At 38.9% G+C, this 113,357-nt stretch overlaps 3 protein-coding genes across 9 annotated transcripts; all 3 read right to left on the minus strand.

Moving 5' to 3' along the window:
* Positions 1-3,425: 3,425 nt before the first annotated feature.
* Positions 3,426-9,476, minus strand: arl6 (ARF like GTPase 6). The gene is made up of 8 exons (XM_028581527.1): positions 9,032-9,476; positions 7,616-7,769; positions 6,674-6,735; positions 6,384-6,452; positions 6,202-6,296; positions 5,781-5,910; positions 5,616-5,671; positions 3,426-3,993 (listed from the first exon to the last, which is right to left on the minus strand). The coding sequence occupies exons 2-8, from the start codon at positions 7,733-7,735 to the stop codon at positions 3,968-3,970; spliced, it is 558 nt and encodes a 185-aa protein (XP_028437328.1). The 5' UTR covers positions 7,736-7,769; positions 9,032-9,476; the 3' UTR covers positions 3,426-3,967.
* Positions 9,477-12,641: 3,165 nt separating this feature from the next.
* Positions 12,642-83,871, minus strand: LOC114554776 (ephrin type-A receptor 6). 7 transcript variants are annotated; one of them, XM_028576814.1, is made up of 20 exons: positions 83,366-83,871; positions 71,770-71,834; positions 61,129-61,257; positions 59,738-59,887; positions 59,474-59,635; positions 59,126-59,354; positions 46,268-46,423; positions 44,964-45,314; positions 30,515-30,639; positions 29,941-30,103; positions 27,494-27,599; positions 24,951-25,021; positions 18,559-18,684; positions 17,472-17,657; positions 17,290-17,351; positions 16,959-17,171; positions 16,701-16,850; positions 16,406-16,599; positions 16,099-16,248; positions 12,642-13,307 (listed from the first exon to the last, which is right to left on the minus strand). In XM_028576814.1, the coding sequence occupies exons 1-20, from the start codon at positions 83,442-83,444 to the stop codon at positions 13,193-13,195; spliced, it is 2,982 nt and encodes a 993-aa protein (XP_028432615.1). In that variant the 5' UTR covers positions 83,445-83,871; the 3' UTR covers positions 12,642-13,192. The 7 variants fall into 7 exon arrangements, with proteins under 7 accessions (XP_028432615.1, XP_028432609.1, XP_028432628.1 ...); XM_028576808.1 differs by having other exon boundaries at positions 17,290-17,657; XM_028576827.1 differs by lacking the exons at positions 59,126-59,354; positions 59,474-59,635; positions 59,738-59,887; ... (1 more) ...; positions 71,770-71,834; positions 83,366-83,871 and adding exons at positions 53,941-54,068; positions 54,393-54,422 and having other exon boundaries at positions 17,290-17,657.
* Positions 83,872-106,459: 22,588 nt separating this feature from the next.
* Positions 106,460-112,449, minus strand: nsun3 (NOP2/Sun RNA methyltransferase 3). The gene is made up of 7 exons (XM_028586845.1): positions 111,577-112,449; positions 111,341-111,463; positions 109,708-109,811; positions 109,145-109,620; positions 108,528-108,682; positions 107,850-107,971; positions 106,460-107,234 (listed from the first exon to the last, which is right to left on the minus strand). Exons 1-7 carry the CDS (start codon positions 111,676-111,678, stop codon positions 106,898-106,900), a joined length of 1,419 nt encoding a protein of 472 aa, XP_028442646.1. The 5' UTR covers positions 111,679-112,449; the 3' UTR covers positions 106,460-106,897.
* Between the last annotated feature and the right edge of the window lie 908 nt (positions 112,450-113,357).

The following is a 113,357-nucleotide window of genomic DNA, read 5'->3' on the forward strand; positions in this document are numbered from 1 at the left end:
ATATATATATATATATATATATATATATATATATATATATATATATAGAGAGAGAGAGAGAGAGAGAGAGAGAGAGAAAATCAGTGACTGTCTACTTAATGGCCATCTCTTCCTGAAGTCGTTTAATCTGGGCTACTCTTGTCAAAACTGGCATACATCCAATTAGGATGGATCCTGAAGAGCAGCAGGAGAGATTTAATGATACAGTCTGACTTAAAAAAAAAAAAAAAAAACTCTGATAGGCGTGCGCGTGTGCACACACACACAAACACAAACACACACACACACACACACACACACACACACACACACACACACACACACACACAAGAAGTTATTTAGGCTGAGGCTCAGGTGTTTGATTGCTTGAAAGGCTCAACAGTATGTTCTACCAAACACACATTTACTAATTAAAACTATTTGAAAAGTTCCGTAACTGGAACATGACTTTATTGGATTTAGTTAGACATCAGACCAGTGTTTCTGTGTGATACTGATGGGGAAACATCCGGGAGAGAGAGCTGGAAAGGTTTCAAACTGCATGTTTGACAGATGGCTGCCACATGACCTTGACACTTTCTTCAAGCCAAACTGAAGCTGAGCCTCTCCGTGTTTGTGGATTGATGGTACCACAGTAACTACATACACATCTTCCTTAATTGTGTCATTATGTCAACATATAGATTCAAACAACTTACACAAATAAACTGGTGTGCTGCAAAGAATAATAACATAAATCCTCATAACTTAATTAACATAAATGAATGTTTATGTTCAACCAAATAAATTCTTCAGTGCTCAAGGACTCAAGGTTTAATGAGCAGCTGTTGCTGGCAGCGCTGAAGATGTTTGAGAGAGAGAGGGGGAGAGAGAGACACACACACACACACACACACAGAAAGAAAGATAAGATAACATGAGTCACATACTGTATAAAGCCACCACAGTGACATTTTTCCCCAAATCATGAAACAGTATTCATTTTTCACAGCATTTATTCTTTGAAAATATACACATACAATGTAATAAACAACATACATAGAGCTCATTTGATAACTATCTATACTACGTCTCTGATGCTAAAGTGAACTTGTGCTCAAAGGGTCTTTGTTTTGAAATGTCTGCAGTATATGAAACGTGATCTCACAAGGACCCCTAGCTTTGTTTTGAAAATATAAATTAAGGTGGCCGAAGGATATGGAACTTGTCCCAGTAAATCATCACTCTGAAATGTCTTACAGTTAGAAATAGACAATTATATTACAAAATCAATATGGTTTCCTTAAAGCCACTATGAGAAGAATTTGAATATTTTGCACTGGGGCGTCCTCCAATGGTCTAAACAGGGACACTAATATGAGTGGGCTGAAAGTAACACATGGACCTAGTCTGGCTATCACCAAACCAAGCTCAGTCTTTTTAGATATAACATTAGTCTGGGGAGTCTGCTCTGTATTTTCTACTGCACAAGAGGCGTGATCAACAGGCATAGTTCAAATGACTCTGTACGCAATTGGATAGTCCTTCAACCAATCAGACCGACGATCCGGGTGACTTAGCAGTGACAGCGGCATCAACGGGTTGCTGCCATGGAGTGCTGCGCTTCGATGGCCGGCTTGTTGAATATAAACAAAAAGCTGCTTGGTCGCTTCTCTATTGTCATCGCGTTAAACCCGCCAATAGCGTGCCAGGTGGATAAGCCAGTTTGTGATTGGTCCCCGCAAATTTGTAACAGAGGCAGGATAGATACATGTACAGGTTACCAGCCTGAGCTACAGGGCGAAATCAAATCGCCGGCAGATTGGGCAATTTCCACTGGAAATGTCTCCTTGCAACGGCAACACTACAGTACAACAATTCAACTTTCAGAATGTAAGCATTTAAAACCCAGATAGCAACAAAAGCTGAATTTGTGGCTTGTGTTTCTGGTCTTTAAGCTAAAATAAAGTACGTAACAAATTGAATGATTGTTTTCTTGTATCTGTGAAGTTTTCTTTGGATGTAAATCTGTTGAGATGGCCTGACTAACCATGAATTGACTTTTAATTCATTCACAACTTCAAGAACTAAATTCACAAAAACTAATAGAAGAAATAATTGTTTTGTCCTATCCTCCACATACACTCTGGTAATACATTCTACAGTTAATATTTTAAACCATGAACAAAATCCTGTCTTAATGTAAACCAAAGATAGGTGTATGGTACAGCCCTGAAAGGGAACGGGACTGTAAGGACCCCCATTAGTGATCTCTAGTGATTGTACCCTGTTACAAGTGTCACAAGGTCTTTTTGAAGTTTCCGAAATTTATATTATTTGTGGTACTGAAAATTAACAGTTAACAGATGATACCTTTATGAAAGGAAAAAGTATATCAAATAAAAACACTTCTTTTAAATGTTTTATCAAACATTCTTGTCAGTTGTCAGCGTATTACCTCTCACTTGCTATACAGCTTTGTTGAGGTGATGCACAAAAACTAAAAAGAAACCCCGAAGTCTGATCTGTACAGAAATTGTTTTTGATGCAAGCTTTTCAGTCAGAGACTAAAGAAGAGGATCAAAGGCTTGCATTAAAAACTGACTGGACAGATGAATTTTCTTTTCGGTAGTCTGCCTTTGAATCACTGAAGCATGATAAGTAAATGATATGATGCAGTTTGTTTGATTACACCTTTTTTTTCCTTTGAGCAATGAAATAAGGCAAAGATAAAAACACTGGTTGAAAAATAGCTTCGTAAAGACAAGTTTTGATTTTTAAGCAAACTAATTACCTTGACATTCACTTTACGACAATCATTTGTTACAACTAAGTTAACAATACATGTAGACTTAGCCACAAGTAACAATGTATACAACATCTACTGGGTCATGGAAAACATTTCATCTTCAATAGGCAAAATATATTTCCACAGCTACTCAAAAAAAGAGCAACATTAATCTAACATAAGCAGAGCTGCATGAAATATTATCTGAAGCAAGTGAAGTAATGTGACGGTGAGATGGCCCAATATACAAGTTTGAGAAAGGCGATGTGCAGTGGAATGCATGACAGTTTGCTCAAGGAAATCATAGTTAACTGTTGGGAAGCTCCAAACACAAATAATAATTATTATTAGCACATTACGTAGTACTTTACATTTCTGCCAAAATATATTTAGAATTATATCTGATGCATGGAGGCTGTCACCTGCTCTCAAGCAGTGGCCATAAAATTGCAGGTCAGAGCATTTATCCCTTATAAGCGTGCAGTGGAAAATAGAATCTTCCATAATTTCAGACAGCTGTATTTATCAGTTTAAAGCTTTAGTGCGTAATTTTTTGATATTAATGAACGTCCGTTACATTCAAGCCATTTCCAAATGAGTTGCTACAAAGCTACTACTACGACTATCAGCTCCACACAACTCTCTCTGTAGTTCTCAGGCTATGTTCACAAGATTGTGTCGTCCGGTGACTTTCACGCGCAGAAGCTGAAGATAATGACCTCTTCTGAAGAGTCCATCATGTTTTTTTAATCCTCTGTATCCTCCTTGGCTACTAGCAACTGCGTGGAGGAGGGGTGGGGGTGGTGCGCAATCACGGAAGGCTTGTATCGTGTGGACACGCCGACAGCGTTGGTGTCATTACTTAGAATTCCTCATGGGGCCAACATAAACTATGCACTATAGCTTTAAACTCGTAACACTTGCATGGAGAAGTAAGAATTCACCAAAAATAAATGTGTTACAGTTGCCAATTTTGTGTGTTTATAATTGACTCAGCACTGTCGCTGGATGCATTTTTACTGGTTCCATAAAAATCAAATCATGTACCGGTACTCATTTTTTTAACGAATTGACACATACCCAAGGACCATCTAAATACCCCATTTAAAACATCGCTATCCTCTGAAAACTGGCTTAACTCATCTTTCATAAAAGAATTCCACGAATGCTGCTACTTCTGGTGTGTCCATCCTCATGCCCTCACGTTCTCATTGTTTTGATTTGATCTGGAAAAAATGTGAGAAAAACAGTTCATCAGCAAAATGTAGAGCAAGTTATGTAAAAAACAATAATTATAATAATAATAAAAAAATCTGTGTAAATTGATGTACCACTGTTTCTCATAATGGAAGGAACCAACATACTGAGCAAGTGGATCAACAGCAACAATCTTTCAAGCCTTGAAACTTGAGCATTTATACTCAAGGGATAGACTTCAGGTGGAGTACTACTTTATGAATTTGATATAGGACATCAGCACCACCCTTACTGGGGGACCCTTGATTCAGTAGATGCAATGGGAAGCTGATTGGTACGGTGGCCGACAGGGGCAAACACATTGCAACTTTATGCAACACACGCAAATAGACAAAACAAAAAAAAGAATTATGAAAACATCATCATAAATTTGACAACACATGCGCAGCATTTAGCAAACGTGCTGCAAAATCAAGCTGTTCCACTTAGCGCTCCCTAGAGGCCTGGAGAACTTCCGTTGTGTAATCTGGATGCAGCGTTTTTTTTTGTTGCATTTGTTTTCGGGGATTGTGTGCTTTTCTTTTTGCATCGTTTCTGTATTTGCAGCACGTTTCTGTATTTGGTTGTGTTGTGTGTATTTGCAGCACGTTTGCTAAATGTCCAATTAATGAAGATGTTTTCTTAATTTGCTTGTGTTTCGTCTATTTGCATGTGCATCATTAAATTGCAGTGCGTTTGCCCCTGTCGGCCACCGTAGCTTGGTGATGAGTTTATGACGTACTGTACTGTTAGTTCAGAATACCTTGGGGTTCACTCAGCTACTTTAAAACTCAAGTCACAATAACACAGTTAACGTGGTAAGGAAAAAGACAGGGAGTTTTTGTTTTAAATAAAATCTTTTACAGCTATGCAGCAACACAAAAAAGAACACAACACTTATTAAACACCCAGTACTCACTGCATAATTTGATCTATAGAAGGATTTGAGTGAGAGCATTAAACATAATAAAAAGAAAAGAAAAGGATGTTGACGTAGTGGAGCAGACTACATTTTGCAGGTTAACACAAAGTTATGTCGTACACAGATTAATGCATTAAAACAAACGCGATGTGGATATTAACTAAGACTTTTTCAACTTCTACACATTTGTAGGATTTACTGGAAAACTGTTTGTTAAGGCTTGAAATGAAGATAAAAAAGAATTAACTTTAATGGAAATATAAATGTATCCTTGTAATAGGCCAATTGATGGGAGCTTCCATTAACGTATAAATACAAAAATACATAAAATGCACTGTAGGTTTGGAAAATGGTCCGTAAGGTTCTTGCTTCTAATTAACAGCGGCCATGTCTTCACTAGGTGGCTAATGTTAATCTTGAAGTTATAGAAATAATGTAAGTCCATCACATAATTTTTGTTTATCTACAAATGACCATTAAATAAAATATTGTATACCTTGCCATCATCATATCCAGGTAAAATCAAATTGCTAGCGTAGCAAAGATGAATTTATGTAAGACAAACCGTGGCAGGTGCTTTGTTCCTGTTATCCTGCTTCTATACACAAACTCAACATTTCATATATGGAAAGGTTTTTTTAACCGACCGTATAAAATGTGGGTGAAAGGTGATTTAATATCTCATCATACCTTGTAACCAGTCGACTCCCTCCTGTAAACCTTCTCCTTTCAGAGCATCAGTGGCACTGAAACAAATCAACATCATTTTACAAAAAGCAAAAAAAAACAACCTTTAAATACTTTTTAATATCCTGGCGTACTAAGATAGAAAGAAGTGTGCATGTATGTTCATACCAGATGTGCCAGGGTTTGTCTTTGATGTTCTCCAAACAGAGCAGCTGTGAGACCTTGACAGAAGACAGAGCATCCCTGACATCCATCTTGTTAGCAAAGAACAGAATGGGGATCCTCCTGTGTTTAATATCTGTAGAGAGAGTGAGAGGGTTGGGGTCAGAAAGTTAGTGGTATAAATCAGTGATTCAGTTCTACTAACGAGAAACAATATTGTGAAACCAAAACAACTTGAACAAATATATAAAATATGTTACTGGCAAAAACAAAACGTGTGCTTATTTTCCAAAAAACAGTAACACCCGCCTTTGCATTGGGCACAGTTTAGACTGAAAATTTCCCCATGAAACAGACACGGGGCTAGTTAACAGGGCTGGGATTCAAGTTCAAGTTCAAGAATCATGTTAAATGTACATGAGCATACCAGAATGGTTTAGTAATGTGTCCAGTTCTTCTTTGGCTACTACCATCCTCAGTTTGTCCGCGCTATCAATGACAAATATGATAGCCTGGCCTTCCCTGAAAAATACAAAGCGATCACAGGAATTAGTATGTATATCAAACGGCAAATAGGGTTGGTGTTTTTTGTAGCACTGGCAAACTCACTTGTAGTAGTGTTCCCAAAGGTTTCTGTATCTGCCTTGACCAGACATGTCAAACACTGTGAAGGAAAGACTATGAGAAGAGAAGAGAAGAGAAGAACATTTATGTGCTCAGTGCGATTGCATAGGGTTGAAAAAAACATTGCGTAATATATCCGAATAGCTCCAACATTATATGAATTGATTGAGACAGAAATATGCAACTATAAGAAGACTATTAGATGACATACGATTTTTTGGACTACCAATTTTATTAAATGTCCAACATATTGTTGTTTTATGATGAACAGCTACCTGGATGTCTTAAACTTCTCTATGCTGAAGCCAATGGTTGGGACGATGTCTTGTGCCTGGGCCTGGAAGACAAATGCAGCATATTGTAGATAAAAACCTAATTAAGAAGTACACATTAGCAACATGTCCTAAATTCCTCGCCAGTTAGGTCTGGCAATGCGAGACCTATCTCCACAGCGCTGTGGAGTAAGTTCTGGCTACACCACAGATACATTCTAGTATAGGAGAGAAAAAAAACGCTCTGGGTTGTTTCCATTTCTTTAAACCAATCACAATCATCTTGGGCGGCGCTAAGCTCCGGACCCAGAGACGGTGGCTCTGCAAAATAGTCTTGGGAAGGAACTTGTTATGGTGGAACATTTGCACCCCGCAAAAAAAATAAAACGGCACATACAATATTAAATTAAGTTAACTGTTCACACAATACAGTTATATGAACTATTTCAATCAGCTGGATACATGGTTAAGCGTAATTTGCTCTTACCAGTGCAACGCTGTGTGTACTTTGCCCATAGTAATCCCCACCAATCTGTCCCAAAACGTCCCAGTTAGATAGTAAATGCCGTAAACATATTCCTTGTAAATCGTGACAATCATTCCCTGAAATAACCAAGCAGGCCTGCCTTATTGCACGATTTTGAGAACGGCAACACACAGAGAGCGGAAGCGGATGTTAGGCAATTATCCTGGAAATGTACTTCCGTCGATCCAGTACTACTTGCCAGTTAACCATGAACATGCTAATTAACCATACACATGTGATCTGTAGATAATTGGGGAAAAGGCAGTAATACGGATGCACAACTCCTGTAATCACTAATTTACTAGAAACGTAAATATAACTGTGAGTGAATAACATTTTTACATTAGTTATGTCAGAAACTCTTTACAATGCTACTTTATTTTTGCAACATCACTGTAGAAAGCATTAGGTAGACTTACATTAGAGGGCTTGAGTTGGTTGATGATGGTGGTTTTTCCACTGTTGTCCAGACCAAGACACAGCACATTCACCTCCTTCTTCAACCCCAGCCATCCTGCCAACCTGTCAAACAGCCCCATTGGCTAGCCAGCAACCATCAGCTGCCTGTCACCTCTACAAGAAAAAAGGTCATACATACTCAACAGTTAGATGGTAACATCATCTCTTCCACAGATTACAGTTCAGTTGTCTTAGAGGTTTACATCAGCACCTCTGTTGACGCAGTTACCAGAGAGCAATAGTTCTGCACTTCAACACCGATATTTGTTCTGACTTCTTGCTTTGGGTAAAAGCTGTATGTGCGCTGAGCTCCTATTTGTGCTCTGCAGTAGATACCCCACACTATAGTTCCTAACCCAACAAGGCCTCATAACAACCATAATGTTTCATTTTACTTATCTGAAATGATTATTTCGGCATATCGTCTTTACTTTTGTTTCTTTGAGGCAAACCTAGTGTGCAAAATTCAGTGAATGAACTTTTGTTTTGATTTATTGAAACAAATTGTACCTTTCATTACATTAAACTGTTTTTCCCAACCTAAACGTTTCTCTGAGATCATTTAAGATAGCTAATTAACATAACACCAACCCTCTTCTAACTGGACATTTCACCTAATTTAACGTAAATGCTACAGAGCAACAGCTATCAACACATACATTTTTAGCTTGCGTTAACGTGCTCAGAGAGCTCTTCTTAGCAAGGAATCTTAGAAAGATGGAACATATAGCTATGTCATATATTCAATTTGACGATTAGCACCACTTCCTGACAATAATAGGAAACATTATGGAGATAGCCCTCCTTAATATATATATATATATATATATATATATATATATATATATATATATATATATATATATATATATATATATTATAACAGTTTGATGGATGGTTAGTTATCGTTAACAAAGATGCTCTATTACAAACAAACACATGTAACGCCGGAATGCTACTGGCTCTTCCTTCTTAATAAGATTCCTTGGCTCTTACTAGCTAGGTTCTAACGTAATTAACATTCAGCTATTTAGCTCGCTAGTTAGTTAATCTCCTGTTGTTACTGTTGCCAGCTAGCCTTAGCTAGCTAACGTTTAGCCGCTTGGTTAATTCGCTACTTCAGTTTGCTGGGATTACATGTGCAGTAACTTGCTAGCTATATAACGTTAGGCAATTCCTCTGCAGCACTTCATGTCGTCACTTTTACACGACAGCCACAAACACTAGACAGCATGAAGTAAGATAACGTTAAACGTGTTTGAAAACTAGCTTAGCTATAGCCTTCCAGTTAAGGTTAATACGATAGCTGGTGACGATACCGCTAACGTTAGCTTGTATTATCCTTTCCCAAACCGTTTTGCAGAGCTGGGTTTTACCTGTAGTTGTGCTTTAGTAGGGTTGTGCTTCCAGGATGCACTTAACGCTAGCTCATTAATGACCAGGGTCAAACCAGCGTTTCATTCATTTCTCTTCTACTCTCTCTCTCTCTCTCTCATGCTCGTTGTTTACACCGTGTTGCTGGGAGACCAGTGTGCTGGCTCAATGCTGCCACCTGCAGGCCTGCAGGCCACACGGCTTCCTCCTATTTCTTCTTCTTCTTGTTTCCGGTAGGCTAGACGCATTATGACGTATTGCTGCCCTCCGCTTTTCTCTAATCGCTATTCACAACTTAATTAAAAGTAATTATCTATATCTTTTTATATAATCCAATATGTCGCATGTACTCCATCAGTTTCTTCAATTAGTTCCAACTGTCCAAATTCAATAAGGTGCGTAAAGTAAAAACAGTTTCTCCAGCTGCACCCAGTTCTCTGAACAGTTTCTTCCTCTGACGAGAGTACTTCCTGCACTGCACTAATACATGCTTCACTGTTTCCTTGTCTCCACATTCACACTTTCCATCAGGATGTTTACTAACCAGAGCCAGCCCACTCCTCAGCCCACAATGCCCAAGCCTCAATCTGGATAAAACTACTGCATCTCTTCTCTAATACATCTATAATCACATATTTCTTTATCTACCATTCTTTGTACTGAATAATAAGTTCTCCCCTTCCTTTCACAATCCCATGAATTTTGCCACATTTCTTTTACTGACCTATTAATTATTTCTGTGTAATCTGGTGACCCATACAGCACATTCATTTGAACATCTCTCCTGCTGCACTGCTTTCTTTGCCACCTCTTCTGCCTCCTCATTACCGTCCACAACCATGTGCGTCGGAACCCACAGAAACCCCACCTACTACCCTGCTTTATGAATTCTATACAACACCTGCATAATTTCCACAAGCAAATCAGGTCTGGACTTAGTTTTGGTACCTTTAATTGTAATTAGGGATGCAGCTGAATCACTACATATGACAGTTTTATCTTCAACCCACCTTACTGCCCATATAACTGCCACCAACTCTGCAGCAAATAGCCTACTGATAAATGATCTGGAATCCTAACCTATTTCAGGTATACTAATACCAAAAGCCACTTTACCGCTTTCAGAATCCTTTGACCCGTCAGTATAAATTTGTAGGTAGCCTCCCCACATTTGCTGGGCTTTTATCTCCTCCACTACACCCTCTGACATCTTTGATTGGCTTGTTTAAAAAAAAAATCAATCAACCACAAAGGTACATCTGAACGACATATTAGTGGCCATACATTCAAATTCACAATACCAATTTCATCTGCCATTTGAGTGTTTCTGTAAAGTTTGTTTTGACCAATGTTGCTGTTCCCATAAACTCCCAATGCTGACTCAACAGGTTTTTTGTCTGTCCTTTTAGTTTCATTAAATACTTCAAACCAAGTTTATGTCTTCTTATACCTAACGGCATCTCCCCTGTTTGTATTAGTAGTGCCGGTATTGGAGTTATATGAAACGCCCCACTACACACTCTAAGGGCTTTTGCTTGGACTATATCAAGTTGACTAATCACTGAAGGGGCTGCTGACCCATATACCATACAGCCATAATCAATAATTGATCTTATCATCTCTTATCATCATCATAGAGTCACTATCAGCACCCAATCAGACCCAGCCACACACCTTAGAATGTTTTTCTCCTATTTGGTACTGGAGAATAAAGAAGGAATATATGAAAAACAACAACAAACAAAAACAGAGATTACCAACAAAACATAAATGAAATAAATCTAAAACTAACTAAACTAAAATATAATTTATATCTAACATTTCTTAGGCTTATGAGGTTAACATTTTAAAAGTAATAATTGTTATGTTGAGTACTATAATGGGACTTTACGCAATTGTGAATCCACCCCACTTTTATTTATTCACATTTTCTACTTGTATTTAGCCATTTTGTCAGTTTTTTCTTTTTTCAGTTTTTGTGTTTGTGGTGGCAAATTTTATTTTAACCATTTGTTTAATGATATTGACCATTTGTTTAAAGATTGTTTTAAACCTCCACATAATCCTGTTCCTTCCTGTAGACTTAAAGGCACCAGTGAGAGAGCTGGCCTTGTAGACTGTGAGCAATAGCATAAGTTATTTTCGCTAAAGAAATTGCAGCTCCTCATTTGTTTATTTCTCGCAGATAAAGTGAAGAAGGCTATAACACTGTGTGAACCGTATCTCTTTCTGTCTCCTGAGATAAGCAGGTGTTTAGTCTAATGTAGGAGACACAGGAGCAGAATGGAAGGTTGTAAAATCATCTGACTGTCTATGGTATTTTTTAGAAAAGTGGCAGCATGCTAAAGATATTTGAAGAGGGGTGGCTTAATGGAGTTTCTTCACTATAAGATGTTGTGATTTTTAGGTTTCTAGTTGGGAAAGACATTTTCAATTGTGCTGCCTGTACCTTTGAAACTGTGTTTTCTCCATTTGCAAATGTAAATAAATACTCAAAGTCCAAACTTTGGTTTAATTCTCAAACAGTCGTTATTCGTTTTCATTTGATCATTGATATTTCTAAACACTGCTGCTTTATAGGAAAACTTCCATCACATGTTATCTCTGCAGTTGCATTTGTGAGTTAATTATGCACATTATGCACTGGACCGAACGGCCTCCATAGTATCAAAAAATGCCTTGTCATTGATTACCAAATTTCAATACTTGAGTAAATCTCAGCAGCGTCAGTGAGCCAATAAGCATGCAGCATGCGTGTACCAAGATCTAATAATGCTTGTGATTGGCTGTCTAACGTTACAAGTTGTAGAGGCATGCAGGGAAAACACTATGCACATAGAGACGGGGCTCACGTGTGTGTGAAGTTTTATGAGAGGCTTGACTAGTGTGCGTTACATAGGTGTAAAGGAGCTGAAAACAAATTGTAATGTAATATTGTAATAGATTTTTGGTAAAATGGATTTTATAAAATTGATATCGAAAAAAAATTACTGTTCAGGAACCGGTAATGGTATTGGAATTTTTTTAACCCAGCCCTAAATATAGACAATATGTAGAAAAATCAAATGCCTTTGTAAAAAATAAAATAACAGAAGCAGTATAGCACATTACTTTATTCTTTAAGGTCAGTATGTCTTTCATCTATAACCTCCCATAAGCACCCGTTTGACAAACTCACCTGACAATTCTTCATGTCCAGAAAACGTGTCAGTCTCTTGAGTGACAATTAAGAGGCCCCTGTTATTGTGCATGTGTGTGTTTGTGATAGAGTGTGTGCATCCATGGATACCTGTGTGTGTGTGTGTGTGTGTGTGTGTGTGTGTGTGTGTGTGTGTGTGTGTGTGTGGTGTGTGTGTGTGTGTGTGCGCGTGTGTGTGTGTTAATGTGCAGTAGCAAATTATCAGCCTGCTTTGAAGAGAGCTACAGTAGATGTTCGAGCCTGGGGTGGTTAAAGTCTGAGAGAAAACAAACTATTAAAATAGGGTAGTTTATTAAGGAACAAACATACTGATTAAAACATACAACTTTCACAAGACTTTTTCTACAAGACATACTGCATTATCATGGGGATAGAACGTACATTTCTATAAAATCTTTTGACATTCAGCGGTCTTCGGTTCAAAAAAGCATGATTGTATATTTACCATTCTGTCAATCTTTATTTCTGGTGAATTGTTTTATTAACCAGCCGGAAAGGTTGTTTTTAAAATCGCATCCTGTACCATTCATTACCATACCGTCTGTCCTATCCACATCTTCTCTGGTCTTGAGGTAACTGACTTGAGACCATTCAAAGTCAATAGAAACCATTGGATTGTCACTTGGAAAGAGAAGAGGTATTGGTGAACACTTGAATAGACACTAAAGAAAATAAGTCCTAAATTCAAGTGAATGCTAGTAGTTGCTGAGATAATAAAGAGACCGCATTTGGCCAACGCTGACAGAGGTTGGTTGTTGTGGAGGCTGTATTGATAATGATCCATAAGATGAGGAGTGTGTATTAACTAGACCACATGTGTGTCTAGCAGTGTCCTGCCCTCGCATGAGCAGCGTGTGCTACACCTAACAGTCTGGTGTTTGTGCAATTAGTTGAATTAGGATGCCAAGGAAGTCTGAGTGGTTTCCGACTCAGTGTGTACACAGTCTGTCTTTGTGCGAAGTTCTCACACTTGGAAGCCGCTCTGTTGGATGTGGTGAAGCTGCAGGCGAAGAGACTGTATGCTGCTTATGATTCTCCTCTGGTGGCCAATCAAACAGATCCCGATACGCCTGATGTCGCTAAAGGGGATAAGAAGATTTACAGTTTTGAATTAGTTTCATAAGAACAGCAGACCTACTTGTACATCATGACAAACATGCAATAAAGTTGTAAATGTCAATTTAAGCTACGGAAGACCTAGTGAGAATTCTGGTGATCCATTTTCTAATTCTGATCTAAAACTAAATTCTCTCATGTGTTTATGACTTAAGTACAGGTGAAAAAGATTTTGCCAGTATAATTTTTCAAAGTTAAAAATGTTCTCATTTGTGAAACAGGTAGGTACATTTTTTTTCTTGTCAAGATCGTTTTTATTAGTTTGTTGTTGTAATACTAATTTTTGCCACAGGAGGCTGAAATGCAACACTATCCCTTGTTCTAAAAAAGACCAAAAGCATTGATGTTTTCTTCCATCTGAGTTTGAATTTTTCAAAAAGTAACAATTCTTATTTTTCAACGGTGTATGAGATTGATTTTGCAATTTCAACTTAAGGTGGACACCAGAGTTTAGAGTGCATGGAGAAAGTAACTCACATGGAGAAAACGTGAATGCTTTTAGTCCTATTTAGAACATGGGGAAGTGGTGCACTTCTGCCTCTTGTGGCAAAGTAACTTAGAAAAATGATCCTGGCAACCCCCCCCAACCTCCCTGGGCTGTTGTACAGATTACATTTTTTTGAAGGCACCTATAGTTGCAAAATCTGTTCTTAAAGGAACACGCCAACTTATTTCCCACTTTTCTTCTCCCTTCACTGGAAATTTTGGACATTCTGGTCAAAGGTGCGCTCACCTTTGCTCATGCAGCGAAACGCCGGAGGAGAGGGAAACCGGCCGGTGTGCTTGTGCGTCTCCGCCAGCGAGGATTACGCACACCATTACCGGGAATATTCCTCTCTAACGTGCGCTCACTGCCCAACAAACTGGAGGAACTACAACTGCTGTTGGTTAGAAACAGGGACTTTTCTTCATCTGCTGTTTTGTGCGCATGCTTGCCGACCAGATTCTGTACGTGGAACCGGAGTCCCTAGTTATTGTCCTTGGTGACTTTAATAAAGGGAACCTCACTCACGAACTCCCTAAATATAGACAGCATATTAAATGCCCGACCAGAGAGGAGAACATTCTGGATCACTGTTACACCACAGTCAGGGATGCTTATCACGCCGTCCCCCATGCTGCACTTGGACACTCTGACCACCTCATGGTCCACCTGATCCCCACCTACAGGCAGAAACTAAAGCTCTGCAAACCTGTTGTGAGGACATCAAGGAAGTGGACCAGTGAGGCTGTGGAGGATCTCCAGTCGTGTTTGGATTCTACTGACTGGGATGTGTTCAGGACTGCTACCAACAGTCTGGATGAGTACACAGAGGCTGTGACGTCATACATCAGCTTCTGTGAGGACTGCTGTGTTCCATCAAGCACCAGGGTGAGTTACAACAATGACAAACCCTGGTTCACAGCCAAACTCAGAAGGTTAAGGCTGGCTAAGAAAGACTCGTTCAGGAGTGGGGACAGAGACAGATTTAAAGAGTCAAAGTACAAGTTTAGCAAGTCCTGTTTTTGGACTTCAGCTCTGCCTTCAACACCATCATCCCGGCTCTGATCCAGGAGAAGCTCTCCCAGCTTGGTGTGCCTGACTCCACCTGCAGGTGGATCACTGACTTCCTGTCTGACAGGAAGCAGCATGTCAAGCTGGGGAAACACGTCTCCAACTCACAGACCATCAGCACCGGATCTCCTCAGGGCTGTGTTCTTTCGCCTCTGCTCTTCTCCCTGTACACCAACAACTGCACCTCCAGTCACAAGTCCGTCAAGCTTCTGAAGTTTGCGGACAACACCTCCCTTATCGGACTCATCTCTGATGGAGACGAGTCCGCCTACAGGTTGGAGGCTGACCACCTGGTGAAGTGGTGCAACCAAAACAATCTAGATCTCAACGCTCTAAAGACAGTGGAGATGGTTGTGGACTTCAGGAAGAACCCAGCCCCACCGGCCCCCGTCACCCTCTGTGGCTCCACAATTGACACTGTGGAGTCTTTCCGCTTCCTGGGAACTACCATCTCCCAAGACCTCAAGTGGGAGCTGAACATTAGCTCCCTCGTTAAGAAAGCACAACAGAGGATGTACTTACTGCGGCAGCTGAAGAAATTCAACCTGCCAAAGACAATGATGGTGCACTTCTACACAGCCTTCATTGAGTCCATCCTCACATCCTCCATCACCATCTGGTACGCTGCTGCCACTGCCAAGGACAAGGGCAGACTGCAGCATGTCATTCGGTCTGCAGAGAAGGTGATTGGCTAAAATCTGCCGCCGCTCCAGGACCTTTACGCCACCAGGACTCTGAAGCGTGCTAATGCTGGAACCGTCAGACAGCGTTACAGCACGCACGGCGATGAGAAGGGTATGTATCAACTTGTCTAACTCTGGGGGTTACTGTGATTAAGCTAAATTCCCAATAAGTTGGCGTGTTCCTTTAAGTCATAAAAACAGGAGAGAAAATAATTTAGATGGGACTTAGAAATGGTCACTGGAATACCTGCAACAAACACATTGGGAAAACTTGATAGTATGAACAATAACCATATTTAGAATATAAGGACAAAATACTGTAATACTACTGTTGTAGTAGTTGTAGTGAAATAGTTACACATACATACAGTCCAGGTAATTTCTTGTCAAAGCTTAATAGTGGAATCAATTTTATAACAATTTCACAATTTTTCTGTTCCTTTGATGCTTGTTTCCTTTTAGTGTGCTTTTGATATCATACTGTAGCTGAACTCTGTATAATTTGGCTTCACTCACTCTATACTCATGGTGGAAATGGAATCCAGTGTTGTGTATCCTGCTGCAAGGAAGTTGTTCTTATACTGGCTCATTTTGATGGAGTCAAGCCAGTCGCCAATAGAAATGAAAAGAGGGTAGTCTGGCATGTCCTCTGGGGAGTCAGGGTAACTGAGACAAACAAACGAGACAAGAGACAAGTTAGCATATTGTTGATCTGAATAGTAAATATTCTTTGAATTACCGTGGCAGTGGTTTTCAATGACAAACTGTGTACAGTAGACGAAAATAATTTTTACTAATTATTTTCCAACACATTGATACTTACCTCTGCACGTCATTCACCAGAGTGAGCAGACTACTGGGATTAATTATGAGTTTGTCCAGGAAAGAAAGCACATTCTTGAAGCGTGGGCGCTGGTTAGCCTCCTTCTGCCAGCAGTGCAACATCAACTGGTGCAGTGTCACAGGGCAGCCCATTGGGGCTGGGAGACGGTATCCTTCTTCAATTGATAAAATAACCTGAGATCATCAACATCAATAAGTTAAATACAAATAAAAATGCTTTTTTGTGTTGATCATGCTTTAGTGGTTATGGAGTTTTAATGTGATCAGCAGCTTACATCTTGATTGGACATCTCCCAGTAGGGCCTCTCGCCATATGACATCACTTCCCACATGACAATGCCGTAGCTCCATACATCACTAACTGTGGAAAATTTTCCATAAGCAATAGACTCTGGTGCCGTCCAGCGAATTGGTATCTTTCCTCCCTGACGCAAAAACAACAACAACACAAAATAAGCTGTGTTAAAGAGATATTCAACATTCCTAACTGTCAGATTGTAATATCCTGCAGTAACCGTTAGATCCACACTTACTGTAGCATTGTAGGCCGCTTCAGGTTCATCATCTTCGAGGACTCTGGACATGCCAAAATCAGACACCTTACAAACCAAGTTTTCATCCACCAAGATGTTACGAGCGGCGATGTCTCTGTGAATGTAACCCATATCTGAAAGATAGGTCATGCCTACTGCGATGCCGCGCAGCATGCCAACCAGCTGGAGCACTGTGAACTGCCCGTCACGTGCCTGGTATGGTTGTGAGAGTGAGAAAGAGAGAGAAAGAGAGAGGACAAACATATGATATATGGAGGACAATATTTCTTCAGGAAACAGGTGAACATCTGTGAACATGTCTTCCTCTCACCCGGAGGAAAGAATCAAGTGCTCCATTTTCCATGTACTCAACGACTATCATTACTGGTCTGCCTGAGGAAAAAGGTAAAAGACAGGATTTTAATGAGCAACAGAGAAAAGAGACTAAAGTAAAGAATGCTGTGAACTGATGCTGAAGAGAAGAGCCCAGACAGATACACATATAGAGCTTACTCCTATTAACCACTCCCTCCAGCCTGATGATGTTGGGGTTGTCAAACTGTCCCATGATTGAAGCCTCACGCAAAAAGTCTCGTCTCTGTTGTTCCATGTAGCCACCTTTAAGTGTCTTTATTGCCACAGCGATGTCCATCCTTCCAGGTATGCGCAACCGACCACTACAGACTTCTCCAAATTCACCTGTCAAAACAACACAATACATAAAAGGGTGCACTGTCTTTCATACATCATAGGACTTATTCCCAATAGTTGTACTTTTACTGCAACTCCATGAAATAATAAAAACAATACATACATTCAGTAATTGCTGCCCATATAACTTTATCATTATTTCCTGTTCTTTGTAAAGTAAAAATGTATGTTTTTGCTTAAAGAAATCAGGTAAAATAAACATTATGATTCACAGTTGGTAAATCAATTAAAACCTGTAATTGAAACAAGAGAGAAATGTGTAAACACACAACAGTAGACTGCAGTTGCCTTGTCATTTAAACATCTGGAAGTACACACTGACTCCACCAGATGGAGCCCATGCTACAGAAACTAGGCAAATAGGAGGCACCTTCATAATTACTCATGGGCTAAATAGCAGCCCCAATCTGTTCGATTTAATGAACCATCAAACATTATTATTCATAGTCAGCAGCACTGGCTTTGGACCTAAGGTATCATGCTATATACTACCTTAAAATCAGCTTGCTAAGAGGGGCTGTAAAACAATTTAATTTGAACTTTATGAGGTTTAACATTTCTTGTAAAATAAAAATGTTAATCAACATTAAATGAGACAATTTCTCTACCAGGTGCTAGACAACCATCACTAGGGCATTTCTACAATATGCCTGAGTAATCCTACATAGGAATTTAGGAAATACCCAGATTACGATAATGGCACACACTAAATAACATCTTCTATCTGGTTAGCAGTCATGCATTATATGAAGTTATGTATTACTCTTGCACACAGGTGACACCTGTGACGTTCCTCCCATAAATACAAGAAACACATGTACAGTATACAGTATAATTATGGGCCTACACTGGTGTACATACAGTATTTATATGTGTGTATCCATTTTACCTGCACCAATCACCCTCTCGATGCATATATATGAGGGGTCTATCTCTTTGGCGAATTCCTCCACTGCCTGAGTGGGGTCTTCATACGTGTCTGGATCCACATAGGTCTTTATCCCAGAGAATGGGACTGGAAGAGAATACAATATTTACTTTTATTATAAAATTAAAATCTTTGACACACACACACACACACACACACACACACACACACACACACACACACACACACACACACACACACACACACACACACACACACACTGATAATCTGCAGAAATTTCCATGGCGAAAATTCGCTTGTTGGCACTTTTAGCTCTTCTTACAGTATTATAATAATAATAATAATAATAATAATAATAATAATAATAATAATAATAATAGAAACATGGTACACAAGCAGATCAGATTATTTGTGCCTCCCTTTGTACATACAAGAGATGGACACAATAACATGAGCACCTGTGCAATACGATGAAATAAAGTACTACAGAGCTTGATTGTATCGTATATAGTAAAACCTGATTTTAAAAAACTTTTCTAAACACAACTTTAATTTCGCACATTTTACTCTACACGTATAACACCCTTTCCCATTATTTTATCGATTCTTCGGTTCTGTTTTGTGAACCACATTGTTGTCACTACTTACTTTACATAATTATTTCAAAATGCAGGAGAAATCTTTCCTTTTGCCTGCATAAACATGTTGTCTTTGGACCACAGCCCTGCAGTAAATTCTGATATACTGAAGCATATAATGTCATTTATGTTGAGGCTGTGCAAGAGACTTTGATTCTTGCTTCAACTGTATGAGACCAGAATTCATGGTGTATTTGCTTCTATTATACTGTAAGGTTTTTCTGTGATGTTTGAAGGGATGGAGAAAAACGGCAACAAAAAAAAAGGGCTCAGAAAATGCCCAAGAGCAGCATATAAAGACATTGCAGGCAGCCAGGCTTCAGCATCCTCCTCAATGGCTGAGACTGGGGACGCTGCTGCAGTGAGCACTGAGCATGATGACTGGCACAAATGATAACTTGAAGCAACCCCTGGTACACCTTGAGCAGATGAGCTGGGGACTAAATGTACTTTATAGCTGTGTCAGCTCATATTGTACAGCGTTGAAGGTTTCATCTGAGACAGATTCAAGTTGGGATTCTACACTCTACCTCTGTCTCCAGGGCGTCTAACCTCAGCTCTATAATAGAACAAGCCTTTTCCTACAGTTTGTTGAGCCTGCTGGCATCACCTGCCTAGGTGATGCCTCCGCAGCACACAACAGCAAAGAACAGACAACAAGAAAAGGCTGGGGAAGGCAAGGATTATAACTATTCAAAAAAAAAGAAATCTTAATATTTGAAGAAAAGGGTTAATGAATGCATATTTGTATTGGCAATACCATTATCCATCTTTGTCATGTGCTGCAAGGAAAACTAGATGACTGATGATATGCAAAATATGTTTTATATATGCGCGGCAATGGTTATGTTTAGGGTTAAGGTTAGGGTTAGCTGCCTGGAAGGCGATGTTGGAGGCTTAAAACACCTTTGAGCTTGTCAGCATGTTACAATATTTTCATTCAGTCTTCCATGTTATTCTTGGATCAATCCCAAATTCGGCCCACAGATGATAGAATAGTTAGATTTGTCTCAGGAGCCACACTTGTGTCCCTGCAGGCCTCAGATCCAATCCTACAGGAGCTCTCACTGAACTATGTTAGTAAATTACCATTTTGTTCCCAAAGAATGACACGCCTCTCCTATAGAGCCAATCAATGACCCTGTTTTTATCTCTAGTTGTACACCACACTTGGTTCAGTCCTGTAATTCTTTTAACAGAACAGTGGTTACCCACGTTTTGTCACAATCCAATAATTAGGTGTATGAGATACTGTGAGTGGTTGATCGTGATGAAAAACTGCATTAAAAAATTGCAACTCCGAGGCAAACTGTAACCACTCTTCTTAGAACTTGTCGTAACTAAGGCCCTGAGAGTTGGAACCATAGACTGTATAAAACTAATGGACAACGCATCCAGTTCGACGAAGTGCTGCAAATGCGGAAGAGCCTTAAACCTGCATTCTGCATTCAGCAGCAGGGGGCGACACGTGCGGTTGCAAAAGGAGGTCGGTTTCTGTAGAAGTCTATGAGAAAGTGACCCACTTCTCACTTGATTTATTACCTCAGTAAACATTTTCATAATGAGTTTATGGTCTCAATCGCTAGTTTTAAGTCTTCTGCAGCACAGAATAATGTTCATTTTTTGAATTATGGTCTCGTTGATTTTAGAATCGACGTTAAAGCAGAGGGTGTTTTAGGGCGTGGCTATGATGTGATTGCCAGTGAAAGTGTGTAACGTAATGTATAGTCAGCTGCAAATATGGCTTGACCCCAAAAAAATTCTAACAAAAGATTTTTCAGTGGTTTACAGTAGTATCAGATGTACTTAAAAACATACTAAAAGTTTACCAAAGTTTGACTTCAAGAAAGGCCCCATTTTCAAAATGGCGGCCGCCAGGTCCTTAAAAAGACCATTACTCCTTTGTATTCCTATTACACCATGAATACTGGTACCTTATACATGTTTTAGCCATGTAATATTCTAATTAGCATATTTGTATGATAAATAACTGATTACAAGCACAATTATATATATTAAAGCAATTCGTTACAAGAATATTTATGCAAAAAATAAGGGCACATACAATTACAATTTAATAATAAAATTTCCCTTAAGTAATTGCATATTTCACATATCGTTTTGCCTAGTGTTGGTGGTTTCTGTCCATTAGCTCCCTTCTGATGAACCTCTACCACATCAGAGCCATTTCTTAAGTTTTTACAGCAAATGGGGCAAGTTTCTTGGTTTACAACAATATGACTCATGGTCAAAATTGCATTTGGAGTGTACTTTTTCCTCAAGCTAATCCAACAATGTCATCCTCTCTTAATACACTCACAATTTTGGCCTTTGTCATGTGTTAGAAATCTTTCTAATGTTCTTTTGATACCCCCATAAAATGACATGAGCATGTGTCTGAGAATAAGACATTTGTGCTGTAATATACACTACCAGTCAAAGGTTTTAGAACACCCCAATCTTTTTAGTTTTTTATTGAAATTTTAGCAGTTCAAGTCCAATGAATAGCTTGAAATGGTACAAAGGTAAGTGGTGAACTGCCTGAGGTTAAAAAAAAGTAAGGTTACCCAAAACTGAAAAATAATGTACATTTCAGTATTTTACAAAAAGGCCTTTTTCAGGGAACAAGAAATGGGTTAACCACGTAAAGCTGTTCTGCAGCAATGGAGGTTGATCAAGCTTTGAAAGTTGGTGCTACCAATTCCCACAGGTGTTCCAACAGGTCTGGATTACTTACAAACCCCTCTGTTTGTATAAAAGTATTGTTGGAACACACTGTGGTACCATACCCTCGTGAGCATTATTTGAACAGTATTGTACTGCAGAAAGTAGTGTGTTGCTATAAAAATGGCGGGAAAAAGGCAATTAACAATGGAAGAGAGACAGACCATCATAACACTTAAGAATGTTGGTCTTTCCTACAGAGAAATTGCGAAGAAAGTCAAGGTGTCAGTGAGTACAGTATTTTTCACCATCAAAAGGCACTTAGAAACTGGGGGAGAAGACTTGGAGCTGCATGTTTGATAGAAAGCCATCGCTAAGCCATCAGAATAAGAAAAAGAGGCTTGCCCGGGCGAAGAAACACTGCCAATGGACTACTGAAGACTGGAAGAAGGTGCTATGGACTGATGAATCAAAATTTGAAATCTTCGGTTCATCACACAGGATTTTTGTACGCCGTTGAGTAGGAGAAAGGATGGTTCCTCAGTGTGTGACATCAACTGTCAAACATGGAGGAGGAAGCATGATGGTCTGGGGCTGTTTTGCTGGATCCAGGGTCAGTGAGTGAAAGGCACCCTGAACCAAAATGGCTACCACAGCATTTTGCAGCGACATGCAGTACCCTCTGGTATGCACCTACAGTAGTTGGTCAGCGGTTCATCCTACATCAAGATAATGACCCAAAACATAAGTCCAAGCTATGCCAGAACTACCTTAGCAAAAAAGAACAAGATGGTAAGCTTAAAAACATGGAGTGGCCAGCACAGTCACCAGACTTAAACCCCTGAGCTGGTTTGGGATGAACTGGACAGAAAAGTGAAAGCAAAGCAACCTACAAGTGCCACACATTTATGGGAACTTCTGCAACAGAGTTGGGAAGAACTTTCTGAAGAATATTTGATTTCCATTGTGGAAAGAATGCCACGAGTGTGTTCAGCTGTTATATCTGCCAAAGGGGGCTACTTTGATGAGTCAAATATTTAGAATACATTTTGGTTTATAAATTGATTCCATGATTTCTCTTTTAACTTAAATTGTTAATGTTTTCTATTATTTCATTTCAGAATACAATAAGACATTGAACTGCATGAATTTCAATAAAAACCTGGAAAAATTGGGGTGTTCTAAAACTTTTGACCAGTAGTATATATTATTTTCTTTTCTTTTTTTCATCTTTTTTTGTTTTTACCCACCACACGTAATATAGGAGTTCTGAAGGTTCAGTTACCATGGAGACAGGGGGCTTCACCTGTTGCCAGACTGAGGGAAAATAACTGTTCCCAGTGAGGAGGGGTGTGGTTAGGGCTGGGCAATATATCGATATTATATCGATATCATGATATGAAAAACAGGGACTGTGAGCTTCCTTTTAGAAAAACTTCTTTTAGCCAAAATGCACTATCTATTAAATGTAGTGCATTATGGAACACGCTACCCCCAACTATAAGGGAATGTCCCACTTTTAAGAGCCAGGTAAAGGAATTGCTCAGAGCTAACCAAACGTGCAATCACTTCTGACTGCATGCTGTACTGTATTAGCCCAGGGAGTGTGTTGGTGAATTGCGTCTTCGTCTTAACACTTACTAATAAATTGTCTGGTTTGCTTTTTTTTTTTTGGTTTTTTTGTTTGTTTATTTTGTATTTCCTTGTTTCACATAACAAATGTTATTACTGTATATATTTTGTCTTAAAACTAACCACGTATTGGTCACCCTTACTCGTATGTCGTACCGTATTAGTTTAGTGAAACATATGTATGTTGAGCCTCTGTTATAACATTTATTAATAATTTTTGTTTTTTCATCCTGTTTTATATAGCAGATGTTAATAGTGATTATCTTATGTATTGTTATTGTAATTTATATCTGCCAATTGGGACTACAGATGGAAATTAGCCTTTGGGCTATAATCTGGCACTTTTACGTGTTCTGCTGTACATGTTCATTAAATGTGCATTGTCCTTAAATAAATAAATAAAATAAATAAGTGTCTTTTCCTGGTTTTAAAGGCTGCATTATGGTAAAGTGATGTCATTTTCTGAACTTACCAGACTGTTCTTGCTGTTCTATTATTTGCCTTTTCCCCACTTGGACATTATGTCCACATTACTGATGATATTTATCTAAAATCTAAGTGTGAAGATATTTTGTTAAAGCACCAATTGTCAACCCTAGAATATCGCCTCAATATCGATATCGAGGTATTTGGTCAAGAATATCGTGATATCTGATTTTCTCCATATCGCCCAGCCCTAGGTGTGGTGGTGGTAAAAGTAATTTAAGTTACTTTTGGGTGGAATAACTTTTACATTGAATGTTAAGTCTGTGTTTTAGCAAAGAAAGGGTATGTGTCCAAAAACGCGTACGAAATAGGAGTTACATGATATAGGCTAAATCGTTTACATCTCTGGTTCACCCCAAAAAAGATAAAACCTTACAGTAATCTCACTAAATGTATTCCATAAGTATGTCGTTATGTCAGTGCAATTTAGACAAGTCCAATGGATTCACAGACCCAGAAAACATGTGGTTAGACACCAAAATTACTTGGCTAGGTCAAATAATGAAGGAGTTAGGATATTTTGAGGGCTTCCTACCAATCTTGGACGCCATCTTGAAAATTACACTTTTATAGTGGTCAAACTTTGGTAAACTTTTAGTATGTTATTAAGGACACCTAATACTACAAAAAACAGCTGAGAAACCTTTTGTTACAATTTCTTTAGGGTTAGGTGTTTTTTTTTCATATATGCAGCCGCCTAGTAACGTAACGTAGAGTGTAAGGGCTCCTCCCTCACTCCTCCCTCTCGTCTAAAATCGTCACATCTGCAACCAGGATGGCTGCGCCCGTAACGGCAAACTCGACGACGGATAGCATATCTCCACAAACCAATGGGTGACACATGCGCTGTCCATTAACAGTCTATGGTTGGAACATTCAATCTGTTGAATGCAAGCTCACCAGTGTGAGAACACACACACACACACACACACACACACACACACACACACACACACACACACAATACAGTACCATGTCCACTGTGAAAGCGAGTCCTCCTCTTCTCCTCCGACTTCATCCTGGCTTTAATGTACCCCTGACACCTGTACAGGTGAACCAGTTTGCCACAGAGTAAGAATCACCTTCATCACCACATAAAAAAAAACCCTATAGAGTACATCCCCTGTTTTTTTCCTCACTGTCTCTGTCTCTTTTTGCCAGCAACCCTCTCGGTGTTCTGTGCTCAACACAGTAAATTAGTTGACATTATTGCAGAAGACAAATATGACATCACAACAAAAAAGTGGAAGATTTGTTCTGACAGCAGAAACTGCAATCTTTTAGTTTGAAAAGACATCTCTGGTGGAAAAACAGACAGCCATTTTCCTGTTTTCTATAACCCATTCATTTAGAGCAATTTCTTGTTCTTGCCTTTATGTAGTTTCTTATTTTTTTTCTTATTTATCTTTTTCCATTTTCCAGTTTTTATTCTATTCACAGTCCCACAAATTCAAAGCTTTCAAGGCTCAGTCTCCATAGAGGGAGGGTCGGGACAAAAGTAACAATCAAACACTAGTATTAAGCAAAAAGAGCACTTTGCACCCTCCATTTAAACCACACAAAAGAAGGCTGCCTGTTAAAAATGTAATCTGTGGATTATGTGCTGATCCTGAAACTTTTGACTTTAGAAGAGTTTATTTATATGAAAAATTGTTTATAAGCCAGTTTTTAGAAGAAAAAAACACTTTGTTGATATGAAGACTCAATTGAACCTGGGTCAAAGAGAAATTAGAGATATGATAACAATAACATAAGATAGACTTTATTGTCCCGAAGAAAATTTGTCCTGGACACATAAACATACAGTATCTGCTGTTTAGGAAATACAACATAGCATAGTGTAGTGGTTCTCAAACTTTTTTTCAATAATGTGACCCCTTTGAATTTATCTTTTAGCCCAGTACCCCCTGAACAGCGCAAAACATTTTTGGTAGAAAAACAAAAAACAAATATAAAGAGGTACAATAGAACGCTGCGCCTGTTTAGGCTAAACAACAACCTTGTAACTGAAAATCACTTAAATGCTAGCCTACATTTTGAACGTTTAGAACCCATCACTGAAGTCTTAATATGGTACAATTAATTTAGAAATGATGCATTAAAAAAATCTTACGTACCCGCTGCAGTACTCCAAAGTATCCCCATTGGAGAAACACTGACATAGTGCATGCATACATACCTACATACAGTACACAGAGTGTCACCAGTCCACATGGACACAATCATAGTACATGCACAGACTGCACCAGCTGCTTTATGTTGTACAAGTCATGTACAGATATTCTACCTTCCTCCACAGAGGAAAGAAAAACACTTAAAATGCTAAGAATTATAATGCCTTACTCTGAGGCAGTTTAAATTCAATTTAGTAACTTTTTCGATAATGAAACTCTTCCACAAATTGAGCCTTATTTGGCAACTTGGTGGCGTTGATTATGCTAATGATCTAATGTCACGAACATACAGTACACCTGGTCATTAATGGGAGGCGTTCATCAAGTTAAAACAATCGATTGACGACAAGTCTGTGCAGTTGAGAGTTTTGTAAATCCAACTTGGAAACACTTGCATGAGCGAGCTTCAATCAATTTATTTATTTGTCACGTGAAATCATATAAAAACACAATTTCAGCGAAATGTATTCTGTCAGTTCCTTCAATTTATGCATTAAAAAACAGATAATAAATAGATATATGCGTATGATGTGGGGTGCAGTCTTAGTCAGTGTCCTCGTTTAGGATCCTAGTGGCCTGAGGGTAGAAGCTCCTCCTGAGCCTCTCAGTGCTGGCCTGGAGTATCCGGTACCTTGTTCCCGACCTCAACAGGGAGAAAAGTCTGTTACCCGGGTGATTTGAATCTCTAATGATTCTCCTAGCCTTTTTCTTCTTTACAAAATAAACGCAAGAAAGATATAGGATAAGCATACAAAAAGGTGGCCAGATGTCGAGAGTTGTCGATGACTACCATTTTGTTGTCCGGGAAGTACCTGAATCTATTTTCTTTCTTTATAGTGAGACACATTGCTCTCAATTCTGAGTTCAGATTTTATTTTGCAAATGCTGTGATCAAAGATTATCACTTCAGCCTGTATCATAATTAGTTCAAAATCCAGACAAATTGCCTCCAGATTCAGGGCCATTTTTCATTGTTTATTAATAAGAGGCAGACTGAAGACAACGGTCTGAGCTAACCTGTGGAAGTTAATGGAATGGAGCAAACTGCTGGTACATGCATTACATGCTGAGTAATTAGGCAGAAAATTGGTTCAGTCATTTGGAAAATAAGAGTGTCTGGCTGGTGGCATACAGAGAGTCCATTAAGAGACTTCTGGTGGTAGCGCCACTCTGGAGATTATGAGAGAAGAAGCGCAGAGGTGTGTGTGTGTGTGTGTGTGTGTGTGTGTGTGTGTGTGTGTGTGTGTGTGTGTGTGTGTGTGTGTGTGTGTGTGTGTGTGTGTGTGTGTGTGCGTGTGCACGACGTGTGGTGTTAACAATAAGCCAGCATCAAAGACTTACCGTCCAGTGATGAGGAGGAAGAGGGTAAGGATGACCAACAGGGAGAAGCCTCCTACAGATGCTGTGACAACCACCAGAACTTGACCCTGATCAGCGATATCAGGATCTGCAGAAAGTGAGAACAAATTAAAGCCAGGCCAGTCAGTACCTGTTACATCAATATAACCAGCTCTCTCCCAGAGTTTCAAACTGGAGAGCTGACACACTACTTGGCCATACGCAGCTGTTGCAATTTACTGAACACAGTGACTGGATTGAAATTGATATTCAGTTTCTGTTATATTATATATATATCACTAATGAAAATGCAAAAGAAGGCATCCAGTCAGTTTATAGTATCCTTATGCTCGCTCAGGTTTCCCTTCTCAAACACATCTACAGTATGAACAATGCAACCACATTAATCATATAAATAGCTTATTTAAAATTACTGTTAACTGCTCTGCTTCTGCTGCTGAATTCAGGACCTAAATCAGACTGCATTTTCATAACCCAGAAAGAGATTGAAATACATGAGCAGTTAATCCTGTACACTAGAGTGGTGATACCCGACCCGAGCCCGACGGGACCCGACAGGTTCGGACAGATATTTAGAAATTATGTTTGGGTTCGGGTCGGGCTCGGTCACATTAGCGCGATAAGGCATTTGTTGTAAAATGGTGCTGCGGCTCCTTTAAGAGAGCTCAGTGTGTGTGTGTGTGTGTGTGTGTGTGTGTGTGTGTGTGTGTGTGTGTGTGTGTGGAAAGTGGTCAGAAGAGAGCTAGAGAAAGAGGAAGCAGACGTGTAGATGCGAGCGGAGTAGAGTTGGTGGAATAAGTTTAAGTTTTGTACACAGTGTGTGCGGTGTGCGAAATAAACCCCAGACTGAAGGCCAAGTTCATTCATTTGCTCACCAGAAATGGGATTTTGACCCCAATGTTATTCATTTATAACGTCGGCCCTGGAGGTAATGAGTCTCCCCTGGTTTTCTGACCAAGGTCGGAAACGAAGCAATCAGGAAAGGTTAACGCATTGAACATTTTAAATTGAACATCTTATTAGCGTGCGCTTGTTGCCCCGTTTGCGCTGATGCACTCATCTGTTGACATTTCCGAATGCCTTCCTACAGTTGCTTAATAAAAGCTTTCCACACACACAAACGTAGCCTACATGTGTCATTAGTATGAGAAAAAAAATTAGATTTTAACAGACAGGCATAAATATCTTAATGCCTGTCGGGCTCGGGTCGGGTTCGGTTACTGCTCTGTCGGACGCGGGCCGGCTCGGACAGAAAAATGCGGCCCAATCACCATTCTACGGTACACTGAGAAATTTGGCTTTTACACATAGGCCTACATCTATTTAAAACCGTGACTTATTTTCCTTTTCCATTAGTATGTTGGAAAGTCTTCTTCGTAACTCTTACACACCAAACTAAAAGCTATTTTGAACTATTCTGCACATTTGCCTGTGAGCAAACAAACGGCAAATACATATGAAAATCTTTTATCTTTGAAGGAAGGTTTTGATCAGACAGATCCTTACGACACAACTTATAGTAGAAACAAATTGCTTTGCTCTTTGTGATAGAAGTTGGCATGACATGGTATTTGTAAAGAATAATTGTATATCCTTGATTGTGCATTTTTGCGCATCAGTGTAACATTATCTTTAGCGGTGTGTCTATGTATTTCTAACAAAAACTCAGGGGTGGCAGGAGACAGAGGCCAGTAATAGTTCCTGATGTATCCCTGAATGGACTGACATCTCTGACATCTGTGAAAATTAACACATTTATTCAGTAATCCAAAGTACCATTTATCTTTACATTTAAATGAGGATAACATTTTAATATTGTTGGACTTCTCCCAACTGTTGGTAAAATGAAGGTAAACCTGTAAAACATTCTGTGACATAACACTATGTGAGAGTGAGTATTGTATGGGTTGAATAAGGTGAGAGAGAAGATGGCACATGTGTACAATCCGAAAATATGAATGGACTTCTGTCAGATGCACTGACATATGGGAGTATGAGAATGTGAAGGCGGACATCTACATCTTTGTCACCTACAGTGTGTATCTTGTAGGAGGATGAGCGTTGCTGCATATTTCAGGATTAGAATCAGCAGAGCGTTATGTGTGCATCAGAAACCTACAGAGCTTATAAACGTTTAAATAAATGGCTCACGCCTGAAGAAGCACTGATGGGTTTCACTGATCCATAGCAAAGAATGACCATAAAATGTCTCCATGGATTTCATAAGGTTGTTGATCAATACAATGGCTTCAAATCTCTGGCTTTAAAAACTCCTTTCTTTTCCTGTGCATTGTTCTAAAACAAAACTTTATATCCATTGCAATTTCAACACAAATCTAACTGACTGGATGACTGAATATCAGTGCCGTTCATCCCTTAAACACAGCCAGTATAAACCCAAAAGCATGCTTGCTCCCCTACAGTCGTACCCTCAGCTGCAGTAGCAAACTCAAAGTTGGGGCTGTACACTGTGTAGCCAGCAGCAGTGCGAACGCGCACGTGGAAGACATAGACAGTCGAGGGTCTGAGGCCCGTCACCACCACGCTGGGGGCTTTGGTCCGTGTTGAGGAGTAGCTCAGCTGCTCTTGCTCCTAAAAAAAAAACAAAAAAAAAAAAAAAAAAAAAAAAACAGATTGCCAGAGATGATAAACAAAAGGCAAGTTTTGGCCAGACAGACGAACATGTGTTTGCATACACCCATTATCACAACAACGTTTGAAGCAAACACCTCGTTTATATCCAATTAACTTTCAGAACAGATGGCGAATAAAACGGAGACAGCAATACATTATGGATGCTCTGCACTGCCATTTGGGTTTCTGCAGGCTAACATCATTGTTCTGTAAGCAGTGATTGTTCTCTGTATATGTAATCACTTAGGTGCATTTCAGTGCTAAAATATCTGTAATACAAACCACTGTTACAACTAAGCAATTAACACATGTTACATGAACATGGTCTAAGAAAAAATTCTGTCAATTTAGTATAATAAAAGACTTCACCTTCTCAAAGTATTTGACTTCATAGTCCACTATGTCTGAGGGCAGCCGTTCCACGTCTGACCAGGAGAGGGCGATGCTGTTTTGAGAGGCCCAGTCTTTCCTGACTACACCCACCAGAGCTGGACCTGAAGATGCAGTCAAATAGTGCAGGGTGTCAGCATTTGATAACAAAATAATGAGCCTATTTGACTTAGTGACTAACTTATGTACTAAGGGTCATGTGCCAAAGAATAATTCTTGGGAATAGGATTGGGGAAAAAACATTAGAAAGAGAAATGTAATGCAAGTTTTCAGCAGGACTGAGTCACCCAGAGGTCCGGGGGAATGAGGAAATCAACATCTCACTGCTGAACTCAAATAGAAAAAGGTAATATTAGCTTGACCATGCAACCACTCTTGGTAAATATATATATATATATATATATATATATATATATATATATATATATATATATATATATATATATATATATTTTTTTTTTTTTTACTTATGTTGCATTTAATTGATTTTGTGTTATTTCTGTTGTTACTGCTGCCCAACCAATTGCACTCTCTAGGGACAAATAAAGTTGTACTTGTGAAATTAGTGATTTGAGCCATTCACAGGTCCATCCATTGAGTTCAGAAACACGACCGCAAAAAAACATTTTAAAAGTATCTCCAGCCATCGCAAAAAACTCCAAACTGGAAAGAAAATCAGAAATAGAGCCTAAGAAAAGTGCATCCTGTATACGTAACTTCTCCACTCTCCAGTTTACAGAAGACAATCTAAAAAAAAAACAACTTTAAAAGAAATATAACAACCTTATTGCAGTTTGGAAGATAAATTGTTTTAGTATCACACGAATATCCAAAGGGAAAGTAGGGCCAAGAAACCATTTTACTGTCCAGCTCCAGTATGATGTGTGGCCTGAGAGAAACACTTTTGTTAACCAAACTACTAGACCTACAGCAACTGTTCATCATGTTTGTCATTATTGCTGAATTTGGGGGAATATTTTGCACAAGGCTGCTGAGGAGACACAAAATCACCCAGCAGAGATTCAAATATTTACCATCAATTATTCATAAAGCCTTCGCTTGAACAGAATATGAGTTGGCAAACTAATAGAGACAGTCCCTCTGTTGTCGAGCGTGCTGTTTGGGAGATCATTGTAGGAATACAAATTCCAGCCCAGATTGATGTCATGAACTGTCCTCATGCTCAGAAGAAGCAGATAACCTACTACACACAGAAGGCCACAGACCGGATGTGGCACTTCAGAAAAGTGACGTGTCGCTGTATCAAGTTGGACGCATTGGGCTTCAGATGTGACTTTTACATTTTATCAACAGGCTAAGATTTTCTCGCAGCAGCTCGGCCGAGACATGATGCTTCACAGTCCAGAAGCTCGACCATTTTGACTTGTTTTAAAACAAAACAAAAAGAGCAGAGAGAAAATTGGTGCAGACAGTAAGCAAAAGTTTGATGCTGACTCTTGCAAAAATGCACACTCATGGAGACAAATATGTAAATTTAAGGTGTCCAACTTTTATATTAGAATGCATGAATTCAGTCTTTGTGAACATGCATTTCTTTATGAACCTCAAACTACACAAAGCCACAAAAGTTTAGTTTCTATATTATATCTGCTTCATTTTATGTAGCATGTTCGCTTATAGGAGTCATGTAGCATTAATTGGAATGTTTGTAATAATATCCTACATATTGGTGAATTCGGGTAGGTTTTATGAAACTAAAAATAACGTTATCATATACCGGTGGCTGCCTTTTGCAAATCAACAGCGCTGCAGAGAGCTCCAGACAGCCGGGGATATAAGAGCAGGCAGTGCCGGAACAAATACGCCGACACATCGCCGACAGTATGATAATAACATCCAAAACCCACGATTCACTCTCAACGGTTTCTGGGACATAAGAAATGTGTAGTCCTGAATGTGGCCAAGGACACATAACTGTTCTCACTGCTATAAGAATGTGGACATATGCGGTCCTAGACCACCTCCAAATGCGGTTTTAGTGATCGGATCTCAATGTTTCCTCAATGTGTCCAGAGGGCATTTCCCCCTGTACTTAAGAGCTGTCCACTTGTGAGCCGATCACTCAGATCCAATTTTGATACCAGGTCCAAACGGGGCCTTTTAAACAGTTTGCAGAGCCAGATAAGACATCTGCCATGTCAGCCATGTTATTGCAGGTAATGTGTCCTCTCTATCCTGGTGGCAGGTGGTGTCTGAGCCACACAGAGTGCCTGGAGATGTTGTGGGGTCTCAAGCCTCTCAGTCTGGCTGCCTGCTGCAGTTAATAATGGCACACAGCAGACACACCAACAAAAATATACACCATGTATTGACAGAACACTGCAGTGCAAAAGTGCTCAGGCAAGGCAGACAAAATCCAATGAGTTGCTGAGCGAATGTCATCAGCGCCATACCTGGAAGTTTTAGCTTAATAATAAGTGCAGTGTCTACTTGAGAAAAAAAAGCAGTCATTAATACAAAGTGCACAATATTAAACACCAGTTCCTTTAACAAATCTTTCAGCAAGTTCTTTCAGGTTAATAAATATATGGTAGGTAGCTGAAGCATTTCAGATTTAGCTGTGGATATTTTATTGTTTCTGTCTGACTGACGTATAACCCATATTGACAATACGATGTTAGCACTGTAATCAAACACAAATTAAAAGGTTCACAGTAGGGCTGCAGCTAACAATTACTTTTCACTATCGATTACTCTGCTGATTTCTTTTTTCTGTTAATCGATACATATTTGGTCAAGAAAATGTCCGAAATCTGTGAAAATGACAATCAATCTTCAAATAACTTGTGTTTTCTAACCAACAGTCCAAAGCCAAAACAATTTTTAACTTACTAACTCATAAAGACAATAAAAGAAACAATAACTCTGTAATCTTTAGCTTATTTTGCTTGAAAAAGAATTGATATTCAAAATAATTAGCTATTCATTTTCCGTCAACCGTTTTAACTTTGTATCGGACTAGCACACAGTACTCACTGGTAGAGAAACTTCTGTAGTTATCCACTGTAAATATGGAAGTGTATGCAAGTAGCGCATGCGCAAAACCTGAGGCAAACATCGACAAAGCTGAGGAAGAATAGCTCCAAAATGCATCGATCCATGTTGCAGAGCTGACTACTTCTAAACCCGCAAAGTCCAGTTTTCTCACTCCGTAGTTATCAAAAACCACTGTACAAGGACCGAGATTATGTTTGTGAGGGCTTATTATTAGTTTTAAATGTAGTTAAAACCATAAAAAGATTCCTTGAACAGACCAAAATTTCAATAATGAAATACATTTGTAAATATAATATATGCTTGTGATTTCAATGAATCAGTTAAAACATATCTAAGCAAGAAAGGTACCCATAAATGTCATGTTTAAGAAATGATGATGTTTTTCAGTTGGCACTGGTGTAACCAGGCACATAAATATGCATAACCCACTTAAGGGATAAGAATGTCCATGAGAATCACATTACTAGAGGGGATTTCTGTCTGCAGAATACAGCATAATGTTATGTATCTATCACCATGCGTGTGTGTGTGTGCCACTGTGCTTGACAAGTGTAGTTTCTTGTGTGTGGACATTTTTGCAATGTTAAAAAACGCTCTAAAAACCCTCTAAACTCTTATGCAAGAAGCTATTTCAGGTTTAAATCAATCCACTGCTTCGAAAGCTACTGCTCTGTATGAGTAAGCTCAAAGAAAACAATTAAGGTCATTACAGTTTAATCACAATTCCACACATCAAAAGATAATTGAGAATCTATAAGCTCTATAGTTGGTTTATTGGCAACATAAAAAAATAGGTTAACCCTCAACTACAGATAGAGAAAGATAAAGAAAGGACAGAGGGGGAAGAGGAGAGCGAGAAAGAGTGAAGAGAGAGAGCTTTAAAGAAATCCCACGAGGTTGCATCTCCCCAGCATCTGAGCGTATAAATAGACGTCAGCCTTATTCCCAGAGCAAAGGAGATGCAAACAGAAGAGAATCCACTGGGGGAAAGGGGAAAAGAGCAAAGTAAAAGAGAGAAAAGCTCCTGAATCAGGACACCATAAAACAGTGGAAAATGTTCACACATGGATTTAGCATGTGAGAACTTTGCATGACTCTTGTTATTGTTTTGTAAACAAAATAATAAAAATAATAACAATATTAAAAAGACAAGTGAACAGCCAGTAATTTCCCATGTGAGGTTCATATGTTGAAAATTTCTTTATTAGGAGTAACCCCTTGAGATGCACCATCTCGTTTTCGAGGGGGTCCTAAACAATAATTGAATATACATTACAATCATAATTACATTCAACAGTTAACAAAACAAAAAACAGACAACAAAAACAGACATAACAAAACAAAAAAAAAAAAAAAAAAAAAAAAGAAAAGAATGAAAAACAGAATTAGTCCGTCATAATCAAGTTTGTGACAAAATAAAAATGATTCTGAATACTGCTCATAATAGAATAGAAAAGTTGTTATGGTGTTGTAGAAGCTTAAAAACAGGTACAGTTGTTACTATAATAAGAAAACAGGGCATTTTTAAAGAAGTGGAGAGATTGAATGGACCGAATATTTACAGGTAAATTATTCCAGTTTGAGGGGGCTTTAAAGCTAAAGGCTTTCTTAGCTGTTGAGAAACGTACAGCAGGGACAGAAAAGAAAAGTTGTGTAGAGTGTCTCAAGTGATAGATAGAAGTTAGGGTACGATAAGCTGTTTCAGATAACTAGGGTAATTGCAATGTATACATTTATAAATTAGCAGCAACCAATGCTGATGTCTTCTTATTGAAGGGGATGGAAGACCAAGTTTTTCATACATGATACAATGATGAGTAGTAAAAGGACATTCAAGCACAAATCTACAAATTCTATTGTAGGCAACATTGAGTGGAAGCAGATTAGTGCTGGATGCAACCTGATATACAATATCAGCATAGTCCATAATTGGTAAGATAAATTGTTGCGCAAGTTTCTTTCTAACAGTAAGAGAAAAACATTTTCTGGATCGGTAAAGAACACCAATACCAAAATTGATTCTTTTTAAGATATAATCAATATAATACTTAAATGAGAACTCAGAGTCTAGCCAAAGTCCGAGGTATTTGGTATGTTCAGCTTTTTGCAGTGAACTACCATCAAAACATGTAATTACACATGTGTGACCTTTTAATTTGGATTTGATTGTCTGTGGAGTTCCAAAAATCATAATGTGAGATTTAGTTTTGTTAAGTAGTAATTTATTTCTTATGAGCCAATGTTGTAGGTTATCAAAGTCAGACTGCAGAACTGATTCAATTTGTAATAGATTAGTTTTGGAAGTGTATAATACTGTATCATCTGCATAAAGCTGAACACAACATTCAGAGCAGATTAATGGAAGGTCATTAACAAAAATAGAAAAGAGAAGTGGACCAAGAGTTAAACCTTGAATGACACCTCGTTGCTGAATTAATATATCGGATTTGCATCCTTGTATCATAACACATTGTTTTCTGTTATGGAGATAAGAATTGAACCAGAGTAGTGAATTGCGTGACAAACCAGCAGAGAAAAACTTATCCAATAGCAAGTAATGATCAAGTAAGTTGAATGCTTTTGTTAAATCAATAAAAATTGCACCAGTTAGTTGACTGCTGTTGGATGCAGAGAGAATATCATTTGTAAGCTTTAATAATGCAGTGGTTGTGGAATGATGTGATTGAAAACCAGATTGAAACGGCGACAAGACATTGCATTTATCAAAATAATGGGATAGTTGATCGTAGATAATTCTTTCAAAAACTTTTGCAATAGAACTGATAATTGAAATTGGTCGATAATTATTGGGATCAAGAATATCACCACCTTTATGAAGTGGAGTAATACGGGAACATTTCCATATGGCGGGTATTTCACATGTGGATAAAGACATATTAAAGAGGTCACATAACGGGTACATAATGATATGAGCTGACAGTTTGAGAAATCTGGTTTCAATGCCATCCAACCCAGGACCACTGCTCATTTTTAGAGCATTGATTGCAGTTTGTACCTCCACAGGTGTTATATGCTTGAAAGAGAAACTATGACTGGGCAGGAGATTATTTAAATGGCAATCATTAAAAAGATTGGGAACTGTAGCTGAAGATACCTGAGAAAAATGTTGATTGAACGCTCGTGCAATTAGTAGTGGGTCTTGTAAAATGATATTATTGACTCTAAGTTTAGTAGGTAAGGATTTCTTAGATGTATTAATTATATCTTTAATTGTATTCCAAAACTGTTTAGGATTTTTAAAGTCATGTGCAAGGGATTCCTTATAATAGCTAGATTTAGCATTTCTGGACATAGTTTTACTATAATTTCGCAATTGCTTATACCTTTCCCAGTCGGTCGGGTTTTTTGTTTTATGAAAGTTAGCCCAGGCATGATCTCTCTGTCTAAATATACTTATAAGGTCAGATGTTATCCATGGAAGATGCGCACCCTTAACTTTAATGGTTTTCATGGGAGCATGTTTATCTACAACGTTAATAAATTCAGAATGTAGGAAGTCCCATGCATTATTTACATCTGGAATAAGATGAAACCTATCCCAATTAATTGAAATCAGGTCATTTATGAAATAATTTATATTTAATTTCTTGTATTGCCTAATTCTAATTAATCTGGGTGGCAGTTTAGGCAATTTAATTTTCCAGATGCAATATATAATGGCATGGTGACTAAAACAGTCAGACATAATTCCTGCTTTAATAAATCTATTTGGGTGAGAAACCAAAATCCAGTCAAGAAGAGATTGACTCCGGGGGGTAACACGGGTGGGTTCTCTGATTAGCTGGGTTAAGTTTAAGTTTCCAAGAAGGTTTCTTTCTTTTGAGTATTTTTTGATCCAGTTTTTGTTAAAGTCTCCCAGTAAGATAATTTCATTTCTGTAGTTAATTGAATTAATAGTAGATATGATACAATTAAATGATTCCATTGGTGCAGAGGGAGGTCTATAGATGTTACCAATAGTTATGTATTTATTATTATGTAGGGTTATCTTTACAAAAATACACTCAAAGTGAGATGGATCAACATCAGGGACAATTAACTTAACACATATGTAGCTACACCACCACCTCTAGAAGCTCTATCAGCTCTGTAAATGACATAGTCTTTGAGATCTATTTCGTTGTTACCTATTTTATCAGTGAGCCAGGTTTCAGATAAAGTAATAACATTTGGTTTATACTGTTCAACCCATGCTTGAAGTAGATTAATTTTTGGTAATAGGCTTCTTATATTAAGATGAATTATTTTTAATCCTTTAACACTATCCAGTATAAAACATAAAGTTTAAAGATTGACCAATGACAAAATATATCAGAGCTGGGAAAAAACAAATAATCAGATTGGAGATTATAATAATCATTAACATTTATACACAAGGACAGAACACACAAACAAATCATAAAGAATAAACATAAAAACACACTAAGAAAGGAAAAAACGAAAAAAAAAGAAAGAAAGGAGAAAAAAAAAAAACGAAAAAAAAAAACAAAGACCAACCCATTGCCACCTGAACAAAACACTCAGAGAGGAATCACAATGTGCGATGTGAGCACAGATCAAAATATGAGGATAAACTAAATATGAAGCAAGTAAAACAAAACAGAAAGAGTGACCATATCACTAATATGGAAGGTTATCTACATAAACCTCTCCTTTCTACCCAAATGTTTAACTGGTCAAAGCAGCCATAGAAAGACATGATGAAACATACTGTATGCACAGAACACAAATTGGGAATGTGTCTCTTACACAGCTGCAATTGTAACTGTATTTGTTTGCCTTCCACTGGTATTTTCCCCTTGTGGTTTCTTGCTTGACTAAGCAGAAAAGATGAAGGTAATAAATTGACAGTACCAACAGTTACAATATATGCCGTTGACAGCCATGTTCGAAAAAAGGGCCAACAACAGCATTGGCTGGCTACATGTCAGATTGGAGGGTAAGGACTCTTAAATTTGACAATCCTAAAACGATGTCATGGTGATAACTGTACGTGAAGCTATAATCAAACTACGTACCACAGGCTATACATGCACACTTATGAATGCAATGTGACTTAAAAACATACTGATTGGGCACATGTTTGTTATAGTGAACCAACAACGAGTCAGAAGACAATACAAAAAAATATCACTGAACCGTATTCCTAATTACTTATTAATAAGTATGTATTTATCCAATTTTAAAGAGCGCAGTACAATCTGTATTAGTGTATTAGCAGAGCAGTAGTCTGGAATGATTAAAAGACAATGAGCCCAACTCTGTAGGGATTTAACCATTTAAACCAGCGGCAATTCAATTTTGATTATTTCAGCAAGGATCAATGCATCATTAAATCTCATATTTTGCGAATGATTTGTTTCGACTAGATATGTAATTCAATTAATTTTGATTCTTCCAGGCTTCCCAAATATAAAACCTAACCTATACCACCAACAAAACACATGTAAACTTGGACATAAGTGTAATCTTTAGTTTCAGCCTCTGCTTGGACACAAGCATTTATCTTACATAAGGATTACTTTTAACACAGAGTGAGTCTATCTTTGTGGGTTGTCTCTCTGCTCCTGTTGTAGGAGCCAGTTTTTCCTCTGTGCATCAAACACCTAACACAAATTTGCACTGATTTCTGTGTGCCTCTTCACAGGATACTGCAGTGAACTTTGTGGGAGGAATCATCAGTGAGAAACGCTCTGCTGAGCAATAACTACAGTGTATTTTGAGGGGAGTGCAGTTCGCTGTGCATAAACACAGAGATCATCCAGCTCACTCCGCTCTGCGTTGCTGCCTTGCGAGGCTACAACAAGCCAAAAACCAGCATCCTGCTTTACAAAGTGAAATTAAGTGCAGAGGAGAGTGCACACAAAGGGGCATCCAAGATGATCAAATGTGTCTTCTGAGAATCTATGACTACACAAATATTGTTCAGCTATTACGGCTATAAAACTGAATGATTACTTCAGTATATTATATCATCGGAAGGCAATAAACACTCTACTCTGTTCAAAGACAAAGTGATCATGCATCTTCCTTAACTGGGCATTATAACTTATCAAGGTTAGACAAGCACACAGAGAAATGATAAGTAAGTTTGATTAATAGTTTTAGCATAATTAAAAGCATAATGAGGCATTAAAATGCAATTTACAAACAGACAGCATGTCAACAGAAAAAAAAACGACCCCCCCTTCCTCCTTCTCACTAAAAAAATCCAGTTAACTGCTAATTCTGCTTTTAATTGGCTATTATTCCATCATTGACATAATATCACAATCAATTACATGAATCACCTTATCTGTGGTAATTGGCAATGAGCCTGTCCATCCCAAATCCATCCAAACATAAGTTTGGACAAGCACAGATTTACAACAAGCCTTTTCTCACAACTCAATACATGTTCCACCTCATTTGAATTTAAAGTATATTTTGGAGCGCTTCTGAAACAAATGTAAACATCAGACACATGGTGCTGTGAAGAATTTAAATAGATTTTCTAACATTGGTCTGTTATTAGACGGCATCATCAAGAAGCCTCCTGAATGATTTTCCTCTATGTACAGCTTACATCTAGATGTTAATTGATACAGTAAGTGAATTTCCTGTGGATTCACGTAAACATTTCAGTCCAATGAACTGCAGATAATGAGCCACGGAAAACTGCACTCAAACCGTATGAATGATGTAGAGTGGGCTTACTGGGCTAACTTACAGAATACTTTCCTTTTTATTTAGCCCTTTTCCTTTTTCCTACATAAGTCAAAATAAAAGTTATTTATTTACATTTATAACAAATAATATATATGTATATATATATATATATATATATATATATATATATATATATATATATATATATATATATATATATATATATATATATATATATATTAGGGCTGTCAATCGATTAAAAAAAATTAACTAATTAATTGCACAATTTGCTGTAATTAATCGCGATTAATCGCTTTTTTAAATTGAGACTGAAGCTTGTAATAATGGATATTTAAATGCTAAATCACTTAACTTTGCAAATATGAAGAAAAAAACAAACAAGGAAAGGTTCTGCTAAGTTCAGAATGTTTAATATCTACAGCAGCAACAATTTGGCTTATTTAGTCCTGCTGAAGGCTGCTGGAAACAGCTAGAAACTGTCCGACTTGAGAGCAGATTTTTGTCACCGCCCCCGGCTGCTGTCGCCTGCTCTCGTCTACTTTACAGGCGAGGCGCAGTTCATCTCCAACGAACCGAGAGTTCAGTCGCCGGCAGGGCAGTCGGGACTCACCCGGAAATGGCGAGCGGAATGAGGTGACTAGTCTCTCAAAATCTGACGAAAATCTTCTAAACTGACCTTTGTTGAGCTGAAATGAAGACAGATTCAGCAACTGCATGGCCTTTTTCTCGCTTAAAATGTTTTTAGAAACATGTTTCAGTGAACTATTTTAGTACAATATGAGATCGTATTCTGAACGGCCGCCATGACAGTTTGGCTCTCAATATCCGGAGAAAACAAACCCATGTGACGTTAGGTCCAATCAGCTGCCGGTTTTCATTACTTGGGCAACAATACAGATTAGCGCCGCCTGCTGTTATGTAGACGTATTACGTTTCTCAGCCGCCACATGAATTAAACAAACACAGCTGCGTTAATTTCGTTAATTTTTTTTAACGAGTTAAATATTAAAAAATTAACGCAAAAATTAACGCAAAAATTAACGTGTTAATTTTGACAGCCCTAACATATATATATATATGTGTGTGTGTGTGTGTGTGTGTGTGTGTGTGTGTGTGTGTGTGTGGTTGAGAAAAACAAGAGCACTGACTAACAGACCACATGATGTGGGTGGTACATGGGTGAAGCAAATATGTGTTCAAATGTCATACGTGTATGGATTTGTTTTCCTGCTTGTTTGCATGCGTGCCTGGCTGTTTGTGCATACAGTGTATCTACTGAGGAAAGGCAATTTGACAAGTTAATCAGTTCTAAACATCCTAATGGAAACATCCCCAAAGGCTGCTCCTCCTCCTCCACAGAGATTATTTTTGCATTTCAGCTTCCTGCCGTCAGTTTAGCTGCTTTTGAGATGGGTATGAAGTGACACATACACACCTGACATCTGGTTTCCATAGTATGGCAGCCTGTCAGCCAAACATTTCTAAAAATAATACTTGATACAATATTTTCTCGGGGGAGAATTAGCCACAAGAAATAACTGTTGAAGTTATGAACCTTTCTTGAATGAGAAGGAGCCTGATTCAAGACCAATAGGCAGGTGCTATAATTATTGGGACCATTTTTCCCCACATACCAACCATGCACTCTATATTGCCTGAAAAAATGAGAGAAGTGTCAACATAACTGTGATGAATCATTACAGAGAGCCAGTAAACACAAAAAGGTTGGTAGAAATTTATAATAACTTAAAAAGGAAATTGGTCATATTTTTTAATCACACTTCAAAGTCTGGAGCTGGTCCACCACTTTGGTTCAGACTGAAATATCTCAACAACTAATTGATGGATTGCCATGAAATTTGCTACAGACTTTCACGCCCCCCACATGATGAATCTTACTGACTTTGGTGATCCCCTGACTTTTCCTCCAGCGCCACATCAGGTCAACATTTTATTTTGGCCAATACTTCTATTTACTTCCAAATAACTGCAAACTAATGACAACCGCAACAACCTTGCTGCTACGATTACAACAGCCTATTATTGCACACAAAGATGATTAGCACAGATATACCTAAATCCCTATTTTGATATCTGAGCCACTGATGAGGGCGTGTCTTGTCCTCATCAGAATTTCATCTCAATACTGGCTTGCTGCACTTGCTGAAAGGAGAGAAAGTGTGCACATACATTCAAGTATAATTTATTAATTCACTCCCTTTGCTTCCTTCATTTCCACATTCTCCATCAATTATTCCATCAATATTCTTGCCCTTAAAATATCAGTTTCAGGTTCCAGTAGTCTCTAGAACTCAGGTCTCTTATTTTTTCCCTAATGCAGTGATAACTTGAGGACATCTAGAATCTATAGTTGATCTCAAGTCAGCCAGAAACTGCTAATTAGGACTGGGTTCAGGTCACAATGGCTCTGTCAGCTATTTAAGGGTCAGATATATGTTTCACCTATTGACACATTAAGCGGGATGGAGAGACAGGGAATGTGGAATAAGCCACAGAGTGCTCAGGAGGGAGAAAGGCAAATCTATGTGCAGAATAAATAAATGTTCCTGTTACTGTAGCATAAATGTCTCCATCTGTTCCCATGCAAACGCAATATTTATGAGCTATGAATCAGGTATTATGTAACTACAGAATGCATATGTCAAGCATAAGACTGTAAATGTAACCTTTATTAATATTTTAGAAATAAATATGGCTAGTTGAATGTTAAAGGAACACGCCGACTTATTGGGAATTTAGCTTATTCACCGTAACCCCCAGAGTAAGACAAGTCCATACATACCCTTCTCATCTCCATGCAGGCTGTAAGGCTGTCTGACGGCTCCAGCGGCATCAGCACAGAACATGCAGGTAATGGTTCCAGCAATCCTACTGCTCCGAATAAGTGACAAAATAACGCCAACATGTTCCTATTTACATGTTGTGATTTATAGAGTCACAGCGTGTACAAAAAACAACGTAACATGAGACACAGCCATCTTCTAACTGTAAACAAACCGGGAACTATATTCTCAGGCGGAAGAATATAGTACTTGGGCGGAGTGATATGCTCGCAGCAAGCCTGTTTGAGAATATAGTACCCGGTTTGTTTACTGTTAGAAGATGGCTGTGTCTCATGTTACCTTGTTTTTTGTACACGCTGTGACTATACAAATCACAACATGTAAATAGGAACATGATGGCGTTATTTTGTCACTTTTGTCACAATTTGGAGCAGTAGGCTAGTTGGAACCAGTTACCTGCAGGATCTGTGCTGTGCTAAGCTAATGCTGGAACCGTCAGACAGCGTTACATCACGCACGGAGATGGGAAGGGTATGTATCGACTTGTCTAACTCTGGGAGTTACGGTGAATAAGCTAAATTCCCAATAAGTCGGCGTGTTCCTTTAACCCTCAACAATCTGTCCAGAAAAAGAGAACATATGGAATACATGAACTGCAAATTTATTGAAGACTAAAATTTGTGATTTTTAGGAATAGTCAATAGTGTCCTACAGCCAATATGCAACAACATTATGGAATTTAACTCCAAGCCTTAAGATACAGTTTAATTTATCAAATGCAGTGGACAGTTACATTACCAGTATCTATAAATGAGTGACTGTAAGCATTCAACCTAAACTGGTCCCTCACAGCCAGTCCACAGATACTCCAACCAATGTTGTGGATGAGCACTACAAGAAATGCAGACTATATTTTTCCACTTCATTTTTGTTTAGATATCTTGTTAATGCTTGTGTTAGTTAGGTAGTTAGGGGTGGCGGGTGTTTTTGGGCAGCTGTACTTTTTTATATCTTTTTTATTTATTTATTTTTTTTAGGGTTGGTTTTTTTCTTAATTTTTTTAGACAGGAAACGGGGGAGAGAGAGAGGGGATGACATGCAGCAAAGGGCCTCGGATCTGATTTGAAACAGGGCCGCTGGCAAGGACTGAGCCTACATGGGGCGCTCACTCTACCAGGTGAGCTATAGGCCGCCCCGGCAGCAGTACTTTTTGTAACCTGCTAGTTTGCAAACAATTCTTCGGTTTTACTTGGCTTCCTGCCACCCCACAGTCTGAATGGTCCACTGGGAAAATTGCCACCGTTCCAGATGGCCATTTTGCCCATACCAGCAGGATTAAAATGACAAATGTGTGGCAATATTTTGTGGCTTACCATGTACTATTTCAGCCCTGCAAAATATTTTAAAATTGATTTCTGTAATTATGAAATTCATGGCTGCAACAAACATTATTTATCTTTCAAATATTTTTTTAAAAGTCATACCTTAATCAAAAAAATAGGCCGTGGAAACCAATGTGAAGTATCTGATTTGCTTTTTTTGTCTTAGTAACAGTAAAAAACCCAAAGTTCTCTAATTACAGTAATGAGAAACAGAAATTTCTCATCTGAGAAGCTACAGTAGAACAAGCAAATGTTTGGCATTTTTGCTTATTAAATGACTTAACCAAAAAAATCTAAAATGTTTGCAATTAAATGTCAATGGATCAATTAATTAATCCACTATCTGTTCAAGCACTCATGAAATTAGTAATTAATTGTAAATGTTATCCAAGTCAAGAACATCAATACAAGTCAATGATATAATTCTGTTGGAGGTACATCTGCTTGTCATCATTACCACGGTTGGATCTGCAGACAGTAAATCAAACAGAACTGGAAAGTAGCACTGAAGTGAACAAGAGCTCTGCAACTCACCAGCTTGGTGTGTGTTGACGGTAACATTCGCCAGCGAGCGTGCAGACACCCCGAGCCCAGAGACGCCATTCACAGCCTCCACGTGGAAGGTGTAGGTGGCGTGCATTGCAAAATCTAGTATTGCCACAGAGGTACCAGTCAGTCCAAGTGGCCTTGGGATGAACCGCAGTTCTGGCTCACATGGTTCACACTGTGTCACACCACTGTCTCCGTCTCTTCCATCACAGCGCTGACACAGGATGTTATAAGTGATGTCCTCCCTGCCACCTGTGTCACTAGGAGGCATCCACTGCAAGAAGAGAGCCGTGTCATTGATCAATGAGACCAGGTTCCTGGGAGCCGACGGAGTCCCTGAAGAGAGAGAAAAGGTATTGAGATTACTCATTCATAACTCACTAATATCTTTGTCAGGTATTTTAAAGAAAAAACCTTGTACAAATATAGCATAACACATATAGAGGGGTTTGGTTGTTGTCTGATTGAATTCAAGAGTAGACAAAATAATCTATGATCACTGGTGCCAATTCAGACTGTAGACCTCTTGGGAGAGCCACTCTGAGTGTCTATGGTTAACTAAAAAATTATGAAATGAGCAGCAATACGATCTTACTTGTGGCATACTACTGTGTAAAAATGCATGTTTGTATGTAAGTATCAGTATTAAGTATAACAGCTAATACACCACTCATCTAACCTTGAGGATGAAGCTAAAGTGGGCACATGATCACCAAAACAGGTCAATTAAATGACCCTTTAGCAGCAAGTGAGCATAATTTGAATCTGTAGTGTGTGTGTGTGTGTGTGTGTGTGTGTGTGTGTGTGTGTGTGTGTGTGTGTGATTGTGTGTGTATATGTGGATGTGTGGTACTGTGTGTGTGTAGGTGTGTGGGTGGGTGGTTGGCTTTCAACTTATTCTGCAATGTTTTATTTCAACAGCCTATGTGTCAATTTCCTGGAATGTACACAGATTTGATTTTTATCCATTTTTTAAAAACTGTACAATGTCTGGTTTGGCAAAGTGATCAGAACTGAAGTTGCAAGTGTGCCTTTGAATATCTGTTTGTAGGCATGTGGGTGGTAAGCTTTCAGAGTGCCCTACGTGTTTCATTCCAGTATGCTACTTGTCAATTTCATGGATGTTACATCATAATTTCTCATGCTATGAATGAAGTACTTCATAACAAATGTTTTTTCAAAGTTGAGATAGGGAGGAATAAAGTAATGCTGGCAAACAACTGCAAACAGAAAACTATGAATGTCCCAGCTAAAAGAGAGAGTTTGTCTTTTGTAACTGCTCTACTAACTTGTACAAGCCATGGTGGAGGAGTCCTTGATAGCTCTGTAGAAGCCTTTGTCACAGTGGCAGATGGTGGCGGCCTGGTCATGGCTGGAGCTATGTGGAGGACACTTGGAGCATATAGTATTCCCTGCATATGCCTTGAAGAAGCCAGGCTTACAAGCTGGAGAAAAGGAGAGGGGTAGAAAAAAGCCAGTTACACAAGGTTAATGTTCCTCATGCAATTGCATTTCCATCAGCACACATACATTTAATTACATTTCCAGCTGCTCTCCTCACCTGTGGTCTGACCTTATTTTTGAGGTACTATGGATCACTGTCATCTATTAGCTACTAAGCCACATGCTTATGGTGCTGTCCATTGTTCAGTCTAACAGATGGCACACACCTGTAATACCCCTTTTCTCCCACAACACACACACATTTTAAAATAAACATACAGACAGCTCATAGGCGCTGGCAGACGTGGAAGCACCACATTTTTGACAATACCTGTGTTTTCTTGAGGTAGCCTATTATTTGTCAAGTTAACAGAATAGCAGATGTTCATAGGTTTCCTGTTAAGATCCAAAAGTCAACAAGAATCTTAGAAACGTTACCTAAAAAATTAAGAATCAAACACTTTCGACTAATCACTCATTGAAAAAAGTCACCGATCACTTTACTTTACAAATTATTTGACAGGAGATAAATAATCATATATCAATAGCTTCAGTTTTTTCAAAAAGTCGAGGTCGGGCCTGGGGCTGTCACTGACCACCAACGGCCAGCCCCAGTGGTGATATTTTTTTTCCCAATATGGCCACGCCAAGACCCGCCCTTCAATAGCAATCACACACTACTATTGGCCACTGGGCTGCATTTTAACCCAAACCTAACCTTAACCACTCAAGGTCAAATGCCTAACCCCAACCAATCGAGCTGCGTTGTAGGGCGGGTCTTGGCGTGGCCATAGTGGGATTCGTAATTTTGTGCCTCGGGAAACACTACCAAAGTTCCGTCCTCACTTCAGCCGCCGATTCGCACACTTTCGGACTCTGAATTAATCCTGGGTGTTTGCCATTGTATAGATTATAATTTCTAGAGATTACAGAATTAAATAAAAAACATGAAATAATGTATATATAATGAACATAACATATAAATTAAAAAAAACAGCATCTTGAGAGGCATATAATATCACTAATACAGTTTCAATGAAATGATGGAACAAGATATGTATAAATTAGGGTATGGAAAATAATCTGGAGCCCATTTGTTTTAATCAGCAGGTTTAGCTGTCTTTCAGTCTAAAACCTCCATCCACTTACCTGGTCTATTCTGATGACCTAAGTATTCTTTAGTTTTCCGTCCTTACCCTGGTTCACTTTCCTACCTCATTACTTCCTCCAGTTCTCTCCAGTTTTACCGTTCCATTTATTTTTTCCATCATCTCAACCAACTGCTTTCCTTATCTTTTCAAATTTTTCTCTAACTGTTTTGCTCTGCCACAGTTTTCTTGATTTTTTTCCCCCCATCTTTCTTCCAATATTTTTCCTTTTCCCATCTCTCCTCCTGCTGTCCTCTACTTCTCTCTTTACCTTAACGCTTATCAGAAGATGGCAAAAACATTGCAGATTGCCTTATTTTCCCCAGACTTATCTCAGCAGAGAAAAATAAAGCACTACTAGTGTGATTAAAAAATCTGGGGATAATTGTGTGAGAGTGATTTGTATGAGAAGTGTGGGTGCATGGATAATAATTTCAAAGTTATCAAATAAATATGCCAGCTATAAGACAGACTATGCAATGATAAAGAAAAATGTAACTCATTTGGAAATTCAATTAAAGGAACACGCCGACTTATTGGGAATTTAGCTTATTCACCGTAACCCCCAGAGTAAGACAAGTCGATACATACCCTTCTCATCTCCGTGCGGGCTGTAATGCTGTCTGACGGCTCCAGCGGCATCAGGCCAGCACAGAACATGCAGGTGAATGGTTCCAGCAATCCTACTGCTCCAAATAAGTGACAAAATAACACCAATATGTTCCTATTTACATGTTGTGATTTATAGTCACAGCGTGTACAAAAAACAACGTAAATGAGACACAGCCATCTTGTAACTGTAAACAAACCGGGAACTATATTCTCAGGCGGAAGAATAAAGTAGGAGTGATATGCTCGCAGCAAGCCTGTCTGAGAATATAGTTCCCGGTTTGTTTACTGTTAAAAGATGGCTGTGTCTCATGTTACCTTGTTTTTTGTACACGCTGTGACTCTACAAATCACAACATGTAAATAGGAACATGTTGGCGTTATTTTGTCACTTTTGTCACAATTCGGAGCAGTAGGCTAGTTGGAACCAGTTACCTGCAGGATCTGTGCTGTGCTAAGCTAATGCTGGAGCCGTCAGACAGCGTTACATCACGCATGGAGATGGGAAGGGTATGTATTGACTTGTCTTACTCTGGGGGTTACGGTGAATAAGCTAAATTCCCAAGAAGTCGGCGTGTGCCGTTAAAAGTGCATGGCAGCCAGCCAGAAGGCTTTTTTAATTTCAGCTTTTTTAATATTTTCCCCACAATTACATAAGTAGGGAGCCACATTTCTTTCTTTTCTTTCTCACATCATCAGCGACAGACCATATTACATAAGTGTGTTATTGTCTGATGTTTTATTGCCTTCATTGAGAAACATTGCTACTATAATCCCTCTTTTTATATTAGCCCTTTTTATTGTACAGTGATAAGTTTCATAATGTCTGACATGAATGATGTCCAGCTGCTACCTAGAATCCGGTACTGTACCCACGACTCCTTGTAAAAGATTATTGTTACAGAGTGGATTATCCTGGTGAAATAAAGTAAATTAAAAGTAAATTGAATCAAATTGCTCCTGGTACTTCTATTCATGCAGTAAAGGAGCTTCAGATTCAATACATTCAGTAGTTGTAGATACACTAAATCCCTAAGATTATTATGCGGACTAACTGATGCAGTATCTTTAGTATCTACATGTTTACGAGACCTGTAGGAGAGTACTGGTTGAATAAGGATAAGACTTTCTACCTGTGGCTAGATTGTTGTATTGTGAGTCTCCCCGAGGCTCGCAACGTGTTAAGAGTATTTTCAGTTATACCATCAACAGTTCAGTTGTTCATTCAGCTATTAATACAATTAATTCGGTATCGGCAGATGTTCGCCTCATTGACTGCCATCACCGATGGCAGTGGCCGATGTTTATGTGTTGTTTTTTTTGCAGACTCGGACAATAGTCCGCTAGCATATGCTGCTACTACAGCTGCTGATTCAGGAAAGAAGACACTGACTGCAGGGTTCAATTTTAAGGTATTTTTTCACCTGCCCGGTCGGTCAAGTGAAAAAAAATTCTACTTGCCCAAAGTAAATTTTTACTGGCCCCTATACACATTGTTTTGTATTAGTGGTTATCAAATAAGTAAATTGTTCTCAGATGGGCCAATCTGGAATCTTGCTCCTTATGAGGTCATAAGGAGCAAGGTTACCTCCCCTTTCTCTGCTTTGCCCGGCCAGAGAATTTGGCCCACCCATGAGAGAGCGACATCATGGCTTTCAAACGAGCAAAGTGGCAGTTCGTCCAGGCCACACCCAATTGCAATAATTAACTTAATTAGAGAGACAGTGGTTTCTTTCTTTAATTTGTTTGACCGCATACATTTTTAGGTACCCTTATTTCTACTAGGCTATGTCATAGAGTTTGAGATGGAATATTTGTTATTTTTCAGTTTCTAAACCTACTATAACTGCAAATGAGATGTGTTTTATCCAAAAAATAATCATGTATAGAACTTTAACAGCACTTGAAAAACATCAATAACGTTTATTAAAAGACCTGTAAATCGTTTTGGAACTGTTAGCATTCAACAAGCATGGGAAAGAGAATGATAACATAATTTATGATACAATGACAGTATTTCCTCTAGGATTTCTTTTAGCCCTGGGGTGCACTAGTCTCGCTTTGCCAGATTCTCGCGAAAATATATGCATCCGGCGAAATTTCCTGCAACACCTGAGCAATCCCAGAAGTGGAACGTCAAGGATATAGACTAACTGGTAGCTACACTACAGGTCCTTACCATTACATTCCAGGATAGTGTGCCCTTTCTCTCACAGAAAGAGTTATATTTCAGTCTTTGGACTAGAATAAAATCTGTTTTACTACTGTGAGTCATTCAGTTGGAAAGATATCACACATAGCTAATGAACAATCCCACATAACACATTTTGCAATGCGCATCTCAGATCGCATTTTCACTCACTGTGACCACTATTCTGTCCAAGAAACAACCCAAAACTCAAATATATTCAATATAAAATTATATAAAACAAAGAAAATCAGCAAATCCTCACATTTGAGAAACTGAAACAAGCACATTTTTTGACATTTTTGCTTGAGTACACCACTTAACGATTATTGGATAATCAAAGTCATTGCCAATTAATTTTCTGTTGGACAACTAATCAATTAGTTGACTAATTGTCAATTTATTGTTATTATCTTCTATGTTACTTAGCTATATTTCCTTGAAACACAGTGGTCAAAGGTCATTACAGTATTTTTCTTTAGCAATGGTCAGTGGTTTTGAATGAGAGAGAAAATAAGAGATGACGTGCAAGGTAGAGATGAGCGAAAATGAAAAATGCAAGAAGGAAAGAGATGCAAGGAAAAAACAATCTGCATAAACAGGTGGACAGAATTGAGTATAAAGATATGTAAAAGGGATGACACAAAAGATTGACACGCAGACAGAAATCCTCGCCAAAATCGCATTGCTGCTTAGCTCTAATGGGAAGAGTAATTTGTCACCCAGCTTCCAATTTTTGAGGCACCTCAGTCACTTGGATATTACTTTCCTCCTATGCTGAGCTCCTGCCAAAGGCAACAAACACAGATTCATTTGAATTTCCAGCTGCTCCCTGCTCTGGGATTCGCTGGGAAGATCACCACCAAAAAGCAATTACAATACTCATACCACTGTTCCTATCAAAAAGTTTGAAAACATCCCCTACACATATATGCACACACAGGCACATAATGGCATCCAATTTGAACACTATCAGTTGTTTGGCTTTTTTGTCTTGGATCACATTCTTTTTCATGAAAGGAACAATATTGGCACGAAATGCATATTCCCATTCGGAGCAAATACTGCTGTACACAGAAAACATACAACAATAATGCAGACACAGTATGTTTTACCAGTTATTAGCTTTAGGGCCAAAACTAACGATTTTTTTTATTACTATCAATTATTATTCCAATTATGGTTGTTTTATTCATCCAATAGTCCAAAACCCAAATATATTCAATCTACTATATTGCAAATGAAATAAGCAAATCTTCACAATTGAGAAGCAGGAAGCAGTAGGCTAAATGTTTGGCATTTTTGCTTGAAAAATGACAAAAGTTATTAATGGAATTTGACAAATATTGCCTATTCATTTGTAAATTTGTTGCAGCTTTAAATAGCTTTACAGTCTTTTTTTTATGAGACATGGCATGCTATCAGTCTAGATGACAGGGTATGGCGCCATAGTTTCTCTTTTGATAATGTTTAATCCTATTCAGCAGTGATTCTAACATTCTACTTCCTAACAGAATGAGTGACTAAAATCAAACTCTTTTTTGCCTAAACCTGAATTCATAAATTTTTTGGCCACCTCAGGTTAGCGCAACAAGCTGTACACAATATTCTAATATTATCAACTTTACACGCAGCAGATACAGAGCTATAGTAGCATTTATTTGGAGTCGAGTTTGTAGCTCTGTATTGGTCTCCACCAACTACTAAGGGAAGTATTTGGCTCTTTAGCTGCTAAATGCTCCACTGTGTTTACCAATAGTTTCTAACTTTGTCTGAGTGGTGGTGGTAGTGTATAGTGGGTTTCTAGAGCGTTTTTGCTTAAAATAGCTGCCTGCCTGCTGAAAACATCGCTGATAAGGGCAGTATGTGAATCAGAACAGTAAAGTTGCGGTCTGGAAAACAAAAACAATGTGCTGAAAAATGCTGCACAGCTCTGTAGAGCTGAGAGGAACTGCAGAGTCGGGGGGTAATTGTCTGTGGGTACGTCACTGTCAGTGATCCCCTTTTACATTACACAGTAATTTGATCCATGGAAATATTGATCAGAGCAGCTTAAAAAAAGATTAGTTTTTTAAAACACCTTGCAGTGGTTAAACTTTAGCTTCAGGTCAAGAGTAGCACAGGATGCTTTTGATTTGATATAACCTACAGGGGCTTGGTCAAAGGAAGTTCATCAACTGCACATTTGCAGGAAAGGAATGACGTGCCAACTAAGAGATTTTGAGTTGTTTGGGTGTGTAGTTGGACGTTTTCTCTTGGCTTTACGTTGTCAGAAACAGATGGTTTACTCTGCACTTGCAGCTTTGATATGCAGATGTGAAGTTCACAGAGAATGAGTGATGCTCTAGTCTGGCTGAGCTGCGTTAAAGGCCGGAGTAAACACAGTCCTTAATGGACAGAAGAGGGGCTCATATACAACTAAGAGAATGTATTGATCTCCTCATTTTCCTAGTCCACTTTACCTAAATTCAAGGTCACAAGTTTGTACTTCTTCTGCCTGATCAATCCCATGTCTTGAGACAGCAGAGGTCATCAGTGACCAAGCTAATGTTTGTCCATTATTGGAGAACTCTCGACATGGATGGAACGTGGGGAAAAAGAGCAAACACTGATGGACTTGTGTGATTCTGAAAATCTCTGTTTGTTTGCTTTCTCGCTATTAATCTGTGTTCGTATCAACTTAATGAAAAGTACCGGAGGTGTTAGCTGCAAAACCGATCATTCAGAAGGTTTTGTTAAAAATATTCGAATATGGAAGATTTGCCAGCTATTGAATGTAATCACTTAGCTTAATAGTGGGTTTTTGGTCTTGTCTGCATATTTATTCTGATTCAAATACAATTCAAAAAGACATCTCTACTGGCTTTGCCCACTGTCTCCTTTTGAATATGATGGTGTGACGAAAGGATGTGGAACAAATAGCATTAGCACTATGATGTTGCCTTATCTAGGTCATGATATAACCAGCCTATCTGTGAGTAATCCTCTTGTGGCTGACACTGAATGAAAGGAATGGAATAATAAAGCACTCGATTGAGATGTCAAAACAGTCTGGCAGAATGCTATTGGGGTGGAAAGCAGGGTTTGATAAGCGCTGTTGCCTTTGTTTAGGCAGCTGGGAGGGAAAGATGGACGTGTTAGCGCAGAGCTCTGCTTATATTTGGGAGCGTTGGGGTTTTACCTATTCTCTCTCTCTCTCTTTCTCGCGCGCGTTCGCTCTCCCCCTCTTTTGCTCTTTCCCCATGCTGCCTCTCAGACAGCTTTGATCACAGCACCCTTTGAAGCAGTGTTCCAAAATGAAACTGAGGAGAAAGCAGAAGTCACCGCAAGTTCATGCCTAAACTTCCTGCAACTACTTGCAAAGTGCACGTCTTCATCACAGCACAAGCTTTGCAAGACCTATGGAAATTATTGATAGGACAAAAGAATGGGCCGTAATTCATTAAAGCCATAAATCATTCATTGCAAGACCATAATGCGTTGTTACTATTGATCATCTCTTCTAACCTAATGTTAATGAGTTTGAAGATGCCGTTTGAGAATTGCACAGCACATCAAACTCAATAGACATTACCTGACATTTCTGAAGCTCCTGCACAGCAAAACAATAGCATAGCATCATCTCTGGTTTCCTTTCCTTTTCCTTTGATTTCCTTCTCCTTTAGCCAGGATGCTCCAGCAGTATTTCAGAGTAGAGTGCATCTTAAAGGAACAGCCATATTGGGAAATATACTTGTTTTCTTTTAGAGACCGTGAGATGATAAGTTCAGTGCAGTGCAGAGATAACTCTGAGAAATGTTTAGCAGACACAAAGACTTGACACAAGGGGAAACTGCGAGTCTAGCTCTGTCAAAAGGGAAAATACACTGTAGGCCATATAACAGTTTTTAGGTTTTATAACTTGTATTTTGCTGGCATTGTACAGTAAGTGCGTAAGTAAGTTTATTACCGTTACAGGGACTGTATTCTATGTAGTAACGACACATAATTACATAGGTGTTATTAGGGGTGTGACGAGACACTTACTCCACGAGACGAGACACATCACGAGATTGGGTTCACGAGAACGAGACGAGACGAGATTTTTAAAAAAAATTTGAAGAAATCCTCAATGATGAAATATATGAATGGAAAATAGTTTTTTTATTCAACTGACCTTGGCTTCTTTGTCGAGGTTTGGGACTACAGTGCGAGTTAAATGTGCGCGTGATGGGATGACGTACCTCGTTTCCAGTGTGTGGAGGAGTCGCCGAAATCCAACATTTTCCACCACAGAAAATGGCCTCATATCAGCTGCAATGAAAACGCCTATGTCCCTCGTTATTGCCGTGGCTCTTGCACTTACCGGTGGCAGAGATGCAAAGGCTTTTAGAGTTGATTGCCCTTTTAATGTTTTCGTCGCGGGTGCAGTAGTTAGTAGAGAGCTGTGGTGGTGCTGTAAGTGTTTTTGCATAGTGCTCGTGTTAGCCGCGGTATACGGCATTTTTTTCTTACAATGTTTACATATTGCGTTCGTCTTGTCTGTCACTCTTTCGCCGTTTATTATTTCCGCAGGAAAACCAAAATGTTGCCACACAAATGATTTAAAAGTGGCAGGGGGATCTTCAATAGTAATTTCACGCTCCATCACGCTGACATAACATCGCCTCACGAGACAACTTTTCCCCTCGACGAGAAATCTCGTCACGTTTTAATCTCGCGAGATCTCGTAAAACGAGATCTCGTCACACCCTTAGTAATTATGTACAACTGTGTATCACAACCCTTGTCAGCAGTCTCTTTAATTCATCGTAATACCAGTATGGACGTTGCCTGTGCATAAGTGATGATGTGAACTCTGTATTGAATCATTATTTTGGTTGTTCACATTTTTCTGTGGTTGCTTATAATTTGTAATTAATTCTGAACTAAACGCATTGGAACTCATTTTTTCTGATTATTCCAATACCACATGAATGCAGCACTAATAAAAAGAAGCTTGTTGTGAATATCCGTGAAGTCAGTTCTGCCAGTTGGGCAGCAGGATGATGTGAGACGACATAGATCTGTCAAGTGTCAGGGATTTTGCCATATCGTTTATACCGAGATAGCTGTCCTTTTATTATCTCTGGCTGTATTAGACCTTTGTGGGCAGTGTTGCAAATTTAAGAGCAAGACTGGTTTATGGCAATATTAAATTGTTTATATATATATATATATATATATATATATATATATATTAGGGCTGTCACTCGATTCAAATATTTAATCACAATTAATCGCATAATTGTCCATAGTTAACCATATCATCGCGATTAACCATAAATTAATCGCAATTTTTTTATCTGTTCTAAATGTAGCCTACTTTAAAAGGGATATTTTCAAGTTTTTAATTTGCTCTTATCAACATGAGAGCGGACAAATATGCTTGCTTTATGCAAATGTTTATTATTGCAACAAAACAATGACAAATACTGTCTAGAATATTCTCCAGAATAACCTCAAAGGTAGGCTACTGTATACTCAAAAAATATGCTGAAAATATAATATGGCAAACTTAAGCCAACAACAGTTGTCCAGGCATCTCTGTTGCAAACTCCAGGGCAGCCTGCCTTTGGCGAGGGGGAGGAGGGTTCTCTGCATCAGCCGTATACTTGGCCAGCAAGTGGTATTTGAGACTCGACGTACTCCGGTGGTATCTCAGTTCACATCCAACAGTACATGCAAATAACTAAAGTCTTGTCGAGAGAACCATCTGGTAGAGCTTTGAAACTGAACTTGCCATTTAGAAGATGCATTTCTGTATTCATTTCAGCTCAAGGAGGTTTGTTTCTACTAGCCATCCACAACATTACTGCTGCATGCACTTTGTTTTCCCAAACTACAGAGCAGCCTGAGGCCCAAATCACAGAACGCACGTGCGTTAATCGTGCGTCAAACAAATTGTCGCCATTAAAAGGAATTTGCGTTAACTCAATATTATCACGTTCATTTTGACAGACCTAGTATATTAGATATTAGTTTTTTTACATCAATGTGATTAAATACCTCAATTTGTCAGCTGGATAAGCTGAAAACAGACAATCCTGCCTGGTTATTTAATCCATGCGGTTTCTAAATAGATTTTTTAAAGAAATATAATATCACAATATATATCAATAATACACTATAAAAATACAATACACTTCTGTCAACTACAGGAGTCTGACAACTTTGGTTTGTTAGTTTGAAGAACAACAAGATTATCTCCAGAGGCTCTACCCCACCACCATAACTCCCATCTCTTGAGAGCAGGAGGGAGCAGGCAGCCATTCAGCTGGTCAAAGAGATGACACACGCACAGCATCTTCTCCATGATTAGCCTCCACAGACAAGAGCAGCAAATACAAACAGACTGCTATGGAGCAGCAACAATCTTACACACGTCCAGTGCAGAACAAACCCAGCAACCCTTCCTGCAGCATTCAGACTAATACAGAACTGAATGGAACAAAAGATGCATAGCTGAAGTCTTTGGGGTTTGTTTGTTTTTTATCTTGTTTAGTGAGGTTGTATTGTGTATTGTCTTTTCATGGGATTTGTTCTAAAGCCTGGTTGTATGTTAGTGTATGATTGTTTTTGTGAATGTTTACATGTAGAGTATAAATGTATAGGTGCATGTGTGGATATAGATAAACATATAGTTTCTATATTTTTACGATGTACAATCACGTACTGATATATTTCTATCTATATATATATATATATACACAAATATATCTGTATATATATATATATATATATATATATATATATATATATATATATATATATATATATATATAATCTAAACTCTCAAAATTGAGTGCGTATAACTGAATAAATAGACAAACACACATACTGTTCTAAGTGCCAAGTGGGCTACATGAGTTACTGACCCATTCACTGTAACGGCTGCCAAGATCCCCTACTGTTGCAACTACAGTTCAATCGAGAAAAACAACCGCTATCAACCAAAGGAGAGGAACAGGGAGAATATAGATGTAGGACATATACGAGGGATACCGTGAGCGTGCTGCTCCTAAACTGCAATCTCATCAATAATCTCTCCTGACAGGCTTCTGTGTTGTTTAACTACATCTTTGAGATGATTGAGAGAGAGAGAGGGAGCGAGAAAGGATAAATAAGAGGCAGATAAAAGAGAAGAAGATGAAAAGAAAATGTACACCCGCAGAGCAAATAAAGGAGACATTACAGCCTGTCCTACATATCAGCTGTACTAATGACTGTTGGAGTTCTCTCTAAGTAACCACATCACCACAGGGATACTTCATGAATTTCACCCCAACCAGCTGAGACTTCTGTAAGTCTGCAAAATTTAGAAAGTAACACAAGATGCACTTCATGCAGTGTGGCTCCATTTAGCACCTGCCTTAATTACAACAGTAAGTCTGAGCTTCGTAAATGAAAGAGAGGGTTGGGAGAGTTTTAAAAAAGACGAGGTGCCAGCTAAATTAGCTGTGAAACTAACAAATGAAGGCAATTAGCCTACTAGCTCCCAGTCTGTCTGCACAGTCTAATTGAGAAACCAGGCCAAAGACTATGTGGAACAACTCAACAGTTTCTTTAATTTTTTCTTAATCTGTTTTGCTGACAACAGGCCATATTTAAGTAATGCTGATACGACTAATTCAAGAGGAGGTGTCCACAAGTCTTCTACAGAAGATTTGTGGTATTTATGAAAGGTTTTAGATTTGAGACCATTTATGTAAATATGTGGGTGAATGTTTACATTTATCTACCCCAGCATGATTTTGATCAAGGCAACAACAGACATATAAACAGCAAAAACCCCAAAACAGCTTGAGATGACAAGAAATTACTTTCCCATTTGAACCAAATAATTGATAGAAACTAAAGTTTCTCATGAGAGCCAAAGTAGTGATTTTGTGAAATGTCAGGCAATCCTTGGTGTCATACGCTGATATCTTCTTATTCACATTGTTTAGGATCTCATAGCAGAAAAGATGGCGATGAGAGATAGCAAGTAAGAATTCAAGGGGAAGAATGAAAAGAGAGCAAATAAAGGGACACAGAGGAGAAAGAAGGAGGGGGGGGGTGTAAGTGAAGCAAAAAAAAAGTGGACAAGAGAGAAGAGAAGATGATGAGGGGGACGTGGAGCTGTGAAGAGATGAAGATAGATGTGGATGGAGAGGATCAGACAAGGACGCAGGGTCTTAGACTGAGAGGAGGGAATAGCAGTTCTGTAAACTCAAACTCCTTAGGCCTTAGAGATCTGTTAAAGGTCCTATGACATGGTGCTTTTTGGATGCTTTTATATAGGCCTTACTGGTAATACTGTATCTGAAGTCTCTTTCCCGAAATTCAGCCTTGATGCAGAATTACAGCAACTAGAGCCAGTCCCAGAGCTTTCCTTACTATGTGCCATTTCTGTGTCAGTAGCTATTGATGAGGTCATAAGGAGCAGATTCCAGATTGGCCCATCTGAGCCTTCATTTTCTCAAAGGCAGAGCAGGTTACCCAGGGCTCGGTTTACACCTATTGCCATTTCTAGCCACTGGGGGACCATAGGCAGGCTGGGGGAATGCATATTAATGTTAAAAAACCTCATAAAGTGAAATTTTCATGCCATGGGACCATTAATGTAATGCACTGCCTTCTCTTCCTTTCCCTTCTCCCCATGTCTTTCTTATCATTTGATTCCTTCCCTGTATCTCCAGCTTTAGTATATTGTTAATTAGTGTTCTGCTCTAAAATGAGTATACAAACACACTTCTTACCCCGACAGTAGCCATCCATCTCCTCGTGGCCAATACTACAGACACAGCGTCCCAGTGGTACCAGCCAGTCTCCATCAGCACCACAGTACAATTTGGGTGTGTCCCTCTCTTCTGCATTCTCCACACATGCACCCCTTACTTCAACCAGAGAGGATGAGTCCATATGTGGAACAGTGTTAGGAAATGCTGCTAGGTTCCTTAAAGTCGATGGGCAGCGTTTGTAGAACACCTTGTGTGAAAGGGGAAAAAGGGAAGTTGAAGTACTGCCAGTCTTGTGAAAGGAATATAGTTACAAGATAAAATACAAGTTCATGGCTGTAATTCACGCGAACATGACTGTTCACTGACCTTGACAGACACAAGAGCAATACAAGCTCCCACATCCTGGAAGGCCAAGTAGAAGCCGTTCTGTGTCACCGGTCCCACCTCCCTGACCTCGGTATTGAGTCGAAGAACACGATCTCCAAGATCTGTCTGTGTAAAACTCTCATCTGCCGCTATGGTGTCCACCTTTAAAGCCAACATACACTTGTTAGCACAGTTCACTGTTACTGAATCCGACCAGAAGCGCAACAGAGAACCCTTTTTCGTGATATCGCTTAGATAACCAACCTTGGCATAGTCAGAAGGCCTAAACCGGGCCCCTTCTGAGAGCGGTTGTTCTGTCTGCAGGTAAAAGAGGTTGAAGGTTTCCTTACAGGTACCAGACACCCAAGGAATGGAGTTGCAGTCTCTCAGTGTGAAACGCAGCTCCACATATACCTGAGTTAAAATATAGATAAATAATTAAATTATCACAAGCTCATTAGACATTTCAAATGCAGGTGTGTTAAAGGGGCTGTACTCAATATTCAGAAGATTAATATGGCAGCAAACAACTATTTGTTATGTTAAGATATAGCGGAGTAATAGTGTCCTGAGCAGAGAATGAGGTCACACTTTCTCTGTGTGTTGTGTTACTGTGTGTGCCTTGTGCGTCTGTATCAGACGGCGAGGGCTGTGACAAAGCATCTAAACGAGTTGGGGAATGGTCTGTGAGAGCTGTGTGGAGGCAATGCCAGACCACTTTTTTTCTGAATATTGAGTACAGCCCCTTTAAACAATTTTCAGTTGGGTCTACATATTGCGTAATCTTGCATTGCCAGACCTTCTTCCACAGCGCTGCGGAGGAGAGTCTGGCTAGTCCACACAGCATTCCGGGATGGGAGAAAAACATGCTTCGGTTTATTGGCATTTCTTGGGAGGAAACTTGTTTTGGTGGAACGTACGTTCAAAAGTTGTTTTTGTTGTGCAACAGAAAACTCAGATTGGACAGATAGTCTGCTAGCTGTTTTGATTTACCCTGCAGAGATCTGAGGAGCAGTTAACCATAGTCCTCATAAATCAACCGAAGTTTAAATTTCCAACATAAAGAAAGCAAAAGGTAATGGACATCCAGCCGAAAAGACTGACAACCGGCGGAATTTCCGACGGCACTCTAGTAATCCCTGAAGTAGAACGTTATGGATATAGACTACATATTGCTCGACCCATGCCAGGCTTTTTGTTTACATATACAAAAATCTATTCAGTGCAAGCATCAGAGCAATTAATATAATTATAAATTAAAATAGGCAAACAAGACAGCATAAAATTGCATACAAGCAATAGTAAAAAGAATACAATGCAACCCATGAAAACGATTTAAAAAAATGTCATTTGAAAATCTGATATGGTGGCATCAACCCAGCCAGATTAGTAGGGTCTTCCAGAGTTTGATACATCTGTTTTAGACTGTAGACTGTCAATGTGTAAAGATGAAATCCTGCACCATCTTTGATTTATCATGGACTGTTTTTGTATTACAAAATCAACCAGTCTATCAGAGTGAAGTCGTGGTTTTTGTTACTTTACATCTGCCTGCCATTTTTTTTTCTTGCAATATCACAACCAGGCCCTATTTCAAGACTAATTCAAATTTCTGGTACAGTGTGTCTGAGAAGGTGTTGTGATGTGGTCCAGACCCTCTGTGCAGCCTGCCGCTGAATCCATCCAGACCTTAGCCAATTGTTCTGGTTTGGCTCCATTACGTGGCAAACCTGGAAGGTGTGAATAGGCCTGTTCTGCTCATCCATCTCTGTGATAGCGTCCCACTGTAAAAATATAAGAAGAAAATATTGTATGGATGCGTTTGTAAATAACAATTGCCATATAGCAAGCAGAGTATTTAGTCAGTTACTCTATTGCCTACAATCCAAAAAAAACATCTTTGGCTCTACCACTTACAGCATCAAAAAAGAGAACTACAAACAGATTATGAATATCAATTTAATTCAATCTTTTATTTGTTAGCAGAACACAAGTAGTTTTAACCTACAGATGTTTGCACAGAAAGGTTATGAGATCTATCCTATGCAACAGTTTCATGTCAAGAATCTAAACAGTTTAGTTTGCTGGTGAATTTGCTAAAAGAATTTCTGTTTGACATGTATGCAAGACCGTCCTACTGGCATTACTAAATGGCTATCATTTGGGTGAATTGACCATTTAAGACAACAGTAATTTGTGGATTGGTGTGAGTGACTGGGATTGGCTGTATGTATTACATTAGTACTAGGCTGCAGATAAGTAGCAAATATATTAATATGGATACTATGTTGGGAGCTTACAGTACATGCACCTAGGAACGATCTGGTTGCAGAGCTGCTCCATAACGTGTTCAACCTGTGCACTTTCTGTTGCATGTAGTGAAAATTAATTTAGAAACATATACGTAAGAAACATGACGTTTGAGAGACACCGGGTTAGCTTCACCAGTGTTTTCAAGCTGTTGCATCAGCCAGGCTCTCTCATTCATCTGCTTCGCTTTAACGGTGTGATGATCAGAGCTTCAAAATAAAGGTTGCCGGTTCCATCCCCAGACCGGCAGGATAAAAATCTGGGTGGGAAAGTGAAAGAGCAGCGCTTGTCCCTCCCTCATTACCACCACTGAGGTGCCCTTGAGCAAGGCCCTTAACCCCAACCGCTCCAGAGGAGCTGCTCAGTGGAACAGCAGATCAGACTGTGGTTGTACTGGGCAGCTTCCAGGTATGAATGTGTAACTGTGTGAATGTGACAGGTCGTCATTGCAAATGAGAAATTGTTCTCAATCGACTTACCTGGATAAATAAAGGTAAAAAAAAAGAAGCCCTAACGTGTATTGCAGACCTTCTTTCTCACAACTCCTGTAAGTAACAAATGAGCAGGCAGCTGAGATTCTGTCAGTTACGCTGGACATAATTATATGTCTCAAGATCACAAGATACTTGGGAGAACTTGTTACTCCCTTGAACTTGTGAATTCATTATCCTTTTATTAGACTTTATAGTATAATCAAAGCTAAGGTTAAGGTTAAACACATTGAACACTGCAAGTCTCATACTTTTTTCTCACCAGCTCACCCTTTACTCTCTGTGCCCCGCAGCTGCCTTTTCCAAGCAGCCACGAGGCACAGAGCTCCAGAGAGCCGAGGATATAAGAGCAGTCAGCGCCGGGAAAAAAATGACACATCACTGACAATATGATAATAATCCAAAACACACAATTCACTCTCAGTGGTTTCTGTGCTATGAGAAATACTTTGACTGAGTTTGAGTTTTGCTCACAGTTGAGTAGGCGGTCATTAATGGGGCCCAAGACACATACACGTACACACTGCTAAAAGAATGTGGCCAAATGGTCTGAGCTGTTCATTTGTGATCGGATCACTCAGATCAGATTTTAATACCAGGTGGAAATAGGGTCACAGAGACCAAACCTAATGGTGCATCTGTTTCTTTGTCGTTAATAAGTCCAAAATTTTCATGGCCATATTTATCACTAAAGTTACAGAAAGAAGTTGCACTCAACAGCACGTGTAAAGCAATATACCTGAGCTGCAAAGAAACACAAATAGAAGATTGAATGCTTGTCCTGCATTATTTACAGCTTTGCCTTTTTCATTGGTGTATTTAATCTGATGTTTTTATCACATGAACTAGACCAATAAATAAGAGAGCAAATTCCAGATATAATGCAGTTACTGTATGTGACCTTTCTTGATATTACGAGTTGAGTTGTTGAAGGATCGCTCAAACGCTCCATTAACCACATGATGGCGCACAATTGATTATGGGACACTGAGGGCTGTAAAGGCTACATGAGTTGTGTCCTCGTAATGTGGGCAAAAGTACCCTTTCTCTAGAAGCCCCCTCTCTTCCAAGCTTCAAGACGCAGAGGACTGAAGTTTCCTCCATGATTGCAGACTATCAGACATTTCCAGGTCCACAGAATGGAGCATGGAGGACGTGAGAAAGCATAAGTAGCTTAAATGGAAAGCACTCTGAGACTGCTTATTGATTTCACTCTCCACCTGTTGGAATCTACATTATGTAATTCTGTAGCCATGATATCTGCAACATGGGGTGTTCAATAGGAGAAAATTGTCCAAAGCTGCTGTGTTGAATGTGATGTGCATACTTTCATTTTAGAATAATACACACACTGTGGCTGCACAGTCCTTAATGATTAATATATTAAATGTGTTACACAAAGAGAGACCCAACGAAGGTAGATGACAGACAGAGTTGAGTCCTAGAGGAAATTGAAACAACTGAGGTAGAGTGTTCTCAAATATTAATTTCTAAATAACACTCTAACCTTGACTGGAGCGTACAAAAGCAATTAATCTAATATTAATTGAGCTATCTAAATTAGCTCTATGTGACACCCAGAGGCTAAATGATTAATCAATCATGAGCACTTCCTCTTTCATTTGGAACTTCAGCCAGACAATAATGCTTAGAGAAAATAGAGATTTTTGATATTTTTCAACCTGGACCCTATAATGCCTTTCATTTCTGTGTAAGTGACTAATGTGAACAAAAATCTTGGAAATACATCCGATAGTTGTGAAGATATTTCTGATTGGACCAATGTGGGTGACCAAGTGACAGACCGACATTGCCATTTCTAGAGCTGCTAGCACTAGCATGGCTAAAATTCAAACGTTCATTCTGTGTTCACTCAAGTGAGAAAATGACAGACTGTAAGACTGCAAGGCCTATCCATTGCTTTGTCATTTCTGAGATTTTCTGCTAGTGTATCTCTGCTAGTCTATAAAAGTGGAAATTATTCAGAAGTCATAGAAAGGAATTGTACCTTTAAGCAAGACTTACACACTTGAAAGGAGTTTCCTCAACATATACACTCAATATTTGGTCATTTCAGTGCCCTCCTTACAGACCAAAAACAGAAGCTCATTATCTTTAAAGAAAGCAGGCTTTCTGGTTTGCATAAGATCAGCATTAAGTAATTGCAGCTCCATTATGCATACAAACAAGAGAAAATGGTAATTTGTCACTCTGTGTGCCTTAGTGTTCTAAAATGCCCTCTTGGGATGTGGCATGGTTCAGAGCAGAGAAAACAAATGCAAACCCAGAGTTTGAAAGATGAGCTGCAGCCCACGCTCTCTGAGGCAATCAGATATGCACCTACTAATCACTCTGCCTATTAGCCCCAAGCTTAGCAGACTGTAGCAGACAGAAACCAGGTTTTGATTACAAGGTGTAAAACTATAATTAATGTATTGAACTGACAATAATAGTGCGATATGAGAGTGCAATACCAGGTTTTCTGAAACTGGCCCGGGAAAAAGGCTCACTGTTGACTTAGTTTGGAGGCTAACCCTGTGATGAATTACTGAAGATTTTGCAAACTACAGATAATGCAAAAATGTCCTCACCTAATTCAAAAAACAATTAAAACACTTCATATCATCAAAATTACACTCACTTTACAATAAGTCATACACCTATGAAGTGGCCTATATTACTTTTGCAAAGGGTTATGGTCAGGGTTAACAAAGTTTGCAACACAGCAATTAAAATTAAAAAAGTAAACAATTAAAGTATGGTGTCTGCAAACAGAGAAGGATTTGAAGGAGAGAGTGGGAGAATCATGAAAGACTTCATTATTGCTTACAAGATGACCCTTTATGTGCGTCTTACCCTTTAGACTTGAAGTGGACAGACACATAGCAGCTGCTCAGTTTACACAAGTTCCCCATGGCAGCCCTATTAATGTATTGGAGCTGTGCTGAGGGGTTTAGTACTCGTGGCTGCAGTGATGGTTCTCGTATGTAGCATCCTCAAGAGTGGAAAATTATTATGTGGGCTGCATGTATGCAAACATACAGTATACTTGTGTTGTTCGGAGACATTTGTTTGGCTGATTCTTTTATGCTTGTACTAATGAGAACACATTTTTATTTCTGTTTTGAACACGTTTTGTGACAAAGTTCTATGAACCAATCAGCTTGTTTGATGCACAGGGGCAGTTGGTTTGGAGTGTGTGTGTGTGTGTGTGTCAGATCTGCTCTGTGAGCCTCTGCAACACACTGTGCATGTGCTGTGCAAATTTAACAAAAAATAAAAGCCTTTTCATGTCTCATGTCACCATAGCAGAACACATGCACATATGAAATAAATTTAAATTGACTGCCACATAAAATGTTAAACACTTGTATGTATTTCAAATGCAGTGGTCAATGTAGAATTATGATCTATGTTTTGATTATCATTTGTACTTTTGGAAAATTGGGCTTGTAATCAAATTTCCACTTTAACTAATCAGTATTTATGTTACTTCTTTATAATAGCGGTGATTGATTAAACACGAATTATGAAACCAGTATAAAAAAAATAATAAGGCACAATGTTTTACTTGGTTGCTGTTGAAACAGAGTACAACCTGTTTTCTCCCATTTGTCCTCCCTGTATTGTTTTTGTCCCAGTACTCAATGCTGGACAGAGCAGGTGCAACCTGCGTATGTAAACCGCAATATGTTTATTCCACATCCTGTCTGGACCAGGCTTCAGAAAGGACTTTTTACTGTAACTCTCAGGTAAAGTAGCGTTCTGCATCCTGCTTTGAAAATTGATGATGCCAGCTTGAGTCAGCCCCTCACTGACGTCCCAGAGATACTCTTGCTTTCTCCAAGACGTTCAGAGGCAGTTGCAAAGCCTTATCATTGTGCAGACACGTTCAGACATTGGAAACGTGTGGTGAGTTTCTAACTCTACTTATGACGGGGGATGTTTTTTGGCTCCCGGCACCTTAAGGTCTACTCCTGAAAGTAATCTTTGACAACTACTGAAGTTAGTCAGTGGAAAGTTGTTATGAAAGTTGTTCATCACTGAAAAGAGGTTTAGATCGAACTTTTTCCTTGCAGATAAAGAGATAATCTTCCAAATCAGTGATGGCTTTAAAAAAAAAAAAAAACAGGCTTACTAACATGAGCAGAAGCCTATCCTTTCAGCAGTGAGGTAACATGGCTTCAACCAAACATCACCTTCATTAATAGTAATAGTCATATTTAATAAATGTGTCAGTTTTATGAGCCAACATTAAATTAAGTCATTAAGTATTTAATTTAGCGCCATTGCCAATATTTATTGACAATTTATTTCTCTGAGAACTTTGCTGGAAGTAGAGCTATAGGTGAGAAAGTATAACTTTAGATACATTTCTGAGTTCAACACAAGTTGGCTGTAGTACGTTCTACTGTTGCCTCACACAACGACTTCCCATCCAGTTGCCGTTCCTTGCCTACTCATGGCTCCTGTATGTTATTCAGTCCCTCCAGGATTTTGGATTTAGATTTAGATCATCCTGTACGTATCATCTCTGGTGTTTCCTGCATCCACTGTTTGTTTCTGTGTGTGCGCGTGTCAGTCGCGGGGGGAACTGAGCAGCAGCCCCGCCCTCTGCAGAGAGCCGACGGGAAACAGCAGCAGCTTTTAGTGACTTTAGAGTGAAAAATCCTTATAGCGGACTTTGATGTTAAAATGTATACAGGTTGGCAGGACGATCTGAATGTTTTGTTTTCGCTGTACGTTTTATTGGTAAATGTGAGATGTTGGAGTCACACACTTCTCGTCTTCATATCAGAAACAAGGAGATGAATTTGGCGACGTACGTGTGTTACGTCAACCCATTCTCACACCCGCTTGCTCAGTGGCTCTCAGCGTCACATACTGACATACCCGCTTTGAACAGGGGAACCACCACCCCGGTGTGCCACTCCTTGGGCACTGTCCCAGACTTCCACACAATGTTGAAGAGGCGTGTTCGACGATAGACCAGTTAGTCAATTAAGGCCAGTCAGTTCAAATCACTTCCAAACATATCTTGGTATTAGCTACTATCTCTGTAGTTGTGATGAATTATTGATTTAATGTGAATCTGGATGGAGGCGTCGTGTTTCTGTTAAAACAATTTATGGTGTTGTTGCTCTCCATAGCAAAAACCTGTGTAGGCTTGTATTTGGCCCTGAAAATATCCCAGTATTTTGTTTCTATTTATTGGTTTTGCTCACAAGGATTTATTACACTTTTAATAATAGCTGGAAAGCACAAACAGTCTCGCTACCACCTTGTGTCCCGAATTAGACACAACATCATGGAAAAATGATTGTTGTTGCTGGTGGTTGCTCAGTCATAGCTGAAATATTTGTAAGCATTAAATCTACAGCATTTCCCCTTCAGCTTTAGACCGGTAAGAATGATATGCTTCATTTAAATTTGTTTAATATCTGGATATTCTAAAGCCTTGATCAAATCCGTATTCATTGCATGTAAACATTGCTGTATGTGTTTAATAAAAAAAACAACAGCGGAGATTACCAAAGATTATTAAGTAAAAGTTGTTGTGTTTTAGGGGATTTATTTTGCTTTTATGTTTCGAATATGGTCTCTCAAAGTGTTTGTGAATTTTTATTCATATTTTATTTGAAAGTGTGCATTGCTCCTGATAAAAGTTGAGATAAGGAGCACAGGATGAAGAACTTGACATTTAAATAGCAGTATCCCACCAGGCCACCAGTGACATTATGCAAGTACCTGAACACGTGAATTAGTACTCATGTTAAAAGCTGTAATAAGGCAGAACCTGCTATCTGCTGTGGTTCATCTTCAGATGATGTCAAGCTCATGCTGATCTGGAGAACATCTCATCACTAACATCAAAAGAAACTAGTGGAAATCCAGCCTTTCAGGACTGGGGTGTTTGCATGCAAACAGTTGTTTTGAGTCTTTCTTGTCCTCAATCATATTCAGGATATGATGTTTATATAAGACATAAATTAACCCAGTTATCCATATTTGCTAATAACATTATCCAAGTTTCTGATCACTGTCAAACAAATCAGGATAAACCCACTTAAACTCAGATACTTTACTTAAGTAAAACTACCAGTACAGCAATATAAAAATACTCTGTTACACGTTAAGCCCTGCCTTCAAGTATTGTCAAAATAAAAAATATTTGTTTTGCAGTAAAATGTCCCCTGTGGATGATATATTTATCTGACTTTTATTAAATGTTTAATACTGATGCAATCATGTGTAAGCAGCATTTTACTGTCGTAGCTGGTTGAGCCAGAGCAAATTTATCTATAATAGATACAGTCAGATCAGATAAATCTGAGATTAGATGATTATTGGGGTAGGAGAGAAGCAAAAAACGTACTGCCACATAAATTCATTTTACCTACTCAAACAGTTATTTAAATTAAACCATCTGAGAAGTTTAGAGGGGGAATGTCTCTTTGGTGGAACTGTTAACTCACATACATATACATACATTTTGTAATGGGTCACAAGCCAATTGGTTGGAAACCGATGGTTTTATCTTAACAACCTCTGTTCACTGGCTTTTATTTCATATTTCCAGAGAAACAGGATAAGGGTGATTAATGACATTCAGTATATCTCAACCTAAAGTGTTGTCAGGCTTTTACCTGTATCAACAGGTAAAATGTGATGTTGTTAATTACCGTATTCTTTGTTTACTTCTTTGTGTCACCCTAAAGACGAGCATGCTCAGACCTCAGCCATCCTGAAGCTGGATTGGGTGTTTACATGGCATCGTATTCCTGTTTCTCTTTGAGAAAGCAGGATCACACATTCTGTTTTTTTCGAAAGTAAGATAATGATGTATCTGGGTTTCTGTAACAAGGACATGTTTCCAGCACAAGTATGTAAACAAGATTTTGAAAAGCAGCCTCCAGAAATGGCAGCTCCGTTTGCGTCTATGTTCTCTGTTGAATTGCATTGGTTTAAAGTATAACGGCACATTTTATTCCTAAAATGTTCCTACCAACATTTTCCTTCCAGACATCTGCACGTCTAGGTTAAAACTGGGCTAAATTTAGTTGAAAAGTGAATTATTTTAGATGTTAAGTTTACATTAATAGTATAGCCATTGTTTAAACATATTTTCATTGAAACCATGCAAACCATTTAAGTCAACTTGAATCAACCACTATACGCTTACACATACACTCATGGTAGTGTACTTAAAGCGTAACTCTCACCAAAATGCAACCTAGGGTCTTTTTGTGAATTTACCTGAGTCAAACTTTTGTTTAAAGCATAATTAGGATGGAAACGCCACTTTTAAGATTAACTGTATTCTTGTTTTTCGGTCAAATGGCCTTTTGAATGGGGAGTGCTAGGGGCACTACTATAATCGCATCAAAATTGCTATTTATAAAAGAAGCGCTCGACACAACATGAAACTTTGCTCGATGTATCACCAGGGGCTCTACACATGAACTCGAGCATTGAGAACATTGTCTTTGTACACAGAGTTTACTAAAAAGAAAGGTTTTGAACAACTCACTTTAGCACTTGATTTTTCAAAGTGTCAATCTCCGAATGCGAATGAACGCATCTATCGATTTTAGTATTGTTTCTTATGTAAGGCTCCTTTTTCAACAACAAAGTCAATATTGTTTTTCACTCACAACAAAGCAACAAATTATCCGTGTATTTATATGAAACTAAGCTTTAGGAGTTTTCCATCTTTACTCTCCTCCCTGTTACGTTGCATTCGGAGATGGACACTTTTTGACTGGCAAGATGGCGGCGAGCAGAAAAATCAACTGCTAAAGAGAGTTGTTCAAAACCTTTCATTTTAGTAAACTCTGTGTACACAAACAATGTTCTCAACGCTTTTGTTAAGGTGTAGAGCCCCTGGTGATACTTCGAGCAAAGTTTCATGTTGTGTCGAGCCTTCTTAGTGTTTTAAAAATAGTGATTTTGATGCGATTATAGTAGTGCCCCTTGCACTCCCATTCAAAAGGAAAACTGAAAACGAAAATACGGTCAATCTTAAAAGTGGCGTTTCCATCCTAATTATGCTTTTAAAAGAAAGTTTGACTCGGGTACATTGACAAAAAGACCCATGGTTGCATTTTGGCGAGAGTTACGCTTTAAGCCATCAAAGCTCTGAGCATTCTGCATGGCAGCTGCCACATGGCTCACCTGAAAGCTATGCTGTCAATTACTGCTACTGCTGCCACGGTTCATACAGCATGTCAAAAGCCCAACCACCACCCCAGCATCCACCTCTAGGCTCTGGGTCTACCTTCCCTCAGGGGGTAAAGTTAGTATCATTGCTCATCACTCCCTCCTGTGCTGTGGGCTTCCTTGTGTTGGCAAAGTCAGAGTCTAGACGCCCAACATCAATGCTGTAGATATATTTTACAATCACATAATAATCCATTCTACATGACTTGGCTGGCTGAATTATGTTTCAATGTGAAGCACATGTTGAAGTAAAGCATTGAAAGGCTATTGAAACAATTATATGTAACTTGGACGTCTTAACTGTTCCCTTTTCAATCACGTTTAGTTTCAGTTTTAACCTTGACATATAGCTGTTTTTTGACCTGCGCAAATCACCAAATCAATGCCTACTGGATGACACATTGGTCTGACTACTGTCAGGAAGGTTGGCATGTAAAACATGTAACCTGCCTGTATGATTTTTAATGACCCAGGTCCTGTCTGTCTAACGTACAGTAAGTATAAACATTTGACAACTTTGACTACTCTGTCCCAAGGATTCAGTTTTGGAAATAGGTTGTAGTTCAGGTAAGGACAGTTTGGATGTTCATACATCATTTTAATGGATGCACGTTTGTAAAGAAACAACAAGTTTATATGTTATGTAATGTTGTTGTAGGTTGTGGTTTTTTTATCTGTTTTGACAGTACTGTCTGTATTGTCTATATTGTGTATATTGTCCTTTTATCTCCCTTGCCCAGAGACCACAGATGTAAATTAGCTGTATAGCTAACTCTGGTACAGGGCTTGAACTGTGCATGGTCCCTGACAAATAAACTAATAAAAAAATAAAATAAAATAAAAAGTGCATAAAGCTTTAGTGCGTAATTTTTTTTTCATATTAATGACATCCGTTACATTCAAGCCAATACCAAATGAGTTGCTACAAAGCTAATTAAGACTATCAGCTCCACAAAACTCTCAGTATTTCTCAGTACGGCTGTGTTCACAAGATTGTGTCTTTTAGTGACTTTCGCACGCAGAAACTCAAGTTAAGATACAGTAATTACCTCTTCTGAAGAGTCCATCATGTTTTTTTAATCCTACGTGTCCTCCTTTGCTACTAGAAACTGCGTGGAGGAAGGGTGGGGGCGGTGTGTGATCACGGAAGGCTTGTATCATGTGGACGCGCCGACAGTTTTGTTGTCATTACTTAGAATTCCTCATGGGGGCGACAGAAACTATGCACTATAGCTTTAACAGTGAATACTCATATTTTAAGAAATGCTTACTTACCCCATTGACAGGATAGGTCTTCCAGTCGAGTTCTCCTAGCACTGTCGTAGTGTCCAACAGAACCACTAGAGAGAGAGAAAGAGAGAGAGAGAGAGAGTGAGTGGTGCAAAACAAAGTGGTGTAAAAATAGAGGAGAAAAGTTGGAAGAGTAAAACAACAACAGTATAAGCACAAAGAGTGACAGGAGAGAGCAGAGATGGGAAGAGAGAGAGAGTGCGAGAGGGGTTGGAGAGTGAATTTAAAAAGAAGAGAAATGGAGGTGACAAAATGGGAAGAGAGCAGACAATAGTTATCAAGCTGTCAATGAGGAGCTGACAGAGCTGTAAAGCCCTTATCAGATTCAACCACCTATGAAATAAAGGCTCTTAGGAAAGTGCAGGACAACAGAAACACTAACACAGATCCACCCTCAATCTGGAAGTCTGAAAGATTAGTACTCTCCTTCTCAGAGGTCAGCAGTTTTCTGTGCTACATGACATAAAAGATGAGCTAAAGATGAATGAATGGGAAAGATGTAAGGACTATGGGAACTTTGAATATTTAACTAAACTGAATGTGACTTAAAACGAATTTAAGACAAATACAGCCAACCTTTATGAATAGTGACCCCTTCACTAGCAATAACACATTGTTTGGAGTTAACTGAAGTTCCCCCTGCTAATTGATATAATTTTGTCACTTGATACCACAGCCCAGTATCCCTAGAAATTATGCCCATATTAGATGATTCCTCACAATTTAGATCTAGTTCCAATTATCATTGCCAACGCAATAAGTAGTGTGCCCTAGGCTATGTGTAGCGAGGAGATAAGTAACAATATGGAGGTTTGGATGGATGGGCGTGTGTTCTTTTGTGAATTTCATGCAGGAGAATGAAGTTTGCCTCTCATCACATACCTGCAATTAACATTTGCTGTTTTATTAACCACAGCCATTCCCTAAACTTAAACTTATGTGTTTTAGTTGCCTGACTAACCACACTTTATTTCTCATGAACACAATCTTAACCATATGTAACCATACCATAGTTGACATGAACAGATATTATAGAAATAAGTCATTCATTTTAATTAAGAACCAAATGAGAACTCAGTGAGAAAAATGTAAATTAAAAAAATAATGGACACAAAATGTTTTACAGGTAGTCCAGGGTTTTGCAGAATCGCCCAATATGGATGTTTTTATCTAACGATAGGGTTGGACAGTGATGCCACGTAACGAGTTACTAGTAACGCATTACTCTAATCTGAGCACTTTTCTCAGTAACGAGTAATCTAACGCGTTACTATTTCCAAACCAGTAATCAGATTAAAGTTATTTATCCAAGTCACTGTGCGTTACTATTTGTCATTTTCCTTAGTAAAGATATACATTTTTGCTTTCTTCTTGCGTCTCGGGGAGTGAAGTCACGTATGCGACAAGTCACGTTTTCAGCATGTGGACAGTTCACGTGTACCACGCAGCGACACAAACGTAAACAACAATGGAGGGAGGAGAGAGATGCGCGTTTTCTAGCTGGAAATACAGTCACTATTTAGAGTTTGTGTCAGCTAAAGACGGCAATATTAAGGTTCGTTGTACACTCCGTGCTGGTGGCGACTACGTCAAATTTGAAGAAACATTTGGAGTCGCAGCACTGCAGTCCATCTTACAGAGCAGGTGGAGCGAAGCAGAGAGGAGGTCCCCCACCACCCAAACAACAAAAGCTGGACTTCGGTGCAAAACCAGTAAGTGGGGGAGAATTGAAGAAGTTGGTCGGGCAGTAGGCCTATGTGTTAGCGGATGAACCAGATCCTACTACTGGCAATGCTGAGCTGCCTCACAGTAAACCGGTTGTCATTTTTATGTTGAGGCTGTGGGGGTGTTGTTGGCAGCTGCTGCATGTAACTAATAAAGTAACTTGTAATCTAACTTCGTTAATTTTAAAATCAAGTAATCTGTAAAGTAACTAAACTACTTTTAAAATCAATTAATCTGTAAAGTAACTAAATTACTTTTTTAAAGTAATTGTGGCAACACTGGGGTTGGATAGCAGCAATGAGATGTGTAAACAAATTTTGTCAAATTGGGACAATGCTGTTATGTATAGATTAACGAATGCACGTGATGATCTTGGCCTCATTGTTTTGAAAGTGCAAAATCCCAACAATAGCCGACCTGTCAGACTTGGGACATTTTATCCAGTGTAATGTGCATAATTAATGCATAAGTCCTGCAGAATCTGGGACACCTTGTGATGACCTGACAAATAAAAAAGAGATTGTTTATGTCTTCTTTTGCTTAGTTTTGCAATTTATACAATGTCATCTTTATCAAGCCTGTCTCCTTCCTAAATAAATATGTTCCCATTAGGGTTGACAATCGATTCAAATATTGACCCGCGGTTAGTCACAAATTAATCATACTGTACATTTATTACATTCTCTTTTAAATGTACTTTAAAAGTGCTATTTTTCAAGTTAGTAATTCTCTTATCATGGGAGCAGAGAATATGTTTGCTTTATGCAAATTGATATTATTGCAGCAATCCAAAACAATGACAACTACTGTTGAGAATAACCTCAAAGATACTGTATGCTTAATATTTATTTAATTATATGGCAAACTCAAGCCCATCTAGCAACAACAGATGGGCATATTGACCTGACAATAACATTACTTGCTAATACTATCACACTGAGGATGTTTACATTCCGCTATTTTTCAGAATATGACAACCATAGAAATTAAATGTTATTTATATGATGACAAAATCCATTTGATTTTGGGTCATGTAAACAGCTTATTCCGTTTGGAAATTCCAAATAAGGCTGTTTTCTGAATAGAGCATTTTACGATTAAGACATGTGGGCTAGCTGGTATTATTTGGGTTTTAAGAGCTTTTTTTGGACTTATATACAGCACATTCTGAATATGTGTCTCAATCAAGGTTTTTACCGCGGTTTGCAACAGTTTGCAACCTCTTGCCTGTTTAGGGCTTACGGTCTGGGTGCTATGGTTGTTTTACACAAACCAACTAACCAACTATAACCACATGCACATTTAAAGAGGTTACTTCCAACAAAAGATTCAAAAGAGGAGGGAAGAGTAAATGATGCCTACATGTGGGCTGACTCAGTCAGCAGAGATAAAGAAAAGTTGATCTACAGGAGAATAAATAACTGAATGCAATACATAATACCTGAGAGCCTGGTTGCATTACATAGGCCTACAATTATGTTTTTATATTTTGAATTGTCATCTATGTTTCCCTTTACATAAATAAAAGATATTTCCAGCATGAATTGATGCAGAAAAAAATAAAAAATAAATAAATAAATCACCAGAAAGCAGGAAATCAAATGTTTAATGCTCAAACATTTCTGGGGGAGAACCCCCCCACACTTGTCACAGACTCAGACTCAGGACAAAGAAAAAAATCCAAATGTTTTTAATGAAGTTTCTTTTCCAGCAAACAAAAGTCAAAAACATTATCAAAAACCAAGGTACTGTAGAGTCCAAGAGGTAAAAAAACAAGGGAGATTGCAAAGGAGAGTGGTGCCAAAGGCAGTGTCAAAAATACCAGAGATTTCTAGTTAAACTGTTCAAACAAACTTAGTAGTACAAAAGCCCAGAAGACCAACTTAACTTTCCAGGAGAACGCTGGAAGCTCCGGTGACGCACTAACATGCCAATACTGAGGGCACCCATATGCCATGTAGAGACAAGACCAGACAACAACTGAGGACTGCAGAGGGTTTTTGTAGATGGGTTAATGAGTTGAAACAGGCAACATGTGAGGAGTGCTAATAGGCTGGGGATAGTGAACGATGATACTGATTGAGTGGCGATTGGGTAGTGGACGTGGCTGAGGGAGAGCCCAGTGCCGGTGTGACAACAACAATGAACATACACTGGCTATAAACAAGCTGGGCAAGCCGAGCGCTGTTTTTGTAATCTGCTCTTTGTGCCATTGCATTCAGTTTATTTGAATAAGTCCCGAAAGACCTAGAAAGGCCCCTGGTATATAGTATTCAATACAATATGTACCTGTCTAAAAACTGTTGACTGTTAATATAGAGAAGAGAAGGATTGTCCTGTATCGTTCTTTGTGAGAGAGGAGCTGAACAATACAACCACCATACAATAATACAGATAGAACAGGCGAATGAGCACTGTTCTTTATTTTACACAACGGTACTTCAGGCGGGATGCGTGCGTGGCTAGGCAGCCACCTAAAATATACAGCGCTCCAGGAAATGCTGTTTTGTTAGCTACCATTTGTGCCTGATATCCCTAAAAAGCAAGCTAGCCAAACACGCCTTATCATTATCAACCTTACCATGTCACTGGTGCTTTCCCTGGGCTCTGTGGCCTGAGCTGGCTCTGACTCTGACTCTGATTGTGCTTCATCTGTGACACCACTCATACTCGGGTGGGCATCCTTAGAAGTTGCAGAACCAAAAAAAAAATCAGAGGCAGATTGCTGCATCTGCCTCGAGCAACTATTCTGCTTCACCTTTGCATTTGGTGGCATTTTTTCTCTCCATGATTTCTCAAAGAGAGAGTTTGATGGAGGAGTGTCTGATTGATTGACAACAGCGACGGCGGGAAATAGGGTAGGACCAAAGTTAAATGGCTATTAGGTATGTGAAGCAAATCGGTGAACCAATCATAGTAAAACGTCCTCGCTCCACCATCTTCTGGGCCTGTAACTTTGAGCCAGTCCATCAAGGAGCATACCAATCGACTTTCAACTGCAATTTGTGGATGTTATTTTAATACTGTAGGCTGTGTGCTTTATCGGCCCAACCGTCCAGTAGCCCACCGGGAAAACTCCCGGTACTCCCGATGGCCAGTCTGCCCGTGCGTACGTGACGTAAGTTAAGAGCGTTATGTAAAATAAAGCTACAGTGAGTAGAATGCAAAAGATGCCAGAATTTAAAGTAGAGTGAGATCTCCTCCTTCAGCTCTCCCTCTCCCCTCTCTGTCGCATGGGCAATGCATTCACAGAACAGCTAATAGAAATCTCTTTGTAAAATTATTTGATTCCTAGATTTTCTAAAGCCTGCAAACGCCGAAAATAAAGTGCCTACCACAGCTTTAAGATAACTTACATAGTTAAAAAATTAGACAACGTTGGCTTTTGGTTTCACATAGGACACAGATAGCGGTCTCCTCCTCCTCCGTTTGTTTGACCCATCCATCCACCCCAACCTCTTCCTTACGCAGACTTTGAACGTAGACTTTGATACAGACAAAATATGTTTCCTATTAAAACGTAATTGAGAATGCAGTTTAGATTTATGGGAATGGAATTTTTAGGAGACAGGGCTGTCTCTGTATGTCACGCAAGTCTTGAAACAGGGCATCTCTGATTGGTCAAGGTCCAACATTTAGTCTGCCGTGTTTCTCGGCCAAGTCGTGCCAATAGTTAATGACTCTAATAGCTAATCTGACACAGTCAACACTTCAAAAGACAAAAATACAGTGTAATCTAATCTCAGCATTAGTGTTTGGTGGTGTTTTTGTGTCAGCATTCTAACAAGTTTGTTTCTTTGTGTGTGTCCGTGACCACATTGTGTACATACAAGTGTAACATTCTCAAGCTGTCTGCACTCTGGTCACGGCTCAGGCATGAAGAGAGCCATTATCTGGCCCTTGCTGAGCCCCCTGAGCCAATTTGATATGATGAATGTGCAATTTCCTTTGTCTCCGCACAACCAGTTAATTACAATCTCTATCAATAAAGTGCGTCCCACTTCAGTGGTCGACATTGTAGACCAAAGAGTCACATCTTCAGACGACCTGTCACTCCAGTGAACGGCAGAATACCAAATCTAGACTAATTTAATGGGGTTGCTCTTGTTTTGAGAACAAGTCAGATAACCAGAGAAGATACACTTTAGCGAGACTAAATTAACCGCTTCAGTATTTACAGAGACTTCATTAAGCCTTGATCCTCTGCTGGTAATTAAGGGCTGCATTATAAAAGGATGGCCTAGCCTCTGTTTAAAAGGAGGACATAGAGAGAGGGAGGGAGGGAGGGAGGGAGGGAGGAAGGGAAAGAGACTGTAAGTCAAAGAGAGACAGAGAGATATTGATTTTTGACAAAATTAGAAAAACTATCTTTCATAATCATGAGCGATGTTCCATACCATGTTTGACAGCAGCAAACTTTTTTTTACCAACTCCCTTCACTGTCTGTCTGTCCCTCTCTTACACACACACACACACACACACACACACACACACACACACACACACACACACACACACACACACAGTAATGTAGTCATAAAATAATTAAATTCCTGCAACTGTCTTTGGAGCCCGGAAATAATAGATGACCCAAGACCACAGTGCTGAATTTGATACACAGATTTTCTCACTCAAAGCACACACACACACACACACACACACACACACACACACACACACACACACACACACACACACATGCCGACAAGTATTTATCAGGAGGACAAATCACATTACTCTTGTCTGGGTATTGTGTCTGGAAACATAATAATCTGCAACTGTCCTAGGACCATAGGAAATTATCACATTTTAGAAAAGAAGGTGGGCACAAATAATCTATATACCAGTAAATTGCCACAATTTGTCTTGTGATATCTCATTGATACATTTGCGCTGATATTATCCAAACACTGAATCCTGAAGCTAAACTGAATGTATTCAGTTGTTTTCAGCATTGAGGCTCCCATTACTGAAAGCATTGTTGTCAGCTCATCCATGACATGCAGCATGTTATATGTCTTTGGGTGACACAGGGGCGTCGGACTGGGGGGGAAAGGGGACTGAGTACCCAGGGCCCTCATGTGAGGAGGGCCCAAAAAGATGCTAGAATGAATAGACGTCGATGCGGTGAGGGGTCCATAGAAAATGCCTTTCTACAAGGCCCAGAATTCTGGGCTATGCCCCTGGGTTGACATAGGAAAATGTACATATATATCTTCCCACTCAAAAGCTAGACATTAAGTTAGAATCCTCAATTATTTAAATATTTGGCTGAGGATATTCAAGTAGACAAGCACTTGGCTGAGATCCCCCAGAGAGATAGGCATTTCTATATGGGCCCTTGTTTTTTTTAGTTTCCAGGATGTGGTTTCAGAAAGCCATTGGGAGAGGAAGAATCATTATTTTCTATATGATATGATAATAAAAGTCGACAGCATCATCTAATTCCCCTGATCATGACACAGATGATGCTGTAGCCTTATATTAAAAGAGGAAGACAGTGCAGCATCTGCCTGAATGCTACTGCTGTATTGGGATAAAATGTTACAGAGATGTCAGACAAAGAGTAAGTATTTAGTCAATTGAGTGATGCGTTGATTGACCGAAAATTTACCAATGACAAATTGATTTGTGTGTGAGTCATTCATCAAGTGAAAATATGTAGTACTTGCTAGTTAAAGCTTCTCAGATGTGAGGATTTTCTTGCTTGTGAACAGAATAGAGCTCAACAGTCCCGCCCCTACTCTGAGAGACCTTGGGTTCCAGAAGTAAATTTCCCATTAATTTCTCCCATTGACGTTTGGAAAAATCCGTATATAAAGAGTTTTGGACCATGTCTCAGGCTAACCAGCTACGACATGACTCATAAGCATACAACATATCATTTTGAGTGAAAAAACAAACAGAAAATCCAAAAAAAAGTCAAAGGTACAAGACTGTGTACACATTTTCATTATCGAGCAAAGGAACTACTCATCCCATAAACCACAGCGCAATGAAGTACTTATCCAAGACATCGCGAATAAAAGACATTTATCTCAAACAAGGTTGAACTTTTGGCGTCTATATGAGCATATACAATTGCTTAGTCATGTCGTAGCTGGTTTTAAGTCTACCATGATTTTATGGCTTATACTCCAATTGTCAATGGAGAAATTGTATTGTATTTTTACTTCCAGAACCCGCTGTGGGTGGGACTGTTGAGCTCTATACCTTTCAGACAAAATACCCATTTGACCGTTCACACATTTTTTTCTGACCATACTTATATAAAATAGTTGGCAAACCTATTTCGTTCACCCGCGACTATAGCATACCGCCCCATGAATGACAACTCTTTTTTAATACCCCCCTTAAGTATATAGTTTAGAGAATATCATAAATCCAAGACAAAACTAACAGAAGCTACTTTAGCACCACAGATAGCGTCATGGATTTATCAATACACAGCACAGTTATAGCCCAATTTATGGTCCTGCATTAAATCTACTCTGTATGTATCAATCATCAATCATTAATCAATACAATTTTATTTAAAGTGTAAAATTACCATTAAACAGTGTTTCAGTGCACTTTAAATTAACGGAACACAGAAATAACAGACAGCAACAAAACAATTGAACAGCATTAAAGCAGTAATAATAAACAATACAAAACCAGCAACATAAGACAATAAGTGAAAAGGTTTGTTTGTGAAGGATGCAGAAAGGATGGTGTGTTATGGTTGGCTGCAGTATAATGAGCAGAGGTGGGTTTTCAACATAGATTTAAAAATGTCAACTGAGTGAGCTTCTTCTTCTAAGATGTAGTGGGAGGCCATTCCAAAGATGAGGGGCACAGTAGGAGAAGGAAAATGCTCTCTACTTTTCCTGCAACCGCTTTCCGACCGTGGTCAGACAGCTCAGGGGATACACTTTGTTTCTTCCTCTACGCCTCCAGAGTCGGTACTTGCTCTGAAGCTAATCCCCATCACTCACACACACTGCCCACGTGCACACACACCAATGCCGGCTCTGCTATTCTCTCAAAGAGAAATGCTAGAATGACACAGACACCAGCACACAAGTATAAACCTCAGGCCAGTTACATAGGCTACGTAAGCTCTGCGTAGAGTCCCTGCAGAACCATAAATCCTGCTTTAGGCTACTGCTATTTCAGAGCCATGGTCAGGGCCATAGATTCTAACTTGCACAAACTCTCTGCATCTGCACTCTCTGCTACTATGTGATGAGACCATGGGCATGCATGTTGGTCATTTTGCTAACAGGGGGGATGGCATCCTTCCTCATGTCACCTACTGCTTATAATACTAGAACTAATGTTACACTACAGTACAAGAACAATGCTGCTTGTTTATTTCCATGTATTATATATGGTGAGCTGGTGAGGATGCTGACCTGGGGGTTTTAGTATGATCAATGCATTAAGACCTTTTTTACAGGATTCCCCTTTTGAAACAAGTCAGCCGGAAACCAATAAAGTGTTTTCAAACAACTCATGGAGCTAAAGTTAGAATAATTAGCTAGCTAAATACCGTCAGCCAATTAAATTGGTCGTCGACAGGACTATGTCTTAAATAAACATGTTCTTTAAAAAATGACTATGAATTTTGAGTGGTAAATCTGCCACCATTATTGTAATCCTTTATATATGTGTTACATGCTTGACAGACGCATAGCAACAGTAGCGGGAGCTTGGAGAAGGTCAATTTTAAGACATAGCACACTAAAATCTGTGACATTATTTATACCAAATGACTTAGTATTGACACAAACAGTTAAATGACAGATAAATAACCTGTTATATAAAAACATCTAATCTCTCTCTCTTTCTCAGTCTGAGAGGGCAAACAAGTGATTCACATTCATTAGAAAACTCACTCAGATATATTGCACATGGCTAACATGCACCTGGCTATATATATATATATATATATATATATATATATATATATATATATATATATATATATATATATATATATATATACTGTATAAGCTTGCTCTCACTATCACTATATATTAAACTCCTAACATTGTCGTTTTTTTCAAGTCTTCCCCTGTGTGCATCACCTCTAATTCTAGCCTGTCATACCACAGGAAGACAGGCATCCTGTGGGGAAAACTGTGCGCACACACACACACACACACACACACACACACACACACACACACACACACACACAAAGACACTGAAAAATGAAGTGGAGACTTTGACATTTGGCTAGTGAAAGGGCTCCTGTCGGCTTTGAAAATGTGTATCCTAAACATTAAACATTCAGGAATGAATACCAAACTGACCTCTGCAAATGTGCGAAGTGGAAGATGTCAAGAACAGATTACATTATGGCAACCATACCCACGTGACTTATGAGTACTGAGGGGAGATACAATTATTATGTCCTGTGTTTCTCATACATATACAACTGCACACACTGACTATGTGACTGGAAATTAATCATGAAAAGTGGGAAATTATTCTCATACATTTAGTGAAAACCACTGGCCCAAAATATTATATTAGTGTAAGTATAACACAAGTGTCAATGATGAATCCTGTATGGTCCAAAATCTGTTATATTTCCAGCCATTAATGTATGAACTCATCATAGAAGACAGAAATAGGCATCTCAAAAGTATCAGTATAGCTGACAGAGTGTGCCAGAGGCTGACAATCATTGTAACACTATGGTATCTATAGCTGTGGCAATGTTTATGTGCAGAAACATTGTTCAGATTTTGGAGGGGAAGTATAATATCAAAACTTCTTCCATAATTTGGCAGATGGAGCTTCTGTCTGTAACAGCATCACAGACCTATGGGTATACATTTTTTTTGCTTTTTGATGCTGTAAATGTGTATCCCAGTGTGTATTTATTGTCAAATTTAAAATAAAATTAATCTATTTGGGGATGTGCAGTGGGTTGAAAACATATACAAACTGTACAGTATCAAGATTACATTTGATTTTTTTTCTATCAGAAAACAAGGCAACAAATTTACATTTTTGCATGAATTTTGAGGCTGTAAATGTACAAATATATATGAATATTTTGAGAAAGTCTCAAAAAAGTAAGTAAAACATGATTATCACTGCCAAATATGTGTTGTAAACTATACAGTATGAATGTTTAGGAGTACAGATAGATCATTCCATTTTCAGTCTTAGTTATCAAGATAAACACTGAAACCAAGAATGACATCTTTTGGTTTAGCCAACATTCTTGCATGCATTTTGAAGCTGCACATGTATACATTTGTAGGTTTTGATTTGGTTTAGAGACTAATCTACTTTAAAAAAGGTTGAAACAGTACCAAAAACATTATTTTTACTGTTTAATGTTTTAAAGTGGTGTTATGTAAGATATACAGTATCAATGACTAAGACAGATACATCTAATGAAACCAAGACTGACATCTCTTGGTTCAGCCTAGAAATTGAAATTTTTACATGCATTTTTAGGCTGTGCATGCATGTCTGAATGCGTTTTCTGTTGCTGTTGTTGTTGTTGTTGTTGATGTTATTGTTGTTGTTGTTGTTTGACACATTCCGGATAGACCCACTGTCATCTAATGTTTAAACCAAGAGACATATTTTGGTTCAACCAACAAATTGACATTGGAGGCAAATAGCAAAACACCTGAAGTCAAACACATTAGTGGTGTCATTATTATGTACAACATAGCCATAAGTGAAGGAATTCCATTCTTTACATTATTTAACTGCAAAAACATTAAGTTACTTTGTGTTTTGCGCGTGGGCAGAGCAGAGGATCGATATTGTTGGGAAATACTTTAAAATGGTCAGATCCACCCTTGTTCGATGTTTGTGTTTTTTAGATGCTCTTTGTACTCACCTTGGTTTGTGGTTCCCGGGTCCGACAGGATACTTCTAAGCAAGAACAAAAACACACCGTATTTCCCACCGGAGCACATCGTTGAGTCAGACACAAGTGCGCTCTGAACTAAAACGCTGCACAGACTCCTAAGTAGATCCCCAAAATGAAAAGGTAAGGAGCTTTAATGAACGACGCTCAGAAATCTTCCCCGTATCCAGAGTTGTTATTTATTTATTTATTTTGCATCCATCCCGAACCCCTCCATGTGGAGACGGGCAGATATACGATGTAAACGGCCAGCCATTGCGCACACAAAAAAAACAAAAAACGACGGATTGAGCTGTAGCAAGTTAAAACATAAATAAATGAATGGAGGATTAGTTGTCTGGAAACCTTAAACACGGACAGGTCCGAATAGACAGTACTATCCCAAAAGCGAACTTCCCCGATGAGTGTTTGTGGTAAAGTTAGTCTGTTTGTCATCTAATGTTTTTTATTCCAAAACAAGGGAATGATGGAGAGAAATGGGAAAATCCCGGAATTCCCGCCTCACTTTCAGCCAGTGCATCCCTCAGCGTGTCTCTGTATCACTGCATGTGTATCTCTCTCTCTCTCTCTCTCTCTCTCTCTCTCTCGCTCTCTCTCTCTCTCTCTCTCTCTCTCTCTCTCTCTCTCTCTCTCTCTCTCTCTCTCTCTCTCTCTCTCTCTCTCTCTCCTCAGAAAAGGGGGGGATGCTCTGGCACAAGCAGAGTAGCCGATTTATTTTACCACAAGTCAATGCGTGATAATCTTACTTGTCTTTGTGCTATTTCTTACTTTACATTACGTAAAACGCGCGGGCCACTCGTTTCCATCAGACGGAATGTGTGGTCTTCTCTGTTATTGATTCAGGGGGAGACAGAAACACTGGGGAGATGGAAGGAAATATGAAGCCATTATTTAAGTCGGTCTATCCATCTCTGTGCCATGATGTAGGTTATACCTGCATTGGATTATGTTGTAGGAATAGTAATGTGTCTGGGCCAGTTTCTATTTATGGTGGCAGGGGAGGAAGGCAAGCAGACAAATAGAGTATAAGTTGATATGGGGCATGGTGGGTTGAAGGTACACACACACACACACACACACACACACACACACACACACACACACATTAATTTATATGTTCCTTTGCTGTGAGTCACATTTAAAGCACACATGATTCATGTACTGTAATTTAATGTTCCTCTTGCTGGCCATATGAATTGATATAACACAAGAGTGATTCATTAAAATTGAAGACTTTTATATTACTTTTATATTGTTGTTTAGGTTTGCAAACAGCCGAGTGTTTTGATACCCGTGGTTTGGTAATTGTTAATACATCTAAAAAATAGTTTTTGTCACGTCCTTAAGTCCAGTTTTTTGAAAGCTTAGAAACCTCTGTAATGCACCACTGTAGTATAACTAGATGTTTTAGTTTTCAAACAGACACAGACGAGGAGGGTAGTGTCATGTTTGTGTATACAGTGTTAAAGGGATACTCCACCGTTTGTTGAAATAGGGCTTATGACGGTCTCCCCTAGCTGTAGATAGGTGGGCCAACTAATTTTTTGTGCATGCATCGTTTTACTCCGGTGCAACACCGGCAGCGCCGCCGCTAGTTAGCCACTTAGCATGTTGTGAGTAAAAGTGAGCCAACAAAAGACAAAAAAACAACCTAATTACTTGCACTGAGACAAAAAATGCATTGGCCCACCTATCTACAGCCAGGGTAGACCGTGATAAGCCCTATTTCAACAAACGGTGCCGTATTCCTTTAAATAAAATCATTTAATAAGGTAATTACTTCACCTGGGGCCCCAAAAAAATAAAGATAAAGGCTAGCCCCTTTCAATGAAGGAAAAAAGGACTCATCTCTTTTCTCAATGCACCTCAGTGGGCACCTGGCATAATACAGCATTTCAGCACCATGGACAGTGGTATGGTGGTCTGGTATTGAGTCTTTGCCTGTGTGGTTGCAAGTGGGTTCGGACATTTAAATTAGGAGTATAGTAGGCACAGAAGTGAGGTTTTTCCCTACTTCCAAATGTTTAATTTAGCTAACAAAATCAAAGTGTTCTGATATTGCTGCTTCAGGTTTCCAGGGACAATTTCCGTTCCCCCATCAGTATTTCCACCCTTTGCTAATATTGGCAGGATATGAGAAAGATAAAAAAGTGGGAATAGATTTTTGACACACACAATTTATTTTGTTGGAACACTTTTGGACTGATTGACTGTACTCATTATAAGCTGACCAGCCTTGTCTTTCTCTCTGCTGTATCATCCGTTTCTACCTGCTGTTTGAAAGACTCTCAGCATGTACCTATTGATTCTAATGGTCACTTTTAAGCCATTTACTTCCTGCAGAGTGAATGGAGCATAACTGCATTCCATATTTTTATTATTCAATTTTTGCCATATAAGCAGTGGGTCTGAATCATTTAGTTTGTCTGTCTTTAGGCATGATTTAAAAGCAGGCAGAATGGGGCCGTCCTCACATGGAGGGGCAGCTCGTTCCACAGTTTGGGGGCGACAGCTGACATTTTTTACACAGTGTGTTACAGGTCTTGGCGAGTACTACTGCATGTGTGAAAAAAGTTATAGAATAGCAGTGTAAGTATAACTCCTATTGTGGCTCCAGAGGGAGCTGTGTGAAATATGATACATTACCTCAAGTGATGTCACTTGTATAAGAAGCTGAAGACTACCAGTTTAAAAATGAGCAAAAGCTTAAAATGAACCAAAGCTGGGGGTGTGGAGTTTGAAAACAGTGAGACCTCTGCAGTAGGCCACTCTTCATCTCTGCTCGAGGCTAGCAGCTCAAGGCTACATTAGCCGTTAGGAGCATAACACACCCAGATCTATGACTGATATCTCTATCATCTAGCATCACTCTCAAGACAAAGCTTTCATGTGAAACCCCACTTGTGTTAATTATCTCAGCAAATGAACGTCACAGGGCTGTAACAGGGGTTTAGGCTTTTGTATTGCTTCTGCTGCACATTTGACTCCTTTGGTAAATCTGCCTTTTGTGTAGTGCTGTTTAGCGCTTCCCCCTTTCACATGCTTGGCATCGTTTTTGTGTTTTGATAGTAGGTTTCTTTTAAAAGTAACATCTACTTAACTTAAAGCCAAAAATACTGCAGTACAACTTTTACCATCTGGCTTTTGGCAAAATAAATAAATGTTAATAAATAATATGTAGCTCTTGGCTGTACAGTAGGGGATCTTTGAACGTACAGTAATGTTTGGTACTGGATAATGTGTTGTAAGTGTCAGGGAAGGCATATTATTATACTCTAATGCATCTATAATATATATGATCTATAATGTAAAAGGGTGTCTTTAGAGTCCTGCTAAGGGGAGAGAGAAGATTAACAGGGATGGTGCACAGCAGCTGCATCATGTGTGGACTGCCAACCAATTATGTTATTGAATGATGGTGAGTGAAGTGTTTTGGCCTTCACTGTCTTTCAATAAAGGTCTAGAATTTGTCATGTCGAAGAGCTATGACAACGAAAAACATGAAGGTCAATAATGAACACAAGTATGTTTTTTAATTAAACATTGTTTAAATCTTGTTATTTTATAATTAAGTTTCTTTAACTTTCATGGTACTGTGTACATGTGGGAACCCTTCAAAAGACAGCAAATGAACAGAAAACAATAAACTGATGAATATGCATGCAGGGGACTTGAATATTTGAGTAGGATAAATTGTGCATATTAAAATCTTTACACTGCTGTTATCAATACCTGTAACTGCAAATTTGCTGCTCCAGATACTGAAACACAGATGCTACGTCACCTGTGTAATGAAGACTTAAGGCTGATTGCCATTTCCACATATCACTTACAAAGACTACACAAGCCCATACATGTTCCAGGTCCCCCAAAGCCACTGCTGTTCTTACACTTCACTTTAGATGGAAATAATCACATTTTCCACATACGCAATTTTGTGAAGTGATTCATAACAGACAGCTTTACTGTGATCGACCCATACAGCACCTATGTGAAATGTCTCCATATGCAACGTGGACCATCAGAAAAACAAAACCTTAGGCCGATGTATGCTTGAAACAAGCTAATTTGAACAGCCTGTGAAGCTGTTCCAAATGGCCTCACTTAAAAAGCCTGCTGCCATGGAGAATGGCAAGATGGAATAATTTGGGATACCAGTGCACATTTACTTTTTGCTGGATAATTAATGGTGTTGCAGATTGTCAGTTTTAGTAAGTTACAGAAATATTTTGGGAATGATATAAGCAGAAAGATCAGTATGTTAACATATCATTAATACAAGTTATTACAATTCATTATGTGGGGAACATGGATGTATGTACCAAATGCCATTGCAATCCATCCAATAGTTCCAGAGGTATGACACTGTGAACAAAAAATGTCAACCAGGTGATTACTGAAGATTACATCACCTGGGGACCATGAATGGTAAACTTCGACGGCTTTCTGTCCAAAAGTTGTCAAGACATTTCACTCTGGACCAAAGTGATGGATCAGGTTTCCTGCAATGCTAGCCAGTGGTGGAATGTAACTAAGTTTAGTACAATTTTGAGGTCCTTCTAATTTCCATCTTATGCTGCTTTATATTATAATATATAAAATATTGTACTTTCTAATCCACTACATTCATTTGACAGCTTTAGTTACTTTGCAAATCTAAATCAACCAATATATTATGATGTATATTTGTACATCAATAATAGTAATCCATTAATATAATAATATGATTCTAAAAGTGGGCCATTCTGCGTAACATGTACTTTTACCTTGACTACTTCAAGTATATTTTCATGCTAAAACTTGCTACTTCTGAATGTTTCTCCCACCACTGATGTTAACATGGCTACAAAACTGAGCATAAAACAGTGAGAAAAATTGCAGAATAAACGGGTAGCTTTTAAAGATGGGCTTTGGAACTGTCGTTCAAGTATAATTACCTCAAAGTAAACTTTAATTACATTAACATGATTCAGAAAAAAGGCCAAATTGTAATTGTGTAATGATCTTCTTAAGTTGCAAAGTGAGCAGAGTGGAAGTGAACAGAGCAGCTGTACCAGTGAGAAGTCTTTCAAGTTAGCCGGACAGAATGACCTGTGAAAGAATAAACCCTCATGAAGTCCTGGATAGGGATTATCACTCTTCAGCTGCAGACTGACTGAGACCGTAAAGAGCTTTAGAGCATCATTTCCTGCAGCCCGTGTACTCTTACACATCTCCTCTGCTGTAGGACACCACACATTGTGCTGCCTGATTATTCCTGAATTGGTCTGCCTTTCAGTCTACATCTTTATTTGCCCTCCACATTTAGAGTACACATCCCTCATCCCTCTCTGCTTCTTTGCCTTGTTTCTGTCCTGTCACACTCTTCAACCTTTCTCATCTCTGTGTTTCGTTCTCTCTGTCTCCTCAGCCTTCATTCTCTCAGCCTTCCTCAACACCTCTGCTTTTCCTTTCCTTTCTCCTTCTCTTCTCCACAAACAACCCATTCCCCTCCTTCAGATCTTCTGCTGTAGCATCAAGCCACCTACCCACGCACTTTTTCTCCCTCCATCCATCTTATTTTGTTATGTATGACCTCTCCCTCTTTTCCTCTCACTCTCTCCCCTCCTCCCATCTTTCTCTCTGTGAATATTTCATGATTTGGTGGCACATTGCTGAGGTGAGGAGCCTTCCTCTGTCTATACTGTAGCTTGCACAGCACAAATATTTACTCGCCTAGCTGAGCTTAGTTCAGTGTTAGTACAGACTAACTGTGTGTGTGTGTGTGTGTGTGTGTGTGTGTGTGTGTGTGTGTGTGTGTGTGTGTGTGTGTCTTATAAGTAACAGTGATCACATGTGGCATAATGCCCCAAGGGGAAAGGACGTCTTTGGTCTCTTCCTATATTGATGTTCCTGCTCCAATTCACACTCTCTGAAGTCTTCTTGGACAGACAGACAGACAGACAGACAGAAAGACAGATAAGGAGAGTCTGGATATAAAGGTAGGATATAGAAGATAGAAGGGTAAAAGGTGTTGAAGTGCAGAAAATGTGGGAGGAGAGAGAGAGAGAGAGAGAGAGAGAGAGAGGGAATCTCACGGTGCCTGTGCATTGACAAATGTCTGTTCTGTTTTGGCTGGCGAGAATGGAGCTCAATTGCAGGTCTGGAGGAACATCAAAACACAATTAAGGGCTGACATGGAACTGGTCATGCAGAAGAGTGAGGACAGGGGAAGAACCGGAGCTACAGGAAGGAGGAGGAGAGCTCGGTAAAGAGAAGGACAAGAAATTGAGATATCCGGGAAGCAGACAGAGACACAATATTTTATTGGGAATGATTATAGGAAAAGCGGAAAGGGAGTTGATAGATGAGGGAAAAGACAATACTGTAATTTAGAAGGTGTGTATTTGTGTGTGAATAGAAGGAAATAGCCTCAGCTCACCAGTTAAGGCTATTTTATTAGTGCTTGGTATTTTACAGACCAGATTTCAGCCTCTGTGTCAATTGGGCTATCCACCACGTGTAACTATTTCAATCAGGAGAAACTTCATTGAAAGGTGCAAATAAGTGTATTCATCACCTGATGCACAAGGTTGAAATGTACAGAGTCTTTGGTGATAGACTCCATCGCTAGGTACATTTTTATAAGGGGTAGAAAGGCCATGAGTAGGCAGGAATATCCCCCCGATGGAGTCTAGACACAGGTGGTGGTGGTGAAGGAAACCTGAACCCTGGATGAATGTTTTGGGTGCGGGGCTTCGGGTGGAGGACCCTGGGTGCTGTGAATGATGTGAATGATGATGACTGGAGGTGAATGGGGTGAAGGAGGGTTGATGGATTGCCTGAAATGACAACTGACTGCGGCAGAGAGGAAAACAGATATTAAAGCAGGGATGCAATGATGTGATTGACTCATGGAAATCACATTCAAATTCTGGCTTGTTTAACTGAAGAGTGAATGCCCAGAATTAGCAGTACCGATCAGATTAGGAAAGAGAGAGAGGAGAATGAAAGCATCAACACATTTTCACTCTCCCGTCGCTTGAAATATGGACACTTTGTCATGTGCCTTTGGCGTTTGTTATTCACGCTAAAAGTCTCCTTTAGCGTCGGGGATGTTGACGTCACTTTTGTCACTTAAGTTTAGGAAAAGATCGTGGGTGGGCTTATAAAATGTATGTTTCTGTGACACGAGGGACAAGAATGGGACACGAACCCCGGTCTCCTGGGTGAAAGTCCTGTGTTGTTTGATCCATCCACCATCCCAACCTTCCTCCTTACGCGGCATTTCGGTCTTTCTTACTACTCACTATCGTTGTTATCTTACAGGGCCGCGGTCAAGCTGCTGCTCTGTCCGGTGCGTTCCATACATACATTTAAGGGTGCTTTTTACATCGTATCTGACGCTGAGAGCCACTGCCCTAGCGTCCGTGTTTTACGAGTTGGGAGTGAGAACCGGTTGAGAGCATAGAAGTCTTCCTGAATGAACTCATGCTGAGCTTCATTTCTCAGTGACCTTGTCCCCAATCTTGTCATCGTGAGGTTGCCACGTGTTCTACCGTCATCCCAGTTCAGAGACCTAAACTTGTGCTCACCAACCACATCTGGCGACCTACACTACAGCCGGAGACACTGTACAGAATCGTTGGGTGGACGGAGAAGCTGTTGTTTGTATTTCAAAAAAATTAACTATTCCTTTAAAGTGGTAAAACTAACGTTCAAGGTGTCAGTGTTGGCATGGACTCCTCTGAACTTGTGTACAATGGTTGGTATTTCTCTCTTCTTTTCTTCAATTCCAGCCAGAGTTAATATAACACTTCCCCTCCGTTTGTTTTGAATATGTATCAATATACATGTTACAATTTCCATTAGTATTCATTCCTTCCAGAATGCATTCTAATTGATATGCTTGAAAAATCTGGATTTGAACTTTTAAGTTTCTGTCTTGTAAAGCTGAAAACATTATCTACCTAAAGACAGATCAGCTTCAAAGCTGTTAAGTCACCGCGAAAAATCCTAAAACTCCTGTAACTATTAACCACAACTCCATTGCTATTAAACGGAGCAGTGAGCATTGAACAACAAAATGGGCCATATGAAAATTAAGTTGCATGTATGTTAAGTTTCATATTTATTCTAGGCTTGTTCTGCCCTTTTGAAAGCGTGTAGTGTTTAAATGATAAACTTTATTTTCCCTCAGGGAGAAGTTTCATTTTAGTCAAAAGCAAAAAGGTCACAATTAACATTTTGTTAATGTGTTTTTTTGATACCCAGGAGGAATTGCTATAACCGTGAAAATAAATGAAGGGGACTGAATAGATACACGCTAAACAATACAGATAACATACATTAAAATCTTTTCTAAGACATTCAAAACAGAGCACTCTTCATGAGTCACCATCATCATCATCACATTGCCAAAAAAGAAATATCACAAAGTTTGAGCAGAAGTGTGAAAACAAGGTGCTTTGAGTTTGACCTTTGTAACATATCGTATTAAAGTGTTTATTGGTGATAGGGTTATACCTTTTGGTGATACCTATTCATATAACAGTAAATCTGCAATGTCTTCCTTCAAGTCAGAGGACATTTTAGGTATTCAACCCTACATCTCCAGTGCGACGAGAAGGTGACATATCAAACATCTAGGACATCAGATAAACTGTGACAACTCCCCCTCCTGCCTTTGTTCTAAAGCTGAGAAAGGCTTTCAGTCGATGCATGACCACATTTGAACACCTGTAAACACCTGTTGTTTTGAGATCGATCTCGGTGGCAGGAGGGGAAGCCTCGATTTAGGGTTTAGGAATTGGATGGAAGCTGTGTCTAAGAGGCCCAGTGGGATGTTGAATCCTTGATTAAGGGATGTGAAAGGCTCCATGCCCTTCAAAAGGGTTATAACAGGTCTGCACACACTATTTATGGTAAGAACTATGGGCAATTCTACATTAATCCATAACATAATAATGTTATGACAAAACTGCACTTTAAACAGATGAAAGTAGTGGTTTGTGTTCAAATATTTGCATACTTATATTTAAATTTTTTTTAGGATCAGTAGTCTGCGTAATCCTGTATAACAATGTCAGTTTATTCAAGCCCAGCTGCACCAGGAAAAACAATACAAAACCTGACGCAATGAATAGCTCCCACACCAGCTCTTTCTCTCTTTTTACACTCTCTCTCTGTGAAGTAAAGGGTCCTGATGAGGATTTAGCTCAGGCCAAGTTTGATAAGATGAGTCAGTGAAACCCATGTATCACTACTCCAGGGAGCTAGATCCTCCCACGAAGTGATCAAGCAGAGAACTTATTTCATCCAAGAATACTTTTTTTCAGGCCTTATGGTGCATGGCTGATAATGCATGATTGGTAAAAAAATATTTTAAAAAAGTATGCTGCAGTTATAATTGTACTTTGCCATTATGGAGCCTTGTTTTTCTCATTTTACTAAAGTGAGTGTCCCAGAGTTTTGCAGACAGCTAAATATTTGCTAAATATTAAACAGAGCGTTTTCTCTCCCCTTCAACAGTTTGCAGGTCTTTTATTTGCATGCTAGCGGCAAATCTCTTTGGATGGCAATGTCGATCTGTCGGCTGTCCACTACTTTGGGCCCTGACTGAAATATCTTAACAACTATTGAATGGATTGCTATAAATGTTTGTACAATGTTTCATTCTCCCCAGAGGATAAACCCTACAGACTTTGGTGATCCACTCACTTTATACTCTATACTCTTTTACTTTAGTGGATTTTAGTGAAACGTCACTAAACGACCATTATTGGAGCGTTGCCATGTAATATAGCATACACATTCTTTTCACATCCATCTCAAGATAATTTGTTAAACTTTGGTGATCCCTTAACCTTTCCTCTAGCAGCATCATCATGTCAACATTTTAATGCATCCAATACTTTAGTTTATGATCAAATACCTTCACAATTACTGATATTTCCATCAGCTACACTTTATTTGTAATGCTATTTAGCAAATAGTAGCATGCTAACAAGCACATTTAAGATGGTGAACATTATACCTGGTCAACATCGGCATGTTAGCATTGCCATTGTGAACATGTTGCTAAGCTAGCATTAGCGTTTAGTTCAAAGCACCGCTGTGCCAAATTACAGCCTCACAGAGGCTCTTAGACTCTTAGCCTGGTTCCTAATAAAAAACAAGTTTTTATTTTCATGTACTCTCTCCATCGCTGTCCATTTGTGATCTAACTTAATACATTTTTGCCATCCTCACACCTGCCACCCTTTGTCTTATATCTCATTGATCATAATTAAAGGTTAGAGACTCATTTGACCCGCTGTGTCTTTCTACTTCCTGCCAGCTATTTCTTCTCCACTAGATCTTCCACCTCATTACCTTTCAGTTAACATGATTAACCTTACTTGTCTTCAAATTGTCTTCAACAAGTGTCATACATTGTGCCATGTCTTAACAAGAAGCTGTATGAAATTAACACTTTTGTAAAGACATTCAATTTTAATCAATTGTTTATTTAGTATGTTACCCAATGGATGCCATTTACTTAAATAAAAACAAAAAATTCCTTGCCCTTCTCTTTTCCATTATGTATTTATTTTTGAAGAGTTTGACCTTTTCATGTTGCATTAACTATAAATCTGTCTGGTTTGTATGTTAATTGCCTAAAATATAAATGTAAAATAACAATTAAGCTGTCATATTAAATGCTAATATGCGTTGGATTTGACTAATTATATATGGAACTGAAAAACTACGGCTAATTTTGGTTCAGCTTTGTATTTGCTGAAAAGTATAAATTTGGCTCACAGTCATTTTTCACACCATATTTCTCTTTCCCTGCACCTTTAAGTCTGACCAGGTGCACTCTGGTAGTTTCTCAAGGAAATGGAGCTTGTGTCTGTGGCAGCTTAATGTGGATTTAGCTGGAACAAAAGGTTGTGTTTGGAAATTGATGTGGCCTTGGCCTGACAAGGGCTTTTCCTGCCTTTGACCAAATGCATGCTTAGAAAGGCTCCCTTGAATGCAATAAGCAGGTAAATATGCAAAATGGATGGATGGATGATGTATATGGTATGCTGAAGCGTATCTTCTTTTGAATCTAATCAAACTCCCCTCTAATTTCCTTGTTATAGCTGATGAGTGATGGACACACGTGGACAAAACACAGCCAGAGAAAAGAGGTGAAGGAAGCTGAAGTGATAGAAGATGATTCAAGTTTTATGTGACCATTTATAATTAGGAGAAGAACAGTTGAAAAAAGAAAATAAGATCATTTCTCACAAGTTGAAATGTGAGTTTTGTTTGTTCCAGACATGCTGATGACTCACTTTCTTCACAGTCTTGTCACATTTTGTTCCTGAGCTCATTTGAGCTCCCTCTGACTGTGAACAACTCAAGATGCATCAGTGACCTTAAACAAGTGTCATTTTATTTAATTTACAAACTAAAAACTCAATTTCATCCTTGTGAAAGTGTTTCGCTTTACCTGAGAATACATTCTGATGTTTTTGCAATTGGTAGGTTGTGATGAAGAGGAGTTTATTTGACACACAAGTCTGGCAAACTGACTATGCACGGCCTCACTCTGTGACTAAAATCTCTAGGAACCTTTTAATAAAACATTTATAATTCATGATGATAATTTAACTACTTCTGTAGTACCATTTAGTCACCTGCATTATTCATTTTAACTAGCTGTGCATAATGAATGTGGCAAAGCAGCAACAACACAAAAGACTGTTTATGTTTTCACACCTATTGGACATATTGTTGCCCCCAAGGCTTTGACCTTCATGTGTGTTTGTTGGCATATTTCAACTGGCATTAATTACAAAATAATCTGTCATTTCTCTTTATGTATCAGTTTAGGAAATAATTAACACAAAGGAGGGTAACTAAAATGGTAAGGAAAAATAAGCAAAGTTCTGTTAATGTTGCCCTTGCTTACAGATTAATGTTTGTGCGTCCGATCATATGAACATACTTTCATGTGAAACATGTCTGTCTGTGTGTATGTGCACTTAAAGCCAGTCCTGCTCCTACAGAACTGCTTTACCCATACTATTTTGTGTGTATGTGTGTGTGTGTATGTGTGTGTTTGTATGTAATGTTCAGCCATTCTCCTTATTGGCCCAACCAGTAAGAGTCTCCTGGTGCTTGTTAGAAAATCAGTACACATGCAGGACATGAACATATCAGCTATTTTGCATTTTCAATCAATCAGTATCTACGGTTTGATTTACATATTAAAACTTACCATGTTAATAGCTTTATTGAATTCCCAAAGAACCATAAAGAGTAGCTCTTTTACAAGATGGATTAAATATAACTTCAGTATATTGGATTCCCAAAGCCTTATTCCTCAAATATAGTACTTATTGATTTCAAGAAGAGGGAGGAAACAAACCTCATACAGTCCAGCTTTGATATTCTGGCCAATAGCCACCTGTCACATTCATGTAATCCACCTCCAGACAAGAAAGATATGCAAACGCAAAGTCTTCTCAGCATCTATACACTATATACTCTGGGCAAAATAGTGGACAACTTTGGAAGATACTAGATAAAGCCTAATATTAGATTCAGCTGAACTTTACAAGTCATATTTACACAGAAATGGATGTTGTCCACATGTCTTACATTGATATTGCTTCAGCATCTGTGTGGACAGAGAGATCACAGTGACTAAAACCCTTTTCAAGACACAGTGATCCAATTAAACCTGACGGCTTCCCCTGACGTATGTGAACCTTTAAATGAGTCAGTTTCACAACTGTAAATAATACAATTAATGTTGGCTGAATTTCCTTTAGCTTCTTCAGTTTCAGGGTCACTTAAATAGAACAGAGCCATCGTTAATGTTATTAGTAACACATGTGTTTGACAAGTCCAAATGTCTGCTGTGAGAAATGCCTTTTATTTTGGTGAGTACATGGTAATCATTAATGATAGAAAGGATGGTCAAATGTAAAAAAATTAAATCACAGTTGTAATAAAACAAAAATATATTTAATAACCAAAAAACGTAGTACCACCTTGTACAGTTTTAAAATTTGACTCAATAATAATTGAGTTCATTGTTTGAGTTTAATTAATGATTTATTGTCATGCTTACTATTAACTCGTTCATTGGGTTTATTAGTTGGGTTTTATATTTAAGGTAATGTTAATGCTTATGGTTTGCAATTCTACCTATCTTATCTATCTTTTGGTAGGTGAAAAAGGAGACGCTACACGTGATTGGGTAAACATTTTGACTAATGAATATCACCACGCAGCTTCCCCAGATGATTACATACATTAAGACAATTATTAATATTATTATCTATTATAAGTTTTCTGAAATGTTATATTTAAAGATGCTATTGAGGCATTATCTTATTAAATATGTGCTAATGTGCATACATTTTCCAGAAATCTGAACATTAGATAAAGCCAAGTTCAAAATTCTTGTTTTATTTTGTTGAGTCAAAAGGTTTTTACAGAAGAAATTTGGGATTTTTCTTTTTTTCACTCCATAAATAATGAATAAAATAATAAAATATTAGGCTATGAATGATATATGAAGAAACCCCCTCTGTACAAACCTTCAGAATATAGATAGGAATGAAAGTTTGGTGTATGTACGCGCTATTGAAGTGGAGATTTCTGGCTCAGAGTATGAGAAAAACAAATTTTAAGAAAACTGCCTTTAAAGATATGTATTGTATTTGCCTTAAAGGCCCTACATACACTTAGCCCACTCATGCAGGGGTTTTGACTTATATTGCCTAATTAGACCCCCTCTCAGGACTGTATAGTGTGTACAATCGCTACTTTATTGACACCTCCCTCCTCTCTTGCTTCGCACCTGCACAACTTTTGTCTTACTTGTTATTGCATATAGAGTTTAGTGACATCTTCAACAAAAACAACCTGACTAAAAGTGTAATCAGTCTTTTAGTCATTTAAAACACTTCAAACGTTGGACAAGTTGATACTTTCATAATGATTCAATTTAAACTTAACTCACAGTCAGATGTTACAAAGATGAGTAATAACACAGAACCTCCCAGTTAAGATTCAAGGTTTTAGTAAGAAGTTAAGAATAACATTTGTAGAATCAAGTAATCGTTTGATTATTTGTTTACCTTTTGTGTGTCAAATTTTATGTAGGTTAATAATTTCAATAATTGATAATTGCATACATTAAAACAATGAAATAAAACAGAGAGAAACCCAAAAATATATGCTTAAATTATAGGATAACAAAACAGGAAAACAAAGAACAGACTGACAATTTGCTTATGGTTTAGTCAGTCCATGTCACTTTGGTCATGGTTCAGGACATGAATAGAAAGGATTCATTGATTTACAAGTTCACCTTCAGTCGATATACAGGATGTTTTGGCCCTCATATGTATTACAATGCAGGGTTTTGTGTGCATATATTCAGCTGCATGTGTACTGTACTGACGGTAATAGTAAATACTCTTCCATTCTCCTTCGTCTCTTTTCCTCTGGGTGAACCGTCTTGAAAATGTATGTTATGGGTCTTGAGTGCTGAGTGCACTTGTAAGTTTCACAAGAACATCAAAACACAATCAAGTCGTGTGGATCCCCAAGGCTCGAGGCCTGGAGCTAGCACTTAGGGAAAGAGAGGATTAAGGGGAGAGAGAAAGATGGCCTTCAGAAACAGGGAAGCGGAGGAAGGATGTGCAGCAAGAAAATAGAATAAGCATGGAAAGGTTGAAATAAATGACTCTCCATCATTTAATACAGTTGAAACCAGCTGACGAGATATTTTAATACAAAACCGAGATTGCATGATATTGCATTGTTCATATCAGTTTTAATAATTATTATAAAGAAGCAGAGTTTATGACTAATTGTTTCCCTCATACATTCATTCAGTAGTTTTTACCATCATCTGTTAAGTATTGAGTTCACTGAATCATTCCAAAGCTCAGCTGCAGTCCTGAAACCTCTTATATTACAGGTGTCACAATTCACTACTGAGCAGAGTGAACTCTTACAGCCAGAGAGGGGAAGTAAAGGAAATTAAAGTTTTTTTTTTTATTAAGTCAAAAAATCCTGCTCCATTTTGCTTCCTTTTGAAGCCTGGGTGTGAGGAATGGTAATTGAGCCATGACTCCAGGAAAGAGAGAAAGATGAATAGACAGCAAGGAGACAGAGAGAGGGAGAAATGGAGGGGAGAAAGAGTGAGCCAGAATTCTGTGAGACCAGCCTGGTCTCACAGAATTCCGTGAAATGATCACAAACTATTAACACCGCATTAAGTGGTGGTGGCACGGAATGTGTGAAAATTCCGTGTGTCCACCACGGAAAACAATGCTAATGTAAAGTCAATGAGAAGATGACGTAGCATTAGGAACAACTACGGTAGCGAGTAGTATGAAAGTAGTATGAAAGCCCGAAAATCCGCATAGGGAGATTGGTTGGGGTGGTGGATAGGTCAAACACAGGACTTTCACCCAGAAGACCGCGTGTCACGTTTCCTAAACCCAACCGTAACCGTCCCGTTCTTCTTTTCCTAAACCTAACCATCCAGTTGTTGTCCCGCGTGTCATGGAAACGTAAGCCCACCCACGACCTTTTCCTTAACTTAAGGGGCCGTGTTCATTTCACTGAATTCTTCCGTGGGCCCATCGCGGAATTTTTTGCAATTCTGTGAAACTGCCACAGATTTTGAGTTAAGTTATGTCTTTTGAATTTTTGCTTATTTGCATTTACATATTAGCAAAACACATTTTGGGGAAAACACAATAATGCTAAGATTATTACTGATTACTGAGCGTGTCTGGAAAATCTACACTGCTAACTGCTTTCTATATCTTATCGTGGAGCGTGGCTGAGGTTAGGCAACTATAATCACTTGGTCAAGCTTCGACATGTGGTCATGTTATGGTTATAAAAAATGCGGGTTGTGATGTTGGGTTATGTTGCTTGAAAATAGTTACGTGTAAATTCCTTGAGATGGTTCAATTCAGGTGTAGAAGTTGGAAATTGTTATTTACAGTAAGATCAGACATGGTCGGGGGATTTCAAGTATTGTTTAGGAGTTAAGTTAAAGAGTTTTATCGTGCTTAATTAAGGGATCAAGAACTGCCTTCCGTCTCTGCCCATGACTACTGTGGGAGCCGTAAAAGTGCTGCCTCTTCTGGTTCGTTGCTTCTGTTTTAGCGCATTTAAGCAGAGCTAAAGAAAAAGTCAATTAACCGATTAAGGCAACTAATTTGCGTATGTGCATATTTGTATGCAGCACCATATTCAAAGGTAAGTTTGTTTTGGTCAAGTTCTACTTGTTTGTATACAGCCACCGCAAGGGTAAAGGTTTCAGTGTGGCTGAGCAGCATTTCACAGCTGTTTCAGGAAATCTTCAACTCTCTAACTGTGAGGATTGTGCTCTCTTGATATCATTATTTTTGGGTGACACTAGGAAAGCAATCTTGGCACCCACCAGAATGGATATTTATCTTAATTTACCAGTTCACTTTATTGTCACATAGACATTTGTTTCTTCCCATTTTTCTGGAGCAAATATGATTCAGAACTTAGGACCACCGGAATTTAGGATGAAATACTTATATATTTATATTGTGAAATATTCAGTCCAAGATTTTTCTGATACCTTCATGTATTAATTTATCCTATCATATACTGTACAGTAATAGAATGGCTTACGTGATGATTTTATTGTGTGAAGTTATACTATTTCCCACTTTGTTTTTCATTTTGGTGTCATATTTTATATCTTATCTTATTTATCTATATGATGCCACAAAATGATTGTTTTGCATCAGATTACAACAGGCCAATGTGTGCTGTGTATCATTTATGGAAACAAACAGCAGGCTATATTTTGGTGTTTGGCAGGACACTGGAGTGATACTGCTGTCAATACATTTATTTCAGCTTATATGAGTTTTAAACCTGTTCCTCACTTTATTTGAATGTACAGCAGCATTACACACACACACACACACACACACACACACACACACACACACAGTATGCTTGTGATTAAGGGAGTCCAGGCCTGTCATTAGACTGTGCGGTGTGGGGAAATGATGTCTCAGTAGACCTCCTGCAAAAGGCAGAGCAAGAGTTAAGACATTAATAGGCAGAGAAACAGCATCACTGTCTACCTCTGTGCTAGGGCTGGCAAGATCAAAGGCTGACTCTGAGAGGGAGAGAGAAAGGGGGCGAGAGGAGGGGGGGAGGTAGAGAAAGACAGCCAGATATACTGTATAGACACAGAGGAAGGGAGAGAAAAAGTCATCCAGAGACAAGGAGACCGAGAGGAGAGCAAGTTCTGAAAGCACAGAAGGGACAGGGAAGCAGGTAAAGAATCGACAGGGAGGATAAATAGAAGACATTTCCCTTCTGCCACCTGCCTTATTGCTGACTTCAGATTATGTGCTGCATTGGCCTCGGTGTCACCTTCTGTATGCCTTGTGAAACTCTTGAAAGCAGGCAGGCATTCAACCTGTCTGGTCAGCACACTGACTACTGAGTCATGTTAATTGGAAATAAGCCTGCAGTGTTTTTATTGAGGAATGATACAGGACCCATTTTGCACCAATTACTGATTATTTAAGCCACTGCATGGCTCTATCGATAGCGATGTCAATCTGCTGCTGTCCATCACTTTGGTCCAGACTGACATATTTAAAAAAAACTTAAGAATTGTCATGCAATTAAGTTCAGACATTCAGGGTCCCCCTCATGATGAATTAAATAATAAAAACTTTGGTGTATCTCTGACTTTTCATCTAGTGCCACCATCAGGTCAACATTTCAATTAGTCCAATATCTGAAAAACTTAAGACATTCCCATCAGCCTCAGCTGTACTTTGTGTTTACTGCTAATCATCAAATGTTATCATGCTAACATCTTAAAAAATATGGGGGTCACGATTTCGATTTTTACAGAGGTAACGTTAGCTAATTGGTAGCCTGCAGCATGACTATTCCAGACCCCATGAATGCCGGAGTCAGAGATGATGCAGAAACAGAACTGGAAAATTCTCTTTCCTGAAGCCTTCCTGTGAGTGAGTTATGTAAAAAAAAAAACTCTGAGAAACTCAAACTGTTTCTGCAAATTACCCTTCTGCTATCTAGTAGCTCTTATTGTGGCATTGCCATCCCTGTTGAAAAAACAAATTGAATTGAATTGTGACCTTAAAATCAAAAGTCAAATCCAGTTGTGGATTTGGAGAATCATGTTACCCCCACTAAACAAAGATGGTGAACTTGGCAAACATATCTTCTTTATGCTACCTAGCATTGTCATTGTGAGCATGTTAGCATGATGTTGTTAGCATTTAACTCAAAGCAACAGAGTGACAGTTGCAATAGACTATCAGCAAAAGTGGAGCCTCACAAAGCTGCTCTTGTTTCATAACGTGTCAAATATTTTTTTTTGGAAAGTCTAAAGTAAGATTCATTGTATTGTAAGAAAACAAAACCAGTACCAAACTGTATCATTAAAAGAAAGCTCAAACTTCCCAATGTAGCACAATCAGTGTCATTTTATCAGTGCCAGATTTCAAAGGCAAACTGTTTTTGTGTCATCAAAATAGAAATAAATGGTGTGAAAAAAATTGAGAGTAGAGAGATAGCATCCTGCAACACTTAACAGCTGCACACATTCCACTATGACTGAATACGAATAATAAATATATTATGTATAAGTGCTCACATAAAATGTGATGAATAGAGTATTGAATATCCAATCTAAGCATTTTAAAGGTAGGCTCCAGGAGGGGTTCCATTATTTCTCTGCCAACATCTTCTTAATTTAAGGAAGTGCCACCCATTTAATCCTTTAAATAACGTCTCCCACTAATGTTTTTATGAAGCTTTAAACTGAAAGTATTGGTATGAAATCTATCAGTTTTAATAAGCCTTTTCATCCCCCCTTCTCCTCTGACTTCCCTTTCCCCCTTTCTTCCACTTTGGGTGAAGAATCTATTATTTATGCTTTTCCTTCACTCAGGGAGTGTCCACTTCAACGAGGTTTTAAGTCAGGAAGTTTAACAGAAGTGAAGTAAAAACTGAGATGAGGCAACTCAATCTGGGTACACCTTTTCTGGGTGAACATTTGATTATTGGCGAATACATACCACAGGGATCCATGTAGGGGTCAAATAAGTGTTAACACAGGACTTCAGTGTGTAGGTACCTTTAAGGCAGGATCATATACACATGAACTGAGAAGTACTGGAATGAGATAGAGATTTTCTAAAAAGTTACGTCTGATAATTGAAGCATGCATTCCCCTGAAGTTGAACTGAACCTGCAGCAGTCTAGGCACAGAGAGTGAATGATTATCACATGTTAAGAAGCAGAATAATATTGGGAAAAAACATGATGTTTTGCTTCTCCTTTTTTTTTTTTTTTTTTTTACATTGCTGAGACCTAATAATTTTAATACATATGCCCAAAAAACTAAAACAAATTTCAGGGATATGTCTATTAAAGGCCTGTCTGGCAGTGTATCAGGTCCAAGTCAAATGTCATGGCTTAATTTTCTTTGATTAAAGTCTGACTGAAGTCCAAGTGTGCAGCTTTGCAGCTCTGTGGTCCTTGTCTGTAAGAAGGATCCACATCTCATTGTGTTATTTGTGTCATTGAATAAATGAAATTTATATTACTGATGTTATTCTGTAAAAAGAGCTGCATAGATTGACTTTCCTCTCACTGACATAAACTCAGTATTCTTCACATAGGACGAATAAATAAATTAAGGACACCTTTAACAAGTGCAAATTTTAGAAAAACACAAGAGGTCAGTGCTTCAGATATTTACAATAATATTTCGGTCAAGTTATTTTATGACGTGAAAAAAATCATACTGTAATTCTGCTATACACGTTTTTAATCAGGAATTACATGGTTTTATAAGTTTTGCTTTATTTCCCTATTGTAAAACTGAATGGTTTAATGTTTATTTTGCTGTTCGACATTCTGTTTCTGTAGCCAGACACATTGGTCTCACATCCTAAATTGCCATAATCGCTCCCAGTGTTACTGATCTTCTGCTCCAATTTGCATTCATTTGTTGAAAAGGGATGACTTGATACTTAAAAGTGAAAAAAGACCTGGTAGTTTTCTTTCAAATCCCATTTCCCTGCAAGACTGTCCAAGGCTTGTATATGTTTTTTATATCTTGCAATCAATTCTTTCTTTTCCTCAAAGGATGAATGAATGTCCAGGACAGGGTAATCTGCCCTGCCTTCAGTCTGTTGAGCCTGTGCTTTGTCTTCTCATTCAGTTATGGATGTCTCCTTGCTCGTAGCGGCTGAGGCTCACGGAGGACTACAGGAGGAACAACCACACACACACACACACACACACACACACCTCTCTTGATGGTGGAGTTCATCAGAGGCAACACTGCAGTTAGCCTTGAAGTGCTCTTGATGCTTGAGTGCTTTTTCCTTGAGTCCGTTTTGAAGAAATGGTGAACTTAGAAAGGCAGTAAGAAACTAACAAAAATAGATCAGCAAGCATTAGCCACCTTATGTTGCTTTAACACTTTCAAATATACCTAACTACAATTCAACTACTATAGTTTTATGTTGTTCTCTGAGACACTTCAATTATACATTTTCAGTATTTTACCGGAATCCTCTGAAATGTAGGATCACTGCCTTCTCTGCTTAACCTCTACTCAAATAAAAAACAAAAACACTTTTACTTTTCTGTGGAGTTTCTTTTGCATTTGGAGGCAGTGTGCATGCCACACAAAAAAGTAGATAAAAGTGTGGAAATATCTGTTTATCTTAAAGTTCTGTCACTCACCTTCTTACTTTCCTTCCCATTCGTTTTCCTTTGGCATTGTGTGTCTGTGCTGACATTGATGCCGTCTGAAGTCTCCCCAGGCAATAAAACACATGAGAGGAAATTTTCTTTCAGTCTGTCCTTTTTTCTGTTATGTATTGTATTTGGATTACACAGAAACTTACAATTAAGTTGTACTGTCCCTTCTGAAATGTCACTGGTCGTAATTTCACATTTGATGCTGGTTCATCATATACCTATCTAGCCAGAAGTGGCAAGATAATGACTTTAGTTTTTTTTTTATTTAGTTTTTTAGGATTGCATCACAGGTGTACGGTAGTTGGTAGGCCCACTCCTAGTCCATAATGTGTTTCCATGACTGCTAACCTAGGTTTTCTTGGCGGGCATGTTCACTCTTTGCAGTAGTGTGTGCTTTGGTAAAATGCTGCTGCCTAATTAACAAAATTCCTGTTTTTTGTGTGTGCACATGGACAAACAAGTGAACTTAACCTCTATAAGTATTCCTTCTTTGCAGACTTTTTTCCCTCAGAGATTAGTAGTGTGACAATCAATCAAGAGGAGCAATCCTGGTCTCTCACTTCCACTAATGGAATATTGACAAATGATGACATTTGAAATGAGTGATGGATACCCTAAAAGGTACTAAATCTATAGACCCACTTGTTAACTGTCTGGCACATTCAGTGTCAAACGCTTTAAGTCAAACATTTGTCACAAGTGGGAAAATATCCGATTGACAGTGTGATTTTTGTGGGTTGAATCTGATTGGATTTTAATGACATAAATAATGAATAAGCATTCACGCCATAAGTCAGTGATGTTCTATACAGTATCCTGTATATGAATATATCTGAACGTGTATAATATTGTACCCAAAACATTCACTAACCTATCCACTGCTTGTACTGAAAAGCTAGAGGACAATGGGTTTGAGAGCTGAAAACAGTTGCTAGCTGCTGGAAACGGGGTTAAAGAGAGCAGTGAGACGGAGCCATCCAGTACATTTACAGGCTGTGAGTGGAGCTTTAAAGCCTACACATGCTGCTAAATGGCTTTCAGTATGACTAACATACATAGCTGCCTAATACCTGTTCTCCTGACGCTGTACACCGCTAAAATAGTAATGTACATACAAAATAAACAGAGTGACAGAGCTGAATGTTGCCAGACTGAAATGAAATGCCATTCTGCCATTCAGCAGAGCTCAGGCCAGATTAGCCTGCTTAGCTATATTGTCCTCTGGCATTTAGGACCATCCAATGCTCCAGATCTCTTTCTCATTCTATATACTGTTTTACAATTCCAACCTCTATTTCCTCCTCCTCCTCCCTTTATTGTCAATGACTAGGGTTTTAATGATTACATCTGGCGGTGCCACAAATTAATTCCTGCCTCTCTGGCAAAAAGCTGTTCCCCACCTGATTATGCAAAGCAGGCCTACATTCTCTCCCTTTGAAGTGGAGGAAAAGCTGCTCAGAGATTCTCCCCTTGAGGGAACACTGCAATATGAGGAACATCAACAAACCAGAGTTCGCACAAAGGTCAGCACCACGGTTAACCTCAATGAAGCTCCACTTCATCTCCACATCTCGCTACTTTGAGGTTGTCGATTGTGGTGATGGTGTAATGATGCACTCGTGTCAGAGACTGAAGCTACTTTTCAAAGACACGCAGAAATGCAGCGAAAGTGGGACAGCCAATAAAAATAGCCATATAAATGCACCCAATAATGCTCGTGTATGTGTATGGCCACAGAGTAGTGGCATGAAACCAGTACGAAGCTCTTGTAGCTTACCTATTTCACTGTCTCATAGGCTGGCTCAGAACCACCAGCCCTATAGATTTGCGAGGAAGAAATAAGGGTTTTCACACATAAGTGCCTTTCCAACAGCATACTTTATCAGTCTGTTCAAACGGGTAAAGAATATATGACTTATTGTGTGTTATTGTCTACAGTTACTTTCAAAACAACTTTCAGCTTCTGGTCTGAGCAATCACAGCCTGATGAAAAGCTACAATACTGCAATGAAATGGTCTACTTTTCACTCAAGTGTGACACAAGAACAGTCCACCCAGGTAATGAGCAACTAGAAGAGATGAATCTGCCGTCTCAATCACACCGAAGGGAGGTATAATGACCGATGGAAGATTATTGCTAGTGAGTCTTGTAAAGTCGTCTCTCGTTCTCTAACTACCACTCACACTACTCACGCCATAAGCACTCACTCCTAATAGAATACACTGTGAATTTTTAAAAATAAAATCTTGCATCGCAGTATATTGCAGTCTTATAGTATTATCAATTTTATTATACCATGTGGACACACCGTTATAAATGTGAAGCACTTAAAAAAAAAAATTTCAGTCGATATCATTGAATTGTACATGTGCAGTGTCAGTAGTTTTCTATAGTTGCCATAAACGATAAATCATAATAATAAATAAGGGGTGGGTTGCAGAGGCTAAAAAAATACAATGAAACCTGCGATTATTTATTGTTTTTGCCATTTGGGGGCAGCAGAAAAAAAAAGTTCTTAACACAACATTGGTATATCAAATGTGAATTTCTGTTTGTCAGTTTGTGTGAGTGAGTTACATGCCAGTTCCATAAGATACTTTGCATCTTAAAAAACCCACAGGTGACAAATGTTGTACAAAGCAAATGTGTATGTTTAGCCACTTGTTTCCAAATATCTTTTCCGCACAGGAGGATACACACTATTTCCTTCTTCTGATCCGAGACAAAAACATTGGCCCCCAGGTCTTTCCGGGCTGAGGAACCACTAAAATGCCGAGTCTGTGGCGATAAGGGGACAAAGTGCCATTCTGTGGCTGCAGGGATGGCTTGTGAGGTGTTTGTCCATGACCAGGGTGAGCAGGGCTAAATGTGAAGTATTTTGCTAAAGGAATGGCAATCTCCTCCCACAGGTCTTCGGGATCCGCCTCTGGACAGTCATTCAGCACTGTCTCAACCACAGCACAGTTCTCAGAGCTGGACAGAGTGCAAGTTGAATAGACCACAGCACCTCCTGGACGCACCGCTGACAGCGCAGACCTGTAGAGAGTAGACATATATTGCACTTCATTAGAGAACTTCCTTGATATTACACATTAGATATTCTGTGGCTCCAGAGGAAGCTGTGCGAAGTCTGACAAATTGCCTCAAGTGATGGCACTTGATTCCGCGTCGGTTGGGTCTGAGGACAACAAGTTTAAAAATGGGAGAAAAAAAATCTGGGGGTGTGGAGTTAGAAAAAAGTAAGCTTACCAGACCTCTGTAGCCCACTCCTCAGCTCTGCTCGAGGCTAGCGGGTTGAGCCTACATAAGCCGCTACTTGCATAACACTGACTAAACTGTTGAGTTGCATTGTCGGTAATGTAGGCGCCAGGTTTTGAAAAGCAAGAAGAATGTGTGGAACAAAAAAGACATTATCTCCGGTTCTGTACTCTTTTAACATTGAAGAATCTATATTATCATTTCACACAATTCTACAAAACTGTATTATATTAAGTTGCATACAAATGGAGTTTTTTTTTTTTTTTTTTTTTTACCTTCTTCGGACATTAACGGTTATATCACATATCCTGAGTAATAACATGTAGGAAGATAGTAGAGTACCACAAGGGTAACACATAGCAGACCCTTTTCTATGTTGGGGATTGGACTAACCTAAGCAGTTGAGCCTGGAGCGCTGGCAGCTTGGCTCTTTCCTTCAGTCTCTGTTCCCCCTGCTGGCTGCTGCAAGAATACAACCAGCTCCTGTCGTTAGAACATGGAGCATCGACTAAAACCTGCATCAGAGGGAGCAAGAAATGTGAGTAGTTCAGAGTCAGAGTTCAAGAGTGCACTGTAATGGCAGCGGGAGACAGGATCAAAGAAGAAAAGCAAAAGGTAAGAAATAAGAAAATGTAAATTAAAGGTAAAAGCAGTACATATTTCCCCCCACATAAACGCTGAAACTTTACACCTCAGCTGAAAATGTTCCAACAAATCTGTCCTCTATACAATACAGCTTGAATCTGTGCAGACTTTTTGTACTGCTCTACTGCTTTTCTGCCTTTGTTCCCACTGTGTCTCAACCTTTTCATTCTGTGCTTTCCTTTTTTCTATTTTTTGGTCCATTATCAGTCACTTCGAGTCCTTTGAAACCTCCCGGCCATGTGTCTGCCTCTTTTTGGTTCCTATTTTGAATAAACGTTTTCTTCTCTCCCGCTAGGCTTATTAGCTTCTGTTCAAAGGCTTGCTGTTCTCATTCATTTCTAACCATGGCCTTGAAAAAAAACTCAATTTGTTGGACACTGAAGAAAAATATCAGTCACATGCTGGTATAAACAAGACTCCCCTCACCTTGTCATATGTTCCTGCTTCACTTTGCCCAAAAGACCGTCCGTCCTGTGCCGACACAATCACTCTGCTGATTAGTGACTGAGGCAGAAAAGACTCCAGAGTTTTGGCCAGCCAGTCCCGTCTGTGAGGGTCGGGTTCATTACAGCAGAGAAGTGCTGGAACACAACACAGGGGCAGCATTATTTGTTACCAGTGTTCAATGCAAATAAGCTATGCACAGCAGACATTACACAACCTAGATTCAACTGCAGCAACTTCAGGAAAATGTAATTTGGTGTGCCGTCGAGTCGACACCCCTTTACTAATACAGCAAGTTATGATTTGGTGTCATTTCAATCTAATTAAGTATAACCATTACTATATATTAGCTATAGGAGTTGATAAATAAGAGTATTATAAATACCAATATTTAAAATGTAACAAGTCAAGTTATAACTTGATATATACACTCAGCAGTGTATGCATTATATTAATCTTACTTTATCTTCTACTGCATTGTGCTAAAAAAAAAAAAAAAAAACTGTAAGAAATCCACTATCTGATACCTCTTCTTTGCATGATAATAAATAAAATCTAATACGTAAGTTTGCAAAGTCCTTTGAAAACACTTGTATTACCTGGGGTGGCACACTGTGTTATGGCTAAAGCTTTGCCCCCAGGGGCAGAGCAAAGATCCAAAACCTTCTCCCCATCTCTGACTTGCAAAGCCAGCACTGGAAGCAGGGAGGCAGCATTCAGGAGGTAGTACTGCTTCAGCTGGCCAGGCCTGTGAGCCTGAGAGGGAAACCGCAGTGGATATGGATGGATGTAACATTGTAATGTAGGACGGGGCAAACTAAGAGAAGGCTCTGACTGAAAGTCTTGACAGAGCTCATGAGAGGTGCTGTCAGGTTGGAGAAGGGAGTCATTAGGAGGGCACTTGGAGATGTAGTCAGGTGGCAACAGAGAGCCTGCTTGGTATTTAGACACTGCAGCACATGGCAGCAATGTGGAAAAGCCCTGTGATTGGAGAGTCTGTGTGATGCCTGTCACAGTGGTGAAGCGGTTGAGCATGACCCCATACTGCCAAGAGTGAGGGTCCAGGAGCACTGCTCTGCAGGAGAAGAGTAATCCTGATAAAAGGAAGAGTACAAACCCTGTCTGTGTGTATGCTGCAATATTAATTTCAGAGGAAGTTTACCTTGCAGAAGACCACAGGTCTCCAAGTTCCTGACTGTACTGCTGGTCAAAGCGCTCCAGTACTAGCTGACATGAAGATCTTTCTTTTCTGCGCCTTTTTGTTACCTGTTACAAACAGACTGTAGTGAAAATGTTATCTAAAACCACTGGAAGAGGAATATTAACACTCTAGTTTAAGTGGATTTTCCCTATTAGGTTTATAAACACAGGCTGAAAAAAAATGCTGTGTTTTGTCTTGTACCCTCATTACTCCTGGTGGATGTTGAGTGCAAAAGCTGTCCTGTTAGAAATGATTACAGGTATATTTGGTTATAGAATTTAAATGGCTAAACGTAACATGAGGGCTCCATAAACCATTCAAGATTAACTGACCTACTGCAACTGGGCCAAAAGAAAGGCAGTTGGCTATTTTTCATTTAATACAGTATTCCCTTTTCTTGTTTGTTCCACCTCCGGTTATAAATGCTGGCTATAGTAAACACAAGCAAAAAGTTGTGGCCCTAATTGGTCCTACTATACATTTCTTTAAATTGGGAACATGCGTCCACATTAGAGCAGGCCAAAGGCATTAATTAACTACCTCAACTAGCTTAGTGGGTGTTGCAGGCTTGTTGCCTCTTTGGTGAAAAGTATCAAGAGCTCTGATGATTAACTTATCAGTACCTTGATTCAGATAATTAAATGAACATTATTTGTTATTTTCAAAAACAATTACTAAACCAGATGCTATTAACTTTGTTGGTCTCAAACCTGTGATGTCATCAAGTATAAAGTCTGGAGCTGCTCCATAGACAATGAATGGGAGAATGATTTTATGGACCCACAGAATGTTTTTTTTTGTTGCCAAAATGAGCTTTATTCTATTGTTCTCAGTTCTGAACCAGAAAGTGTAACAACATTCCCCCTGGTGCTCACAGTGTCCTCTATAACATCTTTCCCAATTCATTTTCTATGGACCAGTTTCACACTTTTCACATTTTTAGCACTCTTATCTTTGTGATTCGGGAGAGAGTTGATTTTGTTTACAAATATCTTTGGATTGCCTTAGATCATAGGAATAACAGATGAATTTTTAAAATGGGCGTAGATAATACTTTATTTATCCCGAGGGAAATTGCTGTGCGTCAATACAGCAATTACAAAGTGGGAAGAGCGCAATTAGATAACAACAATATGGTGCAAATCCAAAATATATACAATATAAACAATGCCAAAACCAAAATTAAGGGCAATACCGTGCATAACTTAGCTGTATCCAAATTCTGCTTTATCAGTTCAGGCAATAGATTTTTAGTTTAAAAAAAAAAACACTGTATTGCATTGCCACACCTATCTCTACAGTGCTGCGAAGGAAAACAAATAAGTTACAGCATACCTGGCAAAAAAAAGTAACCTGATTTTTTCCCTGACGAACACACACCTGGCCAAACTTTCATAACTACTGGGGTTTTATCAAGCTAATATTCAAGCCAAACAGTCATTATTACTATACTTTATCTGATAAAATAAAGAGCCTTTAAAACTTAAAAAAGATTAGTAGACTAGCTTAACGCTATAACCTTATGTCAAATGTGTAATTTGAACGCCAGCTAGCTAACAGCTTTCGAAAGCTTCCCCGTGTACGTTATGTTTACCTGGTTATGGTGGGCTCCTAAAACCGCCTCGGGACCCGTGTGACAGTTAACCGACCAACACAGAGCTGTCGGCGTTGGCTTTGGAGTTTTGAAGCAAATTATCCTCCACGTACTGCAAGACTGCTGTATTATGAACATATATTTAGACATTCGGATATCTATTTTACTTCGACATGTCCAATTACATTTATTATTACTGTTGAGTTTCTTTAAATATCCTCCACGGGCACACGTACGTTGGTAAAATCCGTCCTCCCATCCACTCTGAACGTCTTTCTTTGGTTCCACCTGACAAACGGCTGATTTTCCTTTCGTCGCAGCGTCTCATAGATATACATCTATGGCAGCGTCTTTTGTAAGTGTAATAAAACATCACCCCTTCGTTGATGCCTCATCAAACCATTGACTTTAAGAATTGCTCACCTCGCTAAACAAGAAATAGTGTCACCGTTTGTGTTGTTGTGGTTGATGTTTAACTTTTCCCAATTTGCGACCTCAGAACTTCGTACACACATTGGATTCCTAACGGAAAACTTAAAATCAAATTATATTTCGTTTCCCGTTATTCAGTATCTTAAAATACATTTGTGTGGTCCCACAGATACTCTGCCTAGGATAATAAAATGTTTGCCCGGGTACGTATACGGCTGTAACCTCTGCCCAGTCCGTGCCGTTGCAGCCGTACTGCTTCTTCTCTACGTTATTAGCTAGACGCTAGTTACGTAGCTAAACATTCCGCTGAAATTTGGTTAAACACTTCAATATTTCGCCTAGATAGCGGACATCGCTGCACTCAAAATACCGTTTTAAAAACCCGTTGCTGGACAACAAGTGACAGAAATAAGATAAAGGTTTTTCTTTAGATGTATGCTATGTAGGGAACGCTATGTGACCAACTTGTGGAATTAATAAGTTAACGTTACTTTGCACAGTGCTGAGGTCACAGGAGGGGCTAGCTAACGTTGCGGCAATCAGTAAAAATAATGTGACAGTATTTTGAACAACAAGACAATCTAGCTATCCAGCCATGTCATTATCCGCGAACGGGATGTGAGATAACGTTACGATAACGCTGCGAAACCATACAGTCTATGTGTGAAACAAAGTCAGTTAAGAGGGGCAGTATAACTTACTTCTTACAGCGTGTGTTAGCGCCATCCTGTGGTGTTCAGAGGAGGAGGCACTGAAGCAGCACCATTGACAGCAGCACCCAGTGTTCAAATTACCAGGTTCACATTTCCTTTAATGTAGCGGATTAATTTAGAACAATAAACAGTCAGTTTCACCGGGGGCCTGTTTCACAAAAGCAGAATATATAAATCCAGGATAACTGATAAAGCGAGGCTTGACCTAGTCTAATCCGTGCATCCTGGCTTGGTGCGTTTCACGAAGGCCATAAACCAGGCTGAGGAGGAGCGACTAGGTCGAGCCAGGCTGAACTAATTCAGATAGATGCGCGTCCACGGCTTTCCTCAAAAGACCGCGAGGTCGATCACAGATTTACTGATGCCAAAATGGAGAACACGCATTGTTCATACTTTATGAGTGAGCAGCAGCTTCTTGTGGAAGCATGACGACGTGAAACACAGTATTTGTATAAAAAGAAAAGAAACACGGACGCTGTAATGCAACAATGAGAGAAAGTGTAGCAGACGATCACGGACCGACTGAATGCGTAAGCAGCCTAAATATATACATTAACTGACCACTGCTCTGAATGGAAACCGTCATAATCATTCCATTCAAGGATTAGGCTACTAATCATTTGCACAAATTACCAGTTGTACTCTATGCCTTAAAAGTAAGCAGAAGATAATGTTACTCAGGAAATTTACCATGAAGATCCATTTTCTATAACGCTAGAATATGAAGCGTAAATATCTCTTTCACTCTGTTCCTCTCTCTCTTTCTCACGGGCTACAATATAAATGTCCTAAGTCATATTAACTTCCACTGCTCGCTTTTAATGCAAAGTGTACAACTGTTCGTTTTTGCAAATGACAGTGAATAATTGAAT

This window comes from Perca flavescens, chromosome 1 (genome assembly GCF_004354835.1).
Source record: "Perca flavescens isolate YP-PL-M2 chromosome 1, PFLA_1.0, whole genome shotgun sequence".
Lineage (NCBI taxonomy): Eukaryota > Metazoa > Chordata > Actinopteri > Perciformes > Percidae > Perca > Perca flavescens.

Excerpts from the sequence above, each read along its gene's own strand:
- LOC114554776 (XM_028576808.1), bottom strand. The coding sequence starts at position 83,444 with ATGTGCTCCGGTGGGAAATACGGTGTGTTTTTGTTCTTGCTTAGAAGT. Across the intron at positions 71,835-83,365 it reads CCCGGGAACCACAAACCAAG|TGGTTCTGTTGGACACTACG; the intron begins GTGAGTACAAAG and ends CTCTCTCTCTAG. Across the intron at positions 27,600-29,940 it reads GTTTGCTACTGCAGCTGAGG|ATCCTGATATCGCTGATCAG; the intron begins GTACGACTGTAG and ends CACTTTCTGCAG.
- nsun3 (XM_028586845.1), bottom strand. The coding sequence starts at position 111,678 with ATGTATATCTATGAGACGCTGCGACGAAAGGAAAATCAGCCGTTTGTC. Across the intron at positions 111,464-111,576 it reads GGAGGACGGATTTTACCAAC|CAGTCTTGCAGTACGTGGAG; the intron begins GTACGTGTGCCC and ends TTCATAATACAG. Across the intron at positions 107,972-108,527 it reads AAGCAGGAACATATGACAAG|GTTTTAGTCGATGCTCCATG; the intron begins GTGAGGGGAGTC and ends CCTCTGATGCAG.
- arl6 (XM_028581527.1), bottom strand. The coding sequence starts at position 7,735 with ATGGGGCTGTTTGACAGGTTGGCAGGATGGCTGGGGTTGAAGAAGGAG. Across the intron at positions 5,911-6,201 it reads CACATTACTAAACCATTCTG|ATATTAAACACAGGAGGATC; the intron begins GTATGCTCATGT and ends CTCTCTCTACAG. Across the intron at positions 5,672-5,780 it reads GACAAACCCTGGCACATCTG|TGCCACTGATGCTCTGAAAG; the intron begins GTATGAACATAC and ends GATTTGTTTCAG.